This window comes from Aotus nancymaae, unplaced genomic scaffold (genome assembly GCF_030222135.1).
Source record: "Aotus nancymaae isolate 86718 unplaced genomic scaffold, 86718_ANA_hifiasm-v0.15.2.pri h1tg000007l, whole genome shotgun sequence".
NCBI classification, from domain to species: Eukaryota; Metazoa; Chordata; class Mammalia; order Primates; family Aotidae; genus Aotus; species Aotus nancymaae.
The window spans coordinates 406,302-528,197 of NW_026988418.1; the positions used below are offsets into that span (position 1 = coordinate 406,302).

A 121,896-nucleotide genomic window follows, 5' to 3' on the forward strand; every position below is an offset into this window, starting at 1 on the left:
CTTGACTAGGCTTTTCCACATAACTGACGTTGCAGCCAAACTCTGGCTTCATGACCCAGAGCAAGCCCCTTCTGCAGTCTGGGCTTGTATTTCTGCCTTAGCCAAGTGAACATACTGGTCTAAGTGTTCGGTCTGCGAAAGGAGTCGAGCGTTATCATCCTCATGTTATAGACAACTGAGGCCAAGAGAAAGAAGTCACTTGTTTAAGAGCAGACGCTTGGTAAAGGCAGGGGTGGGACTTGAATGTGGGTTTTCTGATTCTCAGGTAATGACTTTCTCCTTGCTCTCTTCCACATTGATTAAACATGCATTATGCATCAGGCAATTGTCCACCGTCTCCCCACACTCCCAGGACCTGGGGGCAGGACAGAGGGAGAGATGGAACAATGCTGGGTACCCTAGTCCTATTGTGAGGACTGCAGACCTCCTCAAAAGACCTCTCAACCAAAGGAGCATAAAGCACCCCACTCTTAATCCCAAGTGAGAAGTTCCAGATCTTCTCTTAGTCTGAATTTTATACTCATTATCAATGTCCACACATGAAGATACAGTGGACAACTTCTGGAGGCCTTGGTCTGACCAGCACCAGAAAGATCCCTCTGCCCCTGAAATAGCTCACTCCTACCATTAGTCACACCTGTGGGTCAAGGCATGAAGACACAGTTAAAACTCAAGTGATATCTCATTAGAAGAGGACAATCACAATTCTGCTCCTCCTTGGTCAGTTGCCTAAAAGGGCCATAGGCGATGTTTTAAGGACAAGAGTCTCTGAAAGATAAAGAGGTTGGCAGCACCTATCATGGGCCTCTGGGTACCTAAGTGCTGGTGGGATGGGACAGATTGAAACAGGGAAAAGGGTGCCAATGGCGAGAGTGTCAGCATTCTGGCAGCAGAAACAGCTAATAACAGTAATGAACACTGCCAGGTGTGGTGGCTCACACCTGTAATTTCAGCACTTTGGAAGGCAAAAGCAGGAGGATCACTTGAGCTCAGGAGTTTAAGACCAGCCTGGGCAACATAGCAAGACCTCATCCCTACCAAGATAAAAAATAAAAAATTGGCCAGGCATGGTGGCTCATGCCTGTAATCCTACCACTTTGGGAGGCCAAGGCAGGTAGGTTGCTTGAGCCCAGGAGTTCAAGACCAGCCTGGGCAACATAGTGAAACCCCATCGCTATTTAAAAAAATATGAAAAACTAGCCAGGCATGGTGGCAGGTGCCCATAGTCCCAGCTACTCAGGAAGCGGAGGTGGGAGGATCACTTGAACCCGGGAGGTTGCGGGTACAGTGAATCGAGATCACACCACTGCACTCCAGCTCAGGTGACAGGGCAAGACACTTCCTCTAATAATAATAATGGACATTACATTGAACTCTTACTATGCTCCATCATTGACCCATTTTATCTCATTTGGCCTTCACAATAACATGCCAGGAGGTAATTTCTAATCACCCCTTTTACAGAAAAATTAAACGAAGGCTCAGAGAGGTTAAGTAACTTGCTCAAGGTCACACAGATACTATGTTAACATACAGCCAGGATTTAAGTCCTACAATCCAACTTCAGTGCTACACTTCACCCAGCTCAGTCCAGCACCATGTCATAGGATCATAGGTTGGGACAGATGTCGGTGCCTTGCCCACATCCCCTCAGAGTCAAATGCCTGCTAGAGACCCTTAAGGGCCTGCCCCATTTTGGAATGCCCCAAGCATTTCCAAAACCTAATTCATAATCTTCGCCTCCACTCCACAAACTCCTGTATCTGTGTTCTGTATTCCAAGGCAACCTGGTAGTCAAACTCGACTCCTCCCTCTCCCTCTGCCTCACATCTGATCATTCACTAAGCCCTGTCTCATCCAGCCTCTATCAGCTTTCTCCTCCCTGGGCCTAACAGGGCTCATTGACTCTCATTCCCATTTCCCCTCTGGCAGGTGCCAGGAACCTGGGGCTTCCCACTCAGGCATTCCCACATCCTGGAATGGGATCCTCCACCTCCTGCCTCACTGATCGTGGATTAGGAAATAGTCTCCGCACAGCATCTTGCAGCAGGACCTGGGTCCTGACACTTCCCAGCTCGTCCACTTGGGCAAATGGCTTCCTTTCAAGGCCTGTTTTCTCATATGAAACCTCCATCTACCAGCTAGAGAGCCTAGAGGTAGATAAGAGCTCATCGTTGCCTTTGAGAGAAGCCTGGAGAATACCAGCAAGACAGGGGCCGGGCACAGTGGCTCACGCCTGTAATTCCAGTACTTTGGGAAGCCAAGGCGGCAGATCACCTGAGGTTGGGAGTTCGAGACTAGCCCGACCAATATGGTGAAACCCTGTCTCTACAAAAAAAAAATAAATAAATAAATAAAAGAAAAAAGAATACCAGCAAGACAGACATACAAGACAATTAAAATGGTCTAATAAGCTTCTGGAAGAGAAGTGTATGAAACAGCAGGGACACAAAGGAGAGAACAATTAGGTGATTAATAATGGCAGCTACTGTTTATTGATTATCTTTAATGTCCTGGGCATTTTACTTACATGAGTTCATCCAATCCTTACATTAAGACTTCCAAGAAGATAAAATTATCCTATTGCATAGAAGAAAACATAGGTTTACAGAAGTAACCTTCTCAAAGCTACAGCCAGGCTGTAAAGAGTGGTAAAAGGTATGCTTGTGGCTCCTGAACAAAAGCCCTTCTGCTTCCAGGAGTGCTGGGTGTTGGCAGCTGTACCACGGGCCAGCCAGAAGACTGTCAGAAACTGCCCATTCCTGGTGAATTTCAATGAGGAACCCTTTCTGCAGGGAGTAGAAAAGCCATCGTTTAAAAGGTGAAGGCTGCTTTCACTTGGCAAGATATGATGATAGAGCAAATGCCGCCTTAGGGTAGGGAGAGGGGGCCAGGGGTCTTCGCCCACTGCAAGTTACACACAGTGCATGTCAGCAAGTTCCCTCTTTGTGACTTGTCTTAGATTGGGTGCTAAGATGCAGGGATGCATCAAACACTGTTGCACAAGTAAGCAGGTAATTACTAGACAGAGTAAAACAGAGTTAAAGGTATCAGGATAGAGACGTGCACAGGAAGCTGGCGGAGTGAGGGAGGGGACAGTGGAAATCCCAAGCCCCACACAGAACAGATAGAATTTCACAGAGCAGACAGCCTTTGAGAAAGGTCTTGAAAGAAGAGTCCACCAGGCAGAGAAAAAGGCTTGGGGAGGGAAATGGATGAGGCATTCTAGACAGAAGAAACAGCATGCACCAGGACAAGATTGCATAGGAAAGCCTGGAATCTCGGGAAACCGTGCACTGCAAGATCTTGTTAGAGCACAAGGGGATGGTAAGAAGTGAAACTGGAAAAGAGGTCAGGGCTAAACTGCAAACGGCTATCTATGCTATGGTTTTAATCCATATATGGATTTTCTCTCTTAAAGGACTGAAGGATTTCAAAAAGGTGTGTAATATGCACTGTATGTTTGAGGAAGTATGGTGCATGGATTGGAGGGGTTGTAAGAATGGAGACGAGAAATAGTTAAGAGACTCTTGACATTTCCACACCAGAGGTAACGAGGGTCCCATCTGGGATCCCTAAAGTGAGCCTGGGAAGAAAAAGATACTGCAGACATTTTAGCTGAAGAATGGGCAAATTAGTACAGGGGAAGAAAGAAGGAGACCTAGGCTCACCCTCAGGGTACACCCTGGCTAACCAGATGGATGGTGAATCTGAGGATTCTCCAAGATCAACAGAGAGGCCTGGCATTCTAGGCCAGCTAGGATGTGATATCCGAGACTGGCAAGAGATGGGCCTAGAGCCACAGTGCCCCACCCATATCACCTGCAGCCAGGATGGCAAATACATTTCATCCTCCATGCCAACTCTGATGGATTGGTGGCATCTACCTAAATTACTATTTGAGAAGGATTATAAGACCCTATCTGGGCCCAGTGGGGATGAACGCTGTGATTGATTAGCAGCATCTGTCGTGGGTGCTGAGTTGGGAGGGGTAGTACGTGTATCTCGTGCTTGCTTTCCCTGTACTGCATACTCAGACTGCCGCCAAGAATTAGTGAGATGAGTCTTGGGTGTCTCTCAATCAGCCCAGTTAACAGAGAGCAGCGGATGTGCACAGGAGATGAGCAGCTACGTAGAAGCCATGAAGCTGACAGCGTGTTATGTGGACGTCCAGCTAGTAGAGTCTGTAAGAGCACCAGGCAGCATCTCCATCCCTGAGAATCAGTGCTGGCTCTTGCATAACTGGTCCCCAGCATCCTGAATGATATCTTAGAGACCCTCCTGGGAAACCTATGCAATCCCCCAGACACTGAGCAGCTACTTGAGCATTCATACTGCCCAAGGGTACAGAGGTTGTGTTAAGAGGTAGAAGCCAGAAAAACTCAGGTCTCTCAAAGAGATCCCTGCCCTGCAAAAAATGATTTTAATCACCACTCAAGATGAAGTAACACTAGTGAATTCTGCAAAGGTGAGGCAGATAGAGTGCCTATATCCCAATAGGAGATGAGCTTCCAGGGGTGTCACCCGATTACTCAGCCAGCACAATCCACTTAGCCTTAAAAAGTGTCCTCCAGACCACTTGAGTCCAGGAGTTCAAGACTAGCCCGGGCAACATGGCAAGACCCTGTCTCTACAAAAAAAAATTTAAAAATTAGCCAGGCATTGTAGTACACATCTGTGGTCCCAGCTATTCAGGAGGCTGAGGCAGGAGGATCACTTGAGCCCAAGAGGTTGAGCCTGCAGTGAGCTATAGGTCACACCACTGCACTCCAGCCTAGGTGACAGAGTGAAACCCTATCTCCAAAAAATAAAAAATAAATAAGCTTCTACCACTGCTCAAAATGGAGAACAGAGAACAATGCTATCTGTGATCAAATGATCAAATAACCAGGCGGTTTGTGACAATAAAACTTTACCTCCCTTGAGCTGGGACAAGAGCTAGGATTGGTCACACCTGAAGACACTATTCACCCCTAGGAAACTGCGGCAGGTAAGGAAGACACTTTGGACATTACATTGGGATCCTAGACTGGTGGGAGCCCCTGAAAACTATTAGGCTTAGGAAATTGTATCTGATGAAGGTTCAGGGATGTAGGTCACGATTGGAAAATAGGGCTAGATGCAGTGGCTCATGCCTGCAATCCCAACATTTTGAGAGGCCCAATTGGGAGGATCACTTAAGGCCAGGAGACCACCCTGGGCAACAGAGCAAGACCTGATCTCTATAAAAAGTTTTAAAATGAGCTGGGCATGGTGGCACACATGTGTAGTCCCAGCTACTTGGGAGGCTGAAGCCAGAGGATTGCTTGAGCCCAGGTGTTTGAGGTTATAGTGAGCTATGATTGCACCATTGCACCCCAGCTTAGGTGACAGAGAGAGACCTTGTCTCAAAAAAAAAAAAAAGTTGGGAAATGGGATGCAGGGCCTAGGTTGGCAGCTGTAGCTGTGATGCAAAGGTGCTGCAACCCTGTCCTTCGGAGCACCTATGTCTACTTATAATACACACTCATCGGTGTGTTAATGTATTATCTGTCTGCTCCATAAGTCTGTCAGCTCCAGGACAGCAAGGACTGTGTCTGATTTTGCTTCCACTGTCACCTGGCAGTCTTGGGCACAGAGTAGATATATTCAATAAATATTTGTTGAATGAAGAGCTGGGTAGCTGAATGGATGAGACAAATGAATGAATGGATAGACGGATGGGTGGGTGGGTGGGTGACTGGGCAAGCCAAGGTCATCCATCTGAAAGGCAGAATCTTAAAAAAAAAAAAAAAACCTAAACCAAACATCTCATGGGTTTGGCATCTGGGAGGCAATGTAGGATAGTGTTCAGAGAACAGAGTTTAGAGACTCTGCTTATTTAGTGTATGACCCTAGGCAAAATATTCAACCTCTTTGTGTCTGTTTTTTCATCTGTAAAATAGAGATAATAGTTCCTGCTTCATAGAGCTACTATGAAGAGTAAATGAATTGATACATCTAAAGCACTTAAATAGTACCTGACATATCATAAGCACTAGGCAGTAAGTCAAAGAAGCCTTAAAAAATACACGGCAAAAACTAGATAAAAGGCAAAGGAATGCAGAGGGTAGCAAGGGGGCTGAAAGCAGAAAGTGAGAAATGGGGGCTACAATGTTATCTTCTAAGGTGCCAGTGGTTTACCCATGGTACCTGAGACAAATCCATCCAGGGTACCTACCAGACCCAATTTTTTGTTTGTTTGTTTGGTTTGTTTGTTTTGGTTCAAGGGGTAAGAGCAAGGTTGGAGGAAGATGAGCTGATCTCCAGACATGATGTAGACATCTACATGGGGGTGTCCAGTAGATGAGCCTGAGCTCAGGAGGAAGATTTTAATGGGCTTAATCTTGCTGGGGAAAGTCAGTTCTGCTCTCAGATGTAAGGAAACTGTGTAAGAAAAAACCACCCTCTAAGTCCTCTCCTCGCAAGTGGTCTGTACCCCAGCACTCAGGCTGCTGAACTCAGGCTCCTTCTGTTCCTTCCTCAATTCCTGCCAGGATCATGGGCACTAATCCACCAGAGAAACCCCCAGAGGCAGCCCCCGAGGCTCTTACAGTTTGGCCTTTGGGATTGATTATGTAGAGGGAAGAATGAGTACAGGAAATTAGATCAATATCATCTTCAAACAGCCCTAGTAGACTCTTCTGGCCTGGAATATTTGGGTATCTCCAGTCCTCCAGTGTTTGGGTGAAAGGGAAATACATCCATGGATGGAAAAGCAGATTTTGAAGGCCTAGGATGTCCAGCTTATATAGACTGTACCAAACTCTGCTTCTCCTGGCCTATGTCTGACTAGGACACTAAGCACCAAATGCCTCTCTGTCCACCACTATAAATGACCATGATAACCCCTCAAAGCACAGACTGACTTCTCCACCTCCTCCAAATGTCTTGTCAGTAGTGGGAAAAGCTATGCACCTTATGTAAGGAATAGTGACTCTGATCTACAGGTCAACTCAATGCAGGCATATCCATGGTAACTTCTACCCACAAGTCAAATTATGTTGGAATCTGTTACAAGTGAAAGACACCATGTCTCGTTGAAAACATTCATGTCACCTGCCATTTTGTTCCAAGGTGGTAGAGTAAAGATATCATCAGTTACAATCTTGATCTTTTTTGCTAGTTCCCAGATGCGCCAACATAAGTCCATTTCTTCTAAATTTATCCAAGTGTTGACAGACAGAAAAATGCCAAGCTGTCAGTTGAAACAGAGACCTCACTTCAGTCGTCAAAACAAATGCATTCTAAAGATGTTCTGTAATGGAAATCGCACTGGACTGGGAATCACAACACCCAGGTTCCAGTTCTTGGCTTGCTCATCATTGGCTGTGTGGATTTAAGAAGTCACTTTACTGCTCTGAGCCTCAGACACCTCATCTGCACGTGAGGAGCTTGAGCTAGATGATATTATGCTGAGATAAATTGTAGAGCCTATAATACTTCTCACTTTGCCCCCACTCAAGTTCTCTGAGTCATCCTCTTCTGCCCTCCCCCGCTCCCACGTTGATTGGCAGCACTGCAAGCTGATTGGCCCTTTCTCCTCTGGCGATGTGGGGGATGGTGCCCTGTGTTATAAATAAATTAACAGGGTGGGGCGGGGCAAAGGGAGGGGCTGTCTCAGGCCCTGGGAGAGCTCATTAGTGGGGAAAGCTCCTTAACTGGGGACTTCTGATCTTCAGCCCTGATTCACTCAAGCAGTCACAAGCAAAAAAGAGTAAAAAGAGGAGCGGGGAGAGATTCATGTGTATAGGGCACTGGGGGCATGATGGGGGTGGGGACCATGACTGGGCTGAGGGTAAGCAGGGAACCCCTCTGCCAACCCAGGTCAAACTTCGCTGACCTGCCTACAACCAAGACTGGGTCCCTGGCTAGGCCCTGGCGCTAAAATACGTGCACCCCAGAGGATTACAGGATCACCCACCAACAAACTGGACTCTTGAAAGAAGTGAACCCCTCAGGGAAACCCCAAATAGGTCAAAGTCATGGGCATTCCTCTGGAAACAGAGCTGGAGAGCTGTTGGAGTGACTTCTTAAAGATTATGCTAAGAAGGAGGTGTGCAAAGGCTCATGAACAACCACAGAAATATAGGGGCTTAAGTGACTCCCAGGTAAAGGTCTCAAACTGCGGCGGGATCTGGACAACAGAATAACCCTTCCCAGAGCTGTCCGTGGTGCTGAAGCCTCTGCCTGAGGCTGGCTCCCGACGGCCTCCATCCTCCACACCAGCTGTCAGCCCACACTATGTCCTGTCCGACCTCAGCCAACTGCAGAGCCAGATGCCTGCCCAGCTCCACTTCCTGCCTGACCAGGACTCCCCCCAGCCTGCCCCAGTTCGTGCCTGGCCTGAGCTAACACCTCTGCCAGCTGCCTGCCCAGAACCATGCTGCCAGTTATGCTAACAGCTACCTACACATATGGTCTATTTGCCCCAGTCTTTCCCAAGCTGGCAGCCTGATTATCCATTCATTTCCCAAAAACACAGCTGAAGGTGGTGAATCAGCCATAGGGAGGGGCACTGGGCCTTGGCTGGTCACCCAGGAGGCCAGGCCAAAAGATCAGAGGCAGGAGAAACAGAGCCACCCCTCCATACCCCACCCTGACCAATGCATCCTAAACAGGATGGCAGAGAATGGCTTCCAAGTCCAGAAATCCATGCCCACACATCAGCTGGCTAAACAGGAGCCCAGCCCAAGCAGAAATTCCCTGGGAGTCTCCTTACTGCTCCACCCCACCATACGTAGGCTCACAAGTTCTGTCTTTAAGGGGTTTGGGAAGAGATACAGATGTTTTGTCCCCTCCAAATCTCATGTTGAAATGTGACCTCCAGTGTTGGAGGTGGGCCTGGTGGGAGGTGTTCAGGTCATGGGGGTACATCCCTAATAAATAGCTTGGTGCTGTCCCCATAGTAACGAGTGAGTTCTCAGTCTGTTTATTCATGGGAGAGTTGGCTGTTTGAGAGAGCATAGCACCTCCCCTCCTCACTTGCTCCCTCTTTTGCCATGTGACATGCCAGCTCCCCCTGTGCCTTCTGCCATGATTGGAAGCTTCCTGGGGCCTCACCAGAAGCAGATGCTGGCACTGCACTTCTCGTACAGCTTGCAGAACTGTAGCCAAATAAACCTCTTTTCTTTATAAATTACCCAGTCTCAGGTATTCCTTTACAGCAATGCAAAATGGGCTAACACAGAAGGCTTCGTCACCAGCAGCAACCAGTTGCCACAGTGGGTCTCAGTTAGGGCAGACGTGTACCCTTCCCCTTTCCTATGTGCCAGCGAGCGACTTTGAGCAACTCACTGAATTTCTCTCAATCTCTGTTTTCCCGCCAGGGTTGCCCCACACTATCATGAGATAAAGGACATGAAAGTAAGTTCTAGGACTTGGTAAGTTCTAGAATATGGTGCAAAGGGACAGCTACCATTACTATGTAAATCCTACCCAGGCCTCCATGTTACTCTGAGCCTTGTCAAGGGGAATTCAGGAGGCTGGCTGGGGAAAGAGAAGAAGATGTAAGTATTTCAATGTGTCTGGGGCTTCTGTGCATGTTGTCTTATTTAATCCAGCGAGGTAGATGTCACTGTCACCATTCCACAGATGAGGTTAAGTGGCCTGCCCAAGGTCACACTGCCAAGATGCTACCTAGCCAAGATTTAAACCAAATGCTATGTAGTTCCCAAAACTGTGCATTTTGACCATCACACTAACCAACTTCCCTCTTGCCTAGTTACTGCAGCCCACGCCATCGGGGCCAGACCTTGTCTCCAAAAACCCAGAGAAGCAACCCCACCTCAAAAGAAAGCCTCTGTTCCCATTTGTCCCCTCAGATTAGACCTCCTGGCTTGTGCTCTGTTCTGAGCCAGACCTGGCCTCAGTTTGCCAAACTGGCTAGAATGTGGCTTTAAACTAGGCCCCCTTTGAAGACACAGCCTTCCTCACCACCAACCCCCATCCAGTCTCTCCCGTCAACCCTCTACCCTGTAATGTGCTCCAGCTCGTCCCTCCCCAGAAGCAAGAGCACTGGAGGTGCAGTACGTGCCCTTAGGACAAAGGTTCTCTAACATTACAATGCATAAGAATTACTGGGTCATTCTTGGTCAGATGGTGGAAGGTAAAAGGAAAAGGGAAAGAAAAAAAAAAGAATTACTGGGGCAATGCAATGAAAATGGAGTCATTATCCAGAGATCCTCAGTCAGTGGAGCCACAGTGAGGTCCAGAAATCTGGATTTTTAAGGAGGTGATTCCAAAGCAGGTGGTCCATGCTGCTCTGGACTCTCAGGTCGGTGGTCTTTTCTCTGTGCTGGAAGGTTGCAGTGATTACAGACCCCAATTACTACACTTCTCAGTGGCAGGTGTCATTCTCATGTGAGGCAGCTCTCACTGTCACTGTTCTGCATCACAGAGACCATGTAGTGGTTCTTCCCTTCTCCCACTTTACAGATGAGAAAGTTGGGGCCTAGAGAGAAAAGGAGACTCCTCCAAGGTCAGGCCACTGGTTACTGGTAGAACCAGGACTGGGGCCTGGGGCTGCTGACGGTCAAGCCAGCCCAGTGCCCAAGAGGCCCAGACATCTGGGGAGGTGGTGGCAGGAAGTGAAGCCATAGCGGCCACAGAGGCTTTAGGTCACTTAGCTGTGGGGCTGTGGAGTGACTCCACAGGGATTAGGAGCCTTTCACACTGATTTATGAGGTGGTCCCTGCTAGAGGACTCCTGGGCAGGGATGCCATTTGTTACTTCCCCGAGGAAAGCCCCAAAATGATGATCACAGCACATAGCCCCAGCACATGCACACACACACAGTCTCTCATTAATAACTCCCGGGCCATCTGGTACAACAGCAACTGGGGCTCCTGACCTGGGCATCAGGAGCAGAGAATGTGACAAGAGGTGGCACAGAGCTGGGCTCTTTCTGCCAACAGGAGAGGAGCTTGTGCAACACACCGAATGAGAATTTGGGGAAAGCACAGGTGCATCCATACTCAAATCTACAGGAGTGTGGGACCTCCTTGGAGTTTAACCCAGTCTACATCAAAGGTCTACAGCAGCACTATGCAACAGAACTTTCTGCCATGATGGAGACATTTATCTGCTCTAAGACTCCAGTCACTGCCCACATGTGGCTATTGAGGACTTTATATGTGCCTAATGGGGCTAAGGACCTTTTTAACTTGAATAAACACTACAATCTCACAAGAGATCAATGAATAGGTACCACAATTTTCCTCATTTGTTGAATGAGGAAGCTGAGGCACAAAGAGGGCAAGTAACTTCTCCAAGGTGTCACTCTGGCTAGTAGGTAATAGAGCTGAGAATTAACCCAGTCTGCTGGATCCAGTCTCTACTTTTTTTTTTTTTTTTTTTGAGACAGGATCTTGCTCTGTTGCCCAGGCCAAAGTTCAGTGGCGCAATCATGGGTCACTACAGCATTAACCTCCCAGGCCCACCTCCGCCTGAGTGGCTGGGCCACAGGTGCATGCCACCATGCCCAGCTAATTTTTTAATTTTCTGTAGAGATGGAGTCCCACTGTGTTGCCCAGGCTGGTCTCAAACTCCTGTGCTCAAATGATCATCTGACCTCAGTCTCCCAAAGTACTGGGATTATAGGTGTGAGCCACCACACCTGGACCAGAGTCTCTTTTAACCACTACCTAAGTGGTTAAAACTGGCTTGCTGCATTCCAGACACACTATCTGGGCTACATTGCAATATACATGTATGCGCACATCCACATCCATGAGAGCTTGTCATGAATAAAACACCAGCAGTGGCATTTGGAGCCTTTACTCAGTGAAAGAGACATGGGCCCGAGTGACAGAGTGACCAGTCTGATGGGAAGTACAACCCCTGTCCCGGAGCACCTTCCAATTAGATGGAAGAAGCAAAGAAACTACATGGGTTCAAGCTGGGGCAGGGGGGTTCATAAATCTGAAGGGAAGTATCTTATTGAACTGTTGACTCCCTGACTCCATGTCAGCTGGTCCTAAGAAAGTCTTTGGGGTTCCTGGCAGCTCTAGGGTGAGCTCTCCCTGAGCCTCCCTGAAAGTGAAGGTTTGGAGAAAGCAAAGCATGGCATCTCACATGATCACTTCTCTCACACTCCAGAGAAGGTGGGGAAGGGGGAGGTGGTGTGCTACAGCTAATTAGGAAAACGCATTAAGAACATAACTTACAAATGGTCCCATGGGTCCCCACATCTCATTCGCATTGAGCTGTTGTTACCTTATTGATTATATTAAATTAGGAGATAGTCACAACTGTCTGCAATACAACAATTACCATCATCAAACCAATTAGTATCAAATGGGATGTGGTCCCTGTCACTCCAGCGCTGCACTTGGCTATTTCCAACACCATCAGCCCGGCCTTACAAAATAATTGTGTTTCTAATGAAACGGCGGCAATCAGCAGAAATCCTCCCAAGAGACCCACCCCTCTTTCCACAGTTCAATGTCAGGATAGCTTGAAACACAAACACAGGCTGGGTGCAGCAGCTCACACCTGTAATCCCAGGACTTTGGGAGGCTGAGTGGATGGATCCCTTGAGGTCACAAGTTTGAGACCAGCCTGGATAACTTGGTGAAACCCTGTCTCTACTAAAAATACAAAAATTGCCCAGGTGTGTTGGCATGCACCTGTAATCCCAGCTACTTAGAAAGCTGAGGCAGGAGAATCTCTTGACCCAAGAGGCAGAGGTTGCAGTGAGCCAAGATTGCACCACTGCACTCCAGCCTCAACAAGAGAGCGAGACTCCATCTCAAGGAAAAAAAAAAAAAAAACATCAGCACAAGCAAAATAATACAACTGGTGTCTTCAGTAGCCCATGGCCTATGGACAAGCTACCCCTGGCTCCAGAAACCCGTCATCCATCCATCACACAGTTTCATTCATAGATAAGTTCACACACAATCCATGTGTGCAAACTTGATTGTCCACACCCTCTCACAACTAGAATACACATACAAAACATGTTCAAGCCCACTCACACACACACACACACACACCCCTTTCCATGAACCTCATGCACACACACCCACAGCTCACCCTGAAGCAAAGGCACACATACTCATACCACGCACCCTCACACACTGTCATACCTCCCACACAGGCCTGCACCCAGCACGTATGTACAGTTACACACACAATTATTCACCCAACACATATAAGCAAGCACATGCTAAACAGACACACACTTGCACAAGTAATCAAACACAGGTTACAGACTTATACACGCACAGCCAGCATCTGCACAGTGACTCATCACACTCTCCCACAGGCACACACCAGTTTTAGAGACACTTTAGACAGAATCCAGGAGTCTGGCAGGAGGACCCAAAGACCCCTTCTCCTCACTGCTCAGGCCCAGGAACCTCATCCTTCAGAAATGGAACCCCCAAGACGGGCGCACCAACTCCATGGTGTAGGGGGAAGCCTCGTCCGAGGTCACTGGCAGCTTTGCAGTTCTCTCAACGATTGCAAAGGAGGCAAGTGAGAAGAGAAGGGCAGAAAACCAGATGTCCTGGGCTTTCCTGTGCAGAGAAGCTTCCTCATAGCTTCTCCCTCGCGAGGTGTCTGCTCATTTGCTCACACAGCCTTACCCCAGTCGCCTTTTGTTAAGCACTTACTTTATGCCTGTCATGGAGCTATTCCTTCCTCGACTCAGTGTTTATAAAGTATATGTTTCCTGGGTGCCTCCCATGCCCTGGGTGCTGTTTTGGTGCTCAAGATTCCACCACGAGCAAAACATAGTCCCTGTTCTTGTGATATGGCCTATAGGCAGAGACCGACCAGAAAGCTATAAACCACCACACATCAATATGTAAGAGCTGGGGATAAAAATAAAGCAGACAAAGAGAACAGAGGGTGGGGTACTGTCTTAGACAAGGAGGTCAGAAAGGTCTCCATGATGAGCTGACATTTAAGGGGTGACCTGCCAGAAGGTGGAACAAGTCATGTAAACACAGACCTGTGTCACATACCATTTCAGTCATCCATACAACAATGGTCCCATAAGGTTATAACGAACCTGAAAATGTCCTATCACTAGTGACATGGTCGCCGCCATAACATCAAGCTGTAGGAATGGCACAGCACAACAGGTTACTCATGTGTTTATGGTAGTGCTGGTGTAAGCAAACCTACTGTGCTGCTGGTCGTGTGAAAGTCTAGCACAATGGGCTGGGCACAGTGGCTCACCCCTGTAATCTCAGCACTTTGAGAGACCAAGGCGGGCAGATCACTTGAGGTCAGGAGTTCGAGACCATCCTGGCCAACATGCTGTAACCCCATCGCTACTAAAAATACAAAATTAGCCGGGTGTGGTGGCACATGCCTGTAATCCCAGCTACTTGGAAGGAAGGCTGAGGCAAGAGAATCGCTTGAACCCGGGAGGCGGAGGTTGCAGTGAGCCAAGATCGCGCCACTGCACTCCGGCCAGGGCAACATGAGCAAAACTCCATCTCAAAAAAAAAAAAAAAGTCTAGCACATACAATTATGTACAAGTACATCATACTTAATAATATACAGTGTCACTGACTTATGTATTTACTATGCTATACTTTTTATTATTTCAAAGTGTACGCCTTCTACTTATATTAAAAAAAAAAAAGCTAACTGTAAAGCAGCCTCAGGCAGTCCTTGAGGAGCTATTCCAGAAGGCACTATTCTCAGAGGAGATGACAGCTCTAGTGTGCTCCTGCCCCTGAAGACCTTCTAGCAGGACGACATGTGGAGGTGGAAGACAGTGATACTGATGATCCTGACCCCAGGTAGACCTGGGCTAATGTGTGTGTGTGTGTGTGTGTGTGCGCCTTCACTTTTCACCAAAAAAAAGTCTAAAAAGAAAAAAAAAGGAAAAGGAAATAATTTTATAATAGAAAAAAGCTTCTATTGACAGTTTTCACAAAAGCTATCTACGAAAAGAAGAAAAAAGCTGATAGAACAAGGATATAAAGAAAGTATTTTTATACAGCTGTATGTATCTGTGTTTTAAGCTACATGTTATTACAAGAATCCAAAAGTTTTTAACAAATCAAAAAAAAGATAAAGTAAAAATGTTGCCAGGCACGGTGGCTCATGTCTGTAATCCCAGCACTCTGGGAGGCCAAGGTGGGTAGATTACCTGAGGTCAGGAGTTCAAGACCAGCCTGGCCAACATGGTGAAACCTCATCTCTACTAAAAACACCAAAAATTAGCCAGGTGTGTGGTAGGTGCCTGTAATCCCAGCTACTCAGGAGGCTGAACCCAGGAGGCAGAGGTTGCAGTGAGCTGAGATCACGTCATTGCACTCCAGCCTGGGCAACAAGAGTAAAACTCCATCTCAAAAGAAAGAAAGAGTACAAACGTTATAGTAAGATATGTTTTTATTATTGAAAAAAAAGTTTATAAATTGAGTGTAGCCTAAGTGTACAGTGTTTATAAAGTATATAGTAGTGGTCCAGGTGCGGTGGCTCATGCCTATAATTCCAGTACATAGGAAGGCCAAGGGGGGCAGATCACGAGGTCAGGAGTTCAAGACCATCCTGGCCAACATGGCAAAACTCCATCTCTACTAAAAACACAAAAATTAGCAGGGCATGTTGACGCATGCCTGTAATCCCAGCTACTCAGGAGGCTGAGACAGAAGAATCGCTTGAACCTGGGAGGTGGAGGTTGCAGTGAGCCAAGATCGCACTGCACTCCAGCCTGGGCGACAGAGGGAGACTCTGTCTCAAAACATAAAGGAAAATTAAAAAAAAGAAAAGAAACCATCCCTATCACTAAGTGACACATGGCTGTGACTGTGGGGAGGGTGCCGGGCAGAGGGAACAGCCAGTGCAAAGGGCCTGCAGCAGGTGTACAGGTGCCATTCCTCAGAGCAGCAATGCGACCAGCCTAGCTGGGGAGAGTAAGCAAGGGAGGTGCCGTAAGGCATGGCCTATTTCAGGTGTAGTATCTCATTTAATCCTCACAGCTCTTTAGGAGATGGAATATCATTATCTCTAATTTAGATGAGAAAACTGAGGCTCAGAGAGGTAATGGGACAGTGCCAGGTCACAGAGCTCTGAAGATACTGAGCAGAGATGCACAGCTGGGCCTGCCCATTCCAGGACTGCCTGTTAGCCGCAGGCCCTTTCTTCCCTCACATACCCATCTCCCTGCCAGGCTGTGCTGGGCCTGTTAACATAAAGTCGTGCTCTAGCTTATGTTCACATGGTCATCAAAGTCACGATGCATCCATTAATTCATTGCTGGAGTTTTCATTAGACACATTATTACAACTCACATGATTATGGTCGTTAGTGGCGCTTACAACTACAAACACCATTAATAACGCATAACTCTTTCCATCACCACAAAGGGGCCTTCTCCAGGGTCCCTCACAACATACACACAGAGCCAGGCAGGGACTCCTATGAGCGCAGAGGAAACAACTTCCTTATCAGAGAGTGGTGCCTCCAAATCCTCAGCTGTCTGCCCCAGCCCCCGCAGTCACAACCCTTTTATCCACCCCAGGGAGATGGCCCCAGCTCTAGCCATCCCAGAGCTGTCCTCCTCCATCTTGGCTCTGCTGCCTGGAGTTATTTTGATTCACTCGCTTCTTTGGGTTCGAGTGGAAGAGAGAGCACAAGCAGCCTGCAACATGCAGAGAATTGAACATTGACTATGGCTAATCCACAATTCAAGGTCCAGTGTTAGGCAGGAAGGAAGTCAGTCCTGGGAACAAAACAGCACAGGTTCAAAGAGTTTGCCAGAGTCATCTCTAGGCTAAAAGGAGATGAAGAAATAAGAAAATATAATGGCCAGGCATGGTGACTCATGCCTGTAGTCCCAACAATTTGGGAGGCTGAGGCAGGCAGATCACAAGGTCAAGAGATCAAGACCATCCTGGCTAATGTGGTGAAACCCTGTCTCTACTAAAAAATTAGCTGGGTGCAGTGGCACGCCCCTGTAGTCCCAGCTACTCGGGAGGTTGAGGCAGGAAAATTGTTTGAACCTGGGAGGCAGAGGTTGCAGTGAGCCAAGATAGCACCACTGCACTCCAGCCTGATGACAGAGGGAGACTCCGTCAAAAAAAAAAATTTTTTTTGTGTCTAGATCTTTGAAAATGCTATATGTAGACCTTTTCTCAGTTAATCTTGACAATGACCTTATGACAGAATCATTATGTGCATTTCACAAATGTAGACACAGTGGCTCAGAAACATTGAACCACTTGCCTGAGGTCACACAGCTAGTAAGTGGTAGGGCTGGGATTTAAACCTAAGTTGACCTGGCCTCACAGCCTGTGGTTCTGCCTGAGTTGCCCAGATCAGAGGGATCGAGAAGGGTCACGGCATGCCCAGCTGACTGTCCGCAGCCAGACAGTCCCTCTGCCGTGGCCTTCTCCCTACAGAGGCACCCAGGAGGAGTGGACTTTTGTTTGTTTGTTGAGACAGAGTTTTGTTCCTGTTGCCCATGCTGGGGTGCAATGGCATGATCTTGGCTCACCGCAACCTCCACCTCCAGGGTTCAAGTGATTCTCCTGCCTCAGCCTCCCGAGTAGCTGGGATTACAGGCCCGCACCACCACACCTGGCTAATTTTGTATTTTTAGTAGAGATGGGGTTTGTCCACGTTGGTCAAGCTGATCTTGAACCCCCAACCTGAGGTAATCCTCCCACCTCTACCTCCCAAAGTGCTGGGATTACAGGCATGAGCCATCGCACCTGGCCAGGAGTAGACTTAAGACAGCAAAAGGGAGGGAGGGAAAGGGAATTGGAGGAGGAGTTAAAGGGGATGAGAAAGGAATAAAGAAGGAGACAAAGGAAGAGGAGGCCCAGTATCCCACCACCCGCCACCCCCCTCCATACCTAACTTGCATTTGCCACAAGTGATCCTTAACTCATATTCCACTATATGGCAGGAATTAGACTCTGCTTCACAGGAGCAAGAACTAAGATCCAGTGGCCTTTCCAAGGCATTCCACATACATTCTACATTTTTTTTTTTTTTTTTTTTTTTTTGTGCAAACAAGATCCTTCTCTGTTGCCCAGGCTGGAGTGCAGTAGCACGATCACAACTCACTGCAGCCTCAACCTCCCAGGCTCAAGCGATCCTCCCACCTCAGCCTCCTGAGTAGCTGGGACTATAGGCACACACCAGCACACTTGGCTAATTTTTGTATTTTTTGTAGAGATGGAGTTTCACCATGTTTCCTAGACAGGTTTTGAACTCCTGGGCTCAAGCGATCCACCCACCTCGGCCTCCCAAAGTGCTGGGATTACAGGCATGAGCCATCACACCTGACCTGCATCCTCTCATTTTAATCTTCATAGCAACATTCTTCATGAGTGAGCAGCCACACAACACTGCTGTCCTTTCTCCCCTCAAGTGCTTCCACATCTCTGTGCCTCTACCTAAAATGCTGTCCCCTCACCCATTCCCAGCCTGGCTGACTGGCAAACTCCCATCCATCCTTCAACACTCAACTCTAATTCACCACCTCTGTGGAGCCACCCTGACTCTCTCCAGCTATACTAGTTGAGTAATGCCGATATGTAGGAAAAGGTCATTTTCTTCTCCTCCCTGCCTTCAATCTCATCTTCCTGAGGTCACAACAGATGACACGTATCTTTTCATATACTATCATTCCTCAGTATTCACAGGGGGATTGATTCTAGGACCCCCCGCCCCGCCCCGATACCAAATCTGCAGATGCTCGAGTTCCTGATGTAAAATGGTATTATATTTGCAACTAACCTCACACACCTACTCATATACTTTTGATCATCTCTAGATTACTTATAATGCCTAATGCAATGTAAACGCTATGTAGCTATACTGTATTATTTTTGTATTGATTTTTGCTGTTATATATTTTTTCTCTTTTTCACATTTTTGAGCTGTAGTTTGTTGAATGACTCTATGGATACAGAACCCCCTGATACAGAGGGCTGGCTGTAATTTTCTAGACCCTTACAGACCCAAAAAAAAATATGGGCTTTTAAACTTTCTATTTGTTGGCTGGGCACAGTGGCTCATGCCTGTAATCCCAGCATTTTGAGAGGCCAAGGCAGGTGGATCACCTGAGGCCAGAAGTTTGAGACCAGCCTGGATAACATGGTGAAACCCTGTCTCCAATAAAAAATATACAGAAAAGTAGCTGGGTATGGTGGCATGCACCTGTAATCCCAGCTACTCAGAAGGCTGAGGCATGAGAACCACTTGAACCCAAGAGGCAAAGGTTGCAGTGAGCCGAGACTGAGCCATTGCGCTCCAGCCTGGGCAACAGAGAGAGACTCCATCTCAAAAAATACATAAAAAATAAATTTCCATTTATTTATCTAATAAAAATAGGATTCACATTACTCCAAACTTGTTTTGTTCAATTAACACATCATGGACCACCCTTGAGGTCAGTGCATCTGGAAGGTTCTCCTGTCATTAGCTGGGTCACCATTCACAGCAGTCAGTTAGCCATTTCCTCCTGATGAATGTTCGACTGTTTCATTCATGACTACAAATGGTGCGATAGTAAATGTCTTTGTGCATTTATCCTTATGTTCTGATGCTCTTATTCCTGCAGGCTAGATTCCCCAAAAAGTGATTTGTGAATCAAGGGTGTTTGTACTTTAAATTTTAATTTTCACTGCTGATTTTGTTCCCTAATACTCACAGCAATTCTCAATCCCTAGTGATGGATGCAAAAGCCCTCTTTTCACATCATGGCCAGAACTGGACATTCTTTTTGCATTCTTGCCAATAGATAGATGATAGTACCTATTGCATAGAATTGTTGTGAGGTTTAAATGGAAAATACAGTACCCATCATTTAAGTCTCCAATAAACATTAGCCATTTATGTAACTGATGCTATCTTATTATTATATAGCTAAGGAAAGCCTAGAGTACATAACGACTTCTAGATTCAGGAGACTGTATTTTTTTTAAGCAGATTTTTAAGCTAGATTCCAAGCCAGGCTTCCCTGATCAGCTTTGTGGCTCTCAGCTATCAGCTTGACCTCTTGGAGCCTCAGTTGCTTCACCTGTAAAATGGGGATGATGAGCCCCGGGCTTCCTCCTGCACAAGGGAGTAATAGATCTCAAATGACTTCATGAATGTGAAACCACTCTGGGCAAAAAAAAAAAAAAAAAAAAAAACTAAGACTTCACACAGGTGTTGGGGGTTACACTACCAGTTCCACCGACAACCATGCGTAACCACTGGGTAATTACCAGGAAGCCACTTCTTAAAGAAGCGGCAACCATCACAGTCAGAGAAGAAGGTAGAGGTCTCATGATTCTTGTATTAGTTCATTCTTGCAATGCTATAAAGAACTACCTGAGATTGACTAATTTATAAAGAAAAGAGGCTTAATGGGCTCACGGTTCCACACGGCTGGGGAGGCCTCAGAAAACTTACAATTATGGTGGAAGGCGAAGGGGAAACAGGCACGCTTACATGGCAGGAGCAGGAGGAAAAGAGGGAGCAAAGGGAGAGGTGCTGCACTCTTTCAAACAACCAGATCTCGCGAGAACTCTCTCACTAGCAAGAGCACGGCAAGGGGGACCCTGTGATCCAATCACCTCCCACCAGGCCCCTCCTCCAACCTGGGGATTACAATTCAACATGAGATTTGGGTGGGAATACAGAGCCAAGCCATGTGAGTCTTCAACCTTCAACCAGGCATTTGTGCTCCAGGAATTCTCGAGAACAGGACACATCCGTGGATATGAGTATGGGGTCATGTAACAAGCTCCAGTAGAATCCCTTCCTACCCACAAATGTCCCCTAACCCAGAAGCTATTGTCAGCTGTCTGACATTTCACCATTAGAGACCCATTCCTCCCTACAACGCTCCCCGGAGAATCAAGTGCATTCCCACGACTTCCCATATAACTTACAAAACATTTCCTGAGCACACACTTAGTGCCAGTACGGTACGCAGTACTCTCCACACGGTACCTCAGGATCACCTCTATCCTGACGCTGCCCACCTCTACAGCTCTGACTTCTCCTCAAGCTTCAGGCCCACATTCCCATCTGTCTACTAGAAACCTTGCCCTCAACGTCCTACAGGCATTGCAAACTCTCAGACCCCAGAGTGAACTTATCAGCCTCCTCCACAAACCCAGCTTCCCTCCTCCTGCTCCCCCATCTCTGGATCTGGCCTCCAGATCCTCCAGGTCACACCACCAAATGCCTCAGCATTCACCAGCGAAAGGAGGGTCCCTCTCCTCACCATTCGCAACCCACCAGTTATTCAGCCCGTACATTCCGGTGTCTCCTCCATCACCCATCCAGGGCCAGGTCTAGGATGGGGTGAGTGAAGCAAAATTAAGGAGGCTTCTGCAAGCGCTGACCTGAGAGGGAATAGGCCACTTAAATGTGGTGTCCTCGGAGCCTCACTTGCCCACCCTGGTCCTGGCCTGGCCCACCCTCTAGATCAGGCCAGCTCAGCTCATGTCCTGTCACTGGACTAAGCAGCGACCACCTCCCTGGCCCCCCTGCCTGTCCTCTCCCCTCCAACCAACCTCTTCCCTGCAGCCAGGCAGTAGTCACAAGTCTCAGCTTTGACCACATAACATCCTCAAGAACCTCAGAGGACTCACCATCACCTATTGAATTACGTACCAAGCCTTGCATTCACAGAAGACTCACCAGCCTCCATGCTGACAAAACCAACTTCTGTTTAAAACTACCCTGCCCAAGATGGCCAGCTGAGAGATGGCATCTGATTGGACCATGAATGAGCACCTGAAACAAGGGCAGCCCATCCATAGGCTATCTCACGGCCTATCACACGGCCTGATACAAAAGGCTCCACAAAGAGACAATAGTCATCAGCTGCCCCACTCAGATGTCTTCACTCAGGTTGATGAAATGGAAGGAAAAAGGGAAGAATTGGCGAACTGTTAGCAGGACAGGAAAGGCAGTCACCAGGAATTGACCCCAAGTTGTGTTAATAGAGTTAATAAATTCCCTCCAGCTGCTTAGGTCCTGGGCCATCTTAAATACAGTCTGCCTCGGTTTCCCACGGGCCCCAGCCCTCTGACAGTTTCTCTAGTAGGATTTCCACACAAGTGCCCTTATGATCCCACTAGTGTCTTGAGTGAGCTAGCTTCAGTGAACCTCTGATCCATAAAACCAAAATATTCAAGGCTCTTTGCAATACAGCCCTGCTTAGAATCTTAGCTGCAAGTGAAGTAACAGACACCCCTTCAAGCTGGCATCACTAGGGCTTTTGCTACAAAGATACAAGGAACTTCGTGGAAGAGGACTGGAGATAGAAAGCAGAAGCCACCAGGAATGTCAGTCCTTTCTCTCTCCCCCTCCACAGTCAACTTCATTGCTGGATACAATACACCCAGCCTCCCAGCGAGAGATCCAATCACTCGCATAGACAAACCCTGCTCTCTCCCAGTCTCAGCTCTATATTTCCAGAAAAGAGAGTCTAACTGACACTATTTGGGTCAGATATCTAATCAACCATGAATCATGAGACCAGCTCATCAGGGAGACACATGGCTTCTGAGCCTTTGAATTCTTCTTCTAGGTTAATCATTGCCCTCTCCCAGTTCAGCCCTCCCATGGCTGTGTCCTCAGTGAGGTTCTCAGGTGGGAACTAGAAGTAGGAAGCCCTGCCTTTCCTGAGCTTGATCTGGCTCACTCAGGCCTGGCACTGTGTGAAGAAGGCTGCATCCCACCAAGACCCAGGGCAAGAGACAGCTGTCTAGAGAGGGATGGAAACCCCAGCTCCTGCCAGACACCCCGAGCTTGACTGTGACACTCACACACCCATGAGAAAAGGGGCATCCAATATTTCTGTGCAGTTCCAAAAAGCTGGAGACATATCACACCCAGAAATAATAATCATGATTTTCTGTAATTATTATTTGTGTATTTTGCATAATTATCATAATTATTATCATCAGCTCATCAATTTCCCATCCCAGCATGCCCTCCTCCCATCCTCAGCCCTGAAATCTGATCACATGGGCACCCTTCCCTGCCTCTGACTTCCTCTGGACAGCCAGTTCTCAGGGATCCCCTCGGGAAATGGGATCGGACATTCCTGAGGGCTCTTGTTCCGTTTGTCCTTCCAGAATATTTCTGGCCTCAGTGCTAACTCTGTGCAGGGCTGTGGTCGCTGCTGAGGGAGGAGACAAGGATGAGAGAGGAGCTCCCTCACTCCCTCACTCTAGGGAAATAAATAAGACCTCCCTGCTTCACTCCAACCAGCCGTGTGCTGAAGCCAGCTTGTGCCAGCTCAGGAGATCAGACCATTAGCATATCATCCCAGCCATGTGTTCAGCAGCATCACGTTCATAGCTCAAGATCAGTCACAGTGGGAGTATTTTACACCACAGCAATTGGCCAAAAGGCAATTTTTCTGAAGTGACCATTGTTAGATGTTTAATAGCACACCCTCACACCCACTCTTCACACTACACACAGGTGCTTTTTTTTTTTTTTTGAGATGGAGACTCACTGTTTCCCAGGCTGGAGTACAGTGATGTAATCTCAGCTCACTGCAGCCTCCACCACCTGGGTTCAAGTGATCCTCTTGCCTCAGCCTCCCCAGTAGCTGGGACTACAGGCATGCACCACCACGCCCAATTAATTTTTGTATTTTTAATAGAGATGGGGTTTCACTATGTTGGCCAGGCTGGTCTCAAACTCCTGACCTCAGGTGATCTGCCTGCCTCAGCCTCCAAAGTGCTGGGATTACAGGTGTGAGCCACCATGCCCGGCCACAAGGAACTCTCTAAAGACTGTAAATGTAAGGCTCACTCTTCCTGCATTGCCCCCAAGTAAAGCCCAAACTCTTAACTGTCAGGCCCCCAAAGCCTTGCATGCCAAGGCCCTAAACCAACCCTCTGTCTTCCTCCTTTACCATCTCCCCATGTCCTTTCAGACCCTTCTGTGCCCCAGAGAAGTCATCTCCAGGCCCCACACTCTCTGCCCTCCAGTCTCCACTACACATAATCCCTGCCTGAAATGCCTGAAACACCTCCACCCACAGCCTTCTCCCCTTCACCCCTTGGGTCTTGGTTGAGACACTACATCTATCTGGCATCTTCACGGACTTCACTGACCCACAGCCTGGGTTAGAAACCACCACCCAATGCTCCCAGTACCCACTGTCACAGCAGTGTTGTGCATGGTGATCCTGTGTCTACACACCTAGAGCCCCACTTCACTGCAGGTCCCATAAGGCAGGAGTCAAGTCTAATTCAGTGTCTGGCACAGAGTCTGACACTGTGGAATGGAAACGGAATGGAACGGAACGGAACGGAACTGAACTGAATTGAATTGAATTGAATTGAATTGAATGAACACAGCAGCCCAAGATACTAACCAAGGTTGTGGTCAGTGCCTTCACAGAGGCCCAAATAGAATGCCCTAAGAGGGTCAGACTAGGGCAGGGCGCTTCTGATGGATGAGTCTGGAAAGGCATCCTGGACATGTCCCCAGGGAGAAACACCAGGCCACACCTTCCTTAATGGGATAATTCATGAGGCTCAGGATCATGAATTCATCAGCTCCCACTGAGTGCCACGCCTTACACCAACTCACTGCTTCTTGTCTACCTACTCCACACTCCTTAGGGGGCACCCCCAGTCATGCCCACCCTCGGGTCCCTGTCTGCTCCCAGCTTCACACTACTTCTGTTATGGGAACCCCCACCTGTACCTCTTTCACACGCACACACACACACACACACACGAATGCACATCTCCGACTTAGCCCCAAGAGGGTCTGAGGCTGAATTTCACACATCCCTAGAGGAAGAAATGGGGGCTTAATATTAGATAGTAAAATTGATTTGAAAGGAGCCAAAAATGTGCTATTTGTTATATATCTAAGTATGCAGATTGAGATTCCTATACCACAGTTAACATTTATTGAGAAACATCGAGAAGCAAAACAAAGACCAGCAGAACTAAATTAAATAGTAACAAAATAATATAAAACCTGTAAGGCCGGGCATGGCGGTGCAGCTGCACACCTGTAATCCCAGAGTTCTGGGAGGGCAAGGCAGAAGAACTGCTTGAGGCCAGGAGTTCAAGACCAGCCTGGACAACATAGCAAGACCCTGTGTCTACCAAAAGTGTTTTAAAAAATGAGCTGTGTGTGGTGGTATGCGCCTATAGTCCCATCTACTTGGGAGGCTGAGGGAGGAGGATCTCTGGAGAGGATCTCTTGAACCAGCGGTTCAAGGTTACAATGAGCTATGGTCGTGCCACTGCATTTCAGCCTGGGCAAACACCATGAGACCCCATTTGTTAAAAAATAAAAATGTAAGGCTGATTGCCTCACCGGGAACTCGGACGCACACCTCCCTGCCTTTTTTCTGAAAGCTCAGACATGCTCAGATTGTTTCCTTTTCCCTTTCTCGCACAGCCTGGCTTTCCCTTAAAGAACCCAGTATGCAAGCAGGGTCTTGTGATTCTAGCCAATTAGCAGCCGAGTCTTTCTAGCCAATAGCAGCCAAGTCTTTCTAGCCAATAGCAGCCAAGTCTTTCTAGCCAATAGCAGCCAAGTCTTTCTAGCCAATAGCAGCCGAGTAATTCTAACCAATAGCAGCCAAGTCCTGTATGCAAACAAAGGCTTATAACCTTACCCAATAGTAGTCCTGCTCTCCCACAACCAATCGAGCTCCTTCACTCCCTATAAAACCCCACGTCTGAGAGGCGTCTGTGCGACTTCTCTGGCCCCTTCTGTCAGACTGTGGAACCTCACCCGGGAGCCTGAATAAATTCCTTCACATTGGATCTTCTTGTCTTGGCCTCAGTTTCTTCTTTTTAAACTCGGCAAGAACCCAAGACAAACCTCACAAAAAGTAAATTAAAATTTAATAAAAACCAGGCCAAGTGCGGTAGCTCACACCTGTAATCCCAGCACTTTGGAGGCTGAAGCAGGCAGATCACTTGAGGTCAGGACTTTGAGGTCAGCCTGGCCAACATGGTGAAACCCCGTCTCTACTAAAATTACAAAAATTAGCCAGGCGTGGTGGTGTGTGCTTATAATCCCACCTGCTTGGGAAGCTGAGGAGGAGAATCGCCTGAACCCAGGAGGTGGAGATTGCAGTGAGCTGAGATTTCACCACTGCACTCCAGCCTGAGTGACAAAGCAAGACTCTGTCTCAAAAAAAAAAAAAAAAAAAAAAAATCACCTGAGTATGTTAATGTACCAGAGGTTCATGTGCTAGTGAAGATATTCACCAAGTAGTTCACTGAAGGAGAAAATTGAAGGTTTTTTAATGCCAGAAAGGGTAAAGGCAGTTTATTGTGGTTCTTTTACTCACAGATGAAAACTAGCACTCTACCAAGAACGGGACGGAGGAGTCCGGTGGTTATGCACAGCTGGACACAGCAAATCCCAGTGCTCAAAGGTCCAGGGTCTCCAGTCCAGAAAGGATCCGGCACAGGTCACATGGTGACAACAGCCTTCAGCTTTGATCCATCATAGGCGAGTGCTTCTGAAAGCAGATGTTCTCCCTTTTCTGGTGCTAACACTTCTTGTGCACTTACTATGCTTAAGGATTCTGCCTCCCTCAACTAGAGAGGCAGTGGTTAAGAATCAAGACTGAGGGGCCAGACCACCTGTATCCAATTCCCCATTTAAGACTTAAATAAGTCAATACCTCAGCTTCCTCTTCTATAAAATGGGTAATAATAATAGCAACTACCACATAGGATGGTCAGGAGGATTAGATATGTTATTCTGTGGATAGCCCTTGGTAGATAGAATCTTTTTTTTTTTTTTTTTGAGATGAAGTCTCACGCTGTTGCCCAGGCTGGACTGCGGTGGCACAATCTCGGTTCACTGCAACCTCCATCTCCCAGGTCCAAGTGATTCTCCTGCCTCAGCCTCCCGACTAGCTGGGACCACAGGCACATGCCACCACACCCGGCTAATGTTTAGTATTTTTAGTAGAGATGGGGTTTCACGGTGTTAGCCAGGATGGTCTCGATCTCCTGACCTCGTGATCTACCCACCTCGGCCTCCCCAAGTGCTGGGATTACAGAAGTGAACCACCACGCCCAGCCGGTAGATAGAATCTTTTAAGAGATGACTATTATTATCTCATTAATCTTGACATCAAGAGCAGATCGTATTCTTATCTCTGATTTAGAGACGAGGCACAATGACTTGCTCACAAACCCACTTCCCACCACACGCAGCTGCCATCAGCACTGCACCCCAGGTTCCAAGAATTGGCAGTGACATGCCAGGGCTTGGGGCGGGGAAGTCTTGCTCATGGTGGCCATTACTCAACAATGATGCTGTGAGACACTGCTATGGCTTAAATATGGTTTGTTTGGCCCCAGCAAGTCTCATCCCCAGTGCTGGAGGTGGGACCTGGTGGGAGGTGTTTGGGTCGTGAGGCTTGGTGCCATTCTCATGGGAGTGAGTGAGTTCTCACTCTTAGTTCCCTTGAGAACTGGTTATTGAAAAGAATCCAGCATCTCCTCTTCTCTCTCCCTACCTCTCTCCCCCCTCCCCCTCTCTCTCCCCCCTCCTCTCTCCCTCTCCTCCTTCCCTCTCTCCCTTTCCCCCTTCCCCCCCCGACTTTCCCCTCTCTCCACCCTTTCCTCTCTCTCCCCCTTCCTTCTTTTCCCCTTCCCGATCTCTCCCCCGTCTCTCTCACTCCTCTCTCCCTCACTCTCCCTCTCCTCTTCCCCTCTTTCTCTCTCCCTCCTTCTGTCTCTCTCCCTCTCCCTCTCCCTTCCTCTCCCTCTGTCTCTCTCTCTCTGCTTCCCTCCCTTCCTCTCTCTCCCTCTCTTCCTTTCTCTCTCGCCCTCCCTCTCTCCCTCCCTCCCCCTCTCTCTGTCCCCCTCTCCCTCTCTCTCTCCCTCTTCCTTCCTCTCTGTCTACACGTGTGATCTCTGCACACAGTCCCCCTCCACCTTCTGCCATGAGTGGAAACATCCCGAAGCCCTCACCTGGTGCAGCACCTGTGCCACCACCATGCTTCCAATACAGCCTGAAGACCCATGAGCCAAATAACCCTCTTTTCTTTAAAATTACCCAGCCTCAGATATTCCTTCACACAATGCAAATGAACTGAGACAGACACCCAAACTCCAGGGCTGTTTTAGCATATTAGCAAGGCTGGGACCCACACAGCCCCTGGGATAATCCTACCTCCTCCAAGGCCCTGCCAGGAAACAGACTCAAGCACCATTGCCTGGGCAGTGCCAAGTGTTCCTCCCTTCCAGTCTCTGGAGGAAGATCCTCCTGCAGTCAGGGGAATCTCTCCTTCTCTTTTCAATTTTCCCTCTCCTTTCCTACCAGATCACACAGCTTAATCCCCAGGGGAGGCTTCAGCTTTAGGGAAATAAAACCTGAACGGAGAAGTCTCTCACAGACAATGTCTCTTCCAGCCTCAAGGCAGCTCAGGCCCGCCGCCTGCCTGAATGGAGACAAGAGCAGGAGAAGCCACCGTCTCCAAGCATGTCCCTCACCAGCATGCAAGTGGGCCCTGGAGCTCCACTCAGGGTGGATCCCCGAGAAGTTGAAGTCAGACTCCAAAGGGCTGGGCTGACCCAGGTGCATCCCTGAAATAGCCCCAGAGGAGGCCAGGGTTCAGTGAGGACACAGCCCAGCTGACGGTGACTATGCAGAGTGGGCAGCTTCTGTGCAGGACTGAAGCTAGCTCTGGGTAAGGAGCCAGCAGCTCCACCTGGAAAGGGCAGGGGATGCTTCCAGGGATAGAAGCTATGGGCTTGGCCAGGCTGGGTGAGGACAGGGCACCAGCCAGGGGGTAGGAGGCTCAGCACAGGGAAGAACTGGAGGCTGGACCTTGCACTGGCATCCAAGGGGACAGCGTCAGGTGGTCCTCAGCATCATGGGCATGGCTTGCGTGGAGGGAGGAGTTGGGACCGGCAGATGAGGGTTAGTTGTAGGGGCCTTGAGTGCCCAGCCAAGGAGCTTGGCCTTCATCCTGCGGGCAGTAGCGAGGCCACAGAAGGGTTTTAAGTGAAGAGGCTGTGCCCAGATTTGAGTGTTGGAAAAGCACACTGGCCACAGGGTGGCTAGCAGAGTGGACAGGAGAAAAAGGGGAAGCGCTGCAGGGGAGAGGCAGAGAGGTCAGATTAAAAGCGACTGCAATCATTGCGGCAATGTGGACCCAGACAATGATCTGGGGTAAGGGGTGGGGAAACGGAATCTCAGTTGAACTCCCCAGATAGGCACCTGGCCAGGGCACAGCTCCTGTGCAAACTGCCATCCACCAGTCCCACCACTCTACAGAACAACTTCCTGCAAGCCCTCAGACAGGCCCCTGCTGGCCTCCCAAGGACAGTATGGTTGGGGCAGCAGCAGTTCAGAGCCCGCCCCACCTCAGCGGCAGCCTGAGACTGGGAGGGGCCCTGGGGAGGCCTGGCCAAGGCTTCAAATGCTAGTCTGGAGGGCTGAGACCTTGAACCTGTCCCCGGGAATCCCATTCATAGCCATGCACACAGGTATGCATTACACACCACATACCACACACCCTCACACACACAGGCACGCCCCATGCACCCAGCCCAATAGAAGGCTCAGACCACAATCACACAGTGACACTGCCTCGCATGCACTTGACATCCCACCTGCTGGATACTTATATTGTACCCAACTCCATGTCCCCGAAAATGATCACCACTCACACAAAACCCATTCTGCACCACCCCAGAAACACCCAGACATCACACACTCGATGCAACACACACCCCACCCAGACCCACACCACCCAAAACAACATACACTCCTTGTACTCAAACATCAGACACATCACGAAAACACACAAACCCAGTACACACCGCCCACCCTCCCACATCTAAGCTGGCCTGCCCACCACACACATGCAGGAGGAGGCCCCTTCCACACCACACACAGGGCTGAGGACCCACCCAACCTCCACTCCCAAAGTTGCCTGTCCACGGGGCTGGGGCTGCCCGAACGAGTCGCCTGTGTCTGACTCACAAAAAGGAGTACTGGTTTAGGGTAAACTTGGCCTTGCAGAGCTGGCTGAAATTTTCAAACCAAACAATGCCTGATGAAGAGTTCTGTCTCTGGGGCTGGGTGTGGTGGCTCACATCTGTAATCTCAACACTAGGAGGCCAAGGTGGGCAGATCACCTGAGGTCAGGAGTTTGAGACCAGCCCGGCCAACAATGGTGAAACCTGGTCTCTACTAAATACAAAAATTAGCAGGGCATGGTAGTGAGCACCTGTAATCCCAGCTACTTGGGAGGCTGAGGCAGGAGAATCACTTGAACCCGAGAGGCAGAGGTTGCAGTGAGCTGAGACTGTGCCATTGCACTCCAGCCTGGCCACAGAGCAAGACTCCATCTCAAAAAAAAACAAAAAAAGAGTTCTGTCTCTGGGAACAAACCGTGTATCTACATCTATGTAATAGTTACCCCCATCCTTAGTGAATGACAATATACATCTGATTATAAATGATGGGAAAACTCTGATATCAACGGCTAAGTTAACACGTTTGTGATGCTTGATGCATGCAAGAGATTCCATTTTTTAACATAAGCAGATATACTGCGTTGTTTGTTTTTTTTAACTAACAGAATATCACTTTTGGCAGGGCGCAGTGGCTCACGCCTGTAATCCCAGCACTTTGGGAGGCTGAGGCAGGCAGTTCACAAGTTCAGGAGTCGAGACCAGCCTGGCCAGCATGGTGAAACCCCGTCTCTACTTAAAAATAAAATACAAAAAATTGGCTGGGCGTGGTGGTGGGCGCCTGTAATCCCAGCTACTCAGGAGGCTGAGGCAGGAGAATAGCTTGAATCCGGGAGGCGGAGGTTGCAGTGAGCCGAGATCGTGCCACTGCACTCCAGCCTGGGCAACAAGAGCAAAACTCTGTCTCAAAAATAATTAATTAAAATAAAGTAAAAGGGAAAAAAGAAACAATCAAGAAAAAAAGAATTGCCAGGGGAGTTTTTGTTTTGTTTTGTTTTTTTGAGATGGAGTCTCGCTCTGTCGCCCAGGCTAGAGTGCAGTGGTGCGACCTTGGCTCACTGCAACCTCTGCCTCCTGGGTCCTGGTTCAAGGGATTCTTCTGCCTCAGTCTCCCGAGTAGCTGGGATTACAGACACAAGCCACCACGCCCAGCTAATTTTTGTATTTTTAATAGAGGCAGTGTTTCACCATGTTGGCCAGGCTGGTCTCAAACTCCTGACCTCATGATCTGCCCACCTCAGCCTCCTAAAGTGCTGGGATTACAGGCGTGAGCCACCTCACTCAGCCCAGGGGAGATGTTTTTTAATGACTGATGCCTGAGCCCCACCCACAGACTCTGATGCCATGGATCTGGGGAGGGCGCCAGGCTTGGGTGGGTTTTCAACACTCCCCAAACTACTCTAATGTGCTCCCAGGGTTAATAATTACTGAGGAGACCAGTCTGGCCTCCCAGGGTCTTGCGGGTTTCCCTGACCTCGGCAGCACTGCCCCAATAGACCAGTTCCTGAGGGTGTGAAGGTGCCCCTCTCTGGCCTTCAGCTCACCAAGGAAGCCCTTGCCACACTGGGTCCGACCCTCCCACCACGAAGACCCTTTTCTAAGTGCTGGTGGCAACGAGCAGGTAGCCGGGCGCGCCCATCCGTGCACTGCGGCTGCCCCCTGCTGGACAGAGCCGGTCGTGCCCAGCTGCCAGCGTGACCCACCTCTCCCACACAGGGCAGCCCCAGGCTGAGATGTTAGGGGAGCCAGAAGCTCATGGGCCACAAGGGAAGTCCCCATATCCTCTCCAAGAGTCCACAAACCCTCAGCTCTGCACCCTCCTGCCAAGCCCCAGCTACCTCTCTGGTCCCAGGCATCTCAGGCCTAGGTAATCACAGATATTTTCCTTTGCTCTTCTACTCAATGGTAGCCAGTAATGCTACACTGGGCTGGCCAGTCCTGGCAGCTGGGGCTGCAGAGATGAATAAGGAAGGGAGCTGACAAGTCTTCCCAGTCCCCTCATGCCCAGCCACCCGCCAACAGCTTCCCTAGCCACCTTCCTCCAGCTGCCTATATCCTTGCTACTCCACACCCTCGGTGCTCCCTCCTGCCCTGAGGATAAAGCCCAGGCTCCTCACAGCCTGGCTCCTGCTGCCCAGAGCACATCTCTTCTCAATCTCCCAGAAGGCCTTTCACCCCAGGGCTGCCTGGCAAACTGTCATTTGCAGTTCCACCTTCTACTTACGCCACCTCCTCCAGGAAGCCTTCTCTGACCTCCTCCCTCCATCAGCCTTCATACCCATTAGCCACTTCCTCCTCTTTTCCCCTGAACATTACATACCTGCCTCTTACGCTAATTCTCTGTTTATGTGTCTGCCTCCCTCCCCTCCAGACTGGGGGCTCCCAAGGGGGGACCCAGGGGCCTGGGATCAATAAAGGTCTGTAGAATGAATGAAGCCTTCTCCAACCTGCCCAGTCCATGGAGAGCTCTCCCGCCTCTGGCTGCACCACATCAGCAGGCCGAGCGCCTCACTCAGAGGAGCAATCCCTAGGCCAAGGAAGAGAAGAATAACAGCTACGGCACTACTAAAGCACATGCTTACCAGATCCCACGTGCTTTACATGTATCAATTCATTCAACCCTCACAACATTACTATGAGCTAGATGGGAAATCTAAGGCACAGAGAGGTTAAATAACTCGCCCAAGCAGACATACAGCTGTCAGTTCAGAGCTGGGATCCATCCCAGAGGCCACACAGTTAACCACATTTACTTCTTCTGTTTTTTGTTTGTTTGTTTGTGTTTGTTTTTTGAGACAAGGTCTCGCTCTGCTGCCCAGGCTGGAGTGCAGTGGCACAGTCATGGCTCACTGCAGCCTTCCTCCCAGGCTCAATCGATCCTCCACCTCACCTTCCTGAGTAGCTGGGTCTCCAGGTGCGTGCCACCATGCCCAGCTAATTTTTTGTAGAGACAGGGTTTTGCCATGTTGCCCAGGCTGGTTGGTCCCACTCCTAGGCTCAGTGACACACCCAGTCACCCACCTTGACCTCCCAAAGTGCTGGAATTACAGATGTAAGCCACTGCATCCAGCCCACACTTCCCTCTCAAGGGAAGAGAGTGTTGGTGGAGAACCTATGTCCATTCTGGCCCTGAGCTGCTTCCCAGGCATCTCCTATGGGAGATAGGAAGGGTGTCCCCAGGAGAGGCCAGGCCAGATTCCCTAGCCAGCAGCTCTAGGGTTGTGGCTTCTTTCACTTCCTTCTTAATTTTTCCAGCAAGAACAGATGCCACTGCAGCTGACAACTGCCTGTGTGAACGGAAAGGCGGATCCAGCCCCTTATTTGTGTGGTGGGAAAATGAAATTGGACAAGGAGGCAGCTGAGCTTCGGGAGACCTGGAGGATCCAGGGGTGGGGGCAGGCACAGAAGGGCTCCCAACAGGCAGGGAGTGGATACAGGGACAGGACAAGAGGCTGAAATGCCCCAAGATCCACTGTACAATCTCCTACCTCCAATAAATTATTTTTTGAGACAGAGTCTCACTCTGTCGCCCAGGCTGGAGTGCAATGGCACGATCTAGGCTCACTGCAACCTCCACCTCCTGGGTTCAAGCAATTCTCCTGCTTCAGCCTCCCGAGTAGCTGGGATTACAGGAGTGCACCACCCTACCTGGCTAATTTTTGTATTTTTAGTAGAGACGGGGTTTCACCATGTTGGTCAGGCTGGTCTCAAACTCATGACATCAGGTGATCCACCTGTCTCAGCCTCCCAAAGTGCTGGGATTACAGGCGTGAGCCACCGTGCCCGGCCCTCTAATGCTTTCTTCCTTCCTCTCTCCCTCTCTTCTTCCCTTCCTTATGTCCTTCCTTTCTTCCTTCCAGACTTGATGAGCCACTACCAGGTGCTCCCCTCTGTGCTGGCTCCTGGGAACACGAGCTCCCAGTCTGCGGAAACACACAGGGCCAGACCATCAGTGACTGCTGTGAGAGAGCAGATTCTGAGGCCCATCCGTCCGGGCTCCTGTCAGCCTCCATCACTTCCAAGCTGTGTGAATTGCACAAAGTACTTAAGTTCTGCATCTGTGAAATGGGATGCTCCTGACACCTGCTTCATTGAGTATTAGAAGGATTCATGGAGTTAGCGCATGTAACATGCTTTGGATCATGCCTGGCGCACAGCAATCTCCTTCTCCCACATCCCCCAGGAATGCAGCTCCTCACCAAATCCCAGGATTGTCCTCTTTGCTGCTGGTTCTCTTTACTCCTCTGCTGTTCCTCACACCCCCTCACAATCTGGAAGTAGCCCCTGAGGTCTAACCACTATCCCTCCCATTGCAAGGCGCTTCTTATCAGCCACAGCAGATATTCGCAGGCACCACCCGCAACAGGCATCACACTGAGCTCCCGTCTCCTCTTCCAAGCCCGCCAGGGGACGGCCCCTGGTGACTCTGAGACCCTGGTCTTGGGAAAGGCTAAGAGTTCGGCCCTGGGTGGAACAGCTCCCTGCCCCAAACCAGGTGTGTCTGCCTCACCAGTCACTCAGGCCTGGGGTGGTAGGCGGCAGTCCTAACTGCAGAAAGCTGCCCACCGCTGCCTTCTCAGCTGGACAGTTCTTATTGATAGCTGGCCCTAGGTTCTCTAGCTACAGTGCCAAGGGTCATGTTCTGACAGCAGGAGGAATGCTGGGGTGATCTGCGGAGGATCTTCTCCCTGACTTGGCCCCAGCCATGCAGCCCACAGTCCCAGGAAGCAAAGTTACAAGGTCAAGGAGTCAGGGCATGCCTCTGGCCTTAGCAAGCCCCTCAAAGATGAACTCACAGTTGTGGATCTGGTGCATCAAGCCTGACTGTACACATCTCCGGGGTGAGGATGGGTGTGCGTGTGTCTCTGTGCTTTGTATAATTGTAGCTCCCGTGTCTGTCTAACTGTGTCTCTGCAGGAGAGTGTCCACGTATCCCTGGAACACTATCTTGGCTGAGCGCCTTGTTATCACTGTCAATATCATCCACAGAGCACCCACTTTGGACTTTGCCTACATGTTTTCATTCACTCCTCATAAAAAAAGCTTCCTGACTCCAACCCTTCCCCACTCCCCAGGCAAACAGGATCTCAGAAGATAGCATGTCAAGCCCAAATCCCATGGTGGGGTCTTTGAGGCCCCTCACAATCCAACCCAAAGCGATTTCTCCTGCTATATCTGCCATTCTCCTCTGTCCTGTGCCCTCCTTCCAGCCCCTTGCCTATGCTGTTCCCTCTGCCCAAATCTCCACCCTTCACATCCAGAATACTACTCCTCACCTTGCACAACCTTGCTTCCTCTGGGAAGTCTCCCCTGATGGCCCTGCCACCTCCTCCAGGAAGTTTTCCCTGACTTACTGAGAGTTAACACCATCAACCTGGCCTCTGTGCCTCTGATGCCACCCTGGATGGTCATTACTTCTTCCACACCAGCTCCTTGAGGACAAGGCAAAGTCCGATTCCCCCACAGAATCTCCAGCCTGGCACACAGTAGGTATTCAAGAAATGGCTCAGTGTGTACTTCTTGCCTGTTGACGGGTAAAGAGAAGCAAATGGGTAGCCTAACATCCATTCCCTGCACCTGCCCCCAGTTGTGCCCAAAGGACCAGCTCTGCTGTCTCTCCTGGCTCATCTGGAAGGGCCCAGGTGCTTGGTCTGTCGCAGGCTGTCTGAAGCCCTCAGACCTCGAGGAGCTCTGCAGGAGGCTGCCCGGGGAGGAACAGACTTCTGCTGAGACTGATCCTCCTCTTTCCCCAGAACAGCTGTTCTCCCCAGACCTGAGGTCAGTCCCTGGATCCCTACAGCAGCCCACCGCCACCACCATCAAAAAGGCTTCCCTCAGAAGGGGCGCAGTGGAGGAGGCATGGCAAGGGAGAAGGAAGGAAGCAAGGTGGGGAGATAAAAGGCTGAAAGGAGAGGGAGGGCAGAGAAAGGGGAGAGGAGACTGGAGAACTCATCATTTGCTTCTGTGTCTTTGCAGGCTGTTACTTCCCCCTAGTTAACAATCGCAGTCCAAGCACAGCCCTCAGCTCCCCCTGATTACCATGATTAGCAGTAAGCGAGCTGCTACATTTTATGACTCTCCAAACCAAAAAAATAATTAAAGCAATTACTGTCATTAACACTCTGCCCTCTTCACCACCTTCTCTGAGACTGAGCAATGAACAGGCTCCAGGGAGTCATGATTGAACCCCTAGTGCCTCCCTCCTCCCCTTCCATCCCCCACCACCACCACCTGCCACCTCCAGGACCACCAGACTGGACGGCTCCAGCCGCCAGCAAGGCTGAGAGGCCGCAGGAAGGGCCTCAGTAGGTCCCAGACAGACCCCTTACATGCCTGGAAAAGCTAGTGCCAGGCCCTGGAAAACTTCACAGAGAGGCTGAGCCAGGAACTCCCCTAAGCCCAACCAGGTTAAAACTTTCTTTCCCAGGTACTTCCTCCTTCCCACCGCCCACCCAGGCAGGAGCCCACCAAGCCCAGACACCCCTGAGACCTGGCCTTGTCCCTCTGCGACTGCTCAACGCCACAGGCAAGTCTCCCTCAAGCCCTATTCTCCCCGACTCCCCAGTCTCCCATCATGGCCCAGCCCAATGCTCAGCCACTCCCCGAGTGGTCAGATCACCTAACACCTCAGAGCCTCAGTTTCCTCGTCTGTAAAAGTCAGCTCCAACTACTATAACTAATACCACAGACTGAGTGGTTTAAACAACAGACATTTATTGCTCACGGTTCTGGAGGCTGGGAAGTCCAAGGGCAAAGTGCCAGCAGATTCAGTCCCTGGGGAGGGCTCTCTCCCTCACTTGCAGACAGCCGCCTTCTCACTGTGTCCTCACATGGTAGGGGATGGGATTCTGCCAGGTGTCTATTCTTACAAGGACACTAATCCCATCAGGAGGGACCCCCTCCTGAGCTCATCTAAACCTAATTATACCCCAAAGGCTCCATCTTGAAATACACTGGGGGTTAGAGCTTCAACATAGGAATAGCAAAGTTACAATTCAGTCCATAGCATGGGCTTTGAAATGTCTGTGGAACAGCCCCCTCTTCACAAGTCTCTTTGAAGATTAAATGAGATCAACACAAGGCACCTAAAACAATGTCTGGCACATAGTAGGTCCTCAGTAACAGTGGTTCTGTTTCAAGCTGCCCCTCAAGCAGACGATGGCTGGGGTGGAGGCGGAAGGTTTGCTGAGGAGGCTGGGTAGGGGACCAGGCTCTGTGCTGTAATGATCCACCAGCCACTGGAACCACAGTACCTGTGACCCAGAATTATTGTGGTAGTCTTCTAACTGGTCTCCCTGTTTCTGCTCCTGCCTCTCCAACCCCTCTTCAATTTGTTCTCAACACACAGACCAATGTGAACCCTTTAAAACGTAAGTCAGGCCAGGAGCAGTGGCTCATGCCTGTAATCCCAACACTTTGGGAGGCCAAGGCAAGTGGATCACCTGAGGTCAGGAGCTCAAGACCAGACTGGCCAACATGGCAAAACCCCATCTCTACTAAAAATTACAAAATTAGCCAGGCATGGTGGTGTGTGCCTGTAGTCCCAGCTACTCAGGAGGCTGAGGCAGAAGAATCGCTTCAACCCAAAAGGCAGAGGTTGCAGTGAGCCGAGAATGTGCCACTGCACTCCAACCTGGGCAACAGAGTGAGATGCTGTCTCAATAAATAAATAAATAACATAAGTCAGATCGTGTCACTTCTATGCTCAAAATCCTACCATGGTTTCCCATCTACTTGAAGTTAGGCCTAATTTATTTTTATTTATTTATTTATTTTTTGTAGACCGAGTTTCATTCTTGTTGCCCAGGCTGCAGTGCAGTGGCACAATCTCAGCTTACTGCAATTTTCGCCTCCCGGGTTCAAGCAATTCTCCTGCCTCAGCCTTCCAAGTAGCTGGGATTACAGGCATGCACCACCAGCTCAGCTAAATTTTTGTATTTTTAGTAGAGACAGGGTTTCTCCATGTTGGTCAGGCTGGTCTCGAACTCCCAACCTCAGGTGATCCAACCACCTTGGCTTCCCAAAGTGCTGGGATTACAGGCATGAGCCACCCCGCCCGGCCAAGCCTAAATTCTTAAAACGACCTGCAAGGTCATGTTCCTCTCCCACTACGCAACCCCCTCACTCACTCTGACTTCAGACAACTGATGTACTCTCACCTTATGGCTGACCCACCCATCGGGAACCCTTCCTCCTAATACAATTCACCTCCTTCACGACTATTGAATGTCTTCCCAATGATGCAACCCTGATCCAATACCCCACCACACGCCCCCAGTCCCCTCACCCTGTTTCATCCTGTGCTCAACACCTTTTACTATGCATTGCAGTCTGGACGCAGTGGCTTATGCCTGTAATCCCAGAACTTCGGGAGGCCAAAGCAGGAGGATCATTTGAGCCCAGGAGTTTGAGACCAGCCTGAGCAACATACCAACATAATCCCATCTCAAAAATCAAAAAATTGGCTGAGCGTGGTGGTGCACACCTGTAGTCCCAGGTATTAGGAGGCTGAGGATTGCTTGAGCCCAGGAGTTCAAGGCTGCTCCAGCCCCAGCAACAGAGTGAGTCTCTGTCTTGAAGAAAAAAAAAAAAAAAAAAAATGAAATATTGGATTTTGTTTTGTCTATATATATTTTTTAAACACAATTTAAAATTTTTAATTTTACAAAAAGCACTAGCCTGGGCAACATAGCGGAACCCCATCTCTACTAAAAATAGAAAAATGTGTAGTGGTGCATGCCGATAGTCCCAGCTACTCAGGGGGCTGAGGGGAGAGGATCACCTGAGCCCAAGAGATCGAGGCTGCAGTGAGCCATGATTGTGCCTCTGCACTCCAGCCTGGGTGACAGAGTGAAACCCTGTCTCAAAAAATAAATAGATAAATAAATACAAATAAAAGTTATAAAAGTCAGGCCGGGCACAGTGGCTCGTGCCTGTAATCCCAGCATTTTGGGAGTCCGAGACGGGCAGATCATGACGTCAGGAGTTCAAGAACTGCCTGGCCAACGTGGTGAAACCCCATATCTACTAAAAATACAAAAATTAGCAGGGCATAGTGGTGCACACCTGTAATCCCAGCTACTCAGGAGGCTGAGGCAGGAGAATCGCTTGCACCTGGGAGGTGGAGGTTGCGGTGAGCCGAGATCACACCACTGCACTCCAGCCTGGGCAACAGCATGAGACTCCGTCTCAAAAAAAAAACCTGTGGTAAAATACCCATAACATAAAAGTTTTAAAAACAAGGAAAAAGAAAAGACACTCCAGAAAACGAAAAGCTTGATGCAAATTGCGTCTCTGAAGTCCAAGGAGAGTTGCTTCCAAGTCCCGCACAGCGGTGGGTACTGGCCATCCCCGCTCCTCCACAAGTTGCCCTCCAAGCCACGGCTGCCACATGACGCTGCTTCCCTGCGCCCCACCTCACCATGTTGGGATTCAAGTGTGGCTCACGTTTCTTCTCAAGAGTTCATTTAAAATGACTCTGAAGGCTGGGCACGGTGGCTCACGCCTGTAATCCCAGCACTTTGGGAGGCCGAGGCGGGTGAATCACGAGGTCAAGAGATGGAGACCATCCTGGTCAACATGGTGAAACCCCGTCTCTACTAAAAATAAAAAAATTAGCTGGGCACAGTGGCGCGTGCCTGTAATCCGAGCTACTCAGGAGGCTGAGATAGGAGAATTGCCTGAACCCAGGAGGCAGAGGTTGCGGTGAGCCGAGATCGCGCCATTGCACTCTGGCCTGGGTAACAAGAGCAAAACTCCGTCTCAAAAAAAAAAAAGACTCTGAACCCCCAAAACCCAAACCAAACATAGTCTATTTCTCCATGAGATTCTAAAACAGGCAAAAACACAGTTTAAGTCCTCTCCAGACCCCAAGCATGAACCAACAAGCCTGTCTAGAGTCATAAGAATGCCTGACATTCTAATCACTATTGCTTAGGGCCCCGGCCCTCTAAAATCAGATGTTTACTTGTAGAGAACTGGTAAGGGGCAAGTGATTTCTATCCGCTAGAGAAAATAATCCCCAAACGTTATGGTTTTGCTGGCCTATAGGATATTAACCAATTTCATATCTAATTTAGTATCTTATTCCATCATTGTTTTTCATGAGAGTTTCTCATATTCTTCTTTGAACCTTGTTCAAAGATGCTCTCATTGAGCTAAATAATATTTTGATGGTGCTCAGTGTATATTGCGTGAGAATTACGGTTTTCATATTTTGAGAATTATACTTTGGCATCTGGGGGATCTAGGCAGGTGCTGTGTGCTCCACACCCCGTCCTGGGGCCGCTCCCACCTCACTGTCCCTCTGCTCCTTCTCCTGCCGGCTTCTCTTGCATCCCCTCTGCGCTCCTTCTGTCTGTCTCTCTCTGTGTCTCTGTCTCTCTGTCTGTTTCTCTGTCTGTCTCTGTCTCTGTCTCTCTCTCAATCTCTTTCTCTGTCTGTCTCTGTGTGTGTATGTGTCTCTCTCTCTCATCTCTGTCTGTCTGTCTCTCTGTCTCTCTGTCTCTGTCTGTCTCTATGTCTGTTTCTGTCTGTCTCTTCTGTCTGTCTCTGTCTGTGTGTGTGTGTGTTTCTGTCTCTGTTTCTCTCTCTCGTTGTGTATCTATCTGTCTCTCTGCTCACTCTCTCTGTCACTGTCTGTCCGTGTCTCTGTCTCTCACTCTGTGTGTGTGTGTCTCTGTCTCTCTCTGTCTCTGTCTCTTTCTGTCTCTGTCTCTCTTTCTGTCTGTCTCTGTCTGTCTCTGTGTATGTGTCTGTCTCTGTCAGTCTCTGTGTATGTGTCTGTCTGTCTCTGTCTGTCTTTGTGTATGTGTCTGTCTGTCTGTCTGTCTCTGTGTATGTGTCTGTGTCTCTGTCTGTCTCTGTATATGTGTCTGTCTGTCTCTGTCTGTCTCTGTGTATGTGTCTGTCTGTCTTTGTCTGTCTCTGTGTATGTGTCTGTCTGTCTCTCTCTGTCTGTCTCTGTGTATGTGTCTGTCTCTCTCTGTCTGTCTCTGTGTATGTGCCTGTCTGTCTCTCTCTGTCTCTGTGTATGTGTCTGTCTCTCTGTCTGTCTCTGTATATGTGTCTGTCTGTCTCTGTCTGTCTCTGTGTATGTGTCTGTCTGTCTTTGTCTGTCTCTGTGTATGTGTCTGTCTGTCTCTCTCTGTCTGTCTCTGTGTATGTGTCTGTCTCTCTCTGTCTGTCTCTGTGTATGTGCCTGTCTGTCTCTCTCTGTCTCTCTCTGTATATGTGTCTGTCTGTCTCTGTCTTTCTCTGTGTATGTGTCTGTCTGTCTCTCTGTCTGTCTCTGTGTATGTGCCTGTCTGTCTCTCTCTGTCTGTCTCTGTGTATGTGTCTGTCTCTCTCTGTCTGTGTGTATGTGTCTGTCTGTCTCTCTCTGTCTCTGTATATGTGCCTGTCTGTCTCTCTCTGTCTGTCTCTGTATATGTGTCTGTCTGTCTCTGTCTGTCTCTGTGTATGTGTCTGTCTGTCTCTCTCTGTCTGTCTCTGTGTATGTGTCTGTCTCTCTCTGTTCCCCCCGCCCCCGCTTCCTAATCCCCACCGCTGTCTCTCCTCCTTCTGTCTTCATTTGCTGCAGTCAGGGCTCCTACACGGCTACACCAATGGACAGCTACACAGTGTACCTTGCAGCCCAGACTATACACCCCTTCTCAGGGCCCCTATTGTATCGGAGAGCACAGCCACCAAGGAGAGCCTCCTCAGGCCCCCTCACACCTGAAATCTGCACTCTCCCCTGAAAATCCCTGCTCTCCCACCCCAGGCTGTAAAACCAGGTCACATCCATAGCAAACTCTGCTTGAAATGCAGTCATTATGAAACAGAATATTCAACTCCTCGGTTTGCATTCCACCGCTCACGGCTTTTCCAGGGCTCTTCCTAGACAAGCAGGTGGTGCTTGCCTTATTCCTATAAAGGACCTGTCCTGGCGATTTTATTAAAATGGGAGGGGAGGAGGCTGGGTTCCATGGCTCACGCCTGTAATTTCAGCACTTTGGGAGGTTAAAGTGGGAAGATCCCATGAGGCCAGGAGTTCGAGATCAGCCTGGGCAGGATAGTGAGACCACCATCTTCACAAAAGAAATAAATAAATTAATTAATCAGGTGTGGTGGCTCACACCTGTAGCCCCAGCCACTTGGGAGGCCAAGGCGGGGAGGATCATTTGAACCCAGAAGTTTGATGCTGCAGTGAACTATGACCATGATCTCACCACTGCATTCCACGCTGGGTGACAGAGTGAGGCTGTCACCAAAAAAAAAAAAAAAAAAAAAACCTTAAAAATAAAATAAGCGGTGTGCTTCAAATGTGTCTACACCTCTAAAATTAACACCATTTCTAGAAAACAGCTATCCCCAACTGAGCTTCATTAAGTTGGGGGGAAAAAGACCCTCTTCTTCAGATAACTTGTTGTAATATTTTAAAACCGATTATTGCCATTATAGAAAAATAAAGCTTTAAATTTTTATTATTTTGTATCTGACATCTTAGTAAACTTTTTTTTTTTCAAGAGACAGGGTCTCTTCCTGCAGTGTAAAAAAATTAGTTAAAAAAAATAGAGACCGAGTCTTGCTCTGCGACCAAGACTGGTCTCCAACTCCTGGCCTCAAGTGATCCTCCTACCTCAGCCTCCTGAATAACGTGCACCATCGTGCCCAGCTAACTGTTTTTCATTTTTGTAGAGACAGGGTCTCACTATGTTGCCCAGGCTGGCCTCTAACTCCTGGCCTCAAGTGATCCTCTCACCTGGGCCTCTCAACGTGCTTGGATTACAGGCATAAGCCAGCATGCCTGACTTAAACTTTTTCATTTGCTATAATTAATTGCTTTTAGTTGGTTTTATTGAGTTTTCTAGTTATAAAATTGTGTCTCCGGCACATGATGACAGTTTTCCCATACATTTTGAAATCGTGGTTTTTGTCTTATCGCATCAGCTATGGTGTGTGTTCTTTGCTCTGATTAAATGTACTAAACTTTAGAGCAGCTATAGGGGAAGAAGATGCGATGGCAAGGAAAGAGGCTAGTGACTCAGTAACAAAAAACAAAACAAGGCTGGGCATGGTGGCTCACGCCTGTAATCCAAGCACTTTGGAGGCCAAGGCGGCGGATCACAGGAGGTTGGGCGTTCAAGACCAGCCTGACCAACATGGTGAAACCCTGTCTTTATAAAAAACAAAACAAAAAAACTATGGTAGTAGTTTGAGTGTGGATTGATGGGACAAGGCCTGGACCAGGATCATGACAGCAAAGGAAGATAGACAGAGAAGCGAAATTCTAGATGGTGAATCAGCAATGAGGGCAGGAAATTGAACACAGCTCCGGGTCTGCACACCGGAAGCCCAGTGGTCTACCTGAGCGACCAGCAATAGTGAGCACCCTGCAGGCTCCCAGCACCCATTTCACCCACCTCTGGTGCCACAGTGATTGTTTCAGTGATGGGCACTTTATGCAGAACTAAGCCAAAGAGACCTGGCATTCCCCCCTTCCTGACCCAAGTTAGTCCTATCAGAAGCGCAGCTCAGGAATTGTACTGAATTTTTGGCCAAGGAGAAGCCTCTCTCGCTCCCAGGATTTAGAGGGAAAAGCCCAGGAGCTGTTGGCTCTCAACATGGAGAAGCCACCTGAGCCTGAGTAACAAACTCTGGATCAAATCCCCTCTGAGGTTCGTCTTGCCTCTTGATATGGTTTGACTGTGTCCCCACCCAAAACTCTTTTTTTTTTTTTTTTTTTGAGACAGAGTCTCACCCTGTCACCCAGGCTGGAATGCCGTGGCAAGGCACTGCAACCTCCACCCCTCGCGTTCAAGCGATTCTCCCAACGCAGCCTCCTGAGTAGCTGGGACTACGGGAGCATGCCACTACACCTGGTTATTTATTTATTTATTTATTTATGGATTTTTAGTAGAGACAGGGTTTCACTAGGTTGGCCGGTCTGGTCTTGAACTCTTGACCTCTGGATCCGCCCACCTCGGCCTCCCAAAGGGCTGTGATTACAGTTGTAAGCCACTGTGCCCAGCCTCCAAAACTCATTTCTAATCGTAATCTCTGTGCTGCATCAAGGAAGGGAACTGGTGGGAGGTGACTGCATCACGGAGGTGGTTCCCCCATGCTGTTCTCGCCAGATCTGATGGTTTAAAAGTGGCAGTTTCCTCTGCTCATGCTCTCTCACTCTCTCACTCTCCCCCACTCTCCCCATTTCTCCTCCCCCCACTCTCTCTCCCTCCCACTCTCTCACCCTCTCCCTCTCTTTCTCTTTTTACCTCTCTCCTTCTTTCCCTCTCACCTTCCTCTCTCTCTCCCTCCCTCTCCCTTCCTCCCCCTCTCTCTCTCCCTTTCTCTTTCTGTCCCTCTTTCCCTCTCTCTCCCTCTCTCTCCCTCCCTCTCTCTCTCTCCTTCCTTTCCTCTCTCCCTCTCTCCCCTCTTCTCCCTCCCTGTCTCTCTCTCTCCCTCTTTCTCTCCCTCCCTTTCTCCCTCTCTCTCCCTTTCTCTCCCTCCCTCTCCCTCTCTCTCTCCCTCCCTCCCTCTTTCTCCCTCCCTCTCCTTCTCCTCCCTCCCTCTCTCTCCCTCTTTCTCTCACTCCTTCTCCCTCTCTCCCTCTCCCTCCCTCCCTCCCTCTCCCTCTCTCTCCCTCCCTCTCCCTCTCTCTCCCTCCCTCTCCCTCTCCCTCCCTCCCTTTCTCCCTCTCTCTCCCTCCCTCTCCCTCTCCCTCCCTCCCTCCCTCTCCCTCTCTCTCCCTCCCTCTCCCTCTCTTTCACTCTCTCTTCCTCTCCCTCTCCCTCTCTGCTTCTCCCTCCTGCCACCTTGTGAAAAGAGTTCTTGCTTCTCCTTCATCTTCTGCCACAACTGTAACTTTCCTGAGGCTTCCCCAGCCTGCAGAACTGTGAGTCAATTAAACCTCTTTTGTTTATAAATGACCCAATCTCAGGTAGTATCTTTACGGCAGTATGAAAACAGACTAATATACCTCTGGACTTCCAAATCACCGGGACCACACATTCCTTTTACCGGTTAAGCCAAGTTGCAGCGGATCTCCTGCTCCTTGCTCTGTAAGGAGTCCCAGCTGATACACCAGGACTGGCAATATTTTTAACAGATACTATAAATCTCTTACAACGTATTCATCTGAAAAAAGGTGTGAAGGAGAAAAGTAATTAGAATTCTCAGTTTATAAACATTTCCTAAAATGTGAATTCAAGAGAAAAATTAGCAGATATTTTAATTGTCTGTTCCATCTCCACATTCTCACACTTAATCTACCTACTCTCTAAATGTATTAATTAACATTTTCATAAACACTCTTCCAGCTTACAATGAGACTTCACACATCTCGACTCATTTGGTTCCCATAACAAACAGGAGAGATGGGTGGTGACAGCGAGCCCTCGTTTCCTTTTGTGCGGTACGCTGGTTTGCGAGACCCTTTCTCTTACGTGATTTCACGTGATACCCGAATGCCTAGCTCTTGCAAGTTCTGGACCCCCAGAAAAACGGACACGGTTGTTCTCCTGGCCCACAGAGAAGCGCTGCACATTCCTGCGTCTTCCCTGGTGTCCCTCAGTCAATCCTGTTCTCCCCTGCCTTGCTCACCAGGTGAATTCCCTATTCATACTTAAAAGCCCATTTCAGACAGGGTACAACTGTGTCTCTTTCCCCAGGGAGGTGTGGGCAGGCAGTGAGGTCTTCAAGAAGTGTGTTGCCTTTGCCAGATGTCAAGGTCAGCCAGCTGGCTGTACGGATAAACGGTGGGGGCTGGAGTGGGTGGCGCTCTGGCCAACCTTTTTGTGGTTTGGGATAAACAAAATCCATCATCAAAGGAAAAACACCAGCTACTCCACCAGCCCGCTGGCCACAAGAACCGACTTCAAGCTTGGCCAGATTCACTGTTTGTTGTATGAACGGAGAAGGGTCAATGCCAGCCTTGGCCTTCAGCCATCCCTACTGGTTTTATGCTACTGGCCCTCAGGCCAGCCCAGACAGTGTGTAGGCCTTCAAACAGGCCTCAAAGAGAGGAACTCAGACTGGTTCCCAGTTGCTCTCAGAGGGACCCTCACCTGGGTGGTCTGACAGGCCTCAGAGGGACTTGGACGGGAATGGATCAGCACAGACCTGAATTAGGAAGCCCTTCTTCCTCTGACCACAGATGTTCTCTCAAAGACACCTTCCTGAGCAACACACACCCTGAGGGGGTCACAGCAGAGCAGGAGTTCCATTAGTGCTGGCACCCACTGGCCACACCCCAGCGGAGGTCAGCCTGGGGCCCACCGCCTGCAGGACTCTGGGAGTGTCTTTTCGGGTCTGAAGGCCTGACTGGGGAGGACTGAGGATGCTGGCGGTGACCATGGCAACCAGTTCAATCTCCGGACACCCGGCAGGTGATGCCCTTGGCCTCCCCGGTCTTTTTGTCACTCTGGGGGTTCCTGTAATCAGAGGGGTCCTCCCCATAGAATGAGAGGTCAGAGGACAGAAAGGGTGGGGAGAACATTGCCCCAGTAGGGGACAGAAAGGGCCAGTGTGGGAAGGAGAGAGAGGTAGGGAACGAAAGAGGCAGCCTAAGCCCTTTACCCCGAAGCTGGGAGGCCTGTTTTCCTGGGGGCCTCCTGGCTGGGGGGATCCTGGGGGGCTGTGGCACCATGTCCCTCCCTATATTTATGAGATCTACTTGTCACTGCCAGTCTGAAATCTCCTTCCTACATCCTTAGCACAGTTGGGTCTATAATGAGGGACTGCTGGTGTTGCCACAACTGAACTCCTCCGGGGCTCCCCGGCTCAGAGAAGGGCGCCACCACCCCGCCTTCCCTCCCGCCCCAGCAGCCACAGGTCGCCTTAACCAACCAGCTTGAAGTCCTCAGCTCAGCCTGCGGGGATGCCAGCAAGCCTGGTGGGGCTCTCCTTTCCCTCCTGCCAGCCTCCAGAGTCAGTGTCCTGGAAACCACCTGTGATCACATCACCCTGCTCTGAGCCTGCAGTGAGCCCCGTTGCCCTGAGATGAAGGCGAAGCAACTTGCCACTCTTCACAAGCCAGCCCAGATGCTCCAGAGTCTTCTTACACCCACTTCCTTCCAGGCCAGATTCAGCCACCTCCATGTCTCAGCTCCCTCCCCGACCCAGCCCCTCAGTGCCCCCCACCCCCACTGCATTGCCTCTTCCTCCAGCACAGTTCACTGTGCCCTTGCCAGTTCCACAGGGCCATTCTTTCCCCACAGCCCCACCCAGCCATGTCCTGCTCCTCAGACCTCCTGTGCCATCTTCACCATTTCTACCCCAAACACACCCTGTGCGGGGTGGCACGCACCCTGAGGGAGTCACAGGCAAGCAGGAGTCCCATCCGTATTGTTTGCAGAATGAAGTCATCCTTCCCGGCACCCAGCGCCGGTGCAGCACTTGCCACACTCCTGGTGCAGCCTGGGCCCTGGGGCATGGCCAGGATGAAGAATGAGGGCCCCGCCCTCCTGAGTAGGACTCAGATTGTGTCAGGGGATAACTATCCGAGTGAATTCTGGCCCTGACAAAGGCCTTAGCTACTTCCTAATGCTAATACAGACTCCAGGGTCCAGGACTCCAGGGCACCAGGCAGCCACCCCCACCCCTCCACATTCTCAGCCCCCACTATCGTGCACACCAACCCCCGGGCGTGGGTCCTGGGGGTAGAGCTGGGTGGGGAAGCTGAGGCTGGCATGCCTGCATGTGCTGGTGCCCGACCTGGGTGCACAAGGCTGCCAGGGAGCGGGGGTAGCCTCCACAGCTGCCTCACCTGCGCCCCTCCCCAGCACCCGCGCCCCTCCCCAGCACCCTCGCCCCTCCCCAGCACCCGCGCCCCTCCCCAGCACCCGCGCTCTCCCCAACACCCGCGCCCCTCCCCAGCACCTACGCCCCTCCCCAGCACCCGCGCCTCTCCCCAGCACCCGCGCTCCTCCCCAGCCTCTGCTCGAACTGCTCCCGGCTCCCGGCGCACCGTGCTCCTGTTGTTTAATTTTTCTGAACACCGAGTCTCAACCCCATGTTAATTGGTTTTACTCCAGTCTTTTGTGCCACCCATTAAATGAGGAAATGCCACCCATAAAATTTTAATTTTAAAAGCCAACTTGTTTGTTTTATATTGAAATTCCCCGGGCAGCTCCAGCAGAGGGAAACAGACACATTTTTGTTTCATTAAAGCAACTTGAGTGAAGATAAAAAAGAAGCTGAAAAATTAGATTTAAAAACAGAGAACAAGAAGCATTTAAAGAAAACGAATGAAAATGAGCTGCCACAGAGGGCGGTGGGGACCATCTCTGCCTTCCCAGAGCCTCCTGCTGGGAGATGGTGGAGCAGAAGCGGGAAGCTGGGAGTGGAAGGGGACACTCTGGGTGTCCCCAGGAGGCTGGACCATGCACTCTCCCCTCACTAAAGACTGGCCCACTGGATATCCTAGAGGAAGGAGGGTAGAGCATCCTGGACCGGGGACCAGAAGCATCCTTCCCCCCTGGGGACACACCGCATGGTGATGAGGCATGCTGGCTTGGAAGCTGAGCCGTCTGGATGGTCTTGGCTCTGCCACTTACTAGCTCTGTCATGGTGGGCAAGTGGCCTGTTTTGCTCATCATAAAATGATGATCTGTAAAACAACCCAGCGTAAAGGGTTGTTGTGCGGATTAAATAGAATAGTACCTTGAAAACACTTTAGATACAGCCAGGTATGCAGTAGTTTCCTAACAAATGTTAGCTGTGACTAGTGACACCCTGCTGCCTTGCTTCCACTCCTTACACATTCCCCTTGCTGAGTGCACCTCCCTCCCTCCCTTGCCCATACATCCCCCCACCACCCCGTACCCAACACTCACTTCCTTTTTTTTTTTAGGAGGCAGGGTTTAGCTCTGTTACCCAGGCTGGAGTGCAGTGGCACAATCACAGCTGACTGCAACCTCGACCTCCTGGCCTCGAGGGGTTCTCCCACCTCAGCACCCCTCCCCCAGTAGCTGGGACCACAGGCATACGCCACCATGCCCAGGGAATTTTTTTGGTTTTTGTAGAGACAAGGTCTCACTATGTTGCCCAGGCTGGTCTCAAACTCCCAGGCTCAAGCAGTCCTCCCGCCTCAGCCACCCAAAGTGCTGGGATTACAGGTGTGAGACACCTCACTGGCCTTTTTGGGTTTTTGTTCTGTTTTGTTTTGTTCTGACAAGGTCTCACTCTATCACTCAGGCTACAGTGTCATGGCTCACTACAGCCTCAAACTCCTGGGCTCAAGCGATCCTCCCACGTCAGCCTCCTGAGTAGCTGAGACTAGAGGTGCGTCCCAACACATCAGGGTAATTTTAAAATATTTTTGTAGAGACAGGTTCTCTCTCTATCGCCCAGGCTATAGTGCAGTGGCACAGTCATAGCTGACTGCAGCCTTGACCTCCTGGGCTCAGGTAATCTTCCCACTTCAGCTTCCTGAGTAGCTGGAACTACAGGAGTGCGCCACCATGCCCAGCTTTTTTTTTTTTTTTTTTTTTTGAGACAGTCTCACTCCATTGCCCAGGCTGGAGTGCAGTGGCACGATTGCAGCTCACCGCAACCTCTGCCTTCCAGACTCAGGTGATCCTCCACTTCAGCCTCCAAAGTAGCTGGGACCACAGGATCACACCACCACGCCTGGCTAATTTTTTTATTTTTTTGGTAGAGACAGGGTTTCACCATGTTGTCCAGGCTGGAGAGTTTCCTTTAATGATGTCCCTGAGCTGAAGACACCTAAGAGAGACTGGGGAAGATCTGATGAAAGGCTTGGGAAGCCTCACGTTCTTCTAATCCTTCCAGCCAGCCTCCCTGGGTTCAAATCCCAGCTCCACCAGCCACCACCTGTGTGTTCTTAGGCAAGCTTCTTCTGGGCCTCAGTGTCCCTATCAATAAAAATGGGACTCACAGCTGGCTCAGCCAGACATTGTCATCAAGGTCCCATAAAACAGGCTCTGTGCAGTGCAGGGCAGGTTACCGGCCAGTGAGGGGCTGCTTCCACTTTTGCAATCAGCTGGAGACACCACAGCAGGCGAGGGTGTGGGCTCTGAGGCTGCGGAGGGGGAGGGCAGGGCGGAGTTCCAGAGGATGACCTCGTGGGGGTTCTCAGCTGTTGCCCTGAGATAACTTTTAATGACACTCCCTTTCATTCTTAAAAGTGTCCTAATCTGGATGACTAATTATATCTGGTCAACCTACTCCAAATCCCTCATGCCCAAGCGGGGGCCTGGGAGCTGGTCCCCTGGTGTTGGGAAAGGATTCCGGCTCTTGACCTGTTTTATTTTCCAGTCCCTCGGGACTGCCTAAGCCCTGGGTCCCAGTCCCAGCCCTAGCCCACTCTCACGCCAGGGAAACTCATTCCCTCAATTAGCATTAGAAAGCGGCAGGGAGGGGAAAGGCTGGGAGAAAGGCGGGGGTGCCCGGAAGGTGCTGGGAGTGGGCGTCTGCCGGGATTCCCGGCCTCACCTCTGATCCTGAGGGCAATTTACTCAATCTCAGATCCTCAACTTCCTCTTTCCTGCAAGGAAATTAGAGCAGTACTGTCTCTGATTTGCAAAGATCACAGCACACAAAGGCTGGCAGTGAAAGTGTTTTGCAAACTGAAAAGTGTTGTACAGTCCATGAGTGGCGTTAGGAAGGCAGTGACTTCTGCTTCAGCCACCAAGGCAGAATGCCCAGGTCCTGTTTCTCCAGTGACTTTGGAGAGGACAGAGATGGAGCATAAAGGGTCACAGAGGGTCCACAGATGGCTGGGGGTGGGGTGTCTACCCAGTGCCTTGGCCTACAGAAGTCCTCTAACCCACAGACCCTGGCCCACTTCCACCAAGCCAGGAAGGACACCTCCAGAGCCTGTCCAGAGCCCCTGGCTCTGCTCAGAGATGCCTCCTCCAGGCAGGGACAGCTGCTGCCCTCAAGCTCCATGTGATCCCTGCCTGGCTTCAAAAGCTACTAAGGGTACATGGAGAGCCCACCGTTTCCTGGGCTGCTTCTCAGAAAAGCTCAGAGAAGACATCTTAGTGGCTACTATGTGCCACCCATTTTATTTGAGGCAGAATTCTTGTCCTGTGGTCCCCAAACTGCACACCTAGGAACCCCAAGGGCTTAATGACAGATGAGAGTTCTGAGGTTGTGGGACCAAGTGGGTGGGACTCCAGAGGCTTTGAAGGGCTTCCTCCTCTCCCCTCCTCTGTTCTCTCCTTTCCCCTCCCCTCTCCCCTCCTGTCCTCTCCTTTCCCCTCCCCTCTCCCCTCCTGTCCTCTCCCTTCCCCTCCCCTGTCCTCTCCCTTTCCCTCCCCTGCCCTCTCCCTTACCCTCCCTTCTCCACTCCCCTGTCCTCTCCCTTCCCTCCCCTCTCCCCTCCTGTCCTCTCCTTTCCCCTCCCCTCTCCCCTCCTGTCCTCTCTCTTCCCCTCCCCTATCCTCTCCCTTTCCCTCCCCTGCCCTCTCCCTTACCCTCCCTTCTCCACTCCCCTGTCCTCTCCCTTCCCTCCCCTCTCCCCTCCCCTGTCCTCTTCCTTCCCCTTCCCTCTTCCCTCCCCTGTCCTCTTCCTTCTCCTTCCCTCTCCCCTCCTGTCCTCTCCCTTCCCCTCCCCTGTCCTCTCCCTTTCCCTCCCCTGCCCTCTCCCTTACCCTCCCTTCTCCACTCCCCTGTCCTCTCCCTTCCCTCCCCTCTCCCCTCCCCTGTCCTCTCTTTTCCCCTCCCCTCTCCCCTCCCGTGTCCTCTTCCTTCCCCTTCCCTCTTCCCTCCCCTGTCCTCTTCCTTCTCCTCCCCTCTCCCCTCCCCTGTCCTCCCTCACCCTCCCTCTCCTCTCTGCACTCTCTCCTCTCCCTTCTTCTCTTTCTCCATCTCTCTTTCACTCTTTCTTCAACCACAGCAACTCCATTGTATTATTCTGTCCAAAATTTTTCTTGTACAAAAATTTACACAGTTAAAATAATTTTTTCAAAAACAGTTCTGCTCCTCCTCTCTCCTTTCCTTTCTGAATAATTCAGTCCTAAAGCCATTAGGGGCAGCAGAGCAAGGGAATGGGGAGCCACAGACGAACACAGCAGGATGTCCTAGCAGGGTGAGGAAGGGGACCACTGGGGGAGGCAGCCTGGCCCTGGGCTGAGTACAAATGGGGGAGGGGGTGTCACCCCCATGGGGTCAGTCTGATGTGGGTGTCAGAACCCAGGCAGATTAAGCAAGGCAGCCATGCAGGGGATGGGTCCAGCATGGGAAGCAGAGCCAGCCAGGAGAGGGGTGTCAGAGCCTACAGCTGAGTCAGAGTGCCCAGGTCAGCCAGGCTGGAGTGCAATGGTGTGACCTCAGCAACCTCGGCCTCCCAGGTTCTCCTGCCTCAGCCTCCAGAGTACCTGGGATTACAGGCGTGCACCACCACACTCAGCTAATTTTGTATTTTTAGTAGAGACAGGGTTTCACCATGTTGGTCAGGCTGGTCTCAAACTCCCAACCTCAGGTGATTCACCCACCTTGGCCTCCCAAAGTGCTGGGATTACAGGTGTGAGCCACCACGCCTGGCCTGCCCCAACTTTTTCTACAGCCGAGCTTAGCTGGCCCAAGGAAGCCCCTGGGCCTCTTCTCAGTTGAAGTCACTGAGCACCGGGACATGCCAGGCAGGATTCGCTGTATCAGGCGCTGGAGTCAGAGCCAGGCTGGAGCAAGACAGATAGTTCTCAGCCCACGTGGAGCTCACAGCCCAGCAGGGAGGACAGACATGGAGGCTGCCATCACAGCACACGAGCTCCACAGGGGTACAGGAGCACGTGGAGGGAAGCTACATGACCTTGCAGGGACCAGACAGTGACCACGGAGGAGGCAAGATAAGAAGGAAGATGAGTTTCCCAGGCGGGGAAGGCTGGGGGTGGCAATGCCTCTGGGCCTTGGTCTCTCCCACTGCCCGTCCTCACCATTCCATCTGCCAAAGCCCCAACCACCACGAACCTCTCAAGAGGACTTTCCATCCTGAGAACCCCATAGACTATACGCTAGTCCCAGGCCCCGCCAGACGGACAGTGTTGGGGCCATCTCACCTGCCTGGCCTGGACCCCACTCCACTGGAGACTGCCCTCAGTGGGAAGGTTCCCCTGCTTCCCTTTCTGAGGTCTGGCATCCCCCATCATTAAGACGTTCCTCCTTGTATTCAACTCGAATCTCTCTTGCTTTATCTAATCTTCAGAGAAATGGCTAACTGAAGGCCCTTCACCAATTACAGGGAAACGTTGATAAAACCGGTCCCAGGCCAGGCGCGGTGGCTCACACCTGTAATCCCAGCACTTTGGGAGGCCCAGGCAGGCAGATCACGAGGTCAGGAGATCAAGACCATCTTTGCCAACATGGTGAAACCCCACCTCTACTAAAAATACAAAAAATTAGCTGGGCGTGGTGGCACGTGCCTATAGTCCCAGCTATTTGGGAGGCTGAGGGGCTGAGGCAGGAGAATTGCTTGAACCCGGGAGGCGGAGGTTACAGTGAGCCGAGATCACACCACTGCACTCCAGCTTGGGTGACAGAGTGAGACTCTGTCTCAAAAAAAAGGTCCCAGGAGGGCAGTGGGGTGGGGCTGGCCCAAAACTTTACCTTCGGGTTGAAGCTCCCTACCTTCATTTTCTCATCTATAAACCCTGACCTCTGGGGTCCCTCTGATCTTCCCATGCTCAGGTGAGAGCCCCCACACATGCACCCCATCCTTACGACAGTCCGACTCCCTGAAGGGCCCTTGTCCTTAGAAAGCCTACATAGGGCTCATTCCAGGGGGGGCTACATTTGGTTCTTACAGTGGCCTGGCCTAGCAAAGAAAAATAACTACTTGGACTCTATATGACTTTATTTTCTAGGGTGGAGGAGAAAGCAAGCCACCTCAGCTGCCTCATCAAGCCAGAGGTAGAGGTTAGACCCCAGGAAGGACTTCCTTCGGCTCAGGAAGTCACCCTTCTCCCTGCAGTCACCAGCAGGGGGCGCGACAGGCCAGTCTGTCGACGTGCTAGCTGAGAACGAGGTTGTCAGGAGTGAGTGAAGGTCTGGCCAGCACTGAGGGCTCTGGGGTGCAGGGAAGTTAGGAGACCCATCAAAGCAGCCGGACCACCTGGTGGGAGGCGACACACCCTCTGCCAGCCCGGACGTGGGTTAGGGAGTGGCATCACATTCCGCCGAGTCATTGCCTGCGAAGACTAGCGTCACCTCTGATGTCAGGGCTCCAAGGGGCTTCGTTCCAGCTCCAGGAAAGGGCGTCGCAGGGCCCAGAGGTTACGCAACTTCCCCAAGATCAGCCGTGGACATGACTGGCAGAGCAGGGATTCAAACCCAGGTCCCTCTGGGTGCCTCTGCCCAGGTGCCTCCGCCCAGCCGCCTGTAGGGTCTGCAGGTGGCCATGTCCCACGTGTCACCTTTACAGACCCACGGCTGAGAGCCGGGCTGGCCTTGGCCCGGCTTCCTTCTTTCTCATCTCTAAAAATGCCTTTCATTCTAAGATCTCCTTGGCAGCTTTATAATAAAAAGGAGCCTTCTGAAACCACAAATGTTTTTAAATGAATTCAAGCCCCAAGTTTCTGCAGCAGGGTGGGGGTGAAGGATGAAGATAAGTCTTTGAGTATGAAAGTTACACGCATGGCGCGAGAGCCCTCCAGTGACCTCCAAAACTCGCGCTGCTGGGGATACGAGCGCCCCCGGCGAGTCTCCTGAAGTGCCTCCTTTTGAAAGCTTACCGGTCCTTGTACTCTGAGTGCTTTCAGTTGGGTCCATTATGAGAAATCTCCTTTTGAGCATGGATGTATTCAAATCCAGATGTTGTCTCTGCAGAACAAAAGCTCCCTCCAAATTCTCTTTATGAAGAAGTAGGTTCTCATCCTTTGTAGGAATAATATCTCTTGATAAGTGGAATGTTTTCCTCCCAGCCAAGAACCTGCTGCTCCGAATTTGCTAAAAAACTGGTTTAATAGCCGGTCCATTCTCTTTCAGAGGCCAGGACAGCGACGACAAGGTGGAATGTCAGTGCTTGATGGATTCAATAGATTGAGTGTGGCTTCACTAAGAAGAGGAGGCTGGATTTTTAAAAAATATTTGTTATCTATTTAGATACTTTGTTTTTAAATTCAAGACATATATTCTAATGACAAAAGTGAAAAACAGATTGTCAACAGAAACCTGCTCGATCATATACTTACTTCATTTTGATTCAAATAACAACTTTTCAGGAAGGAAGGATACAAACCTACGCATCGATTGTAAATTAGTCCCAATTTCTGTAATATTCATTTTCTTAAAGTTTGCCAGCCCTGGTGGCTCACGCCTATAATCCCAGCACTTTAGGAGGCCGGGGTGGGTGGATCGCTTGAGCCCAAGAGCTTGAGACCAGCCTGGGCAACATGGCAAAATCCCACCTCTACAAAAAATACAAAAATTAGCCAGGTGTAGTGTCAGGCGCCTGTAGTCCTAGCTACTCAGGAGGCTGAGGTAGGAGAATGGCTCGAGCCAGGAGGTCGAGGCTGCTGTGAGCCAAGATCCTGCCACTACACTTTAGCCTGGGTGACAGACTGAGACGCTGTCTCAAAAACAAAAAAAAATAAAGAAAACCTTAAAATAGGGGAAATACGGATTACATATCTGTTGACCATACATGTTTATGTAGCCAACAGAAATTTTTATCAGTAGGGTCTAGTTTTTTGTTGTTGATTAAACCATCTGAGAGCTGGAAACGGGAATCCTTTCCTCACTCTACTTGTATACCATTGGTGATGGGGAGCTCACTACCTCTGAAGGTGCTCTGATTCACTGTGGGACAGTTCTGATAGCCACAGAGCTGGTTCTCAGGCCCTTGTTATCTCCATGGGTGCCAGTTCTGCCCTTGGAGCCAGGCAGGGTTATACCACTGTTCCTGCCTCTGCCCCTTTTAGTCTTCTCCAAGATCAGTATTCCCAGTTCCTCACTATCCTTTACCCTCCACAAACTGGGCTCCGGTCTCTCACTGTCTCTTCAAACATACGACAACCAGAGTTGAACACAACCCTGCAGCTCTCACCTCCCTCATCGTCAACCTATACCTCTATAGACTCAGCCTGAGATCAATCATTTGATCAATCAATCATTTGGGGCAGCTGTCTCCATGTGCAAAGAAACTTCCGCCAACATGTCTTTCATGCAAAACCTTTTAATTTTACATCCCTCCCTAGAGGGGTTCGTCCATCATCTCATCTGCTTTAGGGGCTTTTGAGCCGTGTTTGGTCATTTAAAATACCAGCCACTGCATCTAGTTTTGGGTCATCTGCAAATCGAATAAGCATGTCTTCTGCACCTTTAACCCAGCTGTCAATAGGAATGAGCAATGATCTTGCCCCAGCCAGCCAGTGTCTCTGGGACCCTGGTTTCTCCATCCAATAATGAACAAGGGTGAAGTGACGGCCTCTATCAAGACAACCCACGGACTACATGTCAGGCACTACGCCACGCCCTTTACAAACACCAAGACATTGAATTCTTCACACCAGTTTGAGGAGGGCGGTACTGTTAGCTCCTCCCCATTCTGCAGATGAGCAAAACCGGCCTTGCAGGATTTGACCTCAATTCTGACTGCACCCAACCTGATGCATTAGCCTCCATGGTTTATTCTCAGAGGAGGATCTCTGACATGACCTGGAATAGAGCCGGTAGACCCACCAACAAGCAGCTACATGGCACTCCTTGATCCCCAAGTCCCACGCATGGCTCAGAAGCAGTGGAGGGCTGCAGGTTTGAGGCAGCCTTCAGAAAGGGGCGTTAAATGTCTCAGCCATGACCAGGGTGAACAGAGAACCAAGGGACAATGAATCCTTCCCCTCGCCCCCAGGCCTTGACTGCTTCAAAGCAAGGTAGACTTAAAACTTCAAGAGTGACTCAAGGGAGCATGTTTGCCAGCTCAGTGAAAGTGGGGGCTTGGCATCAGAAGTTCAGGTAGGTGTGGCATGTGAAGGAAGTGATGTTCCTAATTAAAAGGTAGGATGGGGTCAGGCGCAGAGGCTCATGCCTGTAATCCCAGAACTTTGGGAGGCCAAGGAGAGAGGATCGCCTGATGAGCTAAACACACACACAGACACACAAGTCTCATGTTTTACAAATTTGTGCTGAGCTGCATTCAAAGCTGTCCTGGGCCACACGTGGCCTGTGGGCCATGGATTGGACAAGCTCACCTTAGATGAAGCCCACAGTTTTCAAAGAGTTTTCCCATGGAATTCATGTCCCTTTTTTTTTTTTTTTAAGACAGAGTCTCATTCTGTCACTCAGGATGGGGTGCAGGGGTTAGATCTCTGCCCACTGCAAACTCTGCCTCCCAGGCTCAAGCAATTCTTATGCCACAACCTCCCAAATAGCTGGAACAGGCATGAGCCACTGCACCCAGCTAATTTTTGTATTTTTAGTAGAGACAGGGTTTCACCATGTTGGCCAGGCTGGTCTCGAACTCCTGACCTCAAGAGACTACCTGCCTCAGCCTCCCAAAGTGCTGCGGTTACAGGCATGAGCTACCATGGGATTCATGTCTTTATTTATTTATTTATGAGACAGAGTCTCGCTCTGTCACCCAGGCTGGAGTGCAGTGGCACAATCTCAGCTCCCACTGCAACCTCCACCTCCTGGGTTCAAGAGATTCTCCTGCCTCAGCCTCCCGAGTAGCTTGGATTAGAGGCGCACCCCTGCACACCCAGCTAAGTTTTTGTATTTTTACAAAACACAAGTGTGTTTAACGAAAAGGGAGAATTTGTGTCAAAATCATAGAGAAAACTTTTTTTTTTTTTTTGAGACAGAGTTTTGCTCTTGTTGCCCAGGCTGGAGTGCAATGGCATGATCTTGGCTCACCACAAACTCCACCTCCCGGGTTTAAGTGATTCTCCTACCTCAGCCTCCTCCTGTGCAGCTGGGATTATAGGCATGTGCCACCACATCTGGCTAATTTTGTATTTTTAGTAGAGACAGGGTTTCTCCATGTTGGTCAGCCTGGTCTTGAACTCCCAACCTCAGGTGATCTACTCGCTTCAGCCTCCCAAAGTGTTGGGATTATAGGCATGAACCACTGTGCCCAGACAGAGAAGACCTCCTTAAATATCACAGAAAACCCCAAAACCATAAAAGAAAATTATGTTTGTATACAAAAAATTGAACATTTTTTCCTGGTTAAAAAAAAAGAGGCTGGGAATGGTGGTTCACACCTGTAATCCCAACACTTTGGGAGGCAGAGGTGAGTAGATTGCTTGAGTCCAGGAGTTTGAGACCAGCCTGGACAACATGATGAAACCCCATCTCTACAAAAAATACAAAAATTAGCAGGGCGAGGTGGTGTGTGCCTATAGTTCCAGCTACTTGGGAGGCTAAAGTGGGAGGATCGCTTGAGCCCAGGAGGTCCAGGCTACAGTGAGCTGTGACCACACCACTGCACTCCAGCCTGGGCAACAGAGCAAGACCCTGTCTCCAAAAAACAAAAAAAAGAAGAAAGAAGGGAAAAAGAAAAAAGAAATTCATATAAAAAGTAAAATAACAATTGACTAACAGGAAAAGAAATATCTGAAACTTATCACAAATAGCTAATTTCTTTTATGTTTAAAGAGCTTCTATGAATGAATAGGGTTAAAAGACCAGTCTGAACCTTCGGGCCCCATGGCGCCTAGAAGGCGAGGACGCAAAAAATTTTTTTTAGTTTTAAGATATTAAATTAACAAAGTAAGAACTTTAAAATAAAAAAAAATGACCAATAATTCAAGAGAGAAATAAGCAAAAGATATAAACAACTGAATGCAAAAACAATGCAAATTGGTCTTAAATATATGATAAGAGAACTCCCATCCTCACTTACAAATTGAATGCACGTTGGAATACAATGAGACACCACTTTTCACCTACCAGCCTGGCAAAAATCAAAATGTGTGATGGCCCACTATGTTGGTTGGCAAGGCTGTGGGACAGAGGCCACTTTCCTCATTGCTAGTGGGAAGGTAAGGGTACAATTTCTTTCTTTGTGGTCTTGCTGTCACTCAGGCTGGAGTGTAGTGATGTGATCAGGGCTTACTACAGCCTTGGCCTCCCAGGCTCAATCAATCCTTCTACCTCAGCCTCCCAAGTAGCTGGGACTACAGACGTGCACCAATACTCCCAGCTTTTTTTTTTCTTTTTTGTCTTTTTTTGTAGAGACAGGGTTTCACCATGTTGCCCAGGCTGGTCTTGAACTCATGGGCTCAAGCAATCTGCCCACCTCAGCCACCCAAAGTGCTAGGATTACAGGCATAAGCCACTGCAAGTCAGCTGATGGTACAATTTCTATGAAGAGGGGATTTAGCAGCATTTTTCTAAAAGTAAATGGTTATATACCCTTTGTTATAGGCTGAATCGCATACCCCAAAATTCATATGTTCAGGTTCTAAGCCCCAGTACCTCAGAATGTGACCTTATTTAGAAATAGGGTTATTGCCGATGTAGCTCATTCAGATGAGGTCATACAATATGACTGGAGTCCTTATGAGAACAGGAAATTTGGACACAGACATAGACACAGGGAAAACACCACGTGAACATCAAGGTCGACCTTGGGGTGATGTTTCTACAAGCCAAAGAATGTCAACAATTGCCAGCAAACTGCCAGAACCCATGAGAAAGGCACGGAACAGGTTGTCCCTTATAGCCTTCACAAGGAACCAATTCTGGGCCAGGCAGGGTGGCTCACACCTGTAATCCCAGCACTTTGCAAGGCTGAGGTGGGCAGATCATGAAGTCAGGAGTTCGAGACCAGCCTGACAAACATGGTGAAACCCTGTCTCTACTAAAAATACAAAAATTAGCCAGGCATGATGATGCACACCTGTAATCCCAGCTACTCTGGAGGCTGACGCAGGAGAATCACTTGAACCTAGGAGACAGAGGTTGCAATGAGCCGATTTCGCCACTGCACTGCAGCCTGGGCAATAGAGGGAGACTCCATCTCAAAAAAAAAAAGAAGAAGAAGGAACCAATTCTGCCAACATCTTGACATTGGGTTCCCAGCCTCCAGAACTGAGACAATAGATTTCTGTTGCTTAAGCCACCCAGTTTGTAGTACTTTGTGATGGCATCCCTAGCAAACGAACAAGCTCTTTAACCCAACAAGAGGAATTTATTCTGCTACATATTTGCACAGTCACAAAGTGATTCATAGATGAGGGCATGCGTTGCAGTATTGTTTGTGATAGTAACGACTGGAAAAAACCTAAATGTTTATCAGTCAAAAACTGCCTAAGTAAACTATGGCACATCCTTCCAGCGAATATTTTTTAGCTGTTAACAGTAATGAGAGGCTGGGTGCGGTGGCTCATGCCTGTAATCCCAGGACTTTGGGAGGCCAAGGCGGGAGGATCACTTGAGCCCAAAAGTTGGAGATCAACCTGGGCAACATGGCAAAACCCTGTCTCAACAAAAAAAAAAAATACAAAAATTAGCCAGGGCCAGGCGTGATGGCTCATACCTGTAATCCTAACACTCTGGGAGGCTGAGGCAGGTAGATCACTTGAGGTCAGGAGTTCAAGAGCAGCCTGGCTAATATAATCAAATCCTGTCTCTATTGAAAATACAAAAATTAGCAGGGTGTGGTGGCATGTACCTTTAATCCCAGCTACTCAGGAGGCTGAGGCAGGAGAATCACTTGAATTGAGGAGGCAGAGGTTGCAGTGAGCTGAGATCGCACCACTGCACTCTGGCCTGGGCAACTGAGAAAGATTCTGTCTCAAAAAGAAAAAAAATTAGCCAGGCATATTGGTGCACCCCTGTAGTCCCAGCTACTTGGGAGGCTGAGGTGGGAGAATGGCTTGAGCCTAGGAGGTCAAGGCTGCAGTGAGCCAAGATCACACAACTGCACTCCAGCCTGGGTGACAGGAGACCCTATCTTAAAAAAAAAAGAAAAATTGGAAAACAACAAAATGTTTAATTCGTCAAAACCTGCCTAAATAAAATATGGTACATTCTTCCAATGGAATATTTTTCAGCTGTTAACAGTAACGAGGGAGCTTAACATGTACTGATTGGAATTATCTCAAAGGTTTATTTTTAAGTGAGAAAAGCAAGGTGCAGCTGGTTATGTAAAAATAAAGAGCAACACCTCAGAAATAAGAACAAAAAAGGAAAAGAGAGAAGAAAAATCTGGAGCAAGATATCCTCGGAAATAAGAAAAAGAAAGAAACAAAGCCGAATATATATGTGCAAACAGTTGCTCCTGGATACATAGATTCCATCTGAGAAGAGACATAAGAAACTGCTAACTTTGCTTGTTCCTGGACAGCAGAGCCACTTTAAGGACCAGGGAAAAGGGATCCTGTTTCTACCATAAACATCCTGTACCTTTTGAACCTCTACATTGTAAATGGATCACCTGTTCAAAAGGAGTTGAGACAGAGTTTTCCTCTTGTTGCCCAGGCTGGAGTGCAATGGCCCAATCTCGGCTCACTGCAACCTCCGCCTCCCGGGTTCAAGCATTCTCTTGCCTCAGCCTCCCAAGTAGCTGGGATTACAGGTGTGTGCCACCATTCCTAGCTAATTTTTGTATTTTTAGTAGAAACGGGGTTTCACCATGCTGGTCAGGCTGGTCTCGAACTCCTGACCTCAGGGGATCCACCCACCCAGCCTCCCATAGTGCTAGTATTACAGGTGTGAGCCACCACGCCCAGCCAAAAAAAAAAAAAAAAAAATCTTACAGAGAACATCAAAATGTCTCTAGAACTTCAAAAATGAACACTAAAAAGAGAAAATATAGTCGTAGCTTTTCACCTTTTGGAAATAACGGCTATTCATAGCTGAAATGGCTTGTTTGAGGAGGTGATATCTTCCGTCTTACCTCTTCATTTAGAAACCAAGGACAAAGTTTGTTTTTAAAATAATTAAATATGTCTTCTGAAATCTAGGCAGAAAAAAATAATGACAATACTAATTAAATATGGCCGGGCATGGTGGCTGACGCCTGTAATCCCAGCACTTTGAGAGGCCGAGGTGAGTGGATCACCTGAGGTCAGGAGTTCAAGACCAGCCTGGTCAATATGGTGAATCCCCATCTCTACTAAAAACACAAAAATTAGCCAGGCGTCGTGGCACGTGCTTGTAGTCCCAGCTACTCAGGAGGCTGAGGCAGGGGAATGGCTTGAAACCAGGAGGCGGAGGTTGCAGTGAGCCAAGATTGCACCACTGCACTCCAGCCTGGGTGACAGAGCGAGACTCTGTGTCAAAAAAAAAAAAAAAATTACGTGCCACCACGCCCAGCTAATGTTTTGTATTTTTGTAGAGACGAGGTTTCACCTTGTTAGCCAGGATGGTCTCAATTTCCTGACCTCATGATCCACCTGCCTCAGCCTCCAAAAGTGCTAGGATGACAGGCGTGAGCCACTGCACCCAGAAAAATAATGAATCTTTTTACATACACACTTTCTAATACAATCTTTGGGATCCGACTGATCTAAAATAAAATAAATTCTCTCAACGTATCTTCTATATCTTGTAAAAATGATGAAATAAATTTATTTTTAAAAAGGGTTTGTAAGGTCATTGATTGCTGTGAAAATGATCTGAATGTCCAAACATTGAGAAAGGCAACCTAGGCCTGCTGTGTATAGTTGTGCAAGCTGTGAACTGTACAACTCCAGAGGTGCCATACAGGTCAGAATCCAAATTGTTCAGTGCAACACCTGTGCAGCCATACACATCAGCCCTGTGGCTGCTGAAAAGGTTGGGGAGCCATAGAGGGGAAGGAGAGGGTGGGTGTCAGAGCTGGGGTTGGATTGTGAGGCCAGAATCTCATGCATACAGCCTCCCATCTCTCTAGGTTGGCCTCCCTTTTGGAGGCTCTGGCAACAGAAATATCCTGTTTTCTCTGAGCCTCATAACCTTGGTTTTCCTAAGGTTGCGGGGAAGGACAGTCTGTCAAGGCCCACAATCACTTCTTCGGCCTGTACAATGCAATGCCCTCTTTAATTACTCAGCCACTAAGAAGCAAGGCCAGGAAAGGTCCCCACCATACCCCTAATCTTTACTCCTGCTCTCATGGAAGCAGAGGTGGCTGGCGTAAGGGGTGGGGTGGAGGAGCTGAACCCTAAATGGCATTCAGCACATGTGGCCTCTAGGACCAGCTTCACCACTACCCTGCTGTAATCTTTGGCAAATCTTTAAGCCTCTCTGGGTTTCTACCTCCCTGTTTACAAAATAAAGAGAATTATTATCATTCCTTCTCTGCCTCTTGGAAAAATAGGCAAGACAAGAGAGAAAAACATGTAGTGATAATTTCACTGGGAATGCACAGAAATTCAAGCATTCCAATCATCACCAAACATCAAGACCTAGGCCAGGCATGGTGGCTCACGCCTGTAATCCCATCACTTTGGGAGGCTGAGGCAGGTGGCTCACTTGAGCCTAGGAGTTTGAGACCATAATGGACAACATGGTAAAACTTGGTCTCTACAAAAAAATACAAACTTTAGCTGGGCATGGTGGCACATGCTTATAACCCCAGCTACTCGGGAGGCTGAGGCAAGAGAATCACTTGAACCTGGGAGGCAATTGCAATGAGCTGAGATCACACCATTGTACTCCAGCATGGGCAACAGAGCGAGACTCCGTCTCAAAAAAAAAAAAGCCAGGTGCAGTGGCTCACGCCTGTAATCCCAGCACTTTGGAAGGCCAAGGTGAGTAGATCACCTGAGGTTGTGAGTTCGAGACCAGCCTGGCCAAGCTGGAGAAAGCCCATCTCTACTTAAAATACAAAATTAGCTGGGTGTGGTGGTGCATGCCTATAATCCCAGCTACTCGGGAGGCTGAGGCAGAATTGCTTGAACTCAGGAGGCGGAGGTTGCTGTGAGCGGAGATCATGCCATTGCACTCCAGCCTGGGCAACAAGAACAAAACTCCATCTCAAAAAAGTAAGAAGAAGAATAAGGCCAGGTACAGTGGCTCATGCCTATAATCCCAGCACTTTGGGAGGCCAAGGCGGGTGGATTACCTGAGGTCAGGAGTTCGAGACCAGCCTGACCAACATTGTGAAATCTCATCTCTACTAAAAAAATAAAAACAAAAATTAGCCAGACATGGTGGCAAGCACCTGTAATTCCAGCTACTCAGGAAGCTGAGGCAGGAGAATCACTTGAACCTGGGAGGCGGAGGTTGCAGTGAGCCGAGATTGCGCCATTGCACTCCAGCCTAAAAAAGCAAAACAACTAAGAATTAGAGGACTGTAGGTCAGAAGTCCCTGCTAACCAGCTGTAAAACCTTGAACTAATCTCACAGCCTCTCTAGGTTTTAGATTTGTCATGTGCGAAGTAGCTGAACTTAAGCTGATTCAGCACTTTGCTAACCTTTTCACTATAAGAGTGTTTTATTATTTCCAAACAGATCTCATATTTTGTAAGATTTTATCTCCTGAGCTGTATTTAGGTAGCTTTAGGTAAGGCTTGATCCAGCAGCTGTTACCAAGGACCTATGTTCTTTCTGTCTCTTGGCTCTATCTCCTGTGAAGTGTCACAAGATGGCTGCCAGAAGCTCCTGACAATACTTGCTTTTCTCATTTGTTTGTTTGTTTGTTTTTTGAGATGGAGGTTCATTATTGTTGCCAAGGCTAGAGTGCAGTGGCACGATCTCGGCTCACCGCAACCTCTGCCTCCCAGGTTCAGGTGATTCTCCTGCCCCAACCTCCCAAGTAGCTGGGAATACAGGCATGTGCCACCACACCTGGCTAATTTTGTATTTCTCATAGAGACAGGGTTTCTCTATGTTGGTCAGGCTGCTCTCAAACTCCCGACCTCAGGTGATCGGCCCGCCTCGGCCTCCCAAAGTGCTGGGATTACAGGAGTCAGCCACCACACCTGGCGCTTTTCTCATTTGTAATTAGCAATAAATCATTGGTTTCCCAGTTAGCTCAAAGAAAAGACTCAGAATTGAGACTCATTCACTCTGGTTGGCCTGACTTGGGACTTACACCTGTTTCTGACCAATTACCATAACCTGAAAGATGAACCATTCTGATTGGGCTGGGTGCGGTGGCTCACGCCTGTAATCCCAGCACTTTGGCAGGCTGAGACCGGTTAATTGCCTGAGCTCAGGAGTTCAAGACCAGTCTGAGCAACAAGGGGAAACCCTATCTCTACTAAAAATACAAAAAATTAGCCGGCTGTGGTGGCATGCACCTGTGGTCCCAGCTATTCAGGAGGCTGAGGTGGGAGGATCACTTGAGCCTGGGAAGCAGAGGTTGCAGTGAGCCAAGATCATGCCATTGCACTCCATCCAGCCTAGGTGACAGAGTGACCCTCTCAGACACACACACAAAAAAAACCTAAGAACTTTAAGACTATTCTGATTTGTAGGCTGGGCTCGGTGGCTCAAGCCTGTAATTCCGGCACTTTGAGAGGCCAAGGCGGGTGGATCATCTGAGGTCAGGAGTTTGAGACCAGCCTGGCCACTATGGTGAAACCCCGTCTGTACTAAATATAAACAAAATTAGCCGAGCATGGTGGCGCACCTGTAGTCCCAGCTACTTGGAGGGCTGAGGCAAGAGAATCGCTTAAGCCTGGGAGGTGGAGGTTGCAGTGAGCCGAGATCACACCATTGCACTCCAGCCTGGGCAACAAAAGTGAAACTCTGTCTCAAAAAAAAAAAAAGAGAAGCAAAAATAAATATTCTGATTTGCTTAAGGCAGTTAGGCCCCACCCCTGGGAACAGGGTCCTTTCTGATCAGATCACATGGCTGAGAAATTTCCAGTACCATTAGGAATGGAGACTCCAGCAAAGGGCGTGGGAGAGACAACCAGCACCAACAAGTCTCCTACGGGATATTTACTGGCCAGTGGTACCTCTAACTGCCATCAGAACAGATGACCACCATGTGATCCACCAATCTTGTGAGGGACTCCCTATGACCACCCCATCTGTGGGTGTCCACACTGACCCGTCAGCCCAGCCACTGCAAGCTCCTGACTCTGCTTAGAGCTGCCCTGGTGGCAAGTTCATCCGTGTTCAGCTTCTAGTTCTCCACTCCCATCTGAACCTTCACAGACGGCTCAGCTGGAGACCCCAGGTGAGCCTTGAGCTCCCTTCCAGCCGACCTCCCTGTGACTGCTTTTTCCAGATGCAAGGGGAGGTCCACGAGCTGGACTTGGTGAGGAGGGGACAACGGACATGTGCACAGCAAAACATAACTGGAACCACTTCAGCTCATGCGGGCACTGACTCACCAAATGTTTACCAACATTCGTGCCAGGTCCTGTGCTGGGAATGCAGAGGACAGTGAGACTCGGGGCCATCCTCAAAGAGCCACAGTCAGGTGGGGAGACAATGGAGGTGCAGACCATAGCAGTTCAGTATGGAAACAGTGAGGGAGGCACCTCCCAGTCCTAGGCCAGAAGGCATGAATGTGCTCATAGCAGCCTCAGGGGCAGGGCCACCTCAGCCCCACCCCCTACTCTCCAGGCTTCAGGGAAGGCAATGGGGGTTCTCCAGCAGCTTTGAGTTTATCACCAGAGTTGTGTCCCCAGTGAGATTAGGGAGCGCTCAACCTCAAAACTGGGGACCCAACCCCTCTTCACATGCTCAGGGCTTTGCAGAATCCTCTCTGGCCCCTTCACTGCAGTAGCTCTGGGGGCAGGAGTGAGGGGTAGAGACAGACTGGATCTTTTATCCACTTTCAGGCCACGCCTTTTCCTGGATCTTCAAAACTAGTGGGATTCACCTGTTAAGGGAGTGCACAGTGAGATCAAAGCGGAAATTTCCACTCCAAATCATTCTTTCCAACTAATACTTGGGATTCAGCCCTTCCTTTGAATTCAGCATTGCCCTGATCAGGTCCCCAAGTGAGTCACCAATACTTCAGAGCACCAATGTGGGTCCGACCCTCATCTCTGTGGCAAATGGGGCCAGGGGTCCCGGGACAGAGAAAGCCTGGCTAGTCCCATTCTCAGTTCTGCCCAAATTAACTTGGCACGTGGCAGGGGCAAGTCCCTTTCCTCTTTCTTCCCCAGCCTCCTCATCTATGAAACAAACGGTTCAAGGCCAGGTGTGGCGGCTCATGTTTATAATCCCAGCACTTTAGGAGGCTGAGGCGGGCAGATCACTTGAGGTCAGGAGTTTGAGACCAGCCTGGCCAACATGGTGAAACACTGTCTCTACTAAAAATACAAAAATCAGCCAGGTGTGGTGGCGCACATCTGTAGTCCTAGCTACCTGGTGGGCTGAGGCATGAGAATCGCTTGAACCTGGGAGGCAGAGGTTACAGCGAGCCGAGATCGGGTCACTGCACTCCAGCTTGGGTGACAGAGCGAGACTGTCTTAAAAAAAAAAAAAGAAAAGAAACAAAGGATTCGGGCTAATCGATCTCTGTTAGACTTCCTAGCTCTAGCAGTCTGATTTGAGGTTTCAGAAACAGGGAGGAGGGGTAGCAGCATGGGGGTTGGTGGAGAGAGAAGAGGAGAGACAGGAGCTGGCCAGGGCTCCATAGACAAAAAGGGCGCAAGTTTAGACTGTGGATGTTATCTCCAAATAGGATTATACTCAGTCACAGGATGCAGACCATTGAACTAAACAGAGACGGTTGGCCCTATCACCAAAACACACCATCTGTAAGGCCCATACAATTTAATTATACACACACACATATATATACATACATATATATATGCATATTTATATAAAGTTACCAAATAAACTTCTGAATTTTGGGGGTTTATTTTGTTTTCTTTCTTTTTTTTTCTTGAGACAGAATCTCGCTGCCACCCAGGCTGGAGCGCAGTGGCACAATCTCAGCTCACTGCAATCTCTGCCTCCCCGGTTCTCCTGCCTCAGCCTCCCGAGTAGTTGGAATTACAGGCATCCACAACCACACCTGGCTGATTTTTGTATTTTTAGTAGAAATGGGGTTTCACCATGTTGGCCAGGCTGGTCTCGAACTCCTGACCTCAGGTGACCTGCCTGCCACAGCCTAACTTCTGAATTTTGGAATTAACTTTAGGTTTACAGAAAAGTTGCAAAGACAGTACAGAGAGTTCCTGAATACCCATCTTCCAGTTTCAGTTTCCCCTAATGTTATCATCTTACACCACCCTGGTACATTTGTCAAAACTCAAAAATCCCACATTGGTCCATCATTAGTAACGTAACTGCAGACCTTATTTGGATTTCACCAGCCTGTCTGTTCTTGCTCTCTCTGCTCCATGACATAACCTAGGGTAGCCTCCTCCATCTAGGCAGCATGTCTCCTGTGTCCTCCGGTCCATGGCTGTTGCTGTCTTTCTGTGTTTTTTATTTTGATTTTTTTCTTTTTCACAATGCTTTAATTATTTCTGTGCTTCTTACTATCTTGACAGTTTTTAGGGGTCCTAGTCAGGTATTTTACAGAATTTCCTTTAATTTGGGTTTGTCTGATCTTTTTCTCTGGGGTTATAGGGTTTTAGAAAGAGTACCACAATATAACATGGTGTGGGGAGGCAGGGGTAGCTACATGATAGCCACTAGACTTATCACTGGTCATGTTAACCTTGAGCCCTTGGTTAAAGTGGTGTCTGCAGGTTTCTCCATGGTATAGTTACTATTCTTCTCTTTCCCTACTCTATTATTTAAAAGCAAGTCCCGAGTCCAGTATACAGGAAAGGGAAGGAAAAGGAATAATGAAGGCCACCTCCTAGAGAAAGAATCTACATTCATTATTGGAAATTCTTCTGTAAGGAAGATTTGCCTCTTCTACCCCAGTTCGTTATTGATTCAACAATTTATTTACATCAAGACTGGGTGTGGTGGGTCATGCCTGTAATCCCAGCACTTTGGGAGGCCAAAGTGGAGGATTGTTTCAGGCCAGGAGTTCAAGACCAGCTTGGGCAACATAGTGAGATCCCCATCTCCACAAAAAAAATTTTAAAATTTGACAGGCTTGGTGGTACACAACCGTAATCCTAGCTACTCAGGAGGCTGAGGCAGGAGGATCGGTTCAGCCCAGCAGCTCAAGGTTACAGTGAGCTATGATCACAGCACTGAACTCAAGCCTGGGTGACAGAGCAAGACCCTGGCTCTGAACACACAGAAAAAAATTTACATCGCTATAAATAAGATATTTCTTTTGTACTTTGGGTTATAATCCATTGCTATTCTATTATTTATTCCCTTGCTCAATTGCTCCAGCTTTTGCCATAGGGAGCTCTTCTGGTTCCTGGATCCCTTTGACACGCTCTCATCCTTTTGTGTTTTGAGCAATTCCTAACTCCCTGGCACCACAAGACACTCTCTGCTCATCTTTTCCCTGTCCCAGCCCTAAAATCAGCCATCTCTCCAAGGAAATAATGTATTTTTAAAACAAGTTCTCCAATTACCTTGTCAATAGTCCAAATATATTGCACAGAATTTGAGTGCATGATTTAAAAAAAAAAAGTTAATTTGTTTAGTAACCATTTAAAACATACATCGATTTTCATGGCCCTGCTGTAACAAGTCTTTCTGAAATATACCAGGAGTTGGTCAGGCGCTGTGGCTCATGCCTGTAATCCCACCACTTTGGGAGGCCAAGGCAGGCAGATCACAAGGTAAGGAATTCGAGACCAGCCTGACCAACATGGCGAAACCCTGTCTCTATTAAAAATACAAAAATTAGCCGGGCATGGTGGCACATGCCTGTAATCCCAGCTACTCAGGAGGCTGAGGCAGGAGAATTGCTTGAACCCAGGAGGTGGAGGTTGCAGTGAGCCAAGATCGCACCACTGCACTCCAGCCTGGGCAACAGAGTGAGACTCCGTCTCAAAAAAAAAAAAAAAAGAAAGAAAAGAAAAAGAAATATACCAGGAGTCTCAAACATGGGAGGGATCTGGGCCTTTCTTCACTTCTGGGAGGCCTTGTTGAATTTAAACATCACCTCTGTAGCCACTCTGCTAAGGCTTGGGGGCAGCCTGCCCAGCCTTCCTACAGAGGCAGCCCAGTTCCCAGGTCGCCCCCAGGCTCAGCTGCCCAGTGAAGCAACTGAAAGCCAAGGTCATGGGACCTTTCCCTCTCCAACCTCACATCCCAACCCCCCACGACCCTCAGGCAGTGACTAGTCCATAAGCTTTTTAGACCTCACCTAGGCTGGCTGGGCACAGGCAGATAGATGGTGAAAGACCAGGCAGCCTCCAGGAAGGAAATTGGCCAGCCCAGCCACCAAGACAGGCGTGGGAGAGGCAGAGGGGGATGTGTGGGCCTGGCATCAGAGAGTTCCTGGGGATTAGGGCTGAAGTTTGCAAAATCCAGCTGTAAATGGAGCAGGGGTTTCCCAAAGAAGCCGTGGGTTCCATAGAAGAGAGTCAGCTTCTTGGGAAGGAGCATGAGCCGGAAAAGAGCAAGACTGTGGCTCTCTGGGAGGGCAGGGAGCTTCATGACTCATCGCCGGGTCCTGCTGGCTCTTATTGGCGCAGGGCTGGGCAGCAGAGGGTCTGGGAGCAGGAGCGGAGTCCTGGTCTTGTTGCAGTCCTAGCGGAGGTCCTCGGCTGGCAAAGACAATCTAGCATGTTGGGACATAGGCAAGGTGTTGTGGAGGCACTTAGGAGGGTACAATCCAGCATCAAAGGAGTCTTGGCTGGCCTCACGGAGGAGGTGCCATCATCCAAAAGATGAATGGAACTGGCCAGGAAGCAGCCGGATGGGAGGGAGGGAAGGGCACTCTGAGCAAAGGAAGAAGCAGAGCAGAAGTATGGAAGTGTCTGCAAGGTGCTGGCGGTGCCTACACCCAGTGAGCACTCTATAAATGGGAGGCGTTATCTCTGTGCTCGATTAATACTGTCATTATCACTATTAACCTGGACACATCACTTAATATTTTTACTATCTTAAAGGTAGTTACTACAGCGAATAAATGCTTAACATCCCTGAGCTCTTCTCACTGTAAAAGGGGCTGTTGTGAGATTAGGGGAACAGCGACACTGCACTCAGCTGGAGTGACAGCGAGCATGTGAGGCATGTGGGGTGCCCAGCGTGGTATGTGAGCTGGCATGTGGCAGGGGACCTTGTATTTCCTCTCTCCTCAGGCTACCAAGCCCCTGGAGCTGTTGTGCCTGGGGGGCACAGAGAAGGGGACACTTTGGGGTCTTCAAAGATGACCAGCCAAGAAAGCAGTAACATGGCTAGGCAGGGGTGAGCCCAGAGGAACAGCCTCAGGGCCAGCTAGAAACCCATACGCCGGCCTCACTGGGGTCTTTGGTGGCTTGCCAAACAAGCAGGTGTGGATGGGGAGATGGACTTTTTTGAAATATACCAGGAGTCTCAGACATGAGAGGGATCTGGCCCTTTCACAGGACACATGCTATGATGTGGTAGAGGGAATGTAAGAAAGGACTGGCACACAGCCTTGGAGAGAGCTACGTGAGTTCCAGCGCCAGCAGCCCCCGGAACCTGAGCAAGTGAGTTCATCTTTCGGAATCTGAACATCCATTTCCTCTGCCAAACAATTGCATTAAAATACATACAAGAATATCCAAAGCGCAGTCTTTGTAATAGAAAAATAATCCTAGAAACAACATCCAACAACAGGTGAAATGAGTAACCTGTGGTGTATTCATAAAGAATGGGACACTTTTCACTAGTAAAATAAATTACAGGTATGCAGGCAATCAAAATGGATTTTTAAAAATATAATGCGGTATGAAAAAGGAGTCACATAATTATGGAATGATTCCATTTACACAAAGTGAGAAATAGCAAAACTATACAATATCCTATTTAGGGATGCATACAAAGGTGATAAAATTATAAGAAAGGGGCCAGGTGCAGTGGTTTATGCCTATAATCCCAGCACTTTGGGAGGCCGATTCAGGTGGGTCACGAGGTTATGAATTCAAGACCATCCTGGCCAACATGGTGAAACCCGTCTCTACTAAAAATACAAATATTAGCTGGGCGTGGTGGCATGTGCCTGTAATCCCAGCTACTTGGGAGGCTGAGGCAGGAGAACCTCTTGAACCCAGGAGGTGAAGACTGCAGTGAGCCAAGATTGCACCACTGCACTCCAGCCTGGCAACAGAGCAAGACTCCGTTCTCAAAACAACAACAACAACAACAACAACAACAAACTACGAGAAAAAGCAAGAGAATGACTAGCACAATCAAAATTCAGGAAACTAGTTCTTCAGGATGTGGGGAGGAGCCTGTGATGGGGGCACCCAGAGGGCCTCAAGGTACTGGCACTGGTCTTTTTTAAGTTAGGTGATGGATACATAGCCTTTTTATTATTACTATTATTCTTTAAGGTGTGCATGTATAGTTATGTCTATGGCGTCTTTTATAATAAAAAAATTATTATAACACTAGCACTTATAGGACACATGCTTATGATGAGGTACAGAGAATGTAAGAAAGGACAGAAAGCTCTGGTGGCATGCAGCCCCGTCCTCCAGCATGTGGGTTCTGTGTCCTCTCTCTCTCTCTCTCTCTCTCTCTCTCTCTCGCACACACACACACTGGAAGCCAGGCTCCCCTCTGCCCTTACTCACCCGTGGTTCACAAAATGGCAAATAATAGGAGCACTAGAATAGGAGCTGTGCATCCTGGTTCAAGTCTTTCCAGCTGGGGCAGTTTAGCCTTGCAGAATTTCTCAAGGGTAACATCAGCAAAATGACCTCTGTCTGTAAGCCCGTGAGTAGATACTGTAAAGTGCTCATGCGAGGGATCAGGTCTGACCTGGGAAACTAAAAGCATCTTCATGGAGCAGGGGTGCTCCTCCAGTGGGGGCGATCAGTGAGTTCTGCGGTGTGGGTATTCTTGTGTGGACACTCACGTGGTGATTGGGGTAAATGGGGTAAATGGCCCTCTTTTGCCTGGTTATCTGCCTCGGCCATTGTGCATCTGCTGGTTGAATCTGCCTTTCGGTCCTGGTAAGGTAGAGATTTCAGGAAAGGTGTACCTGGCCCTGCAGGTGGCTGGCCCACCTCTGTGTGACGGCTTCGAGCAGCGTGTCTTGAGGGGGCCTGATCCACCTGAAAAGTGCCTGTCTGGATGTACCTGTCTTTATAACTATGGCTCTGCCTCCAAGGTGCGTGGACCAACCTCTGTGTACCTTACTCACTCGACAGCGCACCTGGCGTAGCTTCATCAGGCAGGGTATACCTGTCAAGTTCTTAGGTCCGAGCGTACCCGTCTTTGCCTGTCCTGGTGAAGTGCCGTCCGCACCTCAGTCAGTGAGTCCCCGACAGGTGCGTATACCTGGTTTGGTCCGTGCTTACCGTGTGCGTACGAGCCGTTCAGTGTCCCGCTCGGAGTTCGTCGCCGCCCCGGCGTTGAGGCGGTGTCCCCAGGCCCCTGATCCCACCGCCTCGCGGGCCCCGCCCGGCGCACAGCGGCCCCGGGGGCAGGGTAGGGGCGGGGCCGGGGCGCGGGGGGCGGAGCAGGAAGGGGCGCGAAAGCTCCGCCCCCGGGGCGGTCTCCCGGGGCAGCCCCGCCCCCTACCCGCTTCCGCGTCAGTGCCTCACCACCACCTGCCCTATAAAGGCGCGGCTGGCCTTGCCCCCGGGACTCGGCCCCATGGAGACGCCGCCGACTGCCGGTGGCGCTCGGCGAGGTGAGGCGAGGCGGGGAGGGCGCGGGCCGCGGCGGGGAGCGCTCCTTCGGGGTCCGAGCCGAGGGGAAGTGAGGGGCGGGGCCCTGTTCCCCCGGCCCGCCGGGCCTCAGGATCCCTCCAACTTAGCCCAAGTTGGGAGGGCCAGGGAAGAGCACCCGGGTCCGGATCCGGGGCCGAGCGAGCGCGGGTCTCAGGCTGGGACAGCCTCGGCGTCACCAGTTCCCAGCAGCCAACCAGAGTTTCCCAGCAACTTTTCTCCCCGCGGGTCACCCCGGAAACTTGCCCTCCCCGGCTCCGGGAGTCCGTCCACGGGCCTGCGCTGCCTGGACCTAGGCTCTGAGTGCCTGACGGGTGGGCGAAAGAGATGGCCTCAGTGGGGAAGCCCCAGGATTCCATCTGAGAGCGCCGTCCCTGCCTTCTGTGTCCCCTGGGTTGGCGTGGGGGTGAGAGTGGGAGGTGGAATCAGACTAAGTTCCGATCCTCAGGCCAACAGCTAACAGCTGGATGACCTTGAGCACGTTTTTAATGTCTGCCTCAGTTTCTCCCTTCATAGAATGGGAGTGGGAATGCCTAGCTGGGAGGGCTTTTGAGAGGACACCTGAGATAATCATACGATGTAGTGTGTAGTGCCACCAATCCCTCCTCCTGCTGGGTGTGGTGATGGGAGGGAGGGTGGGAGAGAGCGCTGTTCCCCATCCCTAACCCTGTTGGTTGTTCAGTAGGAGCTGTGGCAAGTGCCTTCCAGGAGTCTGAGGTATGAGTGGCCCCTGTGGAGAGAGGCCTGTGTCGGAAGCCAGCCCCGCCATGAGTCTGTGGGACTTTGAGGACAGCCACAGCCGTCAGGACACCCCCAGGCAGGCCCAAGAGCCGGCCGCTGAGGAGGCCTCGGCCTTGGAGCTGCAGATGAAGGTGGACTTCTTCCGGAAGCTGGGATATTCATCCACAGAAATCCACAGCGTCCTGCAGAAGCTGGGCATCCAGGCAGACACTAACACAGTGCTGGGCGAGCTGGTGAAACACGGGATGGCCACCGAGCGGGAGCGCCAGGTCTCACCGGACCCTTGCCCTCAGCCCCCTCTAGTCCCGCGGGGTGGGGGCACCCCTAAGGCTCCCAACCTGGAGCCTCCACTCCCAGAGGAGGACAAGGAGGGCAGCGACCTGAGACCAGTGGTCATCGATGGGAGCAATGTAGCCATGAGGTAAGTGTCGCTTCTGTGGCCAGGATACATGAGGTTCACGTCTCTTCTGTGACCAGGACATATAGAAGGATGACTGTCTCTGCAGCTCTGATGGGCTGGAAGGAGTGACTTCCTTCTTAGGGACTGGTCTGAGGGAGGGAAAGTCTTTTAGGAGGCTTGCCCAGCGTCATGCTACTGGTGAGTGACAGAGGCAGGGATCCAGCCCAGTCCCCTCGGTCCACAGAGCTCACCTTATGCTGTGGGTCCCTCCCTGGGGCCAGTACTATGTCTCCGCTCCTCTCGGCAGAGCTGTGGAGGGAACCAGCTTGTGGGCAGCAGCTCACTCACCCCACTGAACCTGGTCTCACCAGGTGGCTGTTGTGAGGATGGAGTGTGCAGATCCCGGAGAGGAGCAAGCATTCAGTAACCGTAGTAGTGATAGTAGTGGTAATAGGTCGTGGTAGTAGGTAGTGGTAGTAGGAAGTGGTAGTAGATACTGGTAGTAGGTAGTAGTAGTAGGTAGCATAGGTACTGGTAGTAGGTAGTGGTAGTAGGTACTGGTAGTAGGAAGTGGTAGTAGGTACTGGTAGTAGGTAGTGGTAGTAGGTAGTGTAGGAAGTGGTAGTAGGTACTGGTAGTAGGTAGTGTAGGTACTGGTAGTAGGTAGTGGTAGTAGGTACTGGTAGTAGGTAGTGGTAGTAGGTAGTGTAGGAAGTGGTAGTAGGTACTGGTAGTAGGTAGTGGTAGTAGGTACTGGTAGTAGGTAGTGTAGGTAGTGGTAGTAGCAGTTGTTATTCAGAGACTGGGCTTCTGAGACCTTCTCATCTCATACCTGGGATCCCACTGAAACAAGCTCAGCCACTATGTCCAAGAGTGACCTCAAGGCTGGGTCCAGCTTTACCTGAGTGTTGAGCAGGTGGCCTGATGCTCTGGCCTCAGGTAAGCTGCGACTTGGATCCCCGCAGATTCAGCTGAAGCAGCCTGGGCTGGACTGGTCTCTGGGGGTTCCCTGGGAACTCAGCCCCAGTGACTCCCACCCCCACCCCCAAGCAGGCTCTGGCAGGGGGTGGGGTGGGGTGGGGGCAGAGGGGGAAGCCAGGACTGCTGCTGACCTTGGGGAACCCAGACTTCTCCCATCAATCCAGGCCCCACCCTCTGGCCCCACTTTTTTCCCCAGTTCCCTCCAAGGCAGGCTGGTGAGTCAGTGCTGGGTGGATGCCTCACAGGGAAAAGTTCCTGTTGGCATGGACAGGGAGACCCCAGACACGAGGTTGGGAAGGGCTCCTTTTCTGGCCACCCCAAGGCTGGCATGACATCAGCCTCTGCCCTCCCTGACTTGTCCCTGACTCGTGGCCCCCACGGGGCAAGTTCGCTGTCCAACTGGCTCTGGCCGGGCTCAGCAGGCATGCAGCTGAGCCCTCTTCCCTCCTTCTGTCACCTTCAGGCCAGTCTTCCTCTCTCTGACTTGGGCCGAGCCTGGGTGGGAGGCTGAGAAAATCCAGTTCCTATGCCAAGAGGCAGCAGGTCACAGCCTGTGCTTTGAGATTATGGGGGTCCCCCTGAGCGTCCAGCCTCCTGTGGGTGGGCTAGGAGCTAGACTGGATCTGTGTGACTCCTTCCCCTGGAGGCGTGGGCCAGGAGCGGCTGAGCCCTGGGAACAGCCATGTGCGGTGTGTGTTTGTATCCAAAAGGAGGAGGGACGTGGGAGGAGGGGCTGTGATGTTGAGGGGTGCTCAGAGGGAGCCTGCTCCTAAGAAGCAGAGCCGCCCACCAGCCTCGGGGGTTTCTGAGCTGGGGTAGTGGCAGGAGGGGAATTCCAGCCTCAAACTTCCTGTCTCAGCTGCTACTCGGTTCCTGCCCGGCTACCCCCCTCCCCAGGGGCAGATGGGCTAGCCCCCATCATATGCAAATCATGGGGAAATTCACCTCTGTTTCCTTCTAAGGGAATTTTTCTCCACTCGCCAGGCCCAGCCCAGGCATATCTTTTCACCTGGGGAGGGTGGCCCAGCCCTTCCCTCTGTCCTGGGGCAGGAGCAGCCTAACTGGAGCCTTCTACACACACATCCTACCAGCGTCTGCTTAGCCAGTCTGGGGGACCCTGACCTTCCGGGCAAAGAGGACTAGGGTGGGGGTGGGGATGTCTGGTTTTCCTGTGTCAGCAGAGCTTCCTCCAGTACAGTCAAAGAGACTGAAAGCTAGCTGCAGGGGGGCACTCCAGGCTCATGTGCTCTACCAAGAGAAGGCTCTGATAGCCCACTGATGCAGTTTTTCCATCTGCTGAGGGACTATTCAGGTGCTAGGGCTGCTGAGAGCCGACTTGTCCCCAGCCAAGATTTTCAATGCCCAGAGGCACTGCACTGCCCAGGGAGCCCTGGCATCCCATTAGTTCCCAAGGCTCCAAGATACTAGCCTAGGATCATGTGCCCGGAGGGAGGCGGGTGGGTGGATACAGGCACACACTGCATACCTTAGATGGGCTGACCTAGCTGCCATGGTTTTGAGAGGCAGGGCATAAGGCCCAGGGAAGGGGGTGATGTGATGGGGAAAGCACTGGGCATTGTGAAGACACAGACCAGGGACCTGACCCATCATGGGAAGTCAGGGAAGGCTTCTCAGAGGCAGTGACATCTCACTTGGGTTCTGAAGGAGGAGCAGGAGTTTGCTGGTGGTATTGTTTCTCTCGTTCGCCATCTCTCATAACATACTTTGTTCAAACTCAATTTTGGGATCTTTGTTCTCCCAAATAAATTCTGGGTCTTCTGTTAGAGACAGGAAGGCAACCAAGTGGCGCAGACCTGGGTTGGAGTTCTGACTGTCTTTTACCACTACTAGCCAGGGGACCTTGGACCAGTCCCATAGCCTTCCTTTCCTTCACGGTAGCAAGCCCTGTAAGAATGACGCCACGTATCTGACCGCCAGTGGGAGCTCGGTGTCTGCGAATCCCTGCTTGCTCCCTGTGACCAGCGTGGGTACCTGCTTTTGCACCTGCCTGACATCGCCGTACATGGTGGTGATAAGCATAGGCCCTGGGCCTGCGTCTCCGTTCCACTGTGACTGCTGTGTGACCCTGGTGACAAAGCTACCCTCTCTGGACCACAGTTTTCATCTGAAAAACAAAGAAGGGGATGCTGTATTGCCCTTCTCACAGGCTTGCTGATGATTCAGTGTTAGGTACTTAGAACAGGGCCTGTCTCCCTATAATTTAGAGACCCACTGCCCCAGCCTTGCCCCTAAGGCTGCTCCATGGCTCCCAGCTGCCCCACCTCCCTCCCTACCTTCTCTTAGGGCTCCAGCTATCATCCCTTACCTCCCCCCATTAAAAACACCCACAGGATGTGGTCGGCCCTGGACTTGCCTCTTTTGCGTAACATTTATTCTATTTTACTTGCCAAATGTGAGAGTCTAAGCTGTTAACTGAGGGAGCTGTGAGAGGCAGGGCCGCTGGTCCCAGGAGCTCTTTCTTCCATGGCACCTAGTGTTACCAGGGAGCCCCGAGCCCTAGTCCCCCACCCTCAGGATATCCAGTCGGAACCTTCACTTTGCAGGGCCATCTTTAGCCTGAAGCCACCCTGAAAACTATCTCGCCAACTGACCCCTCTCAAACTGCAGACTGCTGGGCCCATTTTCAGATAAACAGAGCTGCAGCAGCCCAGGAGCCCTGCCACACGTCCTTCTGTCCTGTGTGCAGCCACCTGTGGGTGGGGCACAGCTTAGTCTGAGACCAAGGCATAGCCGATGTCCCCTCACTCAGCTGTCCTTGCTAAGAGGCCCCTAGCGTCTTCCTGACAGTCTTTCTACCTTGGAGTGAAGAAGTGTTTGGGGGAATTGCCATCCTGGGAGGAAAAGCAGTATCCTTTCACTTTCAGGCTGAAAGGTTGCCGGGGAGCCTGCCCCACTCCAGGGCTTTCTGTCCTACGCTGAAGGCTGGAGTCACCAGCCCCTTCCCCTTTGCCCTTCTCAGGCCCCAGCCCCTGAGGTGTGTTTGAGGACTGAACTTTAATCCGGAACAATCTGGTTTCTCCTCGGTCAGCCGGGCGGTGCTTCCCCCGTCCCTACCCTCACTGCAAGAGACGAGGGAGGGGTGGTGACTCAGTGTGCATGTGTACATCTGTCCCTGTGGTCCCAGCAGCTCTTCGGGTGGGGCAGGAACCAGAAGTCTCCCGGCACCTTTCCCCCACCCCCAGGTGTGTTGCAAGTGGCCTGGCCCTCCCCCACCATGGGGAGCAGTGCTGCCAGCTTCCCTGCACTTCCTTACTTTCAGGAGCCTCAGGGAAAGTCCCAGCGGGGCCTGGCCATCCTGGAGCTGTGGGAACTGGCACTGGGAATGGAGGCCTTGGGCCCCACCTGCAGAGGCCAGGGCCTGAGCCCCACTGCTCACCACCACCCCGCTGCTCAACAAAGCCAGGGCAGGGTTGGGGGTGACCGCCTCCCTCCTCTTGCTCAGGCCTAGGGGGTGGCAGGCTGGCCACCAGTGTGGGCTAACCCTGTCCTCCTCTCCCTCCCAGCCATGGGAACAAGGAGGTCTTTTCCTGCCGGGGCATCCTGCTGGCAGTGAACTGGTTCCTGGAGCGGGGCCACACAGACATCACAGTGTTTGTGCCATCCTGGAGGAAGGAGCAGCCTCGGCCCGATGTGCCCATCATGGGTGAGTGGCACCTCTGGAGGTGGGATGGTCTCGCTGCCCCAGCCGCCCTGGTTCCCCCCAGGAGAGACCTTTTGGGAGTGACCTACAACTTCTAGAATTCAAGCAGGGACTAGCATTTCTTTTCTCTTTTTTTTTTTTTTTTTTTTTGAGACAGAGTCTTACTCTGTCACCCAGGCTGGAGTACAGTGGCACCATCTCGGCTCACTGCAACCTCAGCCTCCCAGGTTCAAGCAATTCTCCTGCCTCAGCCTCCTGAGTAGCTGGGATTACAGGCATGCACCACCACGCCCAGCTAATTTTTGTATTTTTAGTAGAGACGGGGTTTCACCATATTGGCCAGGCCGGTCTCGAACTCCTGACCTTATGATCCACCCGCCTCGGCCTCCCAAAGTGCTGGGATAACAGGCATGCGCCACCGCGCCCGGCCTTCTTTTCTCACTTTTTTCTGTCCTTAGCAACCCTGCTCTGAACAGTGGTCACTGGACGTCACCTTGTCCAGCCTTCTGCCTCAGATCTGGGGCTCCTCCCTCATCCTACCGGTGGGCAGGTCGCTCTGTCAGCATTCCCAGTGGCAGAGAGGCTGTGCCACATAGTGGTTAAGCCTGTGGGCTCTGAGTGGAGACAGCCAGAGTTGGAGTTGTGGCTCTGTCCCCTCCTGGCGTCCTGGCCAGGCAGGGACCTCCGTTAGCCCTGCTCTGAGCCACGTGCTCCTCATCTGAAACATGGGGTCGGGGGTGGAGTGTTGACAGTAGTGCCTTCCTCACAAGGTCATATGAGTTAACACATGGTGAGTGCTGAGAAGAGTACCCGGCCCATGGTAAATGCTCAGTATATGTTAGCTGTTACCTTTGTTCTTGCAAGAGCCCCCAGCCTTTGGAGGTAAAAACGGAATCAGTTTCTCTAGAAGTCTTTAGATCTGGGGGCAGCCTGGCTGGGACTGCAGACTCCAGAAAGAGGGGCCCTTTCCACTTGTGCACATCTGTGTCCCCGCGGTCCCAGCAGCTGCCCACATGGGGCATGGCGAGTGGCCTGACCTTTCCTCACCATGGGATTGAGTGACCTTCTCCTGGCAATGCAAAGGGCAGAGCCAGGATACTTCTCCTGCCCTAGAGCAAGCTGGGGCTCATTCATGGACCCCTCAGAACAGGCTGGGTGAGGGCCAAAGCCCAGACCACATCTGGCTTGAACAGGCCTGATGTCCAGAGGGAGAAGACGAGCAGGGCTAGCTCTGTGCTTGGAGCGTTTGCCGCACGGGCCCTGCCGTCTGTGCTCAGATGTTCTTGGTCTTCAGGCAGCAAATTGTGCCAGGCCAGGGGAGGGGCTGGGGCATGGAAGTGACCTCGGCAGACCTAGTTCTTGCCCCCGTGACCTTGGCGTTAACAACTCCCGTGCGTGGCCACCAGCAGGTTAGGGAGCCCTGAAGGCCCGGCTCTCGGTCCCGCTGGGCCTTGACCTGTGCGCACCCTGTCACCTCCCAGACCAGCACATCCTGCGGGAACTGGAGAAGAAGAAGATCCTGGTGTTCACACCATCGCGGCGTGTGGGCGGCAAGCGGGTGGTGTGCTACGATGACAGGTTCATCGTGAAGCTGGCCTACGAGTCTGACGGGATTGTGGTTTCTAACGACACGTACCGCGACCTCCAGGGCGAGCGGCAGGAGTGGAAGCGCTTCATCGAGGAGCGGCTGCTCATGTACTCCTTCGTCAATGACAAGTATGTTCCCGCCCAGGGGCCCTGATAGACTTGGGGTCCACAGGGGAAGCCAGAGATACCCTCAGCAGGGGTGGAGCTGGGGGCTGGGCTCTGCGGGGCCCTGTGGCTGTTGGAGGTTGTGGTCTTGGCTCCAGGTAGCTTTGCAAATGAGACGGACAGCTCACCACATAGGAGAAATCAGACCGGGACCAGGTAGGCTGGGGGTGGAGAGAGTGGCTAATGGGAGATGGAGCTGTAGCACTTATGAGAGGATGAGGTCGGTGGTTCCAGGTAGCCTCTCCACATCTCAATATGGCATCTCTCGAGCAGAAGCCACGGGGAGTTACCCTAAAGCTGCCCATGGGCTGTGGCCCTCTGGACCAGGGATCCTCTTCTCCTACCTTGGTATGATCCCACCCAGAGAGCAGTTCTGGGGGGCCCTGGACAGGCCCCAGTTTCAGGCGTCGCTCTCCTGTTCTTCCCAGCAAGGCTTGCCGTCGGCCCCTTCTCAGCAATTAGAAGTCCCTGCATGGCTCCCACCTCCAGAGAGCTCTTTGCACCCTCTGCAGGTTTATGCCCCCCGATGACCCACTGGGCCGTCACGGGCCCAGCCTGGACAACTTCCTGCGCAAGAAGCCACTCACTTTGGAGCACAGGAAGCAGCCGTGTCCCTATGGTATGGAACCCAGCCTGCCCTCCCCTCCCCGGCCCTCCTCTCCTTCCTCTCACCTGTCTGCCTGTGCCCCATTGTCCTCTTGCGGACCTCCACCATTGGACCACCCAACCCCGTCTCCTGTGCCACCCCTTCCCCGCTGTCACCCCTGGTTCTGGAGTGCCCTTGCTTAGAGTCCCTCGATTCCTCTTCCAGGGAGGAAATGCACCTACGGGATCAAGTGCCGATTCTTCCACCCGGAGCGGCCAAGCTGCCCCCAGCGCTCTGTGGCAGATGAGCTCCGTGCCAATGCTCTCCTCTCGCCCCCCGGGGCCCCAACCAAGGACAAAAGTAGCCGGCGTCCTTCACCTTCATCCCAGTCCAGCTCTCTGCTAACAGAGAGTGAGCAGTGCAGCCTGGATGGGAAGAAACTGGGGGCCCAGGCATCCACAAGACCCCGCCGAGAGGGTCTAACACAGACCTATGCCCCATCAGGCAGGAGCCTCCCACCTAGCGGGGGCAGTGGCGGCAGCTTCGGGCCCACAGACTGGCTCCCGCAGACCCTGGACTCACTCCCATACATCTCCCAGGACTGCCTGGACTCGGGCATCGGCTCCCTGGAGAGCCAGATGTCAGAACTCTGGGGAGTTCGAGGAGGCCCTGGTGAGCCAGGCCCACCCCAAGCCCCTTACACAGGCTACAGTCCCTATGGATCTGAGCTCCTGGCCACTGCGGCCTTCTCTGCCTTTGGCCGGGCTATGGGTGCTGGCCACTTCAGTGTCCCTGCCGACTACCCACCCCCACCCCCTGCCTTTCCGCCTCGAGAGTACTGGTCTGAACCGTACCCACTACCCCCACCCACACCAGTCCTTCAGGAGCCGCCAGTGCAGAACCCAGGGGCTGGCCGAGGCCCGTGGAACAGGGCAGACAGCCTGGCCAAGGAGCAGGCCAGTGTGTACACCAAGCTGTGCGGTGTGTTCCCCCCACACCTGGTGGAGGCCGTGATGGGGCGCTTCCCGCAGCTCCTGGACCCCCAGCAGCTGGCTGCCGAGATCCTCTCCTACAAGTCCCAGCACCCCAGTGAGTAAGCTGCCCAAGGCTGGCAAGGGCAGCACCACCAGCCTCCAGTGGCTGTCAGGCTGGGCTTTGCGCCATCAAGCAGCCCGTTCTCAGCCCCAAGGCCCACCCCGGAGGCTGGACAGAGGGAGGATTCAAGTCAGGAAGGGAACCCCACAAACCAAAGATACTGTAGGATTGGTTCTGGCCCACGCAGCACGTCTAGCCATCTGAATGGGTCAGAAGCGATCACCCTGTTGATACACATTGTATCTCTGTAGTTTAAGGAGACGCTGCCGGTAACGGCGTCAGTCCGTGGCTGAGGCCCAAACCGTCTTTTCTCTCAGAGGGTGGGGAGGGAGGTGGGGGCAGCAGAGGCCTAGGCTGGGTGCCCTGTGCACGCCACCCCACTTCCACCCCGCCCCAGGACGTTGGCCTTGGCTGGCTAGTTGGGCACCATGTGCCCGCCCTCCGAGGGCCTCCTCTACACCAATGAGGCCTCGTTCGTGCTCTCGCTGGGCACGCGGCTTCGTGTCAGTAAGCAAGATGCTTCTTAATAACCCACCTTCTGCCCCACTCTGTTCCTTACCCCCGCTGCCCCGCAGGGGTCAAGGGCCCTCTGTCTACACCTTCCTGCTGCTCCTCCTCCATCCTCTATTCAGAGCCATCCCTTCCCCACAGGTGGGGGAACTTGTGTGTATTTGTATACACATGTAAATTTTAAATATTTTAAGTGTCAGGTCCTTACCTCCTGTAAAACATCAATAAAGTACAATCAATGTCAGTCCTTTCAAAAGGTGATTGTCTTTTTTACGCTCAGGGTGTTGGGCTGGCCTCTGGGTGAGGAAAGGTCAGTGGGTGTGCACCCCTGACCTGGCACACCAGCTCCCTGACCCTTCTCTGGAAGGAAGATTTCCAACGTTCACCAGGAATGCTTAGCCCCTTGGGGATGGGGCATCTTTCCCGAGGCCTTGGTCTGGGCTTTGTTAGGAAGTGTCCATGGACACACGGGCGGGCAGGGGCTGGAGGGGGCAGTTAGGCAGCAAATGTGTAAAAGGGCTTGGAGGCTTGTTTTATCTGCACAAAGAAATCTTATTTACAAAATAATTGGGCTTCTGTTTGTTTTTATGGGACAGGAAGCTAAAATACCAGACTGTCCAGTTCATTATCAGCTACTTGGTAATGCCGAGTGACTTGCCCAAGGTCCCACAGAGGAAAGACAGGCTGGGGCAGGGCCTTGAGTCCCGTTTCTGGTCCCCAGACCAGGGGGGAACAGGAGGTATGGGCCTGGACACTAGTTTGCAGCAACTCAGGGCCCTGCAGGGATGGGGGAGGTGGGGATGCCCTCAGCCCCACACCTCACAACTCTCCTAGTTTACAACATCCACATAGGAATCCTCAAGCACATTGGCTCAGGCCTGTAATCCTAACACTTGGAAGGCTAATCTTGGGCAGATTGCTTGAGCTCAGGAGTTTGAGACCAGCCTGGCCAACATAGGAAAACCCTATATCTATAAAAAATTCAAAATTGGCCAGGTGTGGTGGCATACGCCTATAGTCCCAGCTACCTGGGGAGCTGTGGTAGGAGGATTACTTGAACCTCAGGAGGCAGAGACTGCAGTGAGCCAAGATTGCACCACTGTGTTCCAGCCTAGGTTACAAAGTGAGACCCTGTCTCAAAAAAAAAAAAAAAAAAGAAAGGAATCCCTCCAGCATAGCAGCTGAAATGGCCACCCCACCCACCTGGTCAGCAGCAGATGCCTAGTGACCCCATCTGCCAAGCCCCCTCTGTCTCTGTATACCACAATGGAGCTTCGAGGCTGCCTGGAAGAAGTAGGGAGCATTCTCACCCCTCTATCCATCCCAGCTGCCAGCTAGCCATAGCCTGGGAGTTCATACTTGCTTACTTGCTTCTTGACCAGAGCTAAACTCTGGGCCACTTGCTGCTGCTGCTGCTGCTGTGTGTGGGGAGGGATGGGCAGTGGGCAGCAGGTCCTGGCTGGCTGTGCTGTGTCTGGAGGCTGAGTCTGGCCCTGCTGGTTCACTGATAGGCACCAGCAAGGGCGGCAGAGCCCAAGTGGCAGGTGCCCGAGGGGCTGGGTTCTGGGGAGGACTGGTCAGTTCTGAGCCCACTGGCCTGAGCTTGCATCCTATGCTTTTCAGGCAGGCCTGGATGCCCCTCCAGGCCTCTTTCTCAGTCTGCCAGGCAGAATGACTCTGAGGCTACCAGGCCCAGTGCCCCAGCTGTTTCTTTGCCACAACTTGAGCTTTAACTCCAAAGTTCTCCCCACCACCTCCTGCCCCACTGCCCACACAAGCAGCTTAGGTAGGTGGCATTTACTCACAGGGCCTCAGTCTCCCCACCTGTAAAAGGGACACAATGGTCCTTGCCTTTTTCTAGATTTGAGAGGAGGACACCTCAGTTCCTGTGAAAGGAAGAGAGTGAGGGGCCCTGGATTCAAGCCCCACTCCCTAGCAATGCAGCCCTGGGCAACCCACTTCCCTCTCAGAGCCTCAGCTTCCTGGCCCGAGGCAGGGATGGAATGTGACTCCTGCGTGCTGGAAGAGATCAAACTCTGGGGAGCTGCTCCAGTTGCTCTTTCCTCCTCTTGTTTTCCTGGTTCCAGAAGCCAGAAGCTGATGGGGAAACCAGTGAGTATGCAAATTCTGGCACTACTGGGAAATGATCCTGGGGAGCTCACAGAGGACAGCCTCCCGCCTGCCCTCCCCCAACACCCTCCACGGGTCCCTGACTCTGCCCTTGGGTTCTCACCAGTGGGGGCCGAACCCTGCATTATCTTGCGAGTTCTGTCTCACACACATGGGTTAACCCCTCTTGGAGTGAAGCCAGGGTGACTATGGCCAATCTGTCCTCAGAAAACCTCCAGCCTCCCAAGCAGAGAGCAAATCAGCCCACAATGGGATGAAAGTTCCCTGCTCTAAATGTCCCAGCCCAGTCCCCACCCCTCACTTCTCAAGAGTGGGGGAAAACTCAGGAGCCCCTAAAGATCTGGGGACCTAAGCTAGAAGCAGAATTTTGGGGATTGAGGGGAGCAGCTCTCCAATGCCCCTCCCCCAGTGCTGCTCATACTCCCGCCTCGTTGTAGTCTCCTGGGGTTGCGGGGACAGGTGGCTTCTGGGAAGCTACCAGTATTCCTCGAGCAACTGCAAATTCCCTCCTCTTCCCCCAGCAAAGTTCTCTGCCCTCCCTTCCCCATGCCTCCTGGAAAAGCCAGCATTTGCCTTCTATACACAGAAGGGAAAGACCCCAGCCCTGAGGGAGGTGCTGGGCAGGACTCTACCAAGACAAGAGTGAGTAGCAGAGAAAATGGGACTCGAGGGGCATGTATCTAGGAGCTTCAGCGAGGGAAGTGGTGCAATCAGCCTGAGCCCTGGGGCCAGGTGGTCCCTAGAGACGCTTCCCCAACAGAAGGCAGCCCAAGGACCCTAGCACTTTTGTCCCAGGTTTTCTCAAACCTCTTGCTCACTTTTTTTCTTGGACCATAGCAGAGAGGGTGGAGTAGAAGGTGGCAAGGGCCTATGCTGGGGACCTCCCAGTTCATGGGAAGGGTGTGGGAGATTTGGCTGAAAGAGGCAGGAAGTAGAGCTCTGCAATTAAGGAAACCCAAGCCAACCCAGGCCATGGCATGTAAATCCTTCCGGCTAGTTCCTGAAGCGGAGGAGGCCCCAGGCTGCCATCCTGGGGTGTGGCCCCGTTAAGCTCCTCTCAAGGCAGCTGCTGGTGATCTTAAACTGCTCATCCATTTAAGAAATGTCAGCAAAATGAGGTGGGAGGAAAGGATCAGGCACCCCACCCCACGCTAAGTTGGGCACATTGCTGGGAGGTCAAGTCACTGAATGGTGCAAAGGCTACGATTCCGGCTGCTCTGGTGCTGCATGATACCGTGCCTGCCACCTTCTGGCGCTTCCTGGTACTGCTGCCTGCGGAGCAGGGGCCTGCCCACCAGCTCTGGCCTGGAATGAAGGGGCTGGAGACAAGGATCTTGCAGCAGGATCTAAAAAACAATTAATCTAAGGAGAATAACATGGGAAGTAAAGTGCTAAGGCAAAAACAGGGAATTCTCAATGGCATTTGCAGCTCCGCACCGGAAAGCAACACCAGAGGTCACTGCCATGCATTCTACAAAGTCTAAAGCTCTAGAAAGTTCCAACTGTTCCAGGTAACAACCCAAGAAAAACTCTCAGGAACTGAAGAATAAAAAGGAAAGGAAAGGTGAAAAAAATACAAACATTGTTTTTTTTGAGACAGGGCCTTACTCCGTCTACTAGGCTGGAGTGCAATGGCACGATCATAACTCACTGCAGCCTGGACTTCTCGGGCTCAGGTGATTCCCCCACCTGAGCCTCCCAAGTAGGTGGAACTACAGGCATTCACCACTATGCCTGGGTAATTTTTTGGTATTTTTGCAGAGATGGGGTTTGACCAGGTTTCAGGCTGGTCTTAAACTCCTGGGCTCAAAGCACATTTACCCGCCTCAGCCTCCCAAGGTGCTGGGATTACAGTCATGAGCCAACACACCCAGCTAATTTGTTATGTTTGTTGTTTTTTCAAGGAATTTTCTTTAGGAGACAAAGTTGCTCTGTCACCCAGACTGGAGTGCAGTGGCACAATCCCAGCTCACTGCTGCCTGGACTTCCAGGGCTTAAGCAATCCTCCTACATTACAACATCTGGCTAATTTATCTTTTGTAGAAACAGGGTCTCACTTTGTCGCCCAGGCCAGTCTGGAACCCCTGGGCTCAAGCGATCCTCCCACCATGGCCTCCCATCATCCTCCTGCCTTGGCCTCCCAAAGTGCTGGAATTACAGTCATGAACCAGCCTGCCTGGCATCACTGCTAAGAATTTATCCTACAGGTATTTGTATTTGCAAAATGATGCATATAGGGCTATTCACTCTGACACTGTCTGAAACAGCAAACGATGGGAAACAATATTAATGCGATCAACAGACGACTGATTAAGTAAACTTGGGTATACACATGAACACAATATAAAGTAGCCAATAAAAACGAGGCAGTTGTACATATGGAATGTTTTCTGTGTTAACATTTCTTGATGAAGAAAGCAAGGGACAAACAGTGTGCGCAGCATGCTACCATTTCCGTGAACAGACACCTGCATATGTGCACACTGCTCATACACATAAAAAGGTCCCTGGAAAGGATACAAAGGAACTCTGGGGTTGCCTCTGGAAAGGGAAACTGATAGCTGAGAGACAGAAGCACTTCCTTTACCTTAATATACTTTAGTGCCATGTGAGCTGTGAGCATTTGCACATTGCTACAGTCTGAATGTTTATGTCCCCCCAAATTCATATGCTGCAATACTATCCCCCAAAGTGATGGAATTAAGAGGCTTCGGGGGTGCTTAAATTATGAGGACAAAATGCTCATAAATGGGGTTAGTGTCCTTATAAAAGAGGCCTGAGGAGTCAGGTGTGGTGGCTCACACCTGTAATCCCAGCACTTCGGGAGGCTGAGCCCAGTTCGAGACCAGACTGGGCAACAAAGTCAGACCCTGTCTCTAAAAAGAAATAAATAAATAAGGGGCCTGAGGCCAGGTGTGGTGGCTCACATCTACAATCCCATCACTTTGGGAGGCCAAGGCAAGGAGGGTCACTTGAGCCCAGGAGTTCAAGACCAGCCTGGGCAACATAGCAAGAGCCTGTCTACAAAACATTTTTAAAAATTAGCTAGGTGTGGTAACACATAACTGTTGTTAGCTACTTGGGAGGCTGAGGTAAGAGGGTCACTTGAGCCTGGGAAGTTGTGGCTGCAGTGAGCTATGACTGCACCACTGCAATCTAAACTGGGCAACAAAGGAAGATCACATCTCAAAAAAAATTTTTAGAAGCCTGAGGGAGCTTGTCCTCCTTCCACCATATGAGGACACAACTAGAAGGCACCATCTGTGACCCAGAAAGCATGCCTTCACCAGAAGCTGGCTGCGCTAGCGCCTTGATCTTGGACTTCCTAGCCTCCAGAACTGTGAGAAATGTTTGCCGTTTGTAAGCCATTTCGTTTATATTTTTGTTACAGCAGCTCAAACAGACTAAGACACAGGTATTCAAATTAATTAAATACTTTAAAGTCCACCCATCCCCACACCCAGCATACAGAAATAAGTTATCAGGGTGGGGGCTGCGAGCTGAGGAGGGGGCCAGGGGTCTCCAAAGTTTTTTTCTGTATACAAACAATAAAAACTTGAAGCATATACACCTCCAACATGTATGTGCTCTTAAACTATGATAACTGCCATTTTTACAGATTAAAAACAATTATCAGCAGTTTCTTGTGGTTCAACCTTTTATTTATAAATTAATGACCTACACGTACTAATGAACAAATATTGATGTATACAATATATTCAAAGTGAGAAACTAAGTGAGGCTGAGCCTGGAAGTGAATATAAATCAAAGGCCTAATCTTTTCTTCCCACCCCCGCCCAGCCATCCTGTGCGCCCTCTTTCCCTTGGAGGCCACTGTCCTAAGTGAGGACCAGCATCGACTCCACCACAGCCCACTTCAGTGGTGACAACTTTTAATCCACAGAAGCAGTATTTCAAAGCAAAAACTTTGTTTCAAATCACGAATCTTACCACTTAAGACAATTCAGACATGATAATGCTCATTTAGACTGACACAGGCATGAAAATTCCAATCCCTTCTTTTCACTATCTTACATGCACGTCACCTTCCTAGGCACTACGACACTATCTTGGGAGAAGCGAATGTGTACAAAGAAGCACAATCCTGCTCTCTCCCCACACTTCACATAAACCAGTATAGTGCCCCTGTAGTCAGGGCTTCAGAGGTCAATTTTCTGTTGTTTTTAGAGACAGCGTCTTGCTACGATGCTCAGGCTGCAGTGCAGTGGCTATTCACACACATGATGACAGCACACTATAGCCTTGAACTCCTGGCTTCAAGCGATCCTGCCGCCTCAGCCTCCCAAGCAGCTGGGACTAAAGGCGCACATTACCACGTCCAGCTCAATGCAAACTTTTAAGCTTAATAATGCCTCACTAACTAGGCTGGCTCAGTGGCTCATGGCTGTAATCCCAGCACTTTGGGAGGCTGAGATGAGCAGATCATGAGGTCAGGAGTTCGAGACCAGTCTGGCCAATATGGTGAAACCCAGTCTCCACTAAAAATACAAAACTTAGCCAGGCGTAGTGGCACGCACTTGTAGTCCCAGCTATTCAGAAGGCTGAGGCAGAAGAATCACTTAAACCCAGGAGGTGGAGGTTGTAGTGAGCTAAGACCGTGCCACTGCACTCTAGCCTGGGTGACAGAGCAAGGCTCCATGCCCCCCCAAAAAAGAAAGCCTCATTAATTTGGAGTAAGGCTGGTGGGGGCACAGAAGACAGAATAAATGCAAAAACTAAGTCAAAGAGTGTTTCAAGCTTAGGCTCTTTAACTTTCAAGTTTAGACTATTTATCATTCATTTTAATTCTCTTATCTACTGCACAGGTCAAGATGTCAAGAATACTCTATATTGCCGGGCGCCATAGCTCAAGCCTGTAACCCTAGCACTTTGGGAGGCTGAGGCAGGTAGATCGCCTGAGGTCAGGAGTTTGAAACCAGCCTGGCCATCATGGCAAAACCCTGTCTCTACTAAAATTACAAAACTTAAGACAGGCATGGTGGGACATGCCTGTAGTCCCAGCTACTAGGGAGGCTGAGGCAGGAGAATCACTTGATGCCTATAATCTCAGCACTTTGAAAGGCCAAGGCAGGAGGACTGCTTGAGGCCAGGAGTCTGAGACCAGCTGGGGCAACACAGCAAGAACCCATCATTACACAACAAAAAATTTTCAAATTAGCTGGGCATGGTGGCATGCACCTGCAGTCCCAGATACTAAGGAGGCTGCACCAGGAAGATGGCTTGAGCCCAAAAGTTAGAGGCTGCAGTGAGCTTTGATCAGGCCACTGCACTCTAGCCTGGGCGACAGAGCAAGACCCTGTCAATAAATAAATAAATGAATAAAATACATAAATAATATTTTTAAGAGCAGTACTAGTCTATCTCTAGCAATGTCAAACTATAAGAGTCAAAAATATTTTAAGGTCTGTTGTGTGCTTTCCTCAGAGGGAAGGAAACTGCAGGCATCCCACCGCAGTTTCATAAATACAGAAATCATCTTTTTAAGAGCAGTACTATTCTTTTTTTTTTGAGACAGAGAACTTGCTCTGTCGCCCAGGCTGGAGTGCAGTGGTGCAACAGAGCAGTACTACTCTATCTCTAGCAATCTCGAACTATAAAAGTCAAAAATATTTTGAGGTCTGCTGTGTGCTTTCCTCAAAAGGAAGGAAACTGCAGGCATCCTACTCCTCCCTCCCAGCAAAGAAGACCAACAGACAAAAGATATAGAATACTTCTGGGATTTGTTTAAGGAATAATCTAAATATCATAAACTATTCCCTTAAAAATCCTGACATTGGAGTTCTGCTACCAAAGACATCTAAATAGCCGGTCAAAAAAAAAAAAAAAAAAAAAACAAACCCACAGAAGTTTATTTGAGAACAAGAGTGAAAGCTTTTGCACATCTGACAAGGTAGACTTGTTTTACAGGAGATGCCGTCCATATTCATCTCTACCAATATTATCACAAATGAAACATACTGTTTCTTACAAAGATATAGGCAAAAGTCAAGAACTATGACTAATTAGAGTCAAAGGAAAGGGTAGGCCCCAAATCTTATCCCTTAGACCAATTCATAACATAGGATTTAAATTAAACCATTCAGTGTTCTCATGTAGTGGTTCTCAACTTGGCTTCTTATCAGAATCCCAAGAACTTTTCTAAAGAAAATCCCAATAACTAGGCTATGCCCCAGTCTCTGGGGGTGGAATCCAAGCATGAGTATTTTAAAGCTGCTCAGGTGATTAATGTGCAACCAAGGTAGATCACCACAGCACTACAGGCAGGTAACAATTAAGTTCCTTGCCCCATCAAGCCCTCCAACAAAAGGGAGTGCTGCTGGCAACAATGGCTCTCACTGATGCTCTCTTTTCACTTCACTTAAGAACTTCATTAAGTTATCACTTTTGGTATAATTTTGAGACTCTCCATATGCCAACCATGGTGATTTTTAGCAATAGTTAATCAGGTGAATACCAGCAAAGAGAGAAAATAAAGAAAAGGAAATTTCCATAAGGCATGACATGAATAAACAAAATAAGTGAAAAAAACAATCTCGGGTTTAAAAGTAAAGCATGAGAATTTGAAGCCCGTGAAATTTTATTTATACAAAAGAATAAAAATAGGCATTTTAAAAGAATTGATTTAAACCTATGTTTTTCCATTTTTCCTGTGCCTTGAACATGAATCTACTTCCAACTCAGATTTAAGATAGGTAATTACTAAATAAACACTCTTTACCTCCCCTTGCAAAAACAGAGTGCCAAGTTTCCCATTTTACTTATGATAAACCACATTATTTTCAGTTATGAATACTGGCAACTGCATGAAAGAGATGATCAGATATGTCAGCAGGAAGGTATGAGCCGTACAAAGGCATTACACAAAGACCCCAAAGAAAATAAGATGACAAAAACAAGAGAAAAATAAGAAAACATAAAACAATATAAGAAAATGCCAGATATTTACAGCCTCCATCTGAAATGTGATTTGTGTTCTACTTTCAGCATAAAATAAAACCAGAGAACATTTCTTGATGGGTATCACAGATGAAGCTGGTGCCAGCCATTTTGGGGGGAGACATTCATTCTAAGAAGGGAGAAATGCACAGTTAGCAACTTGCTGGAATTATAACCATGTCTTGATCTTCCTGCAGTTGTGTTACTAAAAACGACATGAAGTAAATGATCCAATGTCTTACAGAAATGACTTGTTTGTCACCACATTTAAAACAAACTACTCAAAGTCACAGGCACTGGGTCTAGGAGAGCAGAGATGGATGGCCACGAACTCAGGTGAAGGATGTTTATCTTTGTGAGGTCAGAGAAGGGAAGCAGGGTTCTACAGCCTGGAAGCTTCTGCGCTAATGTGTCTTCTAATAGTCCTAAAGAAAGAAAAACAAAAGTTCCAACTTACTCCCGGCAGAATAGCGGTTTGACCCTAAGGGGAAAAAAAAAATCTCATAAACAACTCTGCTAGGGGATTGCTCTGTAGCTAAAGATTGTATTTCAGGCCAGGCGTGGTGGCTCACACCTATAATCCCAGCATTTAGGGAGGCCCAGGTGGGCAGATCACTTGGAGTCAGGAGCTCAAGACCAGCCTGGGTAACAAATTAAGACCCCATCTCTACAAAAAATACAAAAATTAGCCAGGTGTGGTGGCGCATGCCTGTGGTCCCAGCTTAAGCCTGGGAGGCAGAGCTTGTAGTGAGCTGAGATAGCACCACTGCATTCTAGCCTGGGTGACATAATCAGACCCTATCGCAAAAAAAAAAAAAAAAAAAAAAAAATTAAAAATAGATTCTACTCCAAATATTTGAAACATCAATTCTGCTCTTATTAAAGCACCTGAACTCACTAGTTCAAAAAAAAAGCTATTATTAACAATTTATTATTTAATTAAAGGGAATTTTTCATCATTAAAAATGTATGTGATCGTCCAGGCACAGTGGCTCACGCCTGTAATTCCAGAACTTTGGGAGGCCAAGGCAGGCGAGTCACAAGGTCAGGAGTTTGAGACCAGCCTGACCAACATGGTGAAACCCCATCTCTACTAAAAATACAAAAATTAGCCAGGCATGGTGGCACACGCCTGTAATCCCAGCTACTCAGGAGGTTGAGGCAGAAGAATTGCTTGAACCCAGGAGGCGGAGGTTGCAGTGAGCCGAGATTGCATCACTGCACTCCACCCTAGGTGACAGAGTGAGACTCCATTTCAGAAAAAAAAAAAAAAATGCATGTGACCTCTTTCTCTCCTTAAAATACAAAATCCATAGGCTGGGCACATTGGCTCATGCCTATAATCCCAACACTTTGTGAGGCTGGGGTAGGAGGATTGCTTAAGTCCAGGAATTCCTAGACCGAGCATCATGGCAAAACCTCATATCTATAAAAAATACAAAAATTAGCCAGGCAAGGAGGTAATGCCTGTAGTCCCAGTTATTCGGGAGGCCAAGCACAGAAGGTCAAGGCTTCAGAGAGCTGTGATTGTGACAATACTGCACTCCAGCTTAGGCGACAGAGCGAGAAACTGTTTCCCAAATAAATAAATAAATAACACCTAAAAGTTGAAGTATATCCAGATGGACACCCCAGACTTTAAATCAAGAGTTATGACTCCAGGTTAGGAACACTCAAGCTCTGAAGACAAATACATTTGTCTAATCATCTACAAAATTGCCATCCTCTCTGAAGTGGTCTGGCTGATACTTACAGCACGTGGTTTTTTGTTTAACTTCAGATCAATCCTGTGACAGAAAAGATAACAGATATTTCCATTTTAATTTAAAGAAAATGGGTCCCACAATCAGCTACTGCATAGGGCATAAGCTATAACAAAGACTATTTGGTTAAGAAAAATCCACATTCTTCATTAGACTATGTCATATTTAGTTGTTTACCTAGATATTATCAAGCAAGTATTAAAAATTAAGAGCAGACACTTTTGCCCTAAGGCAAACTTAGATGACTCTAAAAAGAAATGTATACAGCAGCTACAAAAGCCATATAATTTTAAAACAATTCCAAAACTACATGTTAAAGAGATTGAATTAAGAGGGCATGCTCTATGTTAATGTGTTAGTTCTGTAACTATCATCACTGAAAATTATTGAGGCACATGGTGATTAACAACAGGAAAGAGACAAGGAGTTTGTATTTCCTGACATGAAACACAAAAAAAATGAATTTCAATTTTTAAATCTTTCCAAAGCAAAATATCAAGATCTTAAGCTATTAATCTCCTTATGAAGCAAAGCCAGAAAATCAATTTAAATATGAATTAAAGGTTATCTATTTTAAAAGAAACTAAAATGCATAAAAGTGAAGTTTACTTAATTTTGCTTAAGTTATTAAATAAAATGTTACCTCCATCACGTTTTTCTGTTTTTAAAAAAAACTTCCCAGCCTAACCTAATATATATACCTACAATTAAACAGATAAACTATGGGTTAGAAAGGTCTCAAAAAGGCATACTGGTGTCTACACACTAAACAACACAGCACAAATACTAATTCAAATCAAACTTACTCAAAGTCATAATCAAACATGCCAGACGGGCTGAGGGGCAGCATTTGAAAGGAAGAAAGCAATAGAAATTAATATACTAATTCAATAAATTAGTTGATTAGCCACCCTAGCAAGAATTGTAGAAACAAAATCAGCTTTAAGAATCTTAAGCAACAAAGTTTCAAACATCAAAACACCAAAAGATTTTGTGGTCAGGAGATTCCCTTCCTTCAATGGATTTCTTAATCAGAAGACTAGACTATGAAAGAAAAAGTTATTTCGTTAGAAAACTACAGACACCTGGAGCCCTTTTATTAGCTGCCAGATTCAGTTAGAACTTTTAAAATATTTAATTGTATTGAAAAATATAATTAGGGCATTAGAAGAAACAGAGAAAGAGGTTTAGTTATATAATGAAAGGCACTTTGAAGACAGTACTAACTCAGCATAATATACTTTCACTAAAATAAAGAAACTACAGAACATTCTAAACTTTAAAAAAGGAAAACATTTTACAACTTTTTACTCAAGTTATATATTCTAAACATGTCCAGGGAACACCATGCTCCTTTCCTACAGCATTCATCCTAGAAGCCCAAAGCTGAATGAATAAACTTCAGTGGTGGAACCTTGTTCCAGAAATGAAGAACAGTATTGCTCTGCCACCTAAGTAGGTGATGGCAGTTAACTGTCTACATCAGGGCTACAATTAAGGCACACAAAAGTGTGCAGCACCCTTCCCCCCTTTTTTTTGAGACAAAGTTTAGCTCTTGTCGCCCAGGCTGCAGTGCAATGGTACAATCTCGGGTCACTGTAACCTCTGCCTCTTGGTTTCAAGAGATTCTCCTACCTCAGCCTCCCTAGTTGCTGGGATTACGGGCTCATGCCACCACACCCAGCTACTTCTTATATTTTTAGTAGAGACAGGGTTTCACCATGTTGGCCAGGCTGGTTTCGAACTCCTGATCCACCCACCTTGGCCTCAGGTGATCCACCCACCTTGGCCTCCCAAAGTGCTGGGATTACAGGCATGAGCCATTGCGCCCAGCCTGCAGCACCCCTATTAAAACAAGAGAAGGCTGCCATCCACAAGCACCCGAGTCTCAGGAATCTGGAGGGAGCAGTACAGAGGAGGAGGCCACTTTGTGCCATCACCGCTAGCAGACCATGGTCTGGGCTGGCCTCCAAAGCAAACATTAACCTGGAGCATGGCACCTGCTCCTTCACTGGCTCCAACACCTTCCAGACTGTAGCAGATGCTAAAACAATATGCAAATGGATACATTTTCCTCCTAGACAATGTTTGCAAGAGTAAAGCTGGAAGAAAGCTTAATGTCAACATCTCTCACGCAATAGTTTCACTTTAGACATTTGGAGTATGAAGTAGGCGTACGAAACCAGGAATTATCAAATATTTCACTTTCAGCCTGACTTGACTTTGTTCACAAATTAAAATAGACTGTATCTAATTCATCAACACATCATAGACTATCTAAAACAAATTTTTATACTAACAGAAACTTGTAAGAGTAGCTATATGTTATTTATTATTATTATTATTGTCATTGAGACAGGGTCTTCCTCTGTCACCCAGGATGAAGTGCAATGGTGTGATCATGGCTCACTGAAGCTTCAAACTCCTGGGCTCAAGCAATCCTCCAGCCTCATCCTCCCATGTAGCTGGGACCACAGGCACATCACCATGCCCAGCTAATTTCTGTATTTTTTGTAGAGAGGGGGGTCTCACCATGTTGCCCAGGTTGGTTTCAAACTCCTAGGCTCAAGTGATCCTTCCACCTCAGCCTCCCAAAGTGCTGAAATTACAGGTATGAGCCACAGAAACCTGGCCACTATATGCTATTATTTCAACTTTTTCTTTAAAGATATCAGGAATGACTTACTGTTCAGCTATCATGTAAAATATAAGAATTCAGAACAATGTCATCATTTATGGATGCTAAAAATTATTTGATAAATTTTTATATTCTAGTGGGGTGTGGTGGTTCATGCCTGTAATCCCAGCACTTTGGGAGGCCAAGGCAGGAAGATCACTCAAGTTTAGGAGTTCAAGACCAGCCTGTGTAACATGGTAAAAACCCCATCTCTACAAAAACAATACAAAAACTAGCCAAGCACAGCAGCACATGCTCGTATTCCCAGCTACTTGGGAGGTTGAGGTAGGAGAATTGTTTGAGCCCGGGAGGTTGAAGCTGCAGTAAGCCTCATGATCTCACCACTGCACTCCAGCCTGGGCAACAGAGCAAGATCTTGTTTCCAAAAAAAAAAGAAAAAATTCATATTCCTGAAGAGGGCAAATTCAAAAGTTATTTCCTTTTGCTTAAGCACCATATTTATTTCCACTTTGCTTTGCTCACCACTAAACAGAGTCTGGCACATAGTTAGTACTCAAACATTTGCTGAAATAATTTATTATTGACTCTTATCTCACTATATGCGGTATGGCACACTGGAGGAGAAACACGTGCCGTACTGGGTACAAACTTAGCAATGTACATAGACACCATCTTCTGTCCCCACCCCAATCTGCCTGCCCCACTGAGGTCTGGTCAGCAGTAGGGGGCTTGGACCAGACACAATTCCTGACTAAAGATGGCATGAGTCTAAGAACCTTAAATGGCCACTCATGTACCATTCAGGCACACTGAATCTGGCTTCCCTAGAAAGGAAGAAAACCAGCTTCACTCTCCTTTCTTGGGGCAGATGAGTGCCTGAGGTCAAGGGAGATCAGCCAGATATTAAATCAGAGGGAAGACAAAAGGACAGCAATAAAAAGCAGGATTCTGCTTTCCAAACAGAAAACACTATTTGTGAAGCAGTGACTAATATCAAAGATCTTTACAACACCACTATTCTTCCGGAAGGAGATAGCTCCTGCAGCAAGGAAAGGATAGGAAGTAGTACTGTTCCTACTAAATGTGCTAGAAACCTGCAAGAAGAAAGTGAAGTTTAGCACTTCTTTAACTCCTTTTTATCAGTCATCAGGTAATGATGTCATTAATGAAAATGACCTGAAATAAACAGCTATCTAGAGAGTCTATTCATCAGTAATGGAAAAAGCCCCAGAAATTCTGAAAGACTTTCCTCTCTCCTCTAGACACTATGAAATAAGAAAATAATCATTACTTTAAAATGACACTAGGCCAGGCACACTGGCTCACACCTATAATCCCAGTACTTTGGAAGGCCGAGGCAGGCAGATCACCTGAGATCAGGAGTTCATGCCAACACAGTGAAACCTGTCTCTACTAAAAATACAAAACTTAGCCAGGCACAGTGGTGCATCCCTGTAATCCCAGCTACTCGGGAGGCTGAGGCAGAAGAATCATCTGAACCCAGGAGGCAGAGGTTGCAGGGGGCTGAGATCGTGCCACTACACTCTGCCCTGGGTGGCAGAGCGAGACTTTGTCTCAAAATAAATAAATAAATAAATAAAATGACACTGGAATAAATTTAACAGAAGCAATGCAGAGTATGACATTTAATTATCTTGACAATTAAATAAAATTTTAAGAGTATGTTTCTTTTCTATTTGTGATAAGCTAGCACCAGTCTTATTACAGTTGGTCAAATAACCTTACAGCCTTTCAAAAATATATAAAGAGGAATATGCAATTTTTGCTATTTCTTAGTATAGTTATGTGATTAGAATGGTGACTTCTGGTTTGCAGAAAAATGTTAAGCAGCAGTCCTTACTCACTATTTGAAGGAATACTATTTCTGCAGTCTAAAAAACACTTATTACCATCAACAAGAAAAACTCTTAAAACAATTGAAGATCCGGAAAAATTAGATGTTTAAGAAAGGAGCATAAAAAAAGAAAAAAAAAAAGAATTGAAGATCCAGCTGATGCCAACCAAGGAGGTTCAAATCAGGCAGAGTTAACTCTACGTTATCCCCAGGCACTGCCAAGTTTAACACACTGGGTGCATGAAGGAATACGCTACAGATTTGTAAAGCAAATCCAGAAGCACACTGGAGGACAGGGAATGCCACCCATTCCCTGTATGCCCCCTTTCACCTGCTCTGCACGCAGTCTTCCAGGAGAGAAGGAAAGAATGCACAGTTTCTGGAATGAGGAATCTTGTTCTTGCTTCAAAACTTCTAGGAAGCATGGAAACAGGTATGTATAGGGTCTCCATGTATCCCAGAAGGTTTAAGGCCAGCAAAATTCCTTAATTTAGAAACTGTACATTATCCTCTTTGGGACAAGCTGCATAATTTCCAATTATCTGAGTTAACAAGCCCCCGTATTATCATACAAACCCCAGGCAAACTGAATGCTGACATCCCCTCTGGGTGATACCTGGCCTCTCTGTCCATTGACATCATTCCTATCTCATATGTACTGCAAAAAAAACCACGGTGCACCAACGTTACACGTTATCTACGAAGACACTCTCATATTTTACAGGCTTTATACTGTTCTTCCATTATCTGAAGTCAGCATGTTGCTGAGAAATACAGAAACAGAAAAATCACAAGCAATAAAAAAACTTGTATTTAAAGAGAAAAAAAAGGCATGTTAAATCAGTTCTCTCCATCCACAAAGAAATAAAAGTAGGGAAAGATCAGGATTAACAGCAGAAGACTTTGTCCCACTTCACAGCTCCCCATTATGTACTAGTGGCATTTTTCAAATACCATTACACAGATCCCATTTCTATTTCTCCTTTTTCGCTTCTAAAAGTATCCCATGTTCACCAAATGACACAAGGTTTTATGGAATAAAACTATCCTGCACTAGAAACAGTGAGAAGGATATCCTGGAGTCTTCCTTGAGGGTTATTCTAATGTCCACCAATTCCTCTCTCTGAGCAAATTAGACTGTTCACTTGGACCAAAGGACTTTCTTATCATCAGCAACAGAAAGGCTCTGCAACAATCCTAAAGCGTTGTTATTCTAGGCAATTCCCTTCACAGTAATGGTCATGGAAGCTGCAGGGGGTGGGATCCCTGCCACTGACCTGTGCCGGTTTTTATTCTTCCGCTTTTTATGGCTGCTGTGGTGACTCCCTGAGGAAGTAGATGAAGCAGCCTTCTGAGGTTTCACTCCCTGCACAGATCCATCCAGATCCTCAGGGTCTTCCTGGCTAGGCTCGTTTTCCTGATTGTGGAAGTCTGGAGAAGTGTCACTTTCTGTCCCACTTCCTGGCTCCCCTGGAGGAAATAAAACACAAGTTTCCAAACGCATCATCAGTACTCCTCAGGCAATCTGTCCATCAATATGAAGTACTAGTAGGTAGAAAAAAACCATTCCTTATCCTCTAATTGACAGAGAAGATACACACAAAGGATCAGAGTTACCAGAGGTCCAGAAAAACCATGTAATCTGAAACAATGTAACCAAAGGCAACAACTCTTAAGGGCAGCTGGGAGACAGGAACAGACAGCCAGGATAACCTCTCTGCATAAAGATTATTTAACCACAGACTACACTAATGGGATTCATAATTATACAAAAAGCATTACTAAAACATCAGACAGGACTCCAGGGGAGTGAGGGATGATCTTGGAAAAAGTGTCTATAGCTGGCCCTGGTTTCTTCCCCAAACTATATGGGAATCCTTTTTATCCAAACAAACAAACAACAAAAAAAAAAAAAAAAAAAAACAGAGGGAAAAGAAAGCCCACTCCTGAATTACTCTGTTTTCTTTTTCTTGTTGTTGTTTGTTTAACCTTTAAGCTCTGTTGGATTTGAACCTGATGTGTCTTTTTTTTTTTTTTTTTGAGATAGGGTCTTACTCTGTCACCTAGGCTAGAGTGCAGTGGCAGAATCTCCGCTCACAGCAGCTTGACTTCCTGGGCTCAGGTAATCCTTCCACCTCAGCCTCCCAAGCTGGGGCTGCAGGTGCCCATCAGCATAAGCCTGGCTAATTTTTGTACTTTTTGTATAGATGGGGTTTCACCATGTTGCCCAGGCTGGTCGTGAACTCCTGGGCTCAAGAGATCTACCTTCTTTAGCCTTCCAAACTGCTGGGATTACAGGCATGAGCCACCACACCCAGCCTGATAAGTTTTATTTATTTATTTATTTATTTATTTATTTATTTATTTAGGGACAAAGTCTCACTCTGTCACACAGGCTAGAGTGCACTGGTATGAACTGGTGTGATCATAGCTCATTGTAGCCTCAAACTCCTGGGTTCAAATGATCCTCCCATCTCAGCCTCCCCAGTAGCTGGAACTATAGGCATCTGCCACCAAACTTGGATAATTTTTTTTTTTAAGATGGGGTCTTACTATGTTGCTCAGGCTGGTCTCAAACTCCTGGGCTCAAGCAATCCTCCTGCTTCGGCTTCCCAAACTGCTGAGATTACAGGCATGAGCCATGCACTCAGCCAAGAATATTTTTAAAACACAGTAATAATCTTCAGCTGACACAAATTCTCAATTTTAAGTCATCACTGTAGATACATTAAATAAATAAAAGCAAGTGCAGTAACAACTTGTATAAACATATATTTTTTTAAGACCATAGATCAGGCACAGTATCTCATGCCTATAATCCCAGTGCTCTGGGAGGCTGAGGCAAGAGGATGGCTTGAGTCCAGGTGTTCAATAACTGCTTGGACAACACAGCCAGACCCCCATCTCTACAAAAATTAAAAATTAGCCAGTGGTGTCACATGCCTGTAGTCACAGCTGTTCAGGAGGCTGAGGTGGGAGGATCACTTCAACCCAGGAGTTTGAGGCTGCAGTGAGCTATGATCTCACCACCACACTGAACTCTAGCCTTGGCAACAGAGGCTCTGCCTCTTAAATAATAAACAAAAAACAAACAAACAAAACGTTGAACACAGTGGCTCATGTCTGTAATCCCAGCATTTTGGGAGGCTGAAGTGGGCAGATCACCTGAGGTCAGGAGTTCAAGACCAGCCTGGACAAGAAGGCAAAACCCCATCTCTACTAAAAATACAAAAATTGGCTGGGTGTGGTGGCTCACGCCACCTTTAATCCTAGCACTCTGGGAGGCTGAGGCGGGCGGATCACCTGAGATTGGGAGTTCGAGACCAGCCTGACCAACATAGAGAAACCCTGTCTCTACTAAAAATATAAAAAATTAGCTAGGCGTAGTAGCGCATGCCTGTAATTCCTGCTACTTGGGAGGTTGAGGCAGGAGAATTGCTTGAACCTGGGAGGTGGAGGTTGTGGTGAGCCGAGATCACACCACTGCACTCCAGCCTGGACAATAAGAGCAAAACTCCGTCTCAAAAAAAGAAAAACACAAAAACTAACCGAGCATGGTGGCAGGCACCTGTAGTCCCAGCTACTTGGGAAGCTGAGGCAGGGAGAATTGCTTGAACCTGGGAAGTAGAGACTGCATGAGCCAAGACTGTCTCACTGCATTCTAGCCTGGGCAACAGAGCAAGACTCTGTCTCAAGAAAAAAAAAATACACACACACACACACACACACACACACACACACACACGTACGTACGTAGTTACGGTTTGGCTCTGTGTCCTCACCTAAATTTCATCTCGAATTGTAATCCCCACATGTTGAGGGAGAGATCTGGTAGGAGGTGACTAGATCACGGGGGTGGTTTTCCCCATGTTATTCCTGTGATTTTTGTGAGGGAGTTCTCACAAGAGCTGACAGTTTTAAAAGTGTTTGGAAGTTCCTCCTCCACGAAAGTTCTCTCTTCTGCTGCCTTGTGAAGAAGGTGCTTGCTTCCCCTTCACCTTCCGCCATGATTCTAAGTTTCCTGAGTCCTCCCTAGCCATGTAGAACTGTGAGTCAATTAAACCTCTTTTCTTCATAAACTACCCAGTCTCAGATTATTTCTTTATAGCAGTGTGAAAGTAGACTAATACAGTTATATGTGTACTTGCTTTATATATATACTTGTTCTTCCTGAAAGGAATTTAAACCCCTTTTTTTTTTTGAGATGGAGTTTCGCTCTTGTTGCCCAGGCTGGAGTGCAATGGTGCAATCTTGGCTCACCGCAACTTCCGCCTCCTGGGTTCAAGTGATTCTCCTGCCTCAGCCTCCCAAGTAGCTGGGATCACAGGCAGGTGCCACCCATAATTTTATATTTTTAGTAGAGACAGGGTTTCTCCATGTTGGTCAGGCTGGTCTCGAACTCCCAACCTCAGGTGATCCACCTGAATCAGCCTCCCAAAGTGCTGGTATGAGAGGTGTGAGCCACCGCACCCGGCTAAACTCTTAATAGATAAAGATGAGTAAGGAAAGACTTTCACTTTATTCAAATGTTGAAGGATTCTAAATATATACATTATCTGGCTGGGCACAGTGGCTCATGCCTGTAATCCCAGCACTCTGGAAGGCCGAGGTGGGTAGATCACCTGAGGTCAGGAGTTCAAGACCAGCCTGGCTAACATGGTGAAATCCCGCCTCTACTAAATATACAAAAAATTAGCCAGCCGTGGTGGCAGGCACCTGTAATCCCAGCTACTCAGGAGGCTGAGGCTGGAGAATCACTTGAACCCAGGAGGCAGAGGTTGCAAAAAGAAATACACACACACACACACACACACACACACACATAATCTGTTTCTAAAACTTGTCAAAAAAGGTCAGATCATGTGGTTAGCAGAACCAGGGACCAGTTTTCTTCTTCACGTAATCTTGGCTCACTGCAAACTCCACCTCCCAGGTTCAAACAATTCCCCTGCCTCAGCCTCCAGAGCAGCTGGGATTACAGGTACATGCCACCACACCCAGCTCATTTTTGTATTTTTAGTAGAGATGGGGTTTTGCCATGTTTGCCAGGCTGGTGTCTAACTCCCACTTCAGGTGATCCACCTGCCTCGGCCTCCCAAAGTTCTGGGATTACAGGCATGAACCACCACACCTGGCTCAGTTTTCTTCTGTCTATGGTTTTTATATTATAATCTGCTGGGAAGAGATTTTAAATTGAGTAGCATATGGGTATAAGAAATAAAGGAAAGAGACAATCCCAAAAAAGCAGAAGAGATAAATAGCCAAATCTCAGAAATTATGAAACCCATTTTTGAACTTTTATTTTATTCTATTTTATTTTTTGAGACAGAGTTTCACTCTTATTACCCAGGCTGGAGCGCAATGGCATGATCTCGGCTCACCGCAACCTTTACCTCCTGGGTTCAAGCAATTCTCCTGCCTCAGCCTCCCGAGTAGCCGGGACTACAGGCGTGCGCCACCATGCCCAGCTAATTTTTGTATTTTTAGTAGAGACGGGGTTTCACCATGTTGACCAGGATGGTCTTGATCTCTTGACCTCGTGATCCACCTGCCTTGGCCTCCCAAAGTGCTGGAATTATAGGCGTGAGCCACTGCGCCTGGCCTTGAACCTATTTTTGAACACATTTTAGGCAAGTAACAGAAAAGGAAACTCTAGAGCATGTTTGTCCCACCCAAGGCCCATGGGCCTCATGCAGCCCAAGACAGCTTTGAATGCAGCCCAGCACAAATGTGTACACTTTCTTAAAACATTATGAGATTTTTTTTTTTTAGCTCATCAGCTATAGTTAGTGTTAGTACATTTTATTTATTTATTTATTGGTTGATTGACTGATTGATTGATTGATTTTTTGAGACGGAGTTTAGCTCCTGGTGCCCAGGCTGGAGTGCAATGGCATGATTTCTGCTCACCGCAACCTCCACCTCCAGGGTTCAAGGGATTCTCCTGACTCAGCCTCCAGAGTAGCTGGGATTACAGGCGCCCGCCACCACACCCAGCTAATTTTTTGTATTTTTAGTAGAAATGGGGTTTCACCATGTTGGCCAGGCTGGTCTCGAACTCCCAATCTCAGGGGATCTGCCAGCCTCCACCTCCCAAAGTACTGGGATTACTGGGATTACAGGCATGAGTCGCGGTGCCTGGCCAGTGTTAGTGTATTTTACGTGTGGCCCTAGACAACTCTTCTTCCAATGTGGCCCAGAGAAGCCAAAGACTGGACATCCCTGCCTAGAGCTATGAAGCTATTACAGAAAAAATATACTGACAGACAATCTTGCCCTTCTGATGTTCAAGAAAACTGATTTCACATTAAAAAACAACACACTACACAAATCTGCAGTAATCAACACTGTGTGGTAATGGCATAAGGATAAATATATAAATCAAGGGACTAGAATTCTGAGTCCCAGGATGAATGAACCCTTATATTTACAGTCAACTGATTTTCAACAAAGATGACAAGACAATTCAATGAAGAAAGAAGTCTTTTCAACAAATGGTGCTGGAACAACTAGATATTCACGTGCAAAAGAATGAAGCTGTACCACCGTCTCACACTATACACAAAAATTAACTCAAAATGGATCACAGACATAAATTGTAAGAGCTAAAATTAAAAATCTTTGATGCCAGGCCGGGTGCGGTGGCTCACGCCTGTAATCCTAGCACTTTGGGAGGCCAAGGTGAGACGATCATGAGGTCAGGAGTTTGAGACCAGCCTGGCCAACATAGTGAAACTCCATCTCTACTAAAAATACAAAAATTAGCCAGGCATGGTGGTGTGCGCCTATAGTCCCAGCTACTTGGGTGGCTGAGACAGGAGAATCACTTGAACCCAGGAGGCGGAGGTTGTGGTGAGCCGAGATCGTACCACTGCATTCCAGCCTGGGCAACAGAGCGAGACTTTGTCTCAAAAAAAAACCTTAGATACCACCGGGTTAGGCAATAGTTTCTCAGATATGACCACAAAAACAAATGTAACAAAAGAAAAAATACATAAGGAGAACTATAATTTTTATTTTTTTGAGACAGGGTCTTACTGTCACCCAGTCTAGAATGCAGGCACAATCACTGCAGCCTTGACCTAGTGGGTTCAACTGATCCTTCTGCCTCAGCCTCCTGAGTCATTGGGACTACAGCGTGTGTGCCACCACTTCCAGCTAATTTTGTTTTGTTTTGTTTTGTTTTGTTTTTGGTAGAGATAGGCTCTCACTATGTTCCCTAGTCTGGTCTTGAACTCCTGGGCTCAAGAGATCCTCTCACCTCGGCCTCCCAAAGTTCTGAGGTATGAGCCACCTCACCAGCCTTTTTAGGTTTTTGTTTTGTTTTGTTTTGTTCTGACAAGGTCTCACTCTATCGCTCAGGCTACAGTGTCATGGCTCACTACAGCCTTGAACTCCTGGGCTCAAGCAGTCCTCCCACCTCAGCCTCCTGAGTAGCTGATACTATTGGCTTCTCATAGTTCTGGGATTACAGGTATGAGCCAGCCACTGTGCTCAGCCAAAAATATTCAGTACGTAAGCGTTTGTCTCAGTCAAGCTTCTGAAAGCAGTAACTTTGATTTTTTTCCTGACAAGTACCTAAGTACAGCTATTCTTGCAGGTAGATAGGTAAACAGCCATATACTGAATGATCAGCTAAGCCAAGGTGGGATTACAGGCTCTTGGGAAAACTAAGTCAGGGCCGGGCCCAGTGGCTCACGCCTGTAATCCCAGCAATTTGGGAGGTGAAGCAGGTGGGTCACCTGACGTCAGGAGTTCAAGACCAGCCTGGCCAATGTGGTGAGACCCCATCGCTACTAATAATTCAAAAATTAGCCAGTGTGGTGGCGCACACCTGTAATCCTAGCTACTTGGGAAGCTGAGGCAAGAGAATTGCTTGAACCCAGGAGGAGAAGGTTGCAATGAGCTAAGATTGAGCCATTGCACTCCAGCCTGGGTGACAAGAACAAAACTCCGTCTCCAAAAAAGAAAACTAAGTCAAAGTAAGTCAGATATCATTCCATCTCAACTCATAGGAGTGAGGCCCAGGGTGTTCCTTAACCAGTTTTATTCCTCTACAAAAAATATGATATATCTCTACATTCTAGAAGTGGCATTAATTAAAAAGAAGTAACATTTAGTAGACAGTCATAGTAAAAGAAAAATCAAAAGGACTTGGTATAGCTGACGAGGCTGGCAGAAAGGAGTCAAAGACATGTGCAGAGTTATGAATGAGGGAAAAGTGAAGTACCATCACGAAAAATCTGTGAAGACAAATTCTGAAGGAAATAGAACAATTCTGTTTTAAATAAAATGTCTGGGCTGGGCGTGGTGGCTCACACCTGTAATCCCAGCACTTGGGAGGCCAAGGTGGGTGGATCACCTGAGGTCAGGAGTTCGAGGCCAGTCTGGCCAACATGGTGAAACCCCGTCTCTACTAAAAATATAAAAATTAGCTGGGCATGGTGGCATGTGCCTGTAATCCCAGCTACTCAGGAGGCTGAAACAAGAGAATCGCTTGAACCCGGGATGCAGACGTTGCGGTGAGTCGAGATCACCCCATTGCACTTTAGCCTGGGCAACAAGACTGAAACTCTGTCTCAAAAAAAAAAAATGTTCAAATGTTCAAGTGGGTATGAGTGGAAATGTCTAGAAGGAAATGCAGGCTTAAGGCTGGGCATGGTGGCTCACGCCCATAATCTCAGCACTTTGGGAGGCTGAGGCGGGTGGGTCACCTGAGGTCAGGAGATGGAGACCGGCCTGGCCAACACAGTGAAACTCCATCTCTACTAAAAATACAAAAATCAGCTGGGCATGGTGGTGTGCACCTGTAGTCCCAGCTACTTGGGAGGCTGAAGCAGAATTGCCTGAACCCAGGAGGTGGAGTTTGCAGTGATCTGAGATCACACCACTGCACTTCAGCTTGGACAACAGAGCGAGACTCCACCTCAAAAAAAAAAAAAAAAAAAAAAAGGAAATGCAGGATTAAAGCCAGGAAAAAGGCTGAGAGCCACAAATTTAGAAATCTGTACATAGAGATAATGACTAAGTACTTCTAATTTCCAAACTACTAAAATCTCTTTTCCTCATATCATCGCACCAATGCAAACAAAAGAACTAGATCCAACAACAAGATATACCATCTGAAAAGAAGTACACAGTAATACCGAGAACAGGTTGTATTTCAAGGTGATGAAATACACAGAGAACATCCAATACAGCTACATTGAGTCTGACTCAGAAAGATAAATGCACAAATCTATAATCCATCACTGGAAATCAGACTGTATGGCTTACATGCAAAAAATGTTAAGATAGAATTAATTTACAAAATAAGTGGTACTGTCTCTCCATTTTCCATTTTATATTTAAGAATAGACAGGTACATCCTATTTACAGGATGACCATTTCTTTTTTTTTTTTTTTTTTTGACATGGTCTCACTTTGTCACCCAGGCTAGTGACATGATCATGGCTCACTGCAGCCTCAACTTCCGGGGCTAAAGTGATCCTCTCATCTCAGCTTCTCTAATAGCTGGGACTACAGGCACATGCCACCAAGCCTGGTTAATTTCTTAATTTTTTGTAGAGACAGGGTCTTCAAGGCCAGGCACGGTGGCTCACGCCTGTAATCTCAGCACTTTGGGAGGCCAATGCGGGTGGATCACGAGGTCAAGAGATCGAGACCATCTTGGTCAACGTGGTGAAACCCTGTCTCTACTAAAAATACAAAAATTAGCTGGGAACGGTGGTGCACGCCTGTAGTCCCAGCTACTCGGGAGGCTGAGGCAGGAGAATTGCTTGAACCCAGGAGGCGGAGGTTGCGGTGAGCCGAGATCGAGCCATTGCACTCCAGCCTGGGTAACAAGAGCGAAACTCTGTCTCAAAAAAAAAGAGACAGGGTCTTGCTTTGTCGCCTAGGCTGGTCTTGAACTTCTGGGCTCAAGCGATCCTCCCACCTCTGCATTTCAAAGTGTTGGGATTACAGGTGTGAGCCACTGCATCGGGCCAAGATGAGCATTTTCTAAGAATTATTAAACTGGGTACATGGGTACTTGAGGATTTTTAAGATATATTTGAAATTTTCCATAAAAGTTATTGTTTTAATTTTAATTCCCTAAGAAGTTATAAGATTTATCAGGAATGAAAATATAGCTTTGTGTCTTTGAGATGCAAAAGCCAATCTTCATGTGACAGAAGAGGCAAGAAGGGCTGTGTAATTTCTTCCTCAAAAGGAAAAAATATGATTGGTCACACATGGTGGCTCACACCTGTAATTCCAACACTTAGGGAGGCTTAAGTGCGAGGATTATTTAATGCCAGGAATTCTAGACTAGCTTGGGCAACATAGTGAGACTTTGTCTCTTTAAAATATTTAAAAATTAGCCAGGTGTGGTGGCAGATGCCTGTGGTCCTAGCTACCTAGGAGGCTGAGGCAGGAGGATTGCTTGAGCCTAGGAGTTTGAGGCTGCAGTGAGCTATGATCATGTCACTGTACTCCAGAGCTTGGGCTACAGAGTAAGATCTTGTCTGAAGTGGGGAAGTGGAGAAAACATGATTAAGGATACCCTAAAAGTTTAATAACTTCTAGGAAGAAGAGGGAAGAGCATAAGAAATGCAGTCCTCAGATACACAACCGGATCAATTAAATATAAGGGCTATGGTAACTTAAAAATAAACTGATGAGAAACATAAAAACATAAACTTACTCTTTTCAATGAGCGGGTCCTGAACTCCTGCCAATGCACTTACTGCCTAAAAGAAAAGCCACCAGTTATTAGAAAAGTGACCACAGACCTCAGAAGAGCATTCCCAGAGGAAAGGAAAGAGAAAACTCACATTCCCCAACAACAGCCCACAGAAAGATTCCCCCACCACCACCACTTACAGCTGCTGAGGTAACTGAGGATTTACTGAAGAGCCGCTCAGCTTCCTTAAACTTCCGGTTCCTTCGATCATTTTTGCTATTGGAGTTTCTAAAACACACAAAAGAAACTCATTATGAGCACCAAGCTATGTCTATGCCTCAAGCTGGGGATGCCCCAGGACTCAAGTTCCATACAGGAAGCCTCCATATCACTTAGAATGATCCAAACAACCTTTATGCTGAACACAGAAAACAATGTTTTCCAATATATGGTATATGCCTCACTGTGGGACATGAGATTTAGTTGCTTTACATTTCATTTTATGTATGTATGTATGTACAACAAAGTCTTGCTCTCGCATGTTCATTTTATGTATGTATGTATGTATGTATGTATGTATGTATGATAAAGTCTTGCTCTGTCGTCCAGGCTGGAGTACAATGGCGTAATCTCGGCTCACTGTAATCTCTGCATCCCAGGTTCAAGTGATTCTCCTGCCTCAGCCTCTCAAGTAGCTGGGATTACAGGTGCCTGCCACCATGCCCTGTCACCCAGGCTGGAGTGCAGTGGCACAATCTCGGCTCACTGCAACCTCCGCCATCATGCCCGGTTAATTTTTGTATTTTTGGTAGAGACAGGGTTTTGCCACGATAGCCAGGCTGGTCTCGAACTCCTAACCTCAGGTGACCAACTTACCTCAGTCTCCTAAAATGCTAGGATTACAGGCATGAGCCACAATGCCCAGCTTTTTTTTTTTTTTTTTTTTGAGACAGTCTCACCCTGTCACCCAAGCTGGAGTGCAGTGACGAAATCTTGGCTCAATGCAACCTCCACCTCCCAGATTCAAGCAATTCTCCTGCCTCAGCCTCCCAAGTAGCTGGGATTACAGGTGCATGCCACCACATCCAGCTAATTTTTTTTATCTCTAGTACAGACAGGTTTCACCATGTTGGCCAGGCTGGTCTTGAACTGCTGACCTCATAATCCACTCACCTTGGCCTTCTCAAAGTGCTTGGATTACAGGAATGAGCCATTGCGCCTGGCCTTATTATTTTTTTTTTTCTTTTTGAGACAGAGTCTCACTCTGTCTCTCAGTCTGGAGTACAGTGGTGTGATTTCAGGTCACTGCAACCTCCACTTTCTGGGTTCAAGTAATTCTTCTGCCTCAGCCTCTAAAGTAGCTGGACCTATAGGTGCACCCCACCATGCCTGGTTAATTTTTTTTTTCTTTGAGACGAAGTTTCACTCTTGTTGCCCAGGCTGGAGTGCAATAGCGTGATCTTGGCTCACCACAACCTCCACCTCCCAGGTTCAAGCAATTCTCCTGCCTCAGCTTCCTGAGTAGTTGGGATTACAGGCATGCGCCACCACGCCCGGCTAATTTTATATTTTTAGTAGAGACAGGGTTTCTCCATGTTGGTCAGGCTGGTCTCGAACTCTCAATCTCAGGTGATCTGCCCGCCCCGGCCTCCCAAAGTGCTAGGATTAAAGGCGGCGTGAGCCACCACACCCAGCCAATTTTTGTATTTTTAGTAGAGATGGGGTTTTGCCTTCTTGTCCAGGCTGGTCTTGAACTCCTGATCTCTGGTGATCTGCCCGCCTCAGCCTGATATTCTAGGCATGAGCCACTGTGCCTAGCCCATATGTATTTATTTTAATGTTTATTATTTTACAAGTCTAGAACTGATTAGTGATATGAAGTGCCTCTTAAATAAACTTAATTCTCAAATTTAAAGAAAGAACCAGGGTTCCTAAGAGGAATGGCTGATACCAGGTCTGGGACAGAAAATGCACAAGGTAAATATAGGACATCTTTTGGGCCAGAAAGCAATGGAATGCTCAAAGAGTAATAGGGTCATGTCAAAATGACAAACAAACCAGCTTGAGGAGGCTCCCTCTGACCACATTAGGGACAAATGTGGGAGAATGAAAGGAAAAGAAGACAAAAAAAGAAGACTCCTCTTCAAAATGCCAGTAATAAATATATAAACGGAATAATAAAATTAGAGAACCACCATTTTACAACTTCCAGTGTAATAATGGATTCAGATAAGCTTCAACAGTGTATACCTAACAACTGAATACAAATTTAGAGGGAGCAGTATATTCATAACATCTGAAAATGTAACATCCAAAATTGCTTGTTAATCACAATGGGAAAAAATGAACTTTTAGCCGGGTACAGTGGCTCATGCCTGTAATCCCAGCTCTTTGGGAGGCTGAGGCAGGTGGATCCCCTGAGGTCAGGAGTTCGAGACCAGCCTGGCCAACATGGAGAAACCCCATCTCTACTAACAATAAAAAAATTAGCCAGGCATGGTGGCATGCACCTGTAATTCCCAACTACTCAGGGAAAAGAAAAAAGAAAAGAAAAATACCGTGAGGGTAGAACTGATGACTGATTAAAATGTGTAAAAAATGTAATAGAGAGCTGCTGTGTAAGATACTGTCATATGCTGTATTTCATTTAAGCCTCACACAACCACCCTGTGCCATAGACCCACTTTTCCTATTTTACAGATGTGAGCTTTGTCTAAGATTATTCAGTGAGGCAAGGCCTGAGCCAGAGTCCAAGAGTTCAAGTCCAGACCACGCCACCACTTTACTACTGCCTCCAGCAAAGTTGCTAAGAGCATCCAGTCCTGCAAACCAACGTTATTAAAGCACAATAGGAACACTACAGGCTTCCGACACTCACTTTTGATTGGTCAGATACCGATCCCAGCCACGAATAATATTGCCATACATCTGAGTGTCTTCCAGGTAGCTTCCCTCAAAAGCATAGATCTGTCGCTCCAAGTTTGCCAGTGTTTCCTGAGAGATGAAAAACAGGGACATGAATAGTGCCTTGTAAATGCAAACACTTAAGTCTTAACCCAAATGAAATCCTGATATTAGATTTGTAAACGCAAGCTTGCCCACATTACCCTTGTGGAGAGATGGATGATACGGGGATGGGCAGGACGTTTAGGACTAAGCCAGTCTAGACCTTTAGGGATGACGGACCCCTGAATGTATAAAGCATGTTCCCAGAAAAACACACACACACACACGAAATGTTGCGTATACTTCAGAGGGTTCACAGAAATCCGGAGTCAAGAACCCAGGCGAAGGCAGAACTTGGGCGATGTCCACTCCCACGCACAAAAGGTATCGCTACCAGGGGAGGGAAGGGTGAGCAGCCTTTCAGCATCAACCCCCTCCCCTGCTCCCCTCTCGCAGGCTGAGAGAGGCCGCCGGCACTGGACTGCCAGTTGCCATGGAAACCTGGAAGGGCAGCTTCAGGTGAGAGGGGCCTCCCGGGTGCTCAAGCTGAGACTCGAGGGCAGGAAGAGCTTAGCCACCAGGGTGCATGGGATCCTGGGTGCCTGTCACAATTGGGAATTCTCCAGAATATGTTCTTTTTTCCCTTGCCTGTCACCTTCTAGATGCTCCCAAACACATCACATCCCTGTCTATCAAAAACCTCCATTCAACGGATCTACTCCTAGAACCAAAAAGAACACGCTCCCCACCATCCTCTAAAATCCAGACAGGGTGACTGGAACCCCCTCCCAGACCTGCCTCCCTCCCCACCCTACACCCCGCAAAGATCACGGACTCGCCAGCCTCGCCCTTCCTAGCGCCCGAGCCCCGAGCCCTGGCACCATCCTCCCTCCACGCCCCCTCCTGCGGCTGCCGGTGCCCCTCCCCCTCCCGCGCTCCGGGCTCCCGGCTCCCTCCCCGCTCCGATTCGCACAGCCCGGAAGCCGAACTGCCGGCGGGCCGCGGAATGCGCAGCCGGCCTCAGGCCGCCGAGCTCCCGGCCCGCCGCGGCGCGCCCCCGGAGTAACGAACGGCCTGGCGCGGCCAGGCTTGGGGCTTGGAGGCAGGGCAGGAGCGGGGCCCCATGCCGGGCAACCCCGGTCCCAAACCCTCACCGCCAGCTCCTGCTTCCGCTTCACGAGCTCCGCCAGCTCCCGCCGGGTGTCGGGAATCTGCGGCGGCGCCGCCTTGTTGTGCATCGCCATGTTGGGCTGAGGCGGGCGGCGGCAGCGCGAGGCTGGGGGGGGCGGTCCCTGCGCCGCCAGGGGGCGCCCCCCGCACTGCGCCTGCGCACGCGGCGTCCGGAGACGCGCAGCGACGCGCTCCGGCGGGGACTTACGAAGGTCCTGCTCCTAGAGCTCCACAGATGTGGGCTCTGGTCTCGGCCTTTTGCGCCGTTTCTTGCCCCTCGGCTGACCGCCGGCTTTACAGAAGCCACAAATCTACCGTGTCCAAAGCCGAGCTCGTCCTCAGGCCTCCAAGTGCCCTGTGCGCCCCACCTCATTCCACCTCGTATATGACTTTCACTATCCACCGAATTGTCCGCGTCAGAAACCCGGTTATCATCCTCACTCTCCACCCGGAGTAAAACGTGATCCCAGGTCAACCCCTATGGACTCGGTTCCGGAAGAGCTCGCAAGTCCATTTGCTTGCTATCCCGTCTGCCACCTCCCTAGGTCATTCAGACCCTCCCGGTTTGGGGTTACGCTATTCCAACAGTTTCTTTATTTCCACCCTTAGCCCCATTGAATCCACTACCCACAGTGGTGCCGGGATCTTCCAAAAACAAATGTTATCACTCCCCAGTTTAGTCTTTCAGTGCCTTCCCAATTTCCCAATTCCCTTTTGGAGAGACAAGTATGTGTAGTGGTTAAGGGCACAAAACTAGAGCAAGAACTACCTTGTTCAAAATCCTACCTCTACGTCGATAAAGTGTGCCCTTTTGGGCAAGTAACCAAATCTCAACTCCCTCATCTAGAATGAAAGCAGCAGGCGGGGCGTGGTGGCTCACACCTGTAATCCCAGCACTTTGGGAGGCCGAGGCGGGTGGATCACCTGAGGTCAGGAGTTCTAAACCAGCCTTGCCAACATGGTGAAACCCGGTCTCTACTAAAAAATACAAAAAATTAGCCTGGCGTGGCGGCGCATGCCTGTAATCCCAGCTACTCGGGAGCCTGAGGCAGGAGAATTGCTTGAATCTGGGAAGTGGAGGTTGCAGTGAGCTGAGATCGCACCATCACACTCCAGCCTGGGCAACAAGAGTGAAACTCCAAGAGAGAGAGACGTAATAAAATCTACCTAATACAGTTGCTGTGAGGAGTAAATCACCTAATGTGGGTAAGGGGTTTGGCAGATACCAAACTGTGCAAGTACAAGTTTGCTTTTATTGTTAAGTCCAAGGTATACATCGTTTCACTTGGCCCTTGACTTCTCCCACCTCAGCTATCCATCTTTCACTGTTCTGCGATTTCACTATCATAAGCCTAAGTGGGATTTTTTTTTCTTTTGTTTTGTGTCTTGCTTGGAAGTCTTTAGATTTCTATAATCTGTGGGTTGGTATCTTCCACCCGTTTTGGGAACTTGCAGTCATTTTTCTTCAGATGCCTGTCTCATTTTCTCTCTCCTTCTGGAATTCGAACATAAGAAGCCTTTATTTTTAACCTACCGTCTGTATTTTCCAACTTTTTGTCTCTCTGTGCTGCATTCTGAATAACTGGTTTTGTGTGTGGATCTTGTAACCTGCCATCTTGCTTGTTTAACACCCTTACTAATTTTAGGGGGTTTTTGTATACATTCTTTGGGATTTTTTACATAGATAATTTCATCTGCAAATAGGAAGGGTTTTTTTATTATTATTTCTTTCTAAGCTGACTGCTTTTTATTTCTTTATTTTTTCCTTATTGTGCAGACTTCCAGTAAATGTTTTTGTGTACATTCCTTGGGATTTTTTACATAGATAATAATTTCATCTGCAAATAGAGAGTCGTTTTTTTCTTTCTAAGCTGACTGCTTTTTATTTCTTTTTTTTCTTATTGTACAGACTTCTGTTAAATAAAAATAATAACATTAGACATCCTTACCTTGTTCCATTTTGTTTTGGGTTTTTTTTTTTTTTTTTTTTTTTTCTTGAGACTCAAGTCTCGCTCTCTCACCCAGTGGCGTGATCTTGGCTCACTGCAACCTCCCCCTCCCAGGTTCAAGTAATTCTCTGTCTTAGCCGCTCATGTAGCTGGGATTATAGGCGCCGACCACCACACCTGGCTAAATTTTGTATTTTTAGTAGAGATGGGGGTTTCACCATCTTGGCCTGGCTGGTCTTGAACTCCTGACCTGGTAATCCACCCACCTCGGCCTCCCAAAGTGCTGGGATTACAGGTGTGAACCACTGTGCCAGGCCCTTGTTCCCTGTTTTAAGGGGAACACATTCAATCTCTCAGCATAAAGTATGATGTTAGTTGTGGGAGTTTTGTCGATGCTCTTTTTCAAGGTGAAGGAAGTACCTCTATATTCCTAGTGTAAACCATAAAACCAACAAGCAAAAAACCTCTAAACCCATCGCCGGGTGCGGTGGCTGTAGCCTGTAATACCAACCCTTTGGGAGGCCAAGGCGAGTGGATCACCTGAGGTCAGGAGTTCGAGACCAGCCTGGCCAACGTAGTGAAACCTGTCTCAACTAATAATACAAAAATTAGCTGAGCATGACGGTGGGCTCCTGAAATCCCAGCTACTCAGGAGGCTGAGGCAGGAGAATCACTTGAACCCAGGAGGCAGAGGATGCAGTAAGCCAAGATCTCGTCATTCCACTCCAGTCTGGGTGATAAGAACAAAACTCCATCTCCGAAAAAAAAAAAAAAAAACCTCTAAGCCCCTCAGCCAACTGAATGGATCCCTCCTTTTAGCCAAGGACACTCTATAAACTTGAAACACTAATTCAGGCCACAATGGGAGAAAGGTGGTCAGACAAGGCTCATTATACCCTCCTCCCGTTGGAATTCAGGCACAGCTGACCAGCATTAATATTAAAACGGACCATAATGTTACCAGTGGAGGGTGTCCAGGTTCTAGGCCTCTTGAACAAAGAATTGGACTAAACACACAAACAAAGCAAGGAAAGAATGAAGCAACAAAAGCAGAGATTTGTTTAAAACAAAAAGTACACCCCACAGGGTGAGAGCGGGCCCTAGCAAGCACCTCAGGAGCCCGGTTACAGAATTTTCTGGGGTTTAAATACCCTCTAGACCAATTCATTGGTTACTTGGTGTACTCCCTATGTAAATAAAATAGTGGCCCACAATCAATCTGATTGGTTTGGTTTCAGGAGGGAACCAATCAAGGTACTTTCGATTTTTCATCTGCCATGCAGAAAAGGTAGCGTTGCAAAGGGAGTAGCCTCTGATGCTTTTGTTACTTGGGCGTGGAAAGTTGGGGTTTTCCTTTTGATTTAGTTCTAGGAAGTTAGCATAAATTTCCCTTAGGTTTCTTGCCTCCAGACCCTATTCTCCTGCCTCTTTTCCCCTCTGAGAGACATGATTCCCTTAAATCTTTATGGGAGGCAGAAGAACTAATGGTCTTTCTTCTTCTTTTTTTTCGTGATAGAGTCTTGCTCTGTCACCCAGGCAGGCATGCAGTGGCATGATCTTGGCTCACTGCAACCTCTGCCTCCTGGGTTCAAGCAGTTCTCCTGCCTCAGCATCCCGAGTAGCTGAGATTACAGCCACACACCACCACATCTGGCAATTTTTTTTTTTTTTTTTTTTATTAGAGATTGGGTTTCATCATGTTGGCTAGGCTGGTCTCGAACTCCTTACCTCATGATCCACCTGCCTTGGCCTCCCAAAGTGCTGGGATTACAGGCCTGAGCCATCACGCCTGGCCTACAACTCAAATTCTATTTATGAATGTATACTCAACATACTTAAAGTATCAGGACGCCTAATATCCAAAAGATTAGTTTAATGTTAAAAAGCTGACCGGGAGAGGTGGCTCAATCTGGTAATCCCAGCACTTTGGGAGGCGAAGGCAAGTGGATCACCTGAGGTCAGGAATTCGAGATCAGCCTGACCGACCAATGAGGTTTAAACCCCATCTCTACCAAAAATACCAAAAATTAGCCAGGCATGGTGGCAGGCACGTGTAATCCCAGCTACTGAGGAGGCTGAGGCAGGAGAATTGCTTGAACCTGGAGGGGCAGAGGTTGCAGTGAGCTGAGATTGCGCCAGTGCACTCCATCCTGGGCAACAAGGGTGAAACTCTGTCTCAAAAAAAAAAAAAAAAGCTGGTGTGTTCCATCAGTTCCTGGAGGGCCTGACAAAGGTAGCCTAGGAATTCCAGATAAATGAAACAAATGATGACCTGCTAGAAACACATAGGAAACAAAATAACTATTCACAGAACCAAATAAAAGCCTTTCAATAGAAACAAGAAAAAATTGTGGTATATATATATATATATATATACACACACATATATATACACATATATATGCATACACAAGCAAGGCCCAGAGGAAAATAAACAGTAAACAAATGAAAATTAGAAACAAAAACAAATAAACAGGAGACCAACCCTAAATTTTTAATACTCATTCTACGCTGGAGGCCACAGTGTTACCCAGAGCCCCCAAAACTCCACATAGTGAATATCTTATTCCTGATACACAATTCAATGTCCTTAAGTCCACCAATATCACCATATGTACTGTGCAATCAAGAAATTCACTCTAGGCACATGACCAGTAAGTACTCTAGTGCCAGCACTATCCATGCAAAACAGTAAACATAGTGTGAAGCAGTGCAGGCATGTATGTGAAATCTGGCTCCACATTAAATCCAGCTTTATGCTTAACTATTTTAAAAAGAACTGAACCTGGGGCCGGGCGTGGTGGCTCACGCCTGTAATCCCAGCACTTTGGGAGGCCAAGGTGGGTGGATCACGAGGTCAAGATATCAAGACCATCCTGGTCAACATGGTGAAACCCCATCTCTACTAAAAATACAAAAAATTAACTGGGCATGGTGGCGCATGCCTGTAGTCCCAGCTACTCAGGAGGCTGAGGCAGGAGAATTGCCTGAACCCAGGAGGCGGAGGTTGCGGTGAGCTGAGATCGCACCATTGCACTCCAGTCTGGGTAACAAGAGCAAAACTCCGTCTCAAAAAAAAAAAAAAAAAAAGAATTAAACCTGGAATTTCTTTACAATATTTCTTTTTTTTTGAGACAGAGTTTTGCTCGTCACCCAGACTGAAGTGCAATAGCATGATCTTGGCTCACTACAACTTGTACCCACCATCCAAAGTTCCAAACTTTCCTTTGTGTTCCTGTCTTCTTCTGAGCCCTCCAAACTCTTCCAAACTCTCTCTGTTATTCAGTTCCAAAGCTGCTTCCATATCTTCAGGTATCTTTATAGCAATGCCCCATTCCTCCATCCCAATTGCCTGTATTAGTTTTTCTGCATTGCTATAAAGGAATACCTGAGACTGTGTTATAAAGAGACTTATTTGGTTTACAGTTGTGCAGCTTCTAGGTGAGGGCCTCAGGAAGTTTACAACCATGGTGGAAGGTGAAGGGGAGCCAGTGTGTCCCATGGCAGGAGAAGGAGCAAGAGAGAGAAGAGGAAATTCTAGGCTTTTTTTTTTTTTTTAAGACAGGGCTTCACCATGTTGGTCAGGCTGGTCTTGAACTCCCAACCTCAGGTAATCTGCCCGCCTTGGCCTCCAAAGTGCTTGGATTACAGGCGTGAGCCACCACGCCCGGCCATTCCAGGCTCTTTTTAACAACCAGATCTAGCAGTAACTCATTACTGTGGGGAAAGTACTAAGCCCCTCATGAGGAATCCACCCCCATAACCTAAATATCTTTCACCAGGCCCCACCTCCAACATTGGGGACCACTTTCAACGTGAGATTTGGTGGGGAGAAAACATCCAAGTCATAAAAGGTAGTTTATAGTTTTCAAGGAATTGGTCCATTCATCTAAGTTAAATTAATATGCATAGGCTAGGCACAGTGGCTCAATCCTATAATCCCAGCACTTTGGGAGGCCAAGGTAGGTGGATCACTTAAAGTCAGGAGTTCGAGATCAGGCTGGACAACATGGTGAAATCCTGTCTCTACTAAAAATAAAATTAGCAGGGCATGGTGGTGGGTGCCTGTGATTCCAACTACTTAAGAGACTGAGGCAGGAGAATTGCTTGAACCCAGGGGGCAGAGGTTGCAGTGGGCCAAGATTGTGCCACTGTACTCCAGCGTGGATGACAGAGCAAAACTCTGTCTCAAAAAAAAAGGCTGGGTGCGGTAGCTCACGCCTGTAATCCCAGCACTTTGGGAAGCCAAGGCAGGAGTTCAGAGGTCAGGAGTTCAAGACCAGACTGGCCAAGATGGTGAAACCTCGTCTCTAATAAAAACACAAAATTGGCCGAGCGTGGTATTGCGCATCTGTAATCCTAGCTACATGGGAGGCTGAGGCATGAGAATCACTTGAACCTAGGAAGTAGAGGTTGCAGTGAGCCGAGATCTCACCATTGCACCCCAGCTTAGGCAAAAAGAGCGAAACTCTGTCTCAAAAAAAAAACTAATTTGCATAGATAATTTATTTTTATCTGTGAGTTCGCTAATTCTCCTGGAAGCTCCACTAATCTCCTGTTAAAGCCACCAATTGATGGGTTTACAGTTATTACACTTTTCATTTCTAAAAGTTCTATTTATTCTTTTACATAACTCCCATTTCACTTATTTCTGTATCTGTTACCTGTGGATATTTTCTAGTTTGTTATTTATTTCTTTGAAAATAGTAACATGGCCAGGTGCTGGTGGTGCACACCTGTAATCCTAGCTACCCAGGAGGCTGCAGCAGGAGGATCTCTTGAGCCCAGCAGTTCATATCTAGCCTGGGCAACATAGCAAAACCTCACCTCTGAACATTTTTTTAAAATTAGAAAAATAGTAATCATGAACATTTTATAGTGTCTTATAATTCAAGAATCTGAAGTCTGTGTGTAAATGAAGTCTGTGATTTCTGCTGCTTCTTACCTATGTGCTTAAAAATATAACTGTATCTTCAGAGAAGAAATGTAAGTAATTAGAAAGGAGATTTTTTTAAAAAGCAACTCCTTCTCAAGAAAGTAATTGTGTTAATGTTGTGAAAGTTGTCAGAATCAAAATAGAATCACAAATGTTAAAACAAAAACAAAAACCCTGGCCGGGCATGGTGGCTAACACCTGTAATCACAGCACTTTGAGGGGCCGAGGTGAGTGGATCACCCGAGGTCAGGAGTTGGAGACCAGCCTGACCAACATGGAGAAACCCGGTCTCTATTTAAAAAAAAAAAAAAAACACCCTGCTGAGTAGAGCCAGGGATGACTATGAAGAGACAGTTTTCACACTTGTATGCCTGATAATTTAAAAAGACTCTACAAAACCACAATGGACATTGTAGTCTTCCACACAGAACAACATTTCTGCAAAAAAGTCTGCCCAGCAACTAACTTCCTGTCTAATCTCAGACTGGCATCACCTTTGTTATTTATGTTTGTAACCAAGGATTTTTTTTTCAAAACCATTATGTAATTTTTATCATTTTTTCCTTTTAAAAGGTTTGTCAGGGGGCTGGGCATGGTGGCTCATGCCTGTAATCCCAGCACTTTGAAAGGCTGAGGATCACAAGGTCAGGAGATGAAGACCATCCTGACCAACAGGGTGAAACCCCATCTCTACTAAAAACACAAAAAATTAGCCAGGCGCGGTGGCACGCCCCTGAAATCCCAGCTATTCAGGAGGCTGAGATAGGAGAATTGCTTGAACCTGGGAAGCAGAGGTTGCAGTGAGCCAAGATAGCGCCATCACACTCCAGCCTGGGCAACAAGAGCAAAACTCCGTCTCAAAAAAAAAAAAAATAGATTTGTTAGGAAGACCTGCTCCGAATCCCTCTCTGCAAGAGAGAGTTTTTCTCTTTCTTTTCCTTGTTAAACCTCTGCTCTTGGCCAGGCACAGTGGCTCATGCCTGTAATCCCAGCACTTTGGGATGCCAAGGAGGACGGATCATGAGGTCAGGAGTTCGAGGCCAGCTTGGCCAACATGGTGAAACCCTGTCTCTACTAAAAATATAAAAAATTATCCAGGTATGCTTGCAGGTGCCTGTAATCCCAACTACTTGGGAGCCTGAGGTAGGAGAATCACTGGAACCCGGGAGGTAGAGGTTGCAGTGAGCCAAGATCATACACTGCACTCCAGCCTGTCTCAAAAAAAAAAAAAAAAAACCCAAAGTAAAAACCCTCCGCTCACGCCTATAATCCCAGCACTTTGGGAGGCCAAGGAGGGTGGATCACCTGAGGTCAGGTGTTCAAGACCAGCCTGGCCAAAATGGTCAAAGGCCATCTCTACTAAAAATACAAAACTTAGCTGAGTGTGGTGGCATGTGCCTGTAATCCCTTCAGCTACTTGGGAGACTGAAGCAGAAGAATTGCTTGAACCCAGGAGGCGGAGGTTGCAGTGAGCTGAGATTGCACCTCTGCACTCCAGCCTAGGAGACAGAGTGAGACTCTGTCAAAAAACAAACAAACAAACAAACAAACAAAACCACCTCGCTCTTAACCTCAAAAGAACCAGTTTGTCTTCCATTACCTCCCTAAATACACACGTGGTTTGCTGTGGCATGCATATTCCCATTGCAATGCTCTTTTCCCAAATAAACATCGTTTCTTTCAGAAAGCATATCTCT

The 121,896-nt window shown here is 48.7% G+C and overlaps 2 protein-coding genes and 1 long non-coding RNA gene across 7 annotated transcripts; 1 reads left to right on the forward strand and 2 right to left on the reverse strand.

Annotated features, from left to right (window-relative positions):
- The first annotated feature begins 73,380 nt into the window (after nt 1-73,380).
- On the forward strand, nt 73,381-83,433 carry ZC3H12A (zinc finger CCCH-type containing 12A). 2 transcript variants are annotated; one of them, XM_012439283.2, is made up of 6 exons: nt 73,381-73,426; nt 74,149-74,625; nt 79,110-79,249; nt 80,728-80,962; nt 81,511-81,617; nt 81,810-83,433. In XM_012439283.2, the coding sequence occupies exons 2-6, from the start codon at nt 74,183-74,185 to the stop codon at nt 82,679-82,681; spliced, it is 1,797 nt and encodes a 598-aa protein (XP_012294706.2). In that variant the 5' UTR covers nt 73,381-73,426; nt 74,149-74,182; the 3' UTR covers nt 82,682-83,433. The 2 variants fall into 2 exon arrangements, with proteins under 2 accessions (XP_012294706.2, XP_012294712.2); XM_012439289.2 differs by having other exon boundaries at nt 73,398-73,426; nt 74,146-74,625.
- A 5,526-nt stretch (nt 83,434-88,959) lies between these two features.
- Nucleotides 88,960-91,090, reverse strand: LOC135273381 (uncharacterized). Its single transcript, XR_010341165.1, has 2 exons — nt 90,923-91,090; nt 88,960-90,616 (listed from the first exon to the last, which is right to left on the reverse strand). It is a non-coding gene; the product is annotated as an uncharacterized LOC135273381 (long non-coding RNA).
- Nucleotides 91,091-91,171: 81 nt separating this feature from the next.
- MEAF6 (MYST/Esa1 associated factor 6) lies at nt 91,172-113,392 on the reverse strand. Of its 4 annotated transcripts, none has more exons than XM_064372154.1 (8): nt 113,299-113,392; nt 112,077-112,192; nt 109,399-109,486; nt 109,220-109,265; nt 99,810-100,002; nt 94,846-94,875; nt 94,030-94,063; nt 91,172-92,701 (listed from the first exon to the last, which is right to left on the reverse strand). In XM_064372154.1, the coding sequence occupies exons 1-8, from the start codon at nt 113,386-113,388 to the stop codon at nt 92,693-92,695; spliced, it is 606 nt and encodes a 201-aa protein (XP_064228224.1). In that variant the 5' UTR covers nt 113,389-113,392; the 3' UTR covers nt 91,172-92,692. The 4 variants fall into 4 exon arrangements, 3 of the variants coding, with proteins under 3 accessions (XP_064228224.1, XP_064228225.1, XP_064228226.1); XR_010341164.1 differs by lacking the exon at nt 94,846-94,875 and adding an exon at nt 94,683-94,740 and having other exon boundaries at nt 92,646-92,701; XM_064372155.1 differs by lacking the exon at nt 94,846-94,875.
- Between the last annotated feature and the right edge of the window lie 8,504 nt (nt 113,393-121,896).

What these genes read in the sequence shown, in the direction of transcription:
- ZC3H12A (XM_012439283.2), top strand. Translation starts at nt 74,183, where the DNA reads ATGAGTGGCCCCTGTGGAGAGAGGCCTGTGTCGGAAGCCAGCCCCGCC. An exon ending in GGGAGCAATGTAGCCATGAG is followed by an intron (nt 74,626 to 79,109) that starts GTAAGTGTCGCT and finishes TCTCCCTCCCAG; the next exon opens with CCATGGGAACAAGGAGGTCT. An exon ending in GAAGCAGCCGTGTCCCTATG is followed by an intron (nt 81,618 to 81,809) that starts GTATGGAACCCA and finishes TTCCTCTTCCAG; the next exon opens with GGAGGAAATGCACCTACGGG.
- MEAF6 (XM_064372154.1), bottom strand. Translation starts at nt 113,388, where the DNA reads ATGGCGATGCACAACAAGGCGGCGCCGCCGCAGATTCCCGACACCCGG. An exon ending in CGGTATCTGACCAATCAAAA is followed by an intron (nt 109,487 to 112,076) that starts GTGAGTGTCGGA and finishes TGTGTGTTTTAG; the next exon opens with AAACTCCAATAGCAAAAATG. An exon ending in AAGAATAAAAACCGGCACAG is followed by an intron (nt 94,876 to 99,809) that starts GTCAGTGGCAGG and finishes GCTGCCCCTCAG; the next exon opens with CCCGTCTGGCATGTTTGATT.